General features: G+C 45.2%; 2 protein-coding genes across 4 annotated transcripts; one reads left to right on the top strand and one right to left on the bottom strand.

Moving 5' to 3' along the window:
- Positions 1 to 275: 275 nt before the first annotated feature.
- Positions 276 to 106,418, bottom strand: MAPKAPK3 (MAPK activated protein kinase 3). 3 transcript variants are annotated; one of them, XM_071550586.1, is made up of 11 exons: positions 106,399 to 106,418; positions 48,694 to 49,043; positions 14,612 to 14,751; positions 13,714 to 13,778; positions 11,577 to 11,656; positions 9,788 to 9,914; positions 8,254 to 8,329; positions 7,949 to 8,073; positions 6,059 to 6,144; positions 3,367 to 3,447; positions 276 to 1,932 (listed from the first exon to the last, which is right to left on the bottom strand). In XM_071550586.1, the coding sequence occupies exons 2-11, from the start codon at positions 48,916 to 48,918 to the stop codon at positions 1,774 to 1,776; spliced, it is 1,164 nt and encodes a 387-aa protein (XP_071406687.1). In that variant the 5' UTR covers positions 48,919 to 49,043; positions 106,399 to 106,418; the 3' UTR covers positions 276 to 1,773. The 3 variants fall into 3 exon arrangements, with proteins under 3 accessions (XP_071406687.1, XP_071406685.1, XP_071406686.1); XM_071550584.1 differs by lacking the exon at positions 106,399 to 106,418 and adding an exon at positions 49,741 to 49,812; XM_071550585.1 differs by lacking the exon at positions 106,399 to 106,418 and adding an exon at positions 49,163 to 49,338.
- On the top strand, positions 57,330 to 66,266 carry CISH (cytokine inducible SH2 containing protein). Its single transcript, XM_071550583.1, has 3 exons — positions 57,330 to 58,122; positions 62,503 to 62,726; positions 63,229 to 66,266. The coding sequence occupies exons 1-3, from the start codon at positions 58,076 to 58,078 to the stop codon at positions 63,729 to 63,731; spliced, it is 774 nt and encodes a 257-aa protein (XP_071406684.1). The 5' UTR covers positions 57,330 to 58,075; the 3' UTR covers positions 63,732 to 66,266.
- Positions 106,419 to 106,908: the final 490 nt, after the last annotated feature.

Raw genomic sequence — 106,908 nt, 5'->3', positions numbered from 1 at the left:
ATATGGCAAAACGGATACATACAGGACATGCTACAGTCATAGAGATACCTAGATAAACATAAAATAATTTTAAAATATGTCTTTAGAGAGATGGATATTTAAAAACTAACCCCTGTAATCTTACAAAATGCTCAGAGTTGGGCAGCCTTTGAATATGGACATCATACAACACTTTTCTTCTCCCCTTTCCCACCACCTTCACCACAGATGTCCCTCACAAAGCAGTGCAAACTCTGCAACACCTCAACAAAAACAGGGATGACAGGAGGAAGGAATGTTAGAAATTGATTTTAATAAATCACATTACAAAACCCTGGGACCAGTTCACAAATAAGAATGGAGGTCTTATCCAACACTCTGAAGTTGGGAACTGGACTTCCCAGACAAGGTCCAAAGCCTCGAGTTGAGCTTTGCTGTGCATCACTCAGATTTGGTAATTCAGATCCACTCTGGAGTCTTGTTTTCCTTTTTTGTCTTTCAACATTCTTTCAAGCCTATTAGCACACCAGTGCTCTCCATGCCTACCACGAAGTTGGTTTGCCTGCATCACTGGAAGCACGTCAGTTACATCCCAGACTCTCATAATACTTGCACAAATATTTGCTTCACCTCAACTAAAAAACCCCAAAACCCAAAATAGAGCAAGAGGAAATATTTTGATCACAAAATAAAACATACCAGCAAACCAAGGCCAGGTTCCCATAAAAAAAAGAATTAGAATAGGAAAATCAACAGATGGATGTACTCATTAGTAATGTCCCTTAAGTGGTGAAAATCTTTGGATACTGAAACACCACAAACAGAAGTTCCTGACCCCAGGAAACAAACCAACCCCAACATCCCAAACTTTGCTGTGAACAGCACATCTTAGGCACAGGATCTGGAGATAATTACCAGAGGGGATGCTGGCAGGGTCCTTTGAGAGAACATGCACTTGCCACTTCTTCCTGAATTTCAGGAGTGTCTCCTCTAGAGCAGTCTCTGGCATTCAACTGCATGTCCAGCTGCATGTCCTGGAGGTTGTGGATCCAAGAGGAACAGCAAGACTCTCTGCAGGATACTTTCAAGTGCTTAAATCCTTATTAAAACTCGTCACATATAGTACCAGTTAAATTCAAAACATTACAAGAGAGGGTTTGACAGTGGCAAAGACACAATATAGTGGTTACAGTTCAGAAAACTTACATGTTATCAAATGTAAATCCATGACAAATCTTCATGTGAGACTACATGAAGACTTTATGGAAATGGCAATATATGGATGCTTTTTCCTGTAACAAGAATAACTGTTTACTGTTTAGGTGATATTCTGTAACTATAGGAGGTAAGTTTGGAAATACAGACTACTACCAATTCTACTGAACTACTAAAACACTCCTAGCAGAACTTGGCATTGTTCTATTCCCAAGTTTAAAACAGCAGCAGAAGTTACTCTTGTAGACGGCTGTTGAAGCCTCAGTGCATTAGTATGCTGAGATTGCCTCCTGTTCTCTCCTCTTGTCCCACACAGTTAAAGCCAAACTAAAACCCTGTAACGTTTCTGGCATGATTGTACCTTCCCTAGCAATATGCAACAGAATCATGTCATATACATTAGTCTTTAAAGCAAAGCCCTGATTCAAGTAATAAAAAAGCAATCTTCCACAGTGCTCCCTCTTTGCAGGATGGCTTCTTCACGATCTCGTTGTGTTATGGTATGGACTGAGGTGATCTTATGATTTTAAATTGCTGTGTAACTCTCCCCCTCCTCCCACAGGTCTTTGGCTTCTGCCCTCACTGGTTATTGCACCCTGGGGCTGCAGAGGAGCTGCCTGCCTGCTTCTGCTTCTTGCGGCGCTTGTTCAGGAGGCGGTTGTTGGACGTTTTCAAGTCTTTGATTTTCACCTGATCATAGTCCACCCTCATGGTTGCCAAAGCACTGGTCATCTCCTCCTGAAACCAAGGAAGGAATTATTGAACTCCCTGAGGCAGTGAGGGCACAGACACCCCACATGTCCTGCCAGGAGATGAATGTACAAAAGGAACCCTCAGTCACAGCACGGCCACAAACAGAGCGTGAACAAAAACAGGGGCAGGTACTGATCTCTTTGCTCTCTTGACCAGTGACAGGACCTGTGGAATGGCTGGAGCTCTGTCACGGAAGGTTTAGGTTGGACATCAGGTTGGATATCTGGATATCAGAGGGTGGTCAGGCACTGGAACAGGCTCCCCAGGCAGTGGTCACAGCACCAAACCTGTCTGAGTTCAAGAAACATTTGGACAAGGCTCTCAGTGACAGGGTGGGATTGTTGGGGTGTCTGTGCAGGGCCAGGAGTTGGACTCCATGATCCTGATGGGTCCCTCCCAACTCAGCATATTTTATCATTCTGTGAAAATTCTAACAAGTAAATGAATGTCTAAGCATTTAGTTCAGGAAAGAAAACACAATATCATGGGAATGTCAGCAGCTCAAGGCAATCCCTCTGGGACCTACACAATGCACAAGCATAAGAAGTTCTCAGAAACATGGAAAAGGAGAAGGCTAAGTGAAAGTATCTGCTTGATCTCTGACTCAGGAGGCAAATGTGGCCCAGATTCTAAGAAATTTTGCCATTACACAGCTCAACAGCTGAGACAGCACATCAGTGATTTAAATAAAATCTGTAATCAATAAAACACACTACAGGAATGTTGCAAGTGTCAAAATGCCAAGCATTGTAAGAGCAGAAAATTCAGAATTAATTCTAAAAGCATGCCAACCTGATAAAGGCCAGCAGGAAAGAGTTAAGACTTTTAGTCTGCCCTATAGTTTCACTTTGCAGGAAGTATTCAACTGTCATCTGTACAAACAGTGGGTGAGGCACCTGGTTAGATTAAGGAAAAGACAGACAGTATTTTTATTCCCTCTTCTCCTCCCCACCAAATGTCACAAGACAAGGCTAAGGTTATTCAGTGTTGTTTGACAATACAAGAACAGATCAGAAAACCAGGGTGCAGTTCAGCCCCCTCACCCTGCCCCCCATATTTTAATCATATCCTTCACTTCACTGTAATGAACTTCAACTCCCTCACCACTGTCCCTCTCCTCCTGGTTTCACACAGTGGCTCAGCAGGCAGCATCATTAGTACCTTTGATGATAAACACCACCTTCGCTGATATTTGGTGCAGCTGTAAGGCTGCCAGATGAAACTCAAAGAGCATCCATTTTTTAAACAGTTACCATGTACACTACTGTTTTAACCAAGACTGTTTATGCTTCTGTTGTTTGACATGATTGTATCCAAAACAGTCACAGTCTCCAAAAATATTCACATATGCAGAGAAGGCAGCTCATCTGATCTCTTACCAGACTTAATTTAAAGAAAAGTGAACTAGGATTGACTCACTTTAACTTCATCCCAGTGGTCTTTATCCTCTTGCAGGACTCGTGCAGTATGAAGAGGGGTTGGTGGCACTGACATTGATCTCTGAGAAAAGGGAAAAATACAGAAAGAAGTTTTGAAAAATAACATCTGAGAAGTGACTGTGCTCTGCTATGTGTACCAAGGGCATAAAACGTGATCTAATATACTCCAATGGCCCTCACTATTCCTGTTTCCAATTACTCCACAAGTGAACTCATGTGTGGTAGAAAAGGACTACACAGTCCCTACACAGCAGTATCTTCAAAGAACAAAGTGAGAGATTAGTGCTGAGTTTCTTTCTGTCCTCTCCCTTCCAGTTCAATCAAAACCCTGGGGTTGGGATAAATTTTCATGTACATTTTAGATTTTAACTGTCATTTCACTATTCATTAGCCAATGTGATCTTTATCTCTTAGGATTTGTTGTAAAAGACATTTCCTTGTCCACATCCATTGAGATTACCACTTTATCAGATCATTAAGGGTGCCCCAAAGAGGAAACCATACTCCTCCTCAAGGAAAGGCACAGCTCAGAAGACGGTGCACCACTTGAGCTGCTGCTCCACGTAAAACTGAGCTCTGTGCTCAGCTGCCATGAAATCAGTAGGTACTTTGCACTAGAATAAGGCACAATTTCTAAAGCACAAAGCACAGTTCCTTAGCTAAACTCAGCAGGAATCATGGCATTCCTTGCCAGTCCATAACCCAAACTATAACTTCATTTGGATCTTCTGTCTTCCTTATCCTTTCTACCCAACCTTGCAGTCTACTGCTGTGGTGTCCTTCCCCAGACAAAGCTGCAGGTCAACAAAGTCTGAGGGCATCCCTGTCCATCCCTGTAGCACAATCCTTCCACTGGAAGCAGTGCTTATGCTCCTATGAGCTAACAGCAGCACTGCTGTTCTTCCAGGGTGAAGCTGAAATCCTGACTCCTGCACCCTCTGGAAAAGGACCCCAGCTGGCCGGGGTGTATTTTATTAAGCACAGCTGGGACATGAGAAACGGGAAACAAGCAGAGTGTCCCTGTTCCTACTGAAGGTGCTTTCCTATCTGCTGTGAGCTGCTGCTTGTTAAAAAGATCTTGTCCACAAGTAACTAGAGGATTCTGTGCTCCACCTAAACTGACAACTTTTGGCTAGTTCTCAATAAGAATTCTGCCATCCATCTAATTAAAAAAAAAAGAGGGGAAAGAAAAATAGGATACACAAACAGTGTTTGTGCAAGGCACCTCCCCTTAATGTTCCCACTTTGGGATTTAGGAAAAGGGAGAACACAGACATTCACTATATTGGTCTTTCCCTCCCTCTGCCTCATAGGAACACAATATGTTGAGCAGAAAAAAAGCCAACCTGCAGCCTTCTTTAGAGAACAGTGTTTGAGCAGGGCTCTGGTGCAGCACTCTACAGACCTTGTTTCTCATCTGCTCCTCATTAACTGGCTCTATGAATATCCCAGGTAATGTGTGTCACTGTAGGTGGCAGCTTCCTCAGCTATCAGGCACTCCATGAAGCTCCTCACCTGCTGACTTCTGAAACACCCCCTTCTTGGGATTCAAACACCTAAAGCTGGGGGGCTGTGTTCTGAACAGTGACTACATTTTTATTTGGTTAAAGACTTACAAACATTGTCTGGGGTCTCTTCTAGTTCCACAGTCTGTGCATCCTCAGTTTCTCAGCTTTCATATCTCTAGTGATGATGTGTCTCTATTTCCTCACGATATGACACAGGTGCATTTCATTTGACTACAAGGGCTCTCAGACTCTGCAGCATTCCAGGAGTGGGCACTGTCAGCCACAGCTCTGCTTCTGCCCTGTCCTCTGAGGATCAGCACAGACAGAGAGAAAAGGGCATTCTACACTATAGGTAATTCTGTTCCTGGCTGATGATTTTTTGGGCAGCAAGAACAAGACTGGTGTCTTTTTAGGCACAAATGTGAGAAGTATAATCTGCTATTTTGAGGGACACCTACAGAGCAGAGATGATATCATGAAACTCAGCCTCATAGTTCCAGCAATTCTTATCTCTCATTTGAAATAATCAGTATTGTAGTTTTACAGCATATTTCTCTTTTTTTTCCCCAAAACCTGTTTTTTAGGGAAAAGTGAATCCAACAAAGTCATAGAATGAAACCTGAACTGGGACCATTAATAGCTCTGTGTACCACCCTACCTGGCAACCTCTGACAGGGCAATAACCTGAAACCCTTGCTCCTCCCCCAGGCATTTCCAAACTCTGCCAAGCATGAGAATTCCCACTAAGCACAGGACTGTGTTCACACTAACAAAGCTATGCACAATGATGCCTGAGGCCACTAATAATAGCTCCCTTTAAATCCTGCGCTGATGAAGTAAGCACAAACAGTTTATTTTTATGTTTTTATAGAGTAACACACACATATGCTGCAGAGTCAACAGTGACTGACTGCTCCCAGAACGGAGACATATTTGGCTGTTGCTTCCAAGGACACCACTGTGGGTGACTCTCCTTGTGCGTCCTCTGGGAACACCAAGAGGAATTGTGGTTTTGCAGGCAGATGACCCTCTGTGGAGGGCACAGGAGGTTAGTTAAGGTATCAACAGTAATAATAGTCCTTCTCTTGCTGTGCTGTGTGGAGCTACACATAAATTCTCCATGTAAGAATTAATTCATGGTGCACAGAGAGATATAAAACTCACATTAATCCAAGGGTGGTTCATAAACTGAGAAACTGTCATCCTCTCCGTGGGGTCAGTCTTCAGCAAATGGCGAATCAGTTGTTTGGCTGAAAAACAGGACCAACACAGCTTGTTGTAGCCTCTGACTGTGATCCCAAATAACCTTGGGAACACAAAGACCTGCTGAATCAAGAAACCTAATCCTGCAAAACTCAAAACACCCACCTGTTGCTGTCACCGGGTACAGTGTGACAGGTTACTATGGTTAAAGTGGCAGAATGGGAAAACATCCAAAACAAGAGGTAAGAAGGAAAGCAAAGGGCTGGGGATTCCAGCTATGCCCTCCACATCACCAAACCAACTGCTTTGAGAGCAGGAGCTTGAGGAAAAGAGAAACACAGGAACAGAAAGCTGCTGAGCTGCTTGTCTGAAAGATGGCAATAAGTTTGGCAATATGAGTTGAATGGATGCATAAACTGATGCTTTGAGAAGTGATAGAAGACAACAACTAGCACAGGCCAACTAGCACAGGCTGAGGCAAAAAAGGGACAATAAACTTTGACAACCGAGGGGCCACTAAAAGGCTAAAATGTCTAAGAAATGGATTGCACAAACAGGCTTTGCAGCAGCTTTCTGTGAATGTGGTATCTGCAAAGCAAGGGTTCTAAGTAATGGACATACAAGATGATCAAAGTCTAGGTAAGATTTTCATTAATGAGGGTGGACAGAACAGAAAAACTGCATCCTAAGGACATTATTTAGAAGGACTTACACAAAACTTCCTTGGGAAACCTAGAAAAACTTCTAAGTAAGAGTTCTCTTTTAGAAACATTAAATGCAAGATGACTAAATGCTTGTAAGAATCTGCCAGAGGTACCAGCTTAATTTGTCAAGGGTTGCTGTGAAGGACAAGAAGAGCACAAAGCAGGGAAAAAGCAGCAGTCTAAAAGAAGGTGCCTCATCAGCCTAAAGAAAACACACAAACTAGATCATCTTAAAAGGATCCAAGGGAGAGGGCCCCTATCTTCATTCATGCAGGCATACAGAACCCCTACACATTTTCCAAATGCACATTCTCTCACCAAGCTCCTCTACCATGTCAATAACTGCTGGAATATGAACAAGACCCAAAGCAGAGAAAATATTAAGCCAGAAACTCACAAGTAAAACATGTCCCTGAACAATGTTCAGCAGGCTGTGCTGCACAGGCAGCCAGGAGATCCAGTGAGGGGTGAAAATGCCACAGATCACAGCATTAACCAACAATAATTTGTTATTGCTAAACAGCAGACAATGACACGATCACAGCAATACAAAGGGCTTGTAAGAAAAACAGATGAGCCCAGAGGCAGCTGACCTTTCTCTTTCATATGATGGGTATGTGAGACTGCCAGGATAAGAGGCAATCAAAAACATCCACTTTCACAACACTGGTTAGAGCCCAGCAGCTTTTGATCAATAACTCATACAAAATAAATTGTTGACCTTGATTTAAGTGGTGGCTGTCAAATTCCGACATCCCAAAAAGCTCCCATGAAAACTTGCCATCCTTGCTGGCGGGATCACCAAGGAGGGCAAAGACTGAAAGAGTTCTTAAGGCAGTTTGCCTTTCTTCCAACTCAGCTTGCATTCCAGCTGTCCTGCCTGTCTGCTTTCTCAGGATTAAGGACTTCTGTTTCCAGAGGGTTTAATCTCAGCATTCACTAGCACGAGTTGGACTTTGAAAGAAAGTTTTCAGTAGCCATTTACTTTGTGTAGCACTGAGGTTGCTGGCTGCTCTCTGAGTTTCCAGTCATTCTCTGTATCACTTCACAAAAAATTAATTCAAATTCCAAAAGAAAGGCAAAGAAAAGCTATGAGAACAGTCTCTTTGTAAGCACTCCACCACCCAACAGCACAGGGAACAGTTACCTTCCTCTGATACTTCAGCCCACTCTGGATTGGGAAATCCATATTGCCCCATCCGAATTCTTCTCTTCATCCCTGGAGAAATGGCTTGACCAGTGTTTGAGTAGAATGGAGGGAACCCACACAGGCTGTTAAGAGGGGACAAAAGAATTTCTATAACTAGGAAAGTCCGTTCATCTCTTAAAAAATCCCATTCAAGCTTATCTTCTACTGCAGGTTGCATGATCTTCAGAACCAAATATGTGTAAGTGCAGGTTTAATAAAATGTGTCCTCTCTCTGTTCTTCAAGCCTTTTCCCAAATACTTACAGAATGTATGTGATGACACCCAATGACCACATGTCACAGGATTTGTCGTACTTCTCAGGACCAAGGACTTCTGGGGCTGCAGAAGATTAAAACCAGAAATCAAGCTATTTCTTTTCATCTCCATCACCTTGTAAGTGGCAGCACTTCAACAACAAATATAGGAGGCATTAAAAAAATGCAGCTCACTGCAGGAACTGGGTAGTATTTTCCATTGGCAAGTTCCTAAAAGTGCCTAAAGTAGCTTTAAAAAGGAGGAATGGAGGTGACAAAACACCCTACTCCTCACCTTGGTGTCTCTGTGCTCCAGAGAGTACAAGATCCCCAAAAAGCAGAGGGAGCTCCAGCTAAATGTGTATAGGGAGACACTGCAGTGACAACAGAGGCAGGAGCATATGTTCCAAAAATCCAGAACAGAAAGGCCCTACTTGGGCTGTGATAACATTCTGAAGGATACCTAAGTGGTGTGTGCAGCTCCAGCAGCTCCAGAGCACTGAATTTTGTTTGGCCTCCAGAGCATTGTATTTTTTCACTAAGTAACAAAATTAGAGAGAGATACATTTAGAAGGGACTTTTTCCCCCTGGGGCAAGTAAACTGGCAGGGAGCTTGATTTTGTAAGGCAAATTCTTCACTAACCAGATGAGCAATCATGCTGGTTTATAAAAAGGTGTTGAGAAGGGAAATGTCAGCATGTTTATACACAAGTATAAAGGCAGAAAATCATGTATGTGTAAATTTCTTAACATTTTATCATGAAACTCAGCTTACAAAAATATAGAAGGCAACAGAAAAAGAATATTCCTAATGCAATTATCTGGTAACAGTGAATAGCAGTCTCTTTCAATATAAAAAAACTGCAACAAGTTTCATCAGAGAAGTAATTTTTCAAAAAAATTAAGTTCTTTTTCCACCAAAGAAATTCCAAGCATGGACTGCCTCAGTCATGCCACATGATGAATGACTATTAACTCAGGACGCTAAAATGAGTGCATAAAGGACAGTCTGCTGTGGCATTCATTACATAGTGCTCTGTCTTTGGTCAAAATGCAGGAAAAATACAGCTGTGATTAAGTCACGTTGGTCTTTTATTACCAATTACTCCATTTGCCACCTTAAAGAAGTTTTACAACTCAGGCAAGACTCTCTTCTCTTTCAGATCAGTTAAGCAAAGAGGAGTTTTGCAAGGAAACACCCAAATAATCATGAAGCTCTGTTCAAATTAGGGCTTTTACTACATCATTCAGAGGCAACATCAGGATTACTTCAAGAGTAATCAGAAGAAATATCTTCTCTCTCCTTGATCCTAATTTGCATCTCCTGTTAAGGTTGTTTCCTCTACAACCAGCAAGGAAGCAGGAGCACTGAACTGTCCTGGAACCAGACTAGGTTTGGGTTGGATCCCAGTTTAAATCCTGCAGGCTGCCACTTTGCATTACACCCACAATAAAAGGTTTCCCTCCCATCCCTATGGCCCACAGCCCCACTGCACAAGGAGGGATGACAGACTGGAACATGGAGGCAATTTGGATAACTTACCCACATAGTAAGGAGTGTAACAGGGGGTCTGCAGCGCATTGACTACACTGGTTTCTTTGGCAAAGCCGAAATCTGTGAGTTTGAGCACTGTATCCTTGCCTTTAGATGTGTAAAGCAAGTTTTCAGGCTGAAAGGCCACCAAGAAAAAGGAAAAACCAGACAATGAAGAGATGTTGCTAATGAGGTGACAGGTCAAACCCTTCCTGCTTGCCTGGGTGATCATCAACAGCTGGCCCTTCTTGAACTCCCACCCAAGCATGGGGAAAGTTCCCTCCCAAGCAAACCACAAGACTCTCTCTCATCTTGTCCAACAGGCATCAAATCTGGCCTCCTGAACCTCTCCCAGTTCCCTGCACTTGCTGGGATCAATCTGTCTGATCTCAGCAGCTGATCTCACAGCACTCTGTGTCAAACTCAAGTAGCTGAGGTGAAGGACAAGAGAAGTCCTCAGACAAACTCTCAGTTAGCAATGGACACTCCATCAGAATTAACTGATACAGACACAACCTGCTTCCCCTCCTCTGTCTCCTGAAACCTGAGTTAATTCCACCTTTGCTCCACACTCCATACAGGCAGAAGTGGGACAGAGGGAAATGCAAACCCTTGTGCACAAGAACAGGGACAACAGGACATCTCCAAATAATCTGCAATTAATTGAACTTGTTTTCCAGTTTCTCAGTCATAAGGAAGCTGTGACCTTACCCATGCTAGTGTTTAGGGACATACAGAAAAAGGAAAGGCTTTAAAGAAAAACAAGATTTAGACTCTATTCAGCAAGTTGACCCATTTCTATGTTAGTTTATGGAGTGTGTGTATGCAGTTTTTGGGGCCCAGTGCTTCAGTTTCTGTGCTGGTGACAGACAATGACACACAGCTCTGCAAAAGTGAAGAGATTTTTTAGTCTCTGAGCATTTAAGTAATTTTCTGCTTCCTACTTAAAGAACCCTTGAACGTGTCCCTCAGTGACACATGCAATGGCTAAACGCACAGAAACATCTGCAGAAAATGCACAGACCCAGAACTGTGGAATCAGTCTGATGCCTCAGTTGTTCATTACGTGACCTGTCTCCATTCCATCCCATCCCATCCCATCCCCATATTGCTGAGCTGGAGATGCCAGGGGGCAGTGAGCTTGGCTTTGATTATGCTGTGTCCTTTACAGGATGAAAGCAAAATGCAGTGCTACAAACTCCGTCAAAACTCTACAACGAGATCTGGGTTCAAACTTTAACTAATTAACAGTGTCCCACATGGCAGTAAGGGAGAGCTTTCTGTTTCCCCAAATATTCACATATATTATTAAAGTGGGTTAGATGCATAATCTGTATTATTCCTCCCATAAAAGCAGTTTCTCCTGTCTCTGAAGGCGGGTTTTGGGGTTTGTATTGTTGGGGTTTTTGTGTGTGTGCTTGTTTTTTAGGCAAGTATGCTGAAAAGAACTAATAGCTGGCAAAGACTGTATAAAGAGTCATGTAGCACAAGTTCACTTCAAGCAGGGTTACTTTCTTGCTAATTAACTGGATTGCAAGTGGGTAGTACCTCTTTAACCAACCATCTGACTATCATGAGATTCTTCTGCATTCCCTATTCAACCTAAGGCATTAGCACACATGAATATTCCAACCTTGGACTACTTGCAAACAGTGAACAAATCCCTTCTTGAGCTGGCAGAGGAACAGGAACACTCTGACCACCTGATTGCACTCCCAGATCTGTCTGAATCACCTTTGCCCGGTTATTTCTCTGCCACAAGCTGTGCTGCCCCTGTCCACACACCTGCAGGCCTCACCTTGACGTCTCTGTGGGCGATGTTCATTGAGTGCAGATACTGGATGGCTGTCCCGATGTCCCTCATTATTTCAGAGGCCTCTAGAAATACAGTTTCAGACAAAGGTCACATTAACATTCCCACTTAACTCTGGGACATGCTTGGGAATGCTCCTGGCTTACAAACAGTCTGCTGGAACACAGGGCCCCTAAACTGAGCCCTCCCAGGTGTGCTGTGGCTGTGCAGACAGCCCTTCCCAGGCACCCCAACCCCACGGCTCTCACTCTGCTGCTTGGGAGCCTGGGCATTGGGGCTTGAATTTGCTCACCAAAAACGCAACAAGAGCACAGCAGGTACACAAGCACCAACTGTTGAGAAAGGAGCACCAACCAGGACAGATCCCCAGTTGTTCAGGACATGTCCTTTCAGCTTCTAGTTCAGGGGTAGGAGAAGGACCTAACAGACTTTCTAAAAATAGAGCAATGTAACAATATAGTAATTTTAGGGTAGGTGACATCTTTATTCCTCACTGTCTTTAGAATTTCTTCAGGAGAAAGAAAATCAACAGTTCTATTTTACAAAGCCCAAACTGCCACCTTTGAAATAATATGTTTGTAAAATTTAACATAACCCCAGTGGGAAATTCCAGTGGTAGTGAACTGCCTTGCAACAGCAGCACTCTGGGAGTCTGGAAGGGCTCAGTTACACAGGGAGAGCTTTCAGGGCAAGGAAGAATGACATTCCCATGTGAGCACTGTATCATATCTCCACTGACAGGGACACAATAGAAACTTGAACCTGATCCTCCAGTTTCTGCATGGGCAGAACCCACGGCTGCAGTGCTGAGAGAGGAGGTAGAAATTCTTGTACTCTAACTTGGAATCTTTTTCCTCAATCACAGGCAAGGACAAGCAGGAGGCAGAAACACTCATATTCTTTGGGGAAAACCTTCCTCCTTCCTGGCCCAGGCCAAACACCGGCTCCCAATGGCAAGCAGGGGCTACATAAACAGACAATCCACTGCAATGGGGATCATTTATCTCAGGGAAGAATGAAGGTGGTTTTTTGTTTAACACTCCCAAGTGATTTCTGAGTGAGTATTTATAGTGTTATACAATGCTATATAATGTGTAAAAATAATGCTTTTAGCAGAGTGCAGTCACTAAGGTTCCCAAAACCAGTTTTCCCACTGGAATTTTTTATTTTATAGAGGAACAAATAAAGTTTCTAAAAATGCTCGTTTTCCTTACACAAGGCTCTCAATAGAACTTAAAGGATTAACCTCAGGCTAGGAAACACAGGATCAAAACCCAGACCATCCTCTACATCAGCCTTATAAAAAAATCACAGTAATTTACAAGCTTGAGTGTGGATATAATTATTTTGTCAGGACCTTCCTCACAATCATTAACATGTAACAAACACTAACGAGCTACCAACACTAAGATTTCCACTCCTGAGCAGAAAGAAGCTCTTGTCTGTTGTGAGGTGGCAAGGAGAGCCACAGCCAAGCAGACCTGTGGTACTCTGCAAGTAATAAATAGCAAAGACAATAAAAATGGTTAAGAGTACTCCATTACAGGCTCTGTCCCTGCTCATGGCAGGTCTTGAAACTTGCACAAAGTCCCTACTACAGACAAGCAGGTTTGTTTACAGTGTGGCTAATAACACTTCCTTTCAAGAAGTACTTTAAAACCCTTGAATAAGAGATGTTTCATCAAGTGTTTCAAGCTCATTATCCTCAGGGTCTAACAGCAGAGCTGTGCACAGGGATGCTGCTTGAGGGACAGCCAGAGAGCAATCTCAGCAGGAACTGCGCTCATCATGTCAGAGGGGGGCTGGCAGGAGACCAGGGATCAGAATAACCCAGGCTGTGGTGGCTCAGAAATGAAGAAGCTGAGCAGATTTGTAGGAAGAATTTTCCTCTAAACCTTCCAACATTGTGCCTGAACTTGGTCAATTCTTGTAATTCCTGATTTTTAAGAATTTTTTAAACTAAGTGTTTAATACAGAGCTAGATAGAGAATAACAATAATAACAACAACCACCACCAAAAATCAAATAAAAGAAAAATTCCTATAAGGAGACTAAGCAAGGGGACAGAGAAAGAGAGAAACAATCTTCCCCAAACTTTAAAATTAAACCTGTGATGTTTCACCTCTCTCAGTGAAAGCTTGATCTCCTCTCTCCTGGATCCTACTAAACAGCTCTCCTCCCTCCATGCTGAAACAAAGAACACAAAAGAAACCACACCTGAGATGAGCAGAAAACACAAAATTAACACCTGACTGTACATCCATATAATCACCCAGAACCACAGGAACAGATAACAAAGATTACAGGTTGCCTCCTATGCCAATGCTTCCTAAACATCACACTCACTCGAATCAATGCAGGAAGCCATTCTGGGATGGAATAAGAAGAAAACAAAACAAGATCAGGGAGTTTTGATGCTTTCAGTTTAATGTACCCTGTCACAGGGAGCAGGACACACATAACTGGGAAGTCAGATACGCTGGCACTGTGAGGCTGACAATGATCTTATTTTATGTTAGGGCTGGAGATGAGAAAAAAAAAAGAAACAGATTCCTAAAAGGAGTATTAATTTGTCCTCAGTGCAGAAGACAATAACTCTGGTATTACAGATCAAGGAGAGAATAGTAAAAGTTAGAGTTGAAATAGTAGCAAGAAGGATCATGTCTGATCATTGGATTTGCAGGTGAAGTTGGAAGTCAATCACAACCAAAGTGCATTGTATTTATAGAGACATTTCTTTCAAGATTGTATTAACCATTCAATGCTTTAATGAGGACAACTCTCACGGAGTGCAAGAATTTATTTGCTGGCTAAAGTTCCTCATTCTTCTGTCACACAAGATGGCTGGAGCAGCAACACATTTCCTTGGCAGTTCCATAAAGGCAATGAAAGATTTGTTCCACAAACCCAAATTGTGCTGTGAGAAATCCCCCCTAATCCCCACCTCAGCCAACACATTCTCCCACTCCCTCCACCCCTCAAAGAGCAATGGCTGGTGAGGGGCTGCTGCTGGTCCATACCATTCCATGACAATGAGGAGACACCTCTTCCCATGATGGATATTCTCATAAACATCCAGGACATGGACAATGTGAGGACATCCTGATGCTCGCCAGTGATACTCGACTTCCTGCCGGGCTTTGGGGTTGTCATACAGGAGCTGTAGAGAAACAGGAGAGAGCAAAGTCAGGGAGGCAGCAGTTCTGAGAGCAATTGGCGCCTGTACGCACTGGAGCTCAAAGATGAGCTCCACATAAGCAAGAGCAACCTTAGCACTTCCTCCAGCCAAAAGATGACAATCCATTACAACATTTTCACCATCTCTGGGCTCCAACTTCCCAGATTGAGGATACAGAAACAACTGGTCCCTTGGAATTGGAAGGACCTCGAGTGGGAGTGAAGAGAGATTTTGTGTCTGGAATGGAGACAGATCTATCTTTCTTCCAGATGGGAAATAGCAATTTTTTTCCTACTTGTTTGCAGCACTTTCAGAGAATCATAAAGGTGGGAAGACACCTTTAAGATCACCAGGGTCAGCCATCAACCCAGCAGTACCACTGTAAACCTACATCACTAAACAATACCATGCAGCACCAGACCTAGAAATCTTTTTAAACAGAGGAGAATCCCCCTGCTAAGGACAATAACCCTTCCACCTGTCCCCAGCTGCTGGGAAAAGAGACTCTTAGGTGCAATGCAAATCTTTTAAGTTCAGTCAGATTTGAAACAATGAGGACTTTTACATTGACTCTGGATGTGCTTCTTAGATACTACACAGATTTCTGACCCTATCAGGGTCAGAAAGGGACCTTTGACTGCTGGCTGCTTGAACTTTGTCACATGCAAGGCCAGTTTATTTTAACGGCACTAATCTCTACAAGGGTAGTAAGGGCTCATCTTTCCTGGTCCTGCAACCTCATACACAAGAAGCCTGTCCCTCCCTACTTGAGGGACCGCTCTGTACCACAGAGCAGCCTCCACAACTGGGCTCTGGTGCAATGGGGGCACGTTGCTGGATTGTGCCTGTTCTTCTTCGCCTTGCCTCTCTAGACACCACTAACTCTTTGTGAGAGATTCTCTTTACTGCACATTTATATTGCTGCTACACAACATGGCTGTGATCTGAGTTTGACACTTTATGGCCAACAGTAATAATCATTGCAGTGATGGAGCACAAACAAAACTGATGCTATATAAAGCACAGTTAAAGGTAGTGAAACAGAATGAAAAATGAGCAAAGAACAATCACCTCTGGTATGTTTGTGTTAGAAAAGGTCTACAACAGCAGTGGGGGTACTGTTTTCAAACAGCCAAATAAAACCTATGGTCGCTGCACTATTAGGCCTTAGCCTGAAGCCCTTCCCACTCCTATTTGCCAGCAGGTCCCAGTCAAAACACAACTGCACGATAATTGCTGAAAACAAAAATTAACATGTAACCTGTCGTTAGGGACCTATGAATCAGAGCAGGAAAATGAGATTGCTTTTTCATCTCATACCCAACCTAAGCCATAAATGGTGTCACAGGCACCTTTCAATACAGGAAACACACGATGTAAAGGTCACAGGAAGGATGACACAAATTCTGCTTTCTTTATCGACTCCATTACAGACCATGTGCATCACTGGGAAAAGAAAACTTAACCTCTGCTGCTTCAACATCCCTTTCAGCAAAGCAGACAGAGTAACATGGCAGGAAAGGCCTGTAACGCTTTATAAAAGTGCTCAGGAGTGACTGGAGAGAAGGTAAATGGCTTATCTTCCAGGCTGGGAATAGGAAAAGGGTGACAACTGCCAACTACTGCACTGCTGAGAGCATACCTCTGTGTTCCTGTGAAGCACAGGGAGGTTGCAGGAGGGGCCAAGTGGCCTCAGGAGGGCTGTGACTCCTCAGCTGAGCGGGCAGGGCCCCCACTACCATGGTGTGCTGGTTTGAAGGTGAACCAGCAGGGGAAATGAACTCACCACGAGAGAGATTATAAGTCAGAGCTAAAATTTAATAATAATATTACAATAACAACACTGACACAGAAGGGAAATTGCTTTCAACTCACAAAACCCCAGCAGTATAACCCAGTGTCCTGGGGCACAAACCCAAGGGGGTTTGTTTGCCCTTGTGCTGAGACCCCTGTGGTTCCCCCAAGTCCAGAGCAAAAGGAAAAGAAAAACCTGTTGGTGCAGGCGAGGGCTGTGGTCTGGGCGAGAGCGGGGATCTCCTCCTGTCGAGGTCCTGCTGCTGCTCCGGATCCGACGAGAAGGTCCTGAGGTCTTCTTACCCACCACTTATGTACCCTCAGGGAGCTCTCAGTCCCTCCCCCTGGGCGGGGACTCACACAATGGGTGATTAACTCTGGGAGCCAGGGGGTGTTGAGCTGTTGATGGCCCATTAGCAGCTCCGCCCCCCTCAGGCTGGGTGTGAAGTGATAATGGCTCCCTGGGCAGCTGCTGCTAATGGCCCATTGACCTTGGGGAATGAATAGAGGGGGTAGAATACACAGCTTTGATCATCCCCACACAGGGTTAGCTGGTCCCTCCTGCTGAACTAGGACACATGGCTACCCTCAGGGCTCCCTCAGCCCTGCTTCAAAGGCTCCAGCAGGACACCAGATTTTCAGCAGTGCAAGGAGCTGAAGAAGCTTCACTGCCAAGTTCATTGCCCTCCCAGCCAACCTACTTCTTGCACAGCTGTCATTCTGCACCCAGAGCACACCCTTTTGAGATCACTATCCGCCTCTTCCTTCCTGCTCCAGCCTGGCTATGGCCTGATTTCCAACAAAATAACTTCCTAAAGAAAGAGATGGCTCCAATTTGGACAAAAAGCCCATTAGTGAGTCTAAGTGCAGTTGCTTTACTTCTTTCAGCCATGAGCCCATTCAGCAGCTTTTCCTTCACAGCCACTGTGTTCCAGCTCAGTAGGACTGTCCATCAGCATTTTCCCCTCTGCCCTTCTCAGTTTGGGCTGTTGCCGAGAGGTCTCTTTGAAAGTCCATTAAAATACGTGTGCCACAGTAAACCCCAAACACCCTCAGGACAAACCAGGGCATTTAGGAAAGCATTTACAGGGTTTATTGCTTGGACATTACCAGATTAATGCCACTTCTGAGAAGGACACTTCAAAAACCTTCTTCCCCATCCTGGGCAACTGATCAGACATTCCCAGTCTCTTTACTAATGTAACTCCAGTACCCTCTGTGTATCTTGTGCTTTAACAAACCATTTTGGTACACACAAGGATGCTGCAGTTTCTTCTCTCTACCACTCCAAGTCTCATACACTCCTCCCAAGTGCCAAGACTGAATGTGCTCATGTCAAGATGACATCTGGAGAAGCAGAGAAAAGTAAATTCAAAAACAAAGAGTAGATACACATACCAAGCAACAGCTGATACATCAACCAACTGCTAATCTTTGGATTTCTCCTTCTGAACCTTAAAAATATATTAAATCTTCTCTCAATCTAAAACTGAAAGGTATAACTATACCTTTTAAGACATCTTAGGGACACAGACCCTTGTAAAATGAAAGCCAGGCAGGGCTGAAAGCACCAATTTCTACAAAGTTCAGGTGATGATTTAGAAACACACACTGAAATTATAGACTTATGGTTAAATTTCACAAACTTGCAAAAAACCTAAACAGACATTTCCCCATCTTCCCGAGCCTGAAGAGCAACTGTGCTTCTACTGCTGCAATAGCTTTGGTAAGACTTCAACCAGGTCCCCTGAAGTTCTACAAAAGTGCAGAGGTGTTTGTGAGCAAACCTCGAGTTTCAGGTAAGTTTTCCCACTGCTGGTTCACACTGCTCTGAGGGAAGAGCAGCTTTGCCAACAGGAGCCCCCTGTCACTCCCAGGAGTTCCCACACGGTTCAGGCTTGTTACAAAAGGTTGTGGGCAGGATCATGAACCAGCCCAACACAAAGCAAGGCAAACCCAAGAAACTTGTTCCACCTCCCAGTTTTTAACGTGGCCAGAGGACTCAATGCACAGCAGCATTGGCACAGCAGCCCATGGGGATGTCCATGTGTGGGGTTAGACACAGGCTGGACCAGGAGCTGCCCAGCACAGAACTAGAGTCCTGCTGGGGCTCAGCATTACTGAACTGCTGCCTAAAAGCAGCAGATGAAATAGGAATTATTATTCACAGAGAGGAAACGAAAACTGGAGGTGATGGAAGGCAAGAAAGTACAAGATGTGACTCACACAACTCTCCTCAATATGTGGAAAAGTTGGAGGGGAAAAGAGCTGCACCGTGGAGTGTGCTCAGCCTGTTCCTGGGGAACAACGGGGCTGATTCCAGGAGACACTCCAGGATGTGCTGCCAATTCAGGGCTTGGGCAGTGGAGGGAGGTCTGAGCTCCTAATCTGGGGCAATGGCCTAACTCAGGTTACTGAGTGTCTGCCAAACAAATTCTGAACTGCAGCTTGGAAGGCCAGCTCTGTGAAACCTCCCTGTGCAGAATTTCTTGATAGAAAGAAAAAAAAAGTGACAGAGTATTTTAAAGTGACACAGTACCTTCTAACAGCTTTTCCATCGATACGGTGCTGTGTACATGAGGAAGGATAGCAGGAACCCTCATACCTTAATGGTCTGATCTATACAGAAAACAACCTCAGGACTCCAGGGAGCAGCAAGTGATCTTCTGTACTCTAAAACTGCACCAGCTGAGAGAGAAGATATCCACAGGCACTGGTATGAAACAGGCTAAGGACAGGAAACAACCACTTCTCAGTGACTTTGCCTTTAATATGCATTGCCAGATTACACAGATTCCTGTCAGACCTGCTATCTGCTTCCTACACGGGGGATTAAGAGCTCCACATATGCTTTTTTATTTATTCCAAACTTCCACAATTCTTCCTACTTCCAAACAGTTGCTGTGCTTGCATTAGAGCTGCTACAGGCTCAGTTCTCATCTATGGCACAAGCTCCATTAAAGCAGCACCTGACACCATAATAATTTCTTTCTTATTTGCACCAACTCCAGAATCTGAACCCTCCTTCACCACACAATCAGTTTTACAATCTCTATGCTATTTGCCCCACAGAAAGGCTTCTCATTATTAAAACAGAAATGGCACCTTCAGAAACTTTAAGTCCCAGGGGTCCTCAGCCTGCAATACTGACATCTTATATCTACCCTTATTTATGTTTCTAGCTGGGAAAGAAAAGGCCTTCGTGGCTAAAAGTCTAGTTTATTTTCTCTCCTCTTTGTGTGTAACTTAGAGAAATGCTGAATCCTATAAATAAGCCTTGGAATGTGAATTCAGGCTGATGCACAGAGAGCAACACCATTTGCTGCAGAGCAGTTCTCCCAGTCACTCTTTATTCAGGAAGGGGTGAGGGCAAAAGGTTTGGATAATGTTTCTTTCATCCCCCCCCTCCTATGTTACAAAAAGAAGGGTGAGGGGGAAGAAAAGAAAAAAAGAGCTATCACTATGGCTTTAGACATTTTGTCTTTTATTATATGCTGATTATTTGCACTACATCTATTAATTCCATGTTCACAATCTTTATCTGTTTCCAAGTCTCTTCACAAGGGATAAAGCCACCCTTTGTGCTGGAATGCTCAGGAATTGAAACGCTCAGGGTTTCCTTCCTGCAGCAGCACTGCCAGTCAGTGGAGCTGCAGCAGGAGCCACAGGTCTGTATGGAATGGCAGCCCAGCCGTGGGGAATCCACTCCTGCAAACCTCAAAGAAAGCTCTGACTTGTTCTTTCTATGAAAACCAACACACATTTCTGCTCACACTGTTTAGTACTGAAGCATCAGCCTATAAATGAGGGATAAAACCAGGGTAGGCTCAGGCAAGTCATCTCTAAATCCTTCACTTTTCTGCTTTTATTTCAAATCCAGCTTAGGCTGTTTAAAATTGAACCTGCTTGGAGGCTTCATTGAAACAGTCATCCCAATTCCTGCAGAGTTGTCCAAGCTGCTATCACAGCTGGCAGTCCCTGGTATGTCCTTCAGTGCTCAGGTAGACAGCCAGTCCCAGGGGTGGCCTTCTCCGAGCTGATAATAGCAACAACAGTCCACCAGCACAATTTCATAGAATCACAGAATCGATTGGGTTGGAAAAGATCTCTGAGATCATCAAGTCCAACCCTTGGTCCAACTCCAGTCCCTTTACCAGATCATGGCACTCAGTGCCACGGCCAATCTCAGTTGAAAAACCTCCAGGGATGGGGAATCCACCCCCTCTCTGGGCAGCCCATTCCAATGCCTGAGCACTCTCTCTGCAAAGAAGTTTTTTCTGCTCTCCAACTTCAATTTCCCCTGGCAGAGCTTGAGCCCGTGCCCCCTTGTCCTATTGCTGAGTGCCTGGGAGAAGAGACCAACCCCCACCTGGCCAGAACTTCCCTTCAGGCAGTTCTAGACAGTGCTGAGGTCACCTCTGAGCCTTCTCTTCTCCAGGCTAAACACCCCCAGCTCCCTCAGCCTCTCCCCACAGCACTTGTGCTCCAGTCCCTTCTCCAGCCTTGTTGCTCTTCTCTGGCCCCACTCCAGCCCCTCAATTTCTTTCCTGAACTGAGGGGCCCAGAACTGAACACAACACTCAAGGTGTGGCCTCACCAACGCAGAGTACCCAACGCTCCTGCCTGTGGTATCTGACCCTTTTGCTCAGCCTGTTGAGTGTCAGGGTTTAACTGCACGCACTGAAGGACCCTTCTCTATCCACCTCTTCTCTCCAGCCTTCCAGTCCCTGCTCAGCTTATCCCCAGAAATGGCAAAAGCCACAGCAGGTCGTTGGTACTTTGCCAGCACCAGTGAGAACAAAGAGGACTCTGAGAGCCCTGTTTCTATGTGGTGTCAGAGCCAGCTGTGAAACCAACTTCCTGCTGACACATAAGGCGTCGAATTCGTTAAGCACATGTTTTAAAGGGAAAACAGGAGAAAGAGTAGAACAAAGATAAAAAGAACAGGTTAACAGAAAGATGCAGAAAGATGTGGGTTTTTTCTAAGAGTTTGCATGCTGGATGTACAGCAAATCTGCTGAAGAACTCGACTCACTCCTGTTTCTCCATCCCTAGGGAATGCACACCACATAAATATGATTTTGCTCCAAGCCTCTCTTCTGCAGGGAACCAGCCAGGTCTCTCAAAAGTAATTTCGGTGTGGTTCTGAATTTTCTGTACTGCAGCAGTACCCAAATCACCACCAGGCACTCAGTATGACTCTACAACCTGAAGTAAATAAATGAGACATATCACTATTAATGTTCTAATTACACATGCAACTAGCCATTCACTCTGCAAAGGTCAGCTGTCTTTGTTCATAAATGTTAGTGGATATACAGCAAACACAACTGAAATGGCAAAGCTGAGGGCCACTCTACATTTCAAAGGTAGCCCCTTGCACACATGAGGTGAACAGAAAGGGAAGCCCAAAAAAGCAAAAATGCCCACAAAGAAAAGCTGCTCTCCTGGTACTCTGATAATCTTACATGAGTCTGCTTGAACTACAGTGCCAAACATATGCAACCATACATTCAGCACTAATCAGTGTATAGAGATTTAAATAAAAAGCACATTATGTATTTTGCTACAACCATAAGATTACTTTACATTTTAATATTGTGCTTGTTCTACTGTGTAGAGGGAAAAATAATGATTCTTACTGGCACTGCAAGATTCCAGTTATTCTCAGCTGTGACAGGCTACAAACCAGCTGCGTGTGGCTTCTGTTGTACTCAACATACTGCAAAGGTATTTTAAAGAAAAATAAATCACCAACAGCTACTTACATGTTGTTATCAGGCAAGAACATCCTCAAACACTTGTTTATACAAGAAGGCCTAGAAATCAGCTCCTCTCTCTACCTTCTCCTGATGGCAATTTCTACCACAAAACGCTGCTGTTTAACCAGCACTGACAATTGCATTCAGCACCTGCAGTCAATAGTCAGCATCTGGGGAGATCTGCTGCAGAGCCCTTTCCAGAACCCAGACACACTCATTTCTGATTAAAATAAAATAATCTGTAGCTCTGCCACTATTTTTACTCTTCCTAAATTTCCAAGGAAAAGGAAAGCTAAAATCCCAGCTGAAAATTATGACACTTTTGACTGTATAATTACACTCTAGTGTCTGATAGGAAGTTTGCCTTTAAAAGGGGAAAAGAAAAAAACATGAGTTAAAAACCCTCAACAAAAACTTTACTCCTGACAGCCATGAGTTCATAAATTCTGGTAAAAAGGAACCAGGTGACTTCAGTAATTTATATATCTCAGTCCTTAGCAGAGCAAAAGGAACAGACTTTGCTTGTGAAACTTTGCTGTGTAAGAAAATTCCAGCAGTATCAAAAACTGTGGCACTTCCTCAGATCTTGAGCCCATCAAGCTTTCCCTCTTTTTATGACTTTGGCTACTCATAGAACACTAAAGCAAATTCAAGACTATAATCTCGATCTTTCAGGTGTTCAACACCTTTATATGCTTGAAACAAAGGATATACAAGATCACTTAAAACTTTGAGATATAGACTATGGCCAACAGTTTTGCTGCTCTGTCACCCTTGGGGGTCCCTTTGAACCCAGAGTATTCTGTGATTCTGTAATAATGAAATTTCCCACAATGAGGACACACCTTCCAGGAATTAGAGCTGCCTTGAGTCCAATCTGAGACCAAGCCACAGAATTCCATGGGAACCGTGGCCACCACAAAAAACTCTCCCATTTGTTCACTGAAGAGCCAGTTGTATTTCCCTATGTTTGACTTTCTTCTGTGCAATGACTGTGAGGCAGCAATGCTGTCAAAAAACCCACCAGCCCTTTTCATGGTCATGAAATGGGATGGAAGGTGTGTCTGCCAGGACGTGACCCTCTCACGTGCTTCCCAATACTGACAGCCACAGCTGCTGAATTCTGTTTGAAGCACCTCTAAGGTCCTCTCCTCCCAATAATGTGACATTTTTGTTATAGTGTAACATTTCTATTTTTCTTTAAATGAAACAAAACTCCTCAATTACATACCTAATTACTGTAGTAGTAATTAGGCACAGTAGTACTGTAGTACTACATTGCATTCTACGCACATTTTCCCCTACAGCAAGAAGGGCAAAGAGCAAATACCACAGATGTGACTCTGAGTGCTGTAATCCCCCTTTCAGTGCCAACAGCCATGAACCCCCCCTGCACAGCTGTGGCGGACGGCAGGACAGTGACACCAACATTGCCAACCCATGGCACACCTTTCTTGCAGCACGATGTGGCAGAAGGCACAGATCAGAGAAAAGCAGCACTGAGAATATCCAAGTCCAATGTTCTCTTTCCCAGCCTTCATGCTAATAAGCATTATCAAACTTAACACAGATGTGATAATACTGAACAAGGTAGGAGCAGAAATTAGCAACATGTTTAATCTCATAAAGCACAGATAACAGGAGCTCCAAGACGAACCCGTGCTGTCCCCCAGCCTTTCTCTGCATTTCTTGAGTGTGTGACTACAGTCATGATGATTAAATCACTCAGGAACTCCCAGGAAGGCTTTGACATCCTTCCCCACTACACAGAGGCTCTCTGGGGAGCAGCTGAATTCCTGCTGTGGGCACTTTCCACTTGTCTGTCTCTTCACTCTGCTCTGCACCCCAGCCCTACTTTTGGACAGCTGGTGCCTTCAGGAGCTTCCCCCACACCTGCAGCTCTGTTCTCCATGGCCCACCATTTGGCAGCAGAATCCAGGATGAACATACTGTCCTCTCACACCACTGCCCACACACCTAACTCCCTTTTAGCTGACTTCCCATTGCCTTCCACGTGAATTTCAGGTTGTCACCCATGCATGCAAAGCCTGGCAAGATGCCACCCCAGGCCAGTTCTTTCTCATATATTGCTGCTCTTCCTTGACATTTCCCTTCTCCACGCCCACATTTGTGCATTCCGTCGCATGACCAAGCAGTGTCTCTTCTGCTGCAATGTCTGTCTCAAGTATTCCTAAATCATCCAAACACAAGGATCCAGAAATAAACAAAGAACTTTCAAATCTTCCTTCTCCCATTCCATGGGGCTCATCTACTTCATTTAAGCATTACCTTGAGGGGAAACTTGCTGAGTTCCTGATAGCAGTGGCACTGACAGCCACTGTACCTAACGGCTCTCAAGGAAGAGATCCTGGGCATTGACCCACTTTTGGGGGATCTTTAACTGGAGTAACTCTGGCCAGCGTAATGTCAAACATTCAATCCTAAAAGTTGTCACCTATGGGAACTAGACTTGTCTTCAAAAATCAAACAGAGCCTTAAAACCTTAACCATTCTGTAAGATTTCCCTAGTGCTTCACATCACAGCTGTGTATGTTTCCACTCTCAGGTTTGTGCAGGCTCTGCCACTGGCATTTTCAAACAAAGATCTAAACCTGTTTCTAAGTCACAACTCTGTAAATAGTTCTGTGGATGGAAGCTTAAAGGTCCATCAGGCACAAAGATCCCTGGAACTGCTTATTGTGTAGAGCAGAGGCATGACAGGGAATAGTGTGACTGTGAACAGAAACAAAACTATTGCAGCAATCAGCAGAGGCTAGAAATGCAAAAGAAGACAGTAAGAGAAAAAGTAGATTGTTCTCCCCAGACTTCTTGCCCTTATTTTGTCTGAATATATATTCTAAAGCCAAGTAAACTATGACATAGGAAAGGAAAGAAAAAGAAATATGCTGGGGGAAGGGGGAATTCAGCAGATGGAATCAACCAACATAAGCACATGACAGAGCAGTAAAACTGTTATTTATGTTGCTGTTCTCATTGACTGACTTTGCTGGGTGTGCTGGCTCAGCCACCCTGGATTACACCTCTGCTTCCCACAATGGCAGCAGAATCCAGCAATCAGAAACTTGTCTCCCAAGCCCCACAGCACACTCCTGGAGCAGCTGATGCCTTACAGCACTCACTGTTTGAGAAAGTGCTCTTTAATACCCACGATGCTGGAAAACACACACTTCCTAGAACACAATTGGGAGCTACCAGTTCATACTCAGCCCAACAGTCCTTCCCAGCTCCTCTCAAAAACCTTAAACACCCTGCAAGGCAGCTTTAATCAAGATCCCCAGGCAAATGCCCCGTTCTTCTAATCTAAACCCCTCCTAACCCACAGCTCCCCCTTCATCCACATCTGGTATTTCCCAGCCCATCCAGGCCCCCACCCTGCCTGTCCAAGCCCCCCATCCCTGCAGACTCTCCTTCAACAGCTGAGAACTCCTGTTCCTGCTCCCACCTACTCCAGGCAAGTGAACTCTATTTCTCCAATGCTCCAAAGCACAGGGAACACCTTTCCATTTTGCTGTTCACTGTATTTCAGGTTTTAGCCATCTAGCCTCCCTGTGAAGATTTTCCCTATATCAGGATATGCTGTGCACTGAGAAGTGGGAGCAGAGGGTTCTCTCCCCAACATTCCATGTTCCCTTTCTTTGACAAAGGTCAGTGAGGACTGGGTCACATTCCCTGCAATCAGTGAACAGGAACACTCACATACCACAAAGGCAGAACAGAGCAGCTTAAATGGGCGTTTCTTGCCAAAACTAAGAGCATTTCCTTCATATTCCTAAATAATTTCCTCTGCTCCTGCCTCATGTTGGCGGTCTCCTGACTGCACATGCAAGAGGCAGAGCAGGAGGATCCAAGGAATATTTGAAAGCCTGGTGTTTTGATGCCTCGGCTAAAGCAGCACCATGCTGAGGACTGCACAGGGGTCAGAAAAATGAGATGGAGCAAAAGCACTGATGCAAAATGAAAATAATTCCAAGAATTAAATCCTTTTCACTTTCCCAAGCAGAAGCAGAGATCCATTTCCCCTTCTTAGGGCAGCGTCCTTCCCCCCCTCCTCCCTGCAGCAGTATCTGCTTGTGGTACACTGCAATGTTGGCTCATTTCCACAAGTCAGTGTGCCTGGAAGAGGGAAGTCTGGGCTTGGGGAAGGGGGAGGAGGGAGTGAGAAACCTGGGGCAAGGGAGAACAGGGTCTCAGAAGTCACCTGTCTGCCTCCAACTAACATGAGTACTGTGGAAACAGCTGCCCCACCGAAGTGTTAATGACTTGTGAGGTGATGGTTTCACAGCAGCAATGTGCCATCCAGGATCATTCCCCTAGACATGACACACCAGGGAAACAGGAAAACATCCCCACCCCAAAGCCATGTTAGCAGAGAAACAGATTGTCCGAGTGTGCAGCTGCTGGTCCCTCAGCAGAGCTGATTCAACCCTGCCAGCAGGCAGTGGCAAGGGGAGAAGGCACTCAGCCATGATGCTCCAGTTGGGAAGACAGACCCCCAGTGGAGACTGGACAGGTAAGGGAAATTCAGACCTTGAACATCATGCTGCACCCCCTAAGACCTGGATGATGCCTGCTTAACATGCAGGATTTTGTCCAAGACCTGTCAGGTGGTGGCAATTTCACCTTCCATGGGTTAATCCCTCTCCTTAGGACCAAAAATGCTTGTGTGTTTATCTCTACACCATCACATAGCACTTTTCCAAGCAATGGCTGCTTTGAAAACCTTTAGAAACCATCTCTTGGTTTGTCTTCACCATTTGGTAACCAAGGGAGGACGTTATTTGTCCAAATTCCTGCACACACTTTTGACTCTCCTGCCCCCCATTAGTCACTCGTGTAAGTTATAAGGGCTGCTCACAACCAGCAGGAGAACACCCCTGAAGGGCACCCCAGCACTCCTGCCATCACAGGCTCCTTGGCTCCCTTGGTTCTGTTTTGGGTGAGGGAGGAGAATCCCTGAAGGTCCAGTGAAGGAACATCAATACATTGTTCTCATCATACAACTATTTACTGTGAACTCAACCAGGTCAAATGTAACCCCTTTCAAAACACTTCCTAATGCTAAATAATGATACCAACTATTGCAGGATCTGGAGCCATTTCTCAGACCTTGCTACATTAAACCTCAATGCTCCTGAAGTCTCAGTTTCTTCTTAGCAGTGACTATTCTAAACCAAGAGGCTGTGATATTTTGAACATGGGGCGTGCTCTGCCAGAATTCCTAATTATCCATCACTAGCTGTGTTTCCAACTGCAAGATAGAACTATTTTAGTCAAAACTAGAAGATTCCACTTGAAAATATACAGCAGATTAGTAGAAAGCATTCACAGGTCCTGAATAGAACTGCCATCCAAAACCACCAAGAGACCCTGGATTTACACATCAGATAACAAACAGCCTTAATTGCCTACCAAGTCTGGGTGCAGAAATCCACTTCCAGATCCTTGCTCTGCTTGAATTAGATCTTCTACTTCACTAACCAAGTCCTTCCAGCTCTTACACGGAACTCCTTGCATGGCTGCAGTGTGTGCTACACCTCCCAGTTTCCATGCCTGAAATACAAGCTGCTGGCAAAGCAGGGACACAGTCCCTGATTTCTCCAACCCCAGCTGAGGGGGGAACCACTGGCTCTTTTGAATCTTAGGATGGATTGAGTTGGAAAAGACCTCCAGGATCATCAAGTCCAACCCTTGGTCCAACTCCAGTCCCTTTACCAGATCATGGCACTCAGTGCCACGGATAATCTCACTTTAAAAACCCCCAGGGATGGGGAATCCCCCCCTCTCTGGGCAGCCCATTCCAATGCCTGATTAATCTTTCTGGAAAGAATTTTTTCCTGATATCCAACTTCAATTTCCCCTGGCAGAGCTTGAGCCCATGCCCCCCTGTCCTATTTGGGATAGGTATGGCTATTCTCATTTCTCATAAGGAATTTTAAAAGCTCCTGGGTGTTTCTAAATGTGGGGAATACAAAGTTTTGTATTTGATAAAGTTTTCATGCAGTCAGAATACCATTTCCTGCTCAGTTTTAAGGGAGATGTTTCTAAAAACAATCATCACACAGTAGAGGAAAAGGTGGGCCTTAGCAAGAAATCCACCTCAGGGATACATGGATTCATTACAGGCAGCATGAGGGGGATCAGAGCAGAGCCTGAGAACAGCAGACAGGTTTTCTGGCAGCTGGCAGAACCAGAGAGCTGCACACCAGGACCCTCCCAGGGTCTCAGGTGGATGCCAGGCCACAGCACTCACCTTCTAGAACATGCACTGCCATAGCAAGCACTGCTGGGAAAATACTACTGCTTATTTCCCCAAGGACTGTTACAGAAATACCTGTCTCACTCATATACCCCTCTGAGCCTCAGGTGAAAAGACCACAAGAACTTGGGACTTGGAATATGAAAGTCTTTCCATAACTCTGCAATATGCTTACCAAGGTGATGTCTAATAAAGGGGGATTCAGCCTCTATATCAGCATGAAAAATTATTGTGTCTTTTGGGAGAGATGGAGTAAGACTTGACTGCAAGAACATGACTGAAGCCTGGATGCTGACTCAAATGACAGATTTTCATGATCCAAATTCTGGCTACACAAGAATAGCACCAAACCCCCAAATAAACAACCGAAAAAAATAAAGTTACAAAGCATAACATTGCATATTTGCAATAAGCAATTATTTAGGGAAGCTATAAACTAAACACAAACCAATCCAAGAATGTGAATCAAGCAAAGTGAGCAACAGAGCCTACCACCACAGACTAGTCTGAGTTGGATCATCGAGTCCAACTCTTAAGTCAACGGCCCACACAGGGGATTGAACCCATGGCCTTGGCATTATTACAATCAAGTTTTAATCAACTGAGCTAATATGGACACCCCTGTTTAGACACATCTGGAAACTTGAAATTGTGACATTTAGCCACAACCTATAACCCACCTCTTTCTCTGCCCAAAAAAGGCCTGGCAGCAATTTTTAAAGCTGCACAGTGTCCATGTTGTCTTTGGAAGCTTGTAAATAAATGCTCTCCACCTTTGAGCTCTGTTCTGCTTGACAATCCTGTAGGCCTTGCCCTTGAATCCCTGGCTGGTTTGCAGTATGTGCAATAGCTTTGTTCTCCTAGATGCAGTCACACAGTTGTCTTACATACCTTGCCAAAGGTACAAAGCCCATCAAATATCTGGCAAAAGCCAAGGAGAGAAAGATATTTAAATCCCAGCGCTCTCTGACACTTTAAAGGTGAAATTTAAAGGTTGCATTCTGCAAAGATACTGCTAAATTCAAAGATTACAGATTTATAAATACTCTGTAGTGTTGTACATTCTTGCAGTACTTCTCAGTCCAGATTTCATCTAGGCCACATCTGACAACATCATCTCCTGTGACTCTGCAAACCTTCCAGAACACATTTGTTGTTGCCTGTCCTAAAATCCAGGACACCCAGTCAATAGTCACATTCCTTGTCCTACCTTTGCTGATTCCATGCTGTTAGCCTGTAAATACTGTTGCCACAGATTTTCTTACAATCAATAATCTATTGTGCTCAGTGTGTGTTTATTATTTATTGGACCTTCAGCTCAGACAGCTTGTCTCTCAGTTTTTATTATTTGGGTAAGGTTAACACAGAGGCTCCCCTGTGGTAGTCCTACCAACATAACACCTGAAAGAAAGAACATGCTATGCACAATCCCATGTCTTCCCTCCCCTGTCCTAGCCCTGTGGAGCCTCCCACCTCTCCCACAATATCCCACAAAAGGATTCTTTTCCCTGCTCAGAGAACACGGGGCTGCTGGTTCAAAAGCTCCAAGTGGTGTTTGAAGTTTTCAGATACATGAGTACTCTGACACAGCTCTCAATGCCAGGCCACTGAACACTGGAAGAGAAAACACAGCCTGTACAGCTTATTTCCCCCCAAGGATCACTTGCACTGTGTTGTGACCATTGCACACACAGAAACACCTGTAAGAGAAACAGCTCAAAACCCTGAAGTTCTCATCCAGTCTGGGCAAATGACGTCACTTTGTAAAATCAAATGAAAAAAAGAAATAAAAACTAAATCCTCTTATTTGCATGTTCCTGACTAAAAAATGAACAAATTAGCAGTAAAGCAGACAAGGCCCAGGTTTGAGGTTTCACTGAAAAGGCTTTCTCAGAAGTGACTGATAGAAGTTACAATAACCCTCCCAACACAGAATTCCTGAGGAGTTCCTTGAAGGCTCTTGTGTGATACAGACTTTATATGTGCCATGGACTCCAAGTTTCCTGCAGCTCAGGGCCCTGGAATTGCCTGTAAGGTTACACCATGGCTTCTTCTGACAGAATAAATTACTTACCAACAGGCAACCCAGGAACTGCGATGGCTGGTTAAGAGCCTGCGCTCTTGCCATTTAGACCAGACTCTGAAATCTCAGCTCTTTTTCTGGGTCACACACGTCTTTTGGGACAAAAGCTGTCTCTGGATGTCACTTTCTCAGTTTTTACTGCAATGGGGTGTTTTTGGCATAAATTATTTGGCATTCTTCAACACAGAGATGACAGAAACTGCAACAAATCCTAATAATATAAATTCTGTGCACGCAGCATAACTTAGCAATTTCACCATTCTGTTGTTTCTCTAAATTGTTTTCTCTGAACCATTTAATACCCTCTCAATAAATATATAATAAATAAAATGTTGCAGAAAAAAAGAACCATTACTCTATTTTGGAATTGCTACAACAGGCCTTTGTGATAATCACCAAAACCAAAATACAGATTTAATAATATGATTAAAATCGCTCTTGTAACATTAGTGAATTCCAGGATTAAGGTGCTTCAATAACCTGACTATTGCTCCCTTTGCATGTATTAAACACAGTATTATTATACAATATTCCTCTCTTCAATGTCACCCTTACATCAGAGTACAGCCTGAACCAAGTCAGGCTGCAGTGACAGGAACTCTCTCCCATTTCCCCTTCATTTTACACAGATGCTGGAACGTGTAATGTGAGGAAGAAGCATCTTGTGGCTTAAGCACAGCTGAATGCTACTCTCAAAAATCTGGATTCTGCTCTTGCCCCTTCCTGATGCCTTCTGCAAAGCTCAGGAAGTTGGCTGAGCCACACAGGTAGTCTCTAATTGCCTGTCCCTCATTTCCAGGAGCCTGGGCTGCAGCTGCATTTCCCAAAGTCCTGGGTATTCCCAGCTGGAACACAGTTTGGGTTTAAAAGGCTTGACTTGAGTTAAAGTGCAATCTGTAACTCCACACACTGCAGGGGGAATGAAAAAACAAGCCATCCTCATCAAGGATATCTCAAATGGAGCTCACAGAAGTCAGTGGGTACTTTTAAAAGTTTACCCTATTCTTCTGTTCCCCATACACAAAACAGGCACAGTACAAACTTTCCTTAAAGCAATGTTGTGAAAATAACAGTGATCCAGCCATTAGAGTGAAAACTCACCAGAACACAACCAAGAGGGGAAAAAAAACCAAACCTGTTTTCAGAGTAGCTCTAAGCTAACCTGAAATAAAGAAATCTCATCCAGATGCTGAACAACGACACTGAATCGGCTATTGAAATCAATCATTTACCACTCTAATATTTAGTCTGTGCACCAAAAAAACCTGAAGTGTGATGGAAAACACAGAGTGCATGACAGTCAAAAGCATAAACATAGCATGGATCCTGACATTTACTGCATCTGAATGCTCAGTTTACCAACCCCAAACTGCTACTTTATGAAGGAGTTTTGTGTATGTGGGAGAGACAGTCTAGTTTTTGTGGTATGGGGTTGGAATTTTTTTTTACCAACAGCAAAACAACCCTGAAAATAACAAATCCTCTTATGCATCTCCATACCACTATCCCTGATGACTTACCTGCAGAGCTAAAGCTCACCTGTCCATGCACACATCTCTGCCAGGGAGCTGAGTGCAGCCAGTGACCATGGCAGAGTAAACAAGGGGGGATAAAACATTTTATACACAAGAGTTTTACAGGTGCCTGATGACTGGAGAGAAACCAGGAAACCAGGAGATTCTGGGATGCAGTGCTGCCTGGAGAGGTGAGCTCTATGTTCCACTTATCTTCTGCAAAAATCCCTGGAAAATACCCCTGCAGACCACGGCATGACCAGCACAAATGTACCTTTGGCAAAGGCAGCTTAGAACCAAACTCATCCCTACTGACCACTTCAGATTTAGACCTTGGCTGAACTTGGGATGGCTTTAAGGTGACAGGGCAAGACACTTGTGGAACAAAATTCATCCTCCAGTAAACTTCAAATCTAAGTAATAGGCAAATCACTAGAAACTTTGTTTATATTTTATGTAGACAAAGCAATTTTCCCCTCTACTTATTACTGGAAAAAGTAAAAAACTTTATGCCCAAACAACTCTTGCAACACTACTTGTGTTCAGCACAGGAAAAACCATCCTTCAAGTCTGCCAGAATATTAGGAAGAGTGAGGCCATGTGGATCAAGGCAATCCCACCAGGAAGCCAAGCACTTTGTCCAGCCCAATTCTACCTCTTCCCAGAGACACCGTGATGTTCCCTGGAAAGAGCACTCATAGCATTGACCTCACAACAGCATCATTTTTCCTGATGTCTATTTTTTCTTTTTTACACAGCATTCATCACATCAGTCACAGGCTTGGTATCTTCCCCAAGAAAAAGTGCTCTCTTAACTCACAGATATTTTCCTGAGCAAGGACAATGACTTTGGTGGTTATTTTTGCTTCTTTCCGCACTGAACTCCGATCCTGACTGAGCAGCTAATTACATCAAAAAGTCATCAATATTTTATCTGAGATACCTTTCCTGATGCTGTCTTCAAACCCCATACATTGAGCTTTCAGCATTGCTCAGCCTTGCAAACACCCATTATCCAGAACGATCTACTCTTGGAATAATTCAGATAGTTGATGTTCCCTGTCTCCCCTGATAGGCAGGATCTGTCACTTGGTGCTGAAATGTGCAGGCTGCAGATGGCAGTTCCATCCGCACATTAAGTGGTTCCAGCACTATTAGAGCCAATCAGATGAACCCTGATGCACCAAATAAAACTGAGGGTCTCCAGGGGAAGTTCTTTAACTTCCTTAATGCTCTGTGCTGTCATTATTAATCTCCAGAAGGAATAAACATGTACTCAAGTATCAGTCTGCAACATGCTCAATATTTCACTCGTGCCTGTTCCTCACATCTTCTGAAGAGCTACGTGTCTTCCACTTTGTTTTGATTTTGTAACATCATACTGTTGACTTTACTGTTATTAATCTGTACCTCATACTTCTGCTTGAAAAATCATTAAAAAAAAGAGGAATCAATTACTTAATACAACCCTAAGCATCTTTCACTGCAACTTCTTCATTTGCTTTGCTTAAATTCAGCCTAATTTTTCTGGTGTATTAAAGAACCAAAGACTTGATTATAAGACTTGCTAGCTTTATTAATGTCTGCTCAATCCAATAATCAAAACTAAGCATTATCTTCATTTCACTGTTATATTACAGAAAATTGTGCCCCTACATTGCTTTCTAAAAAAATTAATTTTCTACCTCTCTGATTTTGTTCTATTTTAATTAAAATCATAAAATCAACAATTCTTATACTCATTTATCTGATTGTTCTCCTCTTTCAACAAGGGTCATTACTTCTATGTCTTTCAACCCCAGGATACTTAGTAGTTGTTTTTACTTTCCTCAGTTCTCTGGGCTCCAGCAGATCATTTCTTTGTCGTTCAAAGTCTGTGGGTTGCCCCCTGTTCTCCCATCTCAAACTAACAATAAAATGGGTGAAGTTAAAAGGCATTTATTTCACACTTTCTGATTTTTGGGGCAATTAACAACAGAAGAGTATTTTAAATAAACACAGTCAAACTGAACAAGTCCAAGAGTATTTAGACAACTCTGTGCTAAGCTTTGGTAATACTCGAGCAGAGAGACCCCAGTTCAACAGCCACAGCAAGAAAGGGGAATGGGCTGACGCCCAATGCACAGAAGCAGCTCTTGGAGCAGCCCAGCCTCAGGCAGCGCTGACAGCTGGATGGTGTTTCCAACCAGCCAGCTACAGACAAATCCTTGCCATCACTGAATGACAGGCTGTAAGTTCAGGTTACAGACTGCAGCCCTGACACCTGTACTCAGTGTTGGGTTATTGCCCTTGTGGAATCACAGAACAGACTGAATTGGAAGGGATCCATCAGGATCATGGAATGCAACTCCTGGCCCTGCCCAGGACACCCCAACAACCTCAATGTCTGAGATCATTGTCCAAACACCTCTTGAACTCAGACAGGTTTGGTGCCACGACCAGTGCCCTGGGGAGCCTGTTCAGTGTCCAACCATCCTCTGCATTAAGAACCTTTTCCTGATATCCAACCTAAACCTCCCAACAGCTTCAGACTGTTTCTCCAAGTCCTGTCACAGATCGAGAGAGTGAAGAGATCAGTACTGGCCCCTCGGCTTCCCCTCGGGAGGATGTTGAAGACCTCAGTGGGGTCTCCCCTCAGTTTCCTCCAGGCTGAACAGACCAAGTATGGCCTTCCATCATGAGGAACACTCACACTGAGAACTGAACTGGGGACATCCTCATCATCTGTGGGGTCATCATCCCACACCATCCCTATCAACTCACCTGCTCTCACCCTTGCACGTGGGTCACCTCACCAGAGAAGCCATCTGGGAAGCACTAATGGAGATGCCATCCTGGAAGCCTGATCTGACTATGCAGTAAGGAAAAGTCGGATCAGTGGAGAGCACGGGCACTAGAACACTTTCCCACTGCTCTCCAAGCCTTTAAAACTGCACAGAAAAGTAATAACAGCAGGTAAAAGGTACTTTGGCCAAAGATCAGAAGCACTGGCTAAACATGCCTTGTAGCTCCTCCAAGTCTTCCACAGGAGCACTTGAACAAAATAACAAGGTAAACTTTGGTATAGTCCAATGAGTAAAAGCCTCATATCTATCATTTTTCTCCTCACATGTTCAGCAAATTTTAAGACGTAATTACAATCCCGTGTGGATAGACAGGAAATGTCAATGTTGAAGTTGGAACACAGAGCTCATGGGGCCAGCGTTATATGAGGGAAACTTGGGTTACTGCAGGGTCACCAGAGGCAGCACAGTCACCAAGGGACAGCAGCACCAAACCACCTGCTCTGGGACTACTCCTTCCTATGCCCTTGATTCATGGAATGTACATAAGTCTGAGTGCCTCCTGAAGAGGGCAATGCTTACTGACTTCTACTTTCATGGTCAGTAAGAAGACAAATCCAAATCCAAATCCAAAACTGAACTCATAACTCAAGCCAAACTACAACAGACTTTTCAGGAAAAAAGCAGAAAGGAATCTAACATTTTTTTTAAGTTACTCATCCTACAAGTTTGGGTTTGTTGTATATTTGCAGTTGCTAACAAGCCTCTAGTGGGCTACAGTTCCCAGTAATTAATGTTTATTTGTTCCATTTTTGCTAAATAATACAAATTTTGGCTCTCATGTTCTCACACAAAGATATATACAAACATACAAAAAGGGCAAACCAATGTATTTCATTTTGAGTTAACAAGCTCCCTGATTCCAGAAAACAAGAAACATGCAAATAATATATCAGATTATGTTTCTATGTAACTAGTAAAATAAAATTAGGGAAAAATCCCTAACTAACTGGGGAGTATATCAGCTGTAAAGAGAAAGGATAGCAGAGAGATAATACACTTCTGCCTGGCTTCAAAAAAGTTCAAATGCAAATCCATGTTTTATTTTTAAAGTAATTTTACTTTTTTCTCCTTAAGCTTGTTAAATGGAAAAATCAGATACTGAAAACTCCAAACTTAGTAGTTTGGCAAAAATTAACAGCAAATTTAATCATACTTCAGAAGTGCAATTTCTATTTATTGAATGCTAAATGAATCTGAGAGAAGAAAAATAGAAAAAATGCAGAGTGATGTCTCACAGATTATTTTACCCTCATATACTTTTCATAATAAAATGTAAGTTTTGGGGTGGAAGCAAAAATTGACATTTACTGACATTTAGCAGTTAAAATGTAATCCTTCCAGAGAATGAATAGCAGAAAAAGGTGGGGGTGGAAGAGAAGGGAATCAACTTCTGCTCTGATTACACAGAATAAAAAAGTTAAAAAGCGTGGAATAAACTGAATGAAAGCACAGAACCATGAGTATTTGCAGATGAAGTTCTCCCAAGCATGGAGGAGAATGTCAGAGGTCCCAGGAATACTGATTTGGGGCTCCCTAGAAATACTCCCTGGGAAATAAGTAGTCAGCTCTGACCCGTTAATGGCAATTGGTCATAAGAGATCATTGCTCCTAATGTCTCAGGGGCAGTAATTAATGACCAGTACACTCCAACACACAGCTCAGTTTGGGAAAATGCTTCATAAATGTAATTAACCCATTTTTAAAAGGTAAACAGAAAGAAAAGAAAACCCTCACAAGTTCTGAAGCAGGGACACCAATGCTCTATGTAGATGCAAAGCATGAGTCAAGATTCCTATATGATCATTCAACCAAACATGCACAGGAATCTAAAGATTGCTACAGTCCATAGGTAGAAAGTATTTTGATTAATAATTTGAAGACATAGATTACATGAGTTATGGAAGTGTAAATTATCATGATTAAAGTTAATTTATTTTTTAAATAGAGTTTAAGTATTATTTGGAGGCTTGAACAGACAGCTTCAGACAACTCAATGCAGACTGACTGCTCGGGAGGGTCACTGCATTAGAAAAGTAATTTCTTCTTTTAAGAGTTTCAAGTTAAACAGCTTAAATTGAGGGAGCTCTGTTCTGGTGAACTCTTCTACAAGGAAACTTGATAGACTTGGAAGCTTCGAAAGATACTGTTCTTCAGAGGTGAGAAACCTTTGGGTGGTAAGAACCAACACAAACCAGAACCTTAACTTACATTAATAATATAAGAATAGCACTAATCTCAGCCAAAGAGAATTTAATGCTCTTGTGCACAAAAAGGAGGAATGACAGGCAGTTGTCTCCTGGTAATCCCCTACGCAGCAGGGAGCCAAGGATGGGACACAATTCACATTATTCATTTCTGATACAAACCAGAGCAATGCTTCTCAGTGATGTGGGTGGGGTGCTGTGACACCAGGGGCTGGTGACTAGAAGGGATATTAACAACACCTTCCCCCAGCAAGTCACTCCTATTCCAACTTGCTCAAATGCAAGTCAGAAGATCAAGTTTAAAAGACAGAAATTACCACCTTGGGCTGAGGAGTCGCAGCATCCTCAAGAAACAGAGGTAAAGAAATATCTGGGACAGGCATGACTTGTGTTAGAAAACAGGTGTCCAGCACACAACACAAAGTCACAGCACCCTGCACAGGCTCATGTGAGAGTTCAGAGGGTTTACATAAACAAAACCAGAGATCACCAATCTCCTCATGCTTGAGATAGATGGGAAAGATGCCCGGTCACCAACTCCACACTGAGCTTCTTTCCCACTGCACCGTTACAGGTCTGTGACACACGGATTCCTCACACTGACTGCCCAGCCTCCCAGCTCAACCCATTCTCAGAATCACAGACTAGTCTGAGTTGGAAGGGACCCACAAGGATCATGGAGTTCAACTCTTAAGTCAATGGCCCACACAGGGATTGAACCCATGACCTTGGCATTATTACAACCAAGTTTTAACCAGCTGAGCTAATATCTTCCAGAACTGCCTCCCTGTGATGCTCCCTTGCTTGCAGGGTGCAGGCAAACTTCTGCCTTACTTTTAAAACTCAGCAGTCCTACGCAAATGCCAAAAATGAAGACTGCCACAAATACCAAAAACCGTTTAATAATAAATTACTATTGCTGTGTTGGATGTTTTATTGAACCAACACTTGTGAGAACTTTTTCCGTATTTCCCCTGGGAAACTTGGCTTTTGTGCACAAACACACAGTACTGCAGTCATTCACCCTCCCTCACATCTCCACAGCAGTGATTCAGACAGCAGAGAGGTGGGAAAGACTCAGAATTAATTGCTCTTGTATAAAGTATTTTATCAATAGTATACTGCTGTTTTCTCCTCCTCCCTACTGCAGCAAGAGGTCAGTTCTTCCAGATCTTGAGAGTCATGATCCACTTTTCAACAGGCAAATTGGCCCAGTCCAAGCCAAGGCAGCCACACCTGCCACAACAGAGGCATCTTGGCAAGCAGAGATTCTGAAATGCAAGTGGAAGTGAAAGTCACTCTCACATTCCTTCCAACTTCAAGAGGCCTTTAATCACAGCATCTCAGCACCGGGAAAAAGTTATTACAGGGCTGAGAGAGTGCAGGAAAACTCCACTTGATGCCAATCCACTAGAATTGAGGCTGTTTTAAATTAATTGACCTCTCCCCATGCACCACCCTCACCCTGGCACTCTGTGTCCCCCACTGGTGCTGACAATCTTGAGATGCTACTTTGTAGGTTTCCAAATATGAAGAAAATCAACTGAAAACCAAACAACTAAACATGATAAACCTGGAAAAAAATCTAACTCTGGCAGACAAGACAGCTCTCCACACATTTTGCTCTGACTTCTGTACCACAAACTCCAATGTAAAGCCAGATACTTGATAAGAAAGTGACTGAAATAAAGAGTAAAAATACAACCAGCTACCAAAAGTGGCTTGTGATTCCATTCCAAGTTGCAGATACAAAACTTAGTTTATAAAAGCCATTAATAGACACGCAAAAATTGAATTAAAACCTTATCTGCATTGGGGTGCATGATTTAATCATGTATTAGAGCCAGTTTAAAGTATTGACTACTTGCATCTCTAACATTTCAGCTTCTGGCTAACTGTCTTGAGTAATTGGTTTTTACCATAATTCATAATAAAGGTGCAAACAAGCAGCAGAATGTGCCTGGAAAGAAGTTTCAATTACATTACACTGTTTGCATTTCCATAGGTCAAGCCTCATAAAATGCCTTCCTGCCCTACCCTTCATAAAAGGAAAAAAACAAATCATTAAATAAGAACAACTGTTGCGAAAAAACTGTTTCACTTTATGTTTACGCTCTAGTTTAGGCAAGAACAACTTGCCCAGGAAGACACACCCTTAGGTGGAAGGGTTGTGCAAGGGATGGGCATTACCCAGAGCTACAGCCACCTGCAGAGCTCCACCTCCTCTCCTCAGACAGGAGGATATTTTACCCCTGCAGCAGCAAAGCACTTCACACAAGAGAAGAAATAAGATGCCATCTGAAGCTCAAAGCTTCATTATTTATCTTGACAGTTTTGCAATTATCAGTTGCAACAACAGGATCTAGAAGATCACAGCTGAATTTGTACAGTAGATAGAAAATACAGGGAGGTTCTTCACGTCTGAAACACTCTGAGAAGAGCTGTTTCCTCTCAAGATCTTCACAGCATCACTACCTCTCAGCTCCCGGGGCAACAAATTTCACAGGTTAACTGTGTATTAAAAAATCCTTTTAAATAATGCAAATTTCCAAGGTCAGTAAGGGCTTATTTCCCACCCTAAGGGGATGGAGCCTCTGAAAACCCAGGCAAGCAGGTTTCATCTGAGTACGTTTCACATTACTGGGCAAGGTGAAAGGATTGATCATTTTTCATGTTATCATTCATAGGCAGACATTGAACATGGGGCAGAAAGAACAGTGCTCTACTCCCCTTTATCTCAAACTTACTGCTACAGGGTTTGAACGTGTGCAAGGACTATTTTACCCACAGAAAAACTCCTTAAAAAGCAGAGGACAGAGCAGTGCCCTTAGAACAGAGAGAGGGCTTGAAAGAACAGGAAGCTTCTAAGTATCAAGGAACCACCAAGCCCCGCCACCCTCCCAAGTGTCAAATTTTGACTGTAAATTGATAGGAAAGGGAAGAGTTGAACAAAATGAAAGGCTTTTACTCTTCACAGAGACAATGGAGACGTTGTGCTGTGGTGTGGCTGCAGCAAGGGCCGGTGCCGGGGCACGGCAGCTGAGCCAGAAGCGCAGCCCCTTCCCCTTCCCGCCCCACCTTGGGGCTCTGACATCCTTGGTGCTGACAACTCGTTGCTGTGGAAACCAGACTGCTTTCGACAAAGCCACATTGACTGAAAGCAACACGTGTGAAAAGGGAATAAGGCCCTGAGAGAAATGAATCCTCTACACGAAAAATAAATACATTTTTGGATAAAAATTAAGCAACGAAAGGATAGGATTTCTCATTCTTAGAACGCAGGCAAGGAGCACACTGGGAGCTATGGCAGCAATGCCAAATGCCAGGCCTTGTGACACTGCAAGTGGATTTTAAGGACACTTCATCCCTGAAATACATGGTAGATCCACGGCTGAGGAGCACACGGGAGTCCCAGGAGGAACACAGGTGTGCGAGGCTGCTGTTCCCTACCCATTTTTAACTGCTCTCCTTTGAAAACAGAATTAAGCCCAACCCCACCCCACGACACAATAGAAGCCAAATTGCTGCTACAAACCACCACTCAATGCTTTTGCAAGGCCCAGGCCTGAGTCACACCTGGGCAAAATACCCTGCCAAAACTTCACCACACAACAAAGTTCCCTGGAGGAGCAGCACCGGTGGCTCCACACCCTGCCCTGCCCTTCCCAAACAGTTCACATATTTCACAGGTGCTGTCCAAAAAACCCATACATTTATTTTTCTGATTTTCCTCCTTAATAAATCTGTCCCCAGCCCTTGCTGATTCAGATCCCAGGAGCTGCCTTAGGGCCTGTTACTTGGAATGCCAACATGCCTAAGAGACTATTCAAGACAAAAAAAAAATCCTGGGAAAAAGCCCATGGAGGAAAGCCAGAATTTAAACTGGCATGACTTAAGATCTGTGAACAGTGCAAGTTTAATAAGGTTGGCTCCTTAGCCAGGCCATCTGAAATTACATCCCAAAGATGGCATATTCTGGGTAGTTTGTTTGCAAGGCTTTCAAGTAAATTCAGCAGGAAAACTTTTCTGGAGGAAAAATTAATTTCAGACAAATTTAATATTTGATTTTTCTCTTTAAAAAGGTCATGAAAGTTCCAGTGCAAAATGCCAGGTATCACAAAGAGTCAGGAACTAGGAGGCCACACAAGATTTACATGCTGAGCAAGACTTCTCTCCCCCTTCACTCCCAAGGTATTAAAATGCTGGAGCGTTACAGCTTAATCTCATTTACGGGGCTTTGAATCATTTTAAGTACTTAGGAAGTCTGTGTAAAATACCACAATCCGTGCAGTTTATACACCCTAATCCAGGCAGACCACACCATCAGCTTTCACTGGTGATGATGGAAAGACATTCTCATGGTTTTCCAGTTAATTGAGCAGCTCATCTCCTCTCCACCTCCAGCAATGGCCACACCCCTGCCACTCTCCCTTCCATGAATGTCGCTGTGTCTTCTGATGGTGCAAGAGCCAGAGGGAGTAGCAACAACTCCTCTGGGCCCCGAGATGAGGACACTTTGCAGACAGCTGGGCTGTTGCTACCAGAATATTACACACCATCCTAAAGTCTGCTGTTCTAAAGACATATTTTATCATGGAAAAACTCCAAAGTGAGTAAACATGCCCATCTTAGGAGAAATGGGAACTTCAGGGTCAAGCAAATAGCATTTAGGGATGCAAAATGTTGTATGATTCTGTATGATTATAACATTTTTGGGGGAAAAAACTCACTGCATACAGTAAAGAGATTTAATCAGAACAGTCTTTATATGCAAGAGATTAATCTCAACTTTCTCAAATACACATTGGCTCTTGCTCCCAATGACAGTGACATCTTTCCTCTTTATGCTTCCCATGAATTTGTCACAGCAGGAACATAATCTCTGTTTTCTGTTGAAACCCAACTGGCACAAGGTACCATGAGAAGACATTAATTCTCAGATCAGGCTGCTCTTACACAGAGAAAAATACACTAAGGAAAAAAGGATGTGTGTGAGCCACAATATTCAGGTGTATCATTGATTCTTCCCAAATTATAAAAGACACCAACAGGTTTTTCCAGCCTGAGCATCTCTCTGTATAATATAAGTAAATGAGGCTGAAGTGCACTTGTAAATTAACTTCAAAATTCTTGCAATTGCTCCTCTGCGCTCAAGCTGATTTGCAAAATCCAGTTGCCTGTAACGAGACTCCCAGCCGGCACAAATGAGTGAGGGTTTAGTTTAGTTAAATGGAAGAGAAGGATTTAAACTTTACAGGGAGGTGGGAGAAGCAAAGAGAAGGGTCTTCCAGCCTGAAGAGGGTGCCAAGCAATCAGTAGTGTCTGACCTGTGCACACACGTGCTCTGCCTTTCAGCACCTCCCTGCAGCTGAAATGAGACTCTGATCTGTAACAGTTGCTCAGATCTTTGAGCCTCGGAAGGGCGGGGAACACGCCTTGATCTTGCCGAGCTTTGCTGCTCCAGGAGTCAAGGTGTAACTTGTGCCAGCTTGCTGATGGACTGGGGAGAACGCAGGAGCTGCAAAGGAGCGTCAACACAGTTTTGCTTTTTCAATATGACTTAATGGTTTAGAGCCTTTGCTTTTCTGTTTGCGCTTTTCAAGCTTAATGAGCAGGCATTGAAACAAGCGAAAATTTGCTACATATGTTTCATTATTTCTTTTCATTTTTAAAATTATTTGCTGTGTTTCAGGTAAAGAGACCAGTCAAGAATGTCAGATCTTCAAAGTAAATTGATAAAGTCCACCTTTAAAAAATTAACCAGCCTAGCTGACACTTTGAAAGGTGCCAGTCTGGCCCCAATAAATACAAAGTGCTCGAAGACTCTGGGCTGAATGACTCACTGGTTTAAAAACAATTCTTGTAGCAGTAGAAACGACCCACTTTTTAATCGACTCCAAGTTATTTTAGGTATTTTATGCATATTTACGTAATAGTTACCAAGATTGGCACTGAAGGATAAAATTCAAGGACCAGTCTCATGCCATCCATATTTTAGGCATTCCTCTGTGCCAAGGGCTGCCATTTAACTGGAACTCTTCTCAACTCCTATTCATTCTACTCTGCATCCAGTTTTGATCTACAGCACACAGCTCCCTGACTTCATTACTCATACTAAGTGTGTTACTGACACTGAATTTACTGTAGCATGAGATAAACCAGCATAAATAGGCTGCAGGTAACATGGCAGGTAAGAGGGACCTACAAAATACGTCACTACAAAGCAGTAATTTCCTCCAGAAATACATAATCACTCCAGTAAAGAAAGAGCTCCTTCATCCTGTACAAAACCTTGCTTTAAACTTGGTTCCCCAAATTCTCAACACAGTTCCAAGCTTAGCACAATATTATTCTTCCTTATTTCAAATACTTTGAAATGTTTCATCCCTAACCTGGCATAATTTTCCTCCTTGTCTAAAAATGCAGTCTTTAGCAACTAAGAAGATTGTTAACATTTCCTATTCTACAATCAATCCTGAGCCTAAAATAACCTTCACTTTCACTGCATGCATTGCCTTCTCTGCTGCTGCATCATTTTCCTTCACTATCACCTTATTTCAGGCAGCAAACAGGGTATTTTACAAGCACCAGTTATTCAGATAACTTGCAAAACAAATACTTTGGACTGTACAGTCTCCTGTCCATGAGCAGTCATGACCTGGCTTCAGGGTATACTAACTGAAAACAGACTATCCTATTAGCTTTTGTCATGCAGAATTATTTAATGTAATCAGAAACATTACAATTCAGTGAGAGGCAGAAACACAGCTCAAGACTAATGAAATTAAGCTGAGGCAGAATCCTGTCTTTGCCCACAGCGACTCCACTGTGAAAAGCCAAACACCGTTCTCTCTACAGTCCTTTGGGGGAGTCCCAACAATCATTCTAGGAAGGACTTTTTTTGGCAAAATTTCTTTCTCCATTACCTGCTTTCCTTGCTTCTGAGAAGAAAGTTATGCTAATTCTCTTAAGGGTAACAGCAGAGCCTCCTACTCTACAATTATCATTTCTATCATCCAGCAAACACTCTTTAAACCTAAAAGGCAAAGAGCATGTTCAACCTTGCCTTATTTAACATTTGGGCTTTGCCTATTTGTCTTCAAATCAGCAAGTTACATACACTTTTCTGTTGGCCCTTTGCAGCACAACACATTTTCCATGAGGCAGGTGATGGCTTAACTCACTATTTATTCTAGAGGATAAGCCTGTGTGTACATGTGGCACGTGGGGACATGGTCCAGTGGTGGCTTTGGCAATGCTGGGGCAACAGTTGGACTCAGTGAGCTTTAAGGTCTTTTTCAACCCAAACAATTCCATGGACTGGCAGCTCTATTCATTTATACTCCACCTTAGCCCAGGAGTCTCAGGCTGCTTGAAGGCACCTGCAGTGCACACTGACTGGGGGGAAGCACTTTGCTATCCTGCAGGGTTACTCACACCAGGAGTCCCAGTGCACTCACAACCAATGTAGTTTGCTTTCCTGAAGTTCCAAGGATTGTTGTTTTCCTGCTATGACTGACTTGTCCTTCTTTTTCTCCTGGAAAGAAGCACCGTCTGTTTACTGAAGATGAACAGTGTGGCAATGACATGTAACACTGTTTTGCATCCTGAAACAGCCACCAAATTCCCAAAGCTACAGATGCAGAGAAGTCCCAGTACCCCACAGAAAGCACTCCAGCTCTCCATTCTTGATCCCAGCTCTGAGCCCTTTCTACCAGATTTTACAAAAACAATGTAGATCATAAAATGCATTGAAATAATATTTTTACATCACTTAGCAGGAATTTATGCAAAAAAAAAAGAAAAAGAAAAAGAAGTGAAGGGAGATGGGAAGAAAGAACAAGGAACTGTAGGTTGGTGGGGTTTTTTAATGAAAGGCAAGTCCCAGGAGTTCACATTTATCCTCACAAGTAGCTATTTTGGTTTCCTCCTCTCCTTAAAAATAGCGAGGAGTGCAAAAACCAGTGGAGAACACTCAGGATGATGTCAATGTTAAAGAAGTGGAGGCTACATTTTAGCCCCAAAAGGTAAAGTGAACAGAAGGGGGCAGGCTGGCAAAGAGGAGATAAAAATAGAGGAGTGACTAGACTTCACTTGACTGCTATTTCTGGATCAGCTGTGGAAAGAGATCTGAGAAGGTTTTCTATTTGTAAGGGAGACAGAGACCAAAACATAGTTGCCTTCTAGAAGGCCACAGTTCTGCACAGCAGTTTTGTTTATGCTTCCACTTTTCTAAATCCCTGCGTTCTCACTATTTGGAAACAGTGTTGTTCAGCCAAAATGTCATTATGTGTCTAAGTGAGTAACCAGATGAGATTTTCTGGAGCAGGGCAGCAATGCATGTGGCATTTCAATTTAACAGAAACAAAGCTGACAGCACATTGTAAAACTGGGGAGCAAATCACAGTGCCAAGCAGGGTAAACTAAGCCACACAGTACTTTAGGAAAATAACCAAAGCCCTGCAGCATCTCTGAGAGGATGTCTTGTGTTTTTCCACTCTAAAATGATTAGTGAAATTCTAACTAGTTCCAATTATGGACATGGACTAACAACGACAACAGGGACCTCCCAATTACAGTATGTAGTGCTTGACTGACTCAGGGCTCTGGGGATGAATATTTTTGCCTGTTCAAGCCCTTTCCTCTTGAGTACCTCTGTTAAAATTCCTTCCATTGAGTAATTTCTCTCCAGATCCTGACTGTGCTGGCTTTGCTTCCATTTAAAAGAAAACCTGCAGGCAGAAAGCAGTGCCATCTGCCCAGTCAGATGCTGCTTTAATGGGCAAGTTTGGTGTGAAGGGGAACAGCCCATTATGCTTCATCTCCAGCAGCAGGAGGGATGGTCATCCTTTCCCAGGAGCAGGTTACTGTGAGCATTCTCAACCTCAAATATTTGTTCACAAATATACAAAGATATCAATGGATACTGCACAATCAACCTCCAGAAAAGAATCCATCCAGCATCCCTTTTTATGTTCAGCTTGCAATTCAACCTTTCCAATTCTCTTTATCAGGTTTTCTCAGTGACAACTTCATCAGCCTCCACTTTCTATTTCTGTAAGGGAATGATATCCCCACCATCACACCTGAGAAGAATGAGCAGTGGCAAGGCCCTGTTGTCCCTACATACAGAATTCTGCTCTGAAGCTGTTTCTGAACATTTTTTTCTCAAAGTTTCTTGCCTCTTTTCCATAACTGCTTTGACTGGATGATTTGTTTTGAGTCTCATCTGGAGCAAGTGTGGGACTTGTGTGGCCTCATCCAGGTTTTACAAGAAACAATAGAAAAACTTCCTTTGAATATTTTCATCTTTGGAAATATCTTCAGGGTTCAGCAAAGATCCTCCTATTCTTGTCAATTAACCAAGCACAGTTTTTATCCCTCCTTGTTGGGTAATCTTCTCATTAGGCCATCTTTGGAGAGAGCAATGATTCTCTCTGGGCTGATGGCAGTTTTACTTAATTGCATGTTTAACTTTTTATTCAGCACTTAAACCCATAACGATGAGAAATACACATATGCAAGCAGCAAACCATTATCTGCCATTTAAAATCCCTAGAGGACTCATAAACATCTTAATATTTCTGTCATAGTTCTGTCCCTTTCAGAAGAAAAGTGCACAGATTCCACAGCTGGGTGGGGAGAGAGGATGACAAACACATCTACAGGGTCATTTCAATGATATATTAGCTATTACTGACACGTAATGACTGGGGAAGGGGAAGTAATACTATGGTCCTTAATATATTTTAAAAGTTCTGAAAAAGATCAGCCAACTCAATCAGTGTTAAAGAGAAACAGGTATTAGAGACTCTACCATAGGTTCCTCCTCCCCAGCAAGCAGAAGACATTCTAACAGAGCACAGCAACTTTAATTCTCTTCTCCCTCCCCCAGCTCTGAGGGCTGAAGTAAAAGAGTATTTTACCGATTTTAGATCCATAGGAATGTATTTCCTATTTGATTCAAGAGCTACAAAGTTTGCTTTGGAACATATTTGTTGCCACTGGATTATGCTTTGGAATGGCAACTTCTGTTTTAAAATGCTTCCAGCCCCTATGACTGCAAACTCTTTGAAGTATGAATGATCTCTAATCAGCAACAAAGCTGCTGAACTCTTCAGAAACAGCAGATCAGCTTCAGGATTAACTAATATCCTTCATCACAGTATGCTAAGTATAGAAATGAATGCTGATAGCACTCCAGAAGGATCTGATTAATTGGTCACCTCAGAGTTGCAAGACCCTGACACTCCCCTATTGAGGCACAACCACCCAGCACTTCCATGTTTGTCAAACCTTCAGCTTCCCCATGATAAACTCCAGTGAGTCAGCCATGAAGCTAATACAAAAGAGTGTGCTAAAGTACATGAGAGTGTTGGAAATGTGAATTAATCCACATGTTATTGTATTATAAGCTTTCCTAGTTCCGCTATTACAAATCTTTTCAATACCCAAAGCTACCAGATATTTCCAGACGGTTCTATGGACATGCAAAGGCTTTGTCAGGGACAGCATCTCTCTGTGGCAAAGACCATCTCCAGACCTAGGCAGACCTTCCAGCTGGTAGATCTGTTCTGCTCCCAGCACATGTGCAATGTGAGGTTTAAGCAAAGGAGGGATACCTGAAATCTCCTAGACATCCCACCCAACCAGATTAACACCAGCAAGGAACCTGTAATATCCTTAAGTAATTCCCACAACAAATACTTCAGCTGGTTTTAGTCTTATACTGTGAACCATCCTGGTTCTCATTTAGGCTGCTTTTTTCCTAATGATGTGGTTTAAAAGCATCAGGGAAATCTTCAAGTTTAAAAGCTGCAGAACAAAAGGCAAGTAAACTTTATGTTCTCCAAATGAATGGTTATTGCTCCATTTATTTAAGTGGTACTTATCACCATAAATATCTGCTAAACTCACTTGCCATGCTGGTGTAATCAGTGCTTTCTCAGGAAATATCCTTCAGTAAATGGATTGCAAAAATAAAATTGGAGAATAAATAAATAACTAGAAATGTTTCTTAAGAAAAGTCTTCAAAGGGAGGAAAGACTGAAGATCAGTGAACATTTAAATATTTCCCAGTTTAGGCCTATTCACTGCACAAGACCCAAAATAGTTTCCTTCATGAGTATTGCATAATGTGTTCATTCAAAACCGAGCAGTTTTCTCCCAGAACACACCAAGACACTGTTCCCTCCCCTGCCTTTTGTCTTTTAAATATGAACACGAGAATTTCAGAATTGATAACATTATTCTGGAAACTCACACAGAACATTCTGGAAAAGCGTCAAGTTCAGATGACAAGGTTGCAATAGCAAATATCTCCACCTGTTCAGATTGTACACCCATCCCTCTTTGTGAAAGGTAAGCAACAGAACAAGTAGTTTGGGAATGAACTCTGGTCTCCAAACCACAAATAAGAAAAAAAAACCACAAAAAGCACATACCTTCAAAGCACATTTCTGGCCTGTCTCCTTGTTGAAGCACTCCAGCACTTTGCCATTGATTCCTAACCCTAGCACCCGTTTGGAGAGTTTGTAGTCATCTGTAACTGCATGTTTTTTTATCTCTAGTTTGACATGGGCTGTTCCCCCAGGCAAGGATTTCACACTGCTCTTGCTCTCCACGTGACTCTCTGGCTGGGATTCTTGTTCACCTTCACTTTGTTCCATATCAGGGAAGGAGTCCGGGATGAGAGAGATCCCCCACAGGGAATCTATCGGGTATGCTCAGCGGTCCCTCCTCTTAAGCAATCAAACCCAGTGCTTCAAACAGTCCATTTGCTCACCATTTAGTCCTGAGTAAAAATGTAAATAAGTATTAGTAACTGAGGTCAACTAATGTTCCCCCACCTCACCACGTTTCTTTTTTTAACATGATGACCAGGTGTTAGAGAGCCCAAAAGCGGAGGCTCACCTCAGGACGGCACAATTTGGCCTTACAGACCGGCCACCCCGGTTCCAACACACACAGCCCTCAGTCTGCACTCACAAATCGCCGCTTTTACAAAAACTGAGCAACTGCTGCCTCGGACCAAAATGTTAGCTAAGCCCTGTTCAACAGAACAGAGCTTAAGCTTACAAATCCGCCTCAGCAACTTGTTGCCTCAGTGTTTGATGTGAAAATTCCCACAACGGTCCCCTGCTTTAGCCTGACACTCCCAAATTGCGCAAGAGAGCCACACACACCTGGATTAACCCCCAGCGCGGCACCGCCTGGGCAGGCACCGACCCTGGGACAGCGCTCGCAGTGACCGGGCCCACGGAGCGCGGGGCGGGCGCTGCGGGACCACCCAGACCAGGTCTGGGATGCGTGGGGAGGCAGCGCTGCGGCGCCCGGAGCCGTGCGGGGCTGTGCGGGGAGCGGTGCGGGAGCGGCGCTCACACCGACCCCGCGCCCCGCGGCCGCTGCCCCGGCGCCACTCGGGACCCGCTGCGGGGCAGTGCGGGGAGCGGCGGGGCAGCTCCGCCGCCGGGGGACATTTGAACATTTACCTGCCTGTGGCGGCGCGGCCCCAGCCGAGGCTTCCCGGAGCGGCGCGGGGAGGGCGGGCTCTGCCTGGGCCCGCCCCGCCGCCACGGGCAGGTGCGCGCCGCCTTCCCGCCCGACCGCGCGGGGCTGCGGGCACGGGTACGGGCATGGGGGCCGGCACCGGAACGGGCATGGGCATGGGCACGGGTACCGGCACCGGGCATGGGCAGCAGAACCGGGCACCGGCACGGGCATGGGCACCGGGCACGAGCACTGGCGTGGGCACCGGAACAAGCATGGGCACCTGCACGGGCACCGGCCCTGGCACCGGCACAGGGGCCGCCCGAGCCCCTGACACCGGCCGGGCCCGACGGGGTGGTGCGGGCAGCGGGAGCCGCCCCGTACCGGCCGCAGGTTCCCCGCCGCGCCGGGGACAACCCCCGCGGGGATTTTAAGGTGATTGTAAGCGCGTTATTAATTCATTGGGGCAGGCGCCTGGCAGAGCAGGGCGGATGGAACCGCAGCGCGCCCGCGCGGCGGCACCGCCGGCGCCTTCCCCCGGCGCATCCTTTGGGAAGGGGAAGCATCGCCACGTTCGCTCCAAACCCCGACGGAAACAGGCTGGTGCTATGAGCAAAGCACCGAGGTTCGGTGCCCGGCAATGATCCTTCATTCCAAAGAGTGCTGTCGCTAAATTCTGCCACGAAATTCCACCGAAGCTGCGGTCAACATTTGTCGGCGCTTTCGGATGCACAGTCAGGGTACCAAAAGTGATGGTTCCCACAGCAACTGTTGCTCATCGCTGGTGCACAGTGTGGTTACAGGGATGTGGAACGCTCGTTTTTTTCTCCTATGAGTCACGCAGTGAAATGGAGCTGTGTTCAAATCACCGGAAGGAGCTCAAAGTTCACATGCTTTACAAGTTAAAAATACATTTGTCATTTTACATAACATAATGGCATCTAGAGTTCTAGTGGTTAGGAAAATAATTAGAAGGGCTAACGAGCCCTTTCTCTAAGGAATAGAAAGTAGTTCAACTTAGCAGGATGCAGATCTGCAGTACATCACCATGTGATGTGATGCTACAGCTATTCCGCCTCAGGTTTCCCTTTCAGGCTTCCTGCAGTTCAGCTGCTTGAGGGCCTGATCCCCTGATTCAGTTCACCTATTCTGAGCTAATCAAATCCCTGAGGAAAACAGCTATTTCCAACCTTTTCTTTTCAGGTTTGGCTTCCAGCCTTCTTAGGCTTCGCATCACCTCCCGCTGTGGCAATCTCAGAGAAATGGCTACGCAACTGTGAACTCCCAGGTTGCAAACCTTCAATAACTGTTCTGCAGTCAGCAGCTTGCTCTGATTTTCTTTCCCATGGCTCCTGCCTGTAGTTTCTGGTCTATTTATTGTGGATGGTAATTTCCTTCTCTTTGCAACAGGTAACTACAGTTCTCTCCCCAGTGCACAGTTGTAGGGGGTCAGACTTCTAAACCTCTCTGCTCTCTTCTGTATTTTATAATTTGATAAACAGACTCACTCACACTGATCTCCCAGCCCTACTTTGGATCTTTCCATGTAACTCTGATTCTGAAGCCTATGGCTCCCCAAAGCAAGCAGGAATTACAATGGCTGGCACATTGAGGCTGGCAGAAGGCGATTTATGGCCCTATTCTGGGAAATATTAAACACTGCAAAAATTCCAAGCAGATGTCTACTTAAGAGGTTGCTATTTTTTACAGAGTGTGTCAGAAGTAAGGAATTTCATTAAGAAATTGTGCCTCTTTCTAACTATTACAAGAATGAGTTTCTACAAAATAAGCTTTGCGTGGAAAGAAAGGAGGAAAGATGAGGGAATAAGACAGGATGTGTGAAGTTAGTTGGTTCTACACATCTCAGTTACCAACAGCCTTCTGCTGACAGGAATTAAAACTGGGAGGATACAAAATACATTATTCAAGTCACTGGGTATGTAACTGGGATGGAAAGCTTTTTTGGGTTCATCACTTGATATTGCCTATATCTGCTCTTAGCAAAGTTCACTGTTTCACCAGCAACCAGCACTAAATTTAAACAGGGCAAACACCCTAAAACCCGGTGTGAATCATAATTAATAAGGCCTTAGATGAACCCTCTGATAATTTCACCCACCATGAACTCCAAAAAAAGCTTTTCCAGCTGCAGCCCAAGTAACAAACAGCCTCACTCTACACATGGTGGACCACACAACAAAAAAAGGCTCTGCTGTAATGACCTGTGTGGTGTCTCAGGTGACTGCACATGCATGTCCATGCTGGGTTACCCACTCTGAAGTAAAATCCTGGCCTTTCCAATCCATGTGTGGTTTGTACAGAGCAGAGAACATTAATTCGTGCAATATCCTTCTCTTAAGCTGCTTAAGGTTTGATAATTTCTCTGACAAGCTCCAGGGGAAGGACAAGCCTGCTGGGTACAGGCAAATCCTGAGATAACACCTGAGTTAACCCAGCACCTCTGACATCCCAAGGGTGAGCAAGCACAGCGTGGTCACCTTGGCTGCAGCTCTGCCCTGTCTGGCTCCAGGAGGATTTCCCACAATGTCTGTTTTCAAATGCCAGTTTTAGATCTCCCTGGGAATCACATCTCATATCATCAAAAACTTGCACTGTGGATCCTGCAGCTTCTCTCTGTGCTTGTGGCAGGTGGAGCTGCATTAGCACCCTCTGGAGATGCTGATGGAGGACACACTGACAGGCCCACTGCAGCTCATGGAGCCAGGGGACATTTTTCATTCAAACAGCCATTTTTATTTATTTATTGATGTTTGCTTTTTGAAGCTAAACCCCCCTCCCCCAAACCAGTACTATTACAGGCTAAGAGCCCACTACAGCAAAAGTTCTTTCATCTTCACAAAAATCCCTAAAACTGTAAATTAAACATTAATCTTATTTTTACCAGAAGTCCCCAACAGCAACAACACAAAACAACTTCGTTTCAAGAGAAAATTTGTTAGCTCAGCTATGCCTGCCTTGGCACAAAAGAAAGAATATCTTATAGGAGAAAACAGCAAACATTAAGGCCCTGCTCTTGCAATTAGCTTTGAGGTAGCAGTCCCTTTTCTCTAACCAATGGCTTAACCTGGTGAAGCTTCTTATTTTAGCCAGCATGTAGTCTGGGTTTGCTGACCCTGATTTTCCATGTCTTTGATACCTCAGATCAATAAGTGGGATCAAACACATTTCAGACTTCCAAATGTCTCATTTCTTAAAAAAGATGAAAAGAAATGACTGAGTTTTGCTCTCATCCAGAAAGCTAGGAAAGCTGATGTCATCAAGTGTTCTTAGAGGGATGGCATATTTTGAGGAGTGATACTTACCTGAATGCTACAGGTATCTCAGTTTACTCATATAGAAAGGGATTTGCATGGAGGTCAGCCCTTTGTTAGCAGTATCTCATGGGAATCACATCAGCTCTAATAAAGAAATTATCACCACCAGCTGAAAACTAGTGACTTGTTTTTTCTGAAACGTTGCTTCCTCTTGGGTAACAGCTATATAATTTTTCTGCTACATGTTTTTTCTGCTGTTATGAGAAATCCAAGCTCTGGGATGCATTATATAGATGTCACCAAAAAGAAAATCCTCTGTACTGTCGGGTTGAAGTGAGGACACGGCTTTGTCTGGTTGGGCGGTTGCAACAACCTTATTAAATCCCCCAGGAAGTTCCAGAGAAACTGCATCTGTGATATTAAAAGAAAGAAGGAGCAGCTCTACAGAGCAGTATTTTAATATGAAAGAGAAGAAAAGAAGCTTCTTGTAGGATCTTTAGTTTAGTCTGTCATGTACACAGTGGTCTGAAACAGAAACTAAATGCATCTTTTTCTCTCCTGTCTTTCGGCTCTGCTCTGGAGGTGTTTGTCTCAGACTATCAAAAAGGAAAAGAAAAAAAACAAACTAGGAAAGCTCATCAGCAAACAGCCTGGCTCTTTTCTCTCAGGGCTGAGGTAAAACCAGGTTTATAAAGCTCTTTCATAGGCAATGATCTTTATTGATGCTTTATTGCTAGAATAACTTCTCTTTTATTTTCAACACTCTCTGCCCTGACCTGGGATTATAACATGGATTCCAGGAGGTATTAAAATTCTGGCTATGAACCAGCTGCCACTGAAGGAAACGGCAGTCTCAAGAACACCAATCTCACCATCTGGAGAACCTACCCTAATCCCTGACTTCATTCCCCAAGATTACTTCTTCCCTGTGAGCACATAGCAGGTATTTTCCTACAGAAATACAGAAAATAGTAGAACAGCTCCTTTTATAATCCTAGACTCAGACACCTTATCTCAGATACCTTGTTTTGGTCATAGAGAAAATTTCGTGAGGCTCCATCCCTGCTCCTCCACTAAGGGTTGCAGTCCAAGACACTTAGAGCAGAGAAGGAGCATATTGATGGGGGAGCCAGAGAGATACTAGTTGGACATTTCTGTTTCAGCAGAGAGGACAAAAAGACATGTTTTTTTCACAGAGGAATCATAAGTCAAAACCATCAAAAATCTTATAATCTGTCCACAGGAGGTGGCGCTTCATTTTATGCTGCAGAGAAGCAAGATAAATGAATCTCTCTCTTTCACTGAAAGAGATCCTGCAACTAATGGGTATGGCATTTAAGAATACAGTTTTTGCAGAAAGACAGCATTTGAATCAAGCAGAAAAGCTCTTAACAGACACCACACTTCAATCACCTTCTGGGACTCCAAATGCCAGCAAGTCTCCAGACGATGAATAGGGAGAGCTCCTTAGAATAATCTCAAAGTATTTTTTTTTGTAGCCTGAAGTGAAAACCATTCCTTTCTGCACATCCTACTTCTCACAGATCCAGCTCAGATGCCCCTGTATCCATGGCACAGCTCACCCACACCCTGGAAAGTCCTCCATTGCTCCACACCAGGTTGGGAAATAAAACCACAACCAGTAAGTTCATCACCCTCATGCCTGTTGTTGATTACAGAAATTGGTGTGGCCTATTCAAATATTGAGATGGCCCATCTAAACCAGGAACAGATACTCGTTATTGATAATGTTTGGTCAGTCCCATGCTACTCCTTACATTATAGTACATGGCAAGGACAACAGTGACCAAAGGGGTGACTTAATTTCAGTCTTTGAAGCTTATGGGGAAAGCAAATCTAGACCCCAGGCACACAGACCCCCCTCAAGAGTTACAATTCTGGATGACTTTTCATTTACACCAACTCTACAAGACTACAGAAAAGTCCAACTGCACAGTGGCAGCCATGGAACACCTCAGTGGGAAGGGGACTCTGGACCAGGGTTCCCAAACACACATTTTGCAGCAGATGGTGCTGTTGTGTTGGTGAACTTTCCTGAGGGACTAACTGGCTCACAATGTATGGATTTTCTTGCTTCCGTGATTTTATTGTGAGCTTTCTTTCATCCCTTTCATAACTAAACCCTAGCACTCAATGATATAATTCAATATTTCTTGAATGTCCTAATTCTTCAATTCTGAGCTCTGGAGAGCCATTTATATCAGTATCAATTGGGTTTAAACAACTCATTTGTTGGAGTGGCAGCAATTTATATGGACAGAGCAAGGCCTGGGGCACTGGCAGATCGGGCAAACTGCAGTTTCCTTCTTGGGGCATTTCTGCGCACACGAGGAGTGCCAGTGAGGTAGTGATGGAGCATTATTGAAGGCTTCTGACTTAAAACCAAATACTAATTTTGTACATAAAATAGCCCAGGCATTAGCCTGAATATTTTTTTTCTTGAGGTAGGCCTCTAAAGCAGTTTCCAATGCAAATGTAAGCTGCTTTCATTGATGAGCACACATACTGATGCAACGCCCATCTTCTCAGGGTCCTGCAGGACCTGCGGTAGGAGCAGCACGAGCGCAGTGACTGCAGGTGGGAAAGCCCCGCTCGGAAGGGGCCGTGTCTGAGTGACACGGTCAGTGCTGTGCGAGCACCCGCTGCCTCCACAGACCCGCTTCTGCAGGGGATGTCTCTACTGCACAGCTCTGAGCGCCGCTTTCCTGCTCCGGAGATGCAAATGGCCGCTCAGCAGCAGCAGAGCCCGCACGGACAGCCTGCTCCAGGACAGGATCACTAGATGGAGCCCAATGCCAAGCAAAGACGCGGCGCAGACAGCCCCTCACTCGCTGCCCGGGCCGGGCCGCAGCGCTCCTGCCGCCACACACAGCTGCGGTCCCACCGTCCCCTCCGAACATGGTGATGAAATAAATATCTCCTGAATGTGCACCAGGTTAACTGCGGTTTGCAGCCGCTCCCACCTCTCTGGTCTAGATCTGCTCAAATCCATCGTGCTGCTGCACCACCAACAGGAGGTTTAAACAGCATCGGATGTAGAGGTGAAGGGGCTCATGCACGCAGGGGGTCCCTCTGCAACCCCGAGCCAGAGCTGCAAAGGTGAGCCCTTCAGTGATCGCCTGACTATTGCACTTGCTGTGCACAGAAACGATGAGGACTGAAACTTCTCCGCTCTCCCCTAGCCTCTCCTGTGAATTTACACTTACTCAGATGAGTGTGAGGTGAAGCCTGATTTAAGCTTTGAAGCAAATTGGTCGAGTGCCTGCATGATGACATTCCTACGGCCCTGGGTATCTTAGATGACCCTCAGCATCTCTCTCTTCGCATAGCTCGCTATTATTAGCAGCACTCATTACTGCAGTGCCGGATGCAGCACAGAAAGCGGATGGAAGCAATGCAGGCGGCTGAGCAGCTGCTAGATGGAACAGCAGGGAGTGAAGGCTGAGTCAGGAGCCGAACACAGCCTCTCTGCTCTCAGGCTCATGCAACACCCTTCTAACCCTATCCTTATCAGCATCCTGCCCTTCGCTCCGCTCCCAAACCCAGCCCCATTTTGGTTCCGAACGGCAAAATGATTACTAATATTTTTAATTATTCAATCTACTCCAGTGGAGGGGCAGACACACTACTCTCATTTTCTCTTATCTCTGACATGTTAAGAGGTGGCAACGTCTGGTAGGAAAATAATAGTTAAACCTTTGTTACAAAGTGTTTAAAAGTGTCAATAACCCTAAAAGTAACTGTAGCATTTCCTCCCGGGTCACCCAATTTTAACAGTGATCTGCACAAAATGGGTGGTATAACCTTTTCCAGGACACTGCCGAGCTGACATCCTGATGTACTGGGGATTCCCAGGTGACCAAGACATGAGACAACCCGCGCGGTGTGACAACCACGCTTTCGCTGCCCAGACTAGCACAGCTTGCACCACCCCCCCACCCTCCTCCCCTTCCCCTGGACCACGTTTCGCTGGAAACTGCCCCTCCAGCCCCACGACCCTCATTCAGCACCCACTGCCGCGGACCCGCCGCCGGCCGGGGGGCAGAAAATTACACGAGAAAAATCACAGGTACATAAAAATGAACAGGGTAAAAATGACAAATAGATGGGATGGATAAGAGGGAGGCAGGGCGCGGCGGGGAGCGCGGCACAAGCCCGGGCAGGGCGGCGGGCACTGCTCCGCCCTGGGCGGGTGCGGCGCATGCGGCGGGCGCGGCCCCAGCGCCCATTGGCAGCGCCCGCCCCGCGTTCCTGGAAAGTTCTTGGAAATGCATCAAAGGCGTTTCCGCGAACACGCGCGGCGGCGGCTCGGCTCCGCTCCGCTCCCCACCCCTGCCCGCCGGGAGGGCTCCGCTCCGGCCCCATCCCATTCCGTTCCTCCCCCGGCCATGGCACAGCTATTTATACCCTCGCCGGTTTTTTTTTTTCCTCCCCGCGTGGTTGATATAGGAAGAGTGATGCGAACACAATACGATTCCAGGAATCCCTCACTTCCTGGAACAGATTAAAAGGGACACACAAAAGATTACTAAGGAGGTCTGGTTTTTTTAATTCCTTTCCTTCTACGGAGCCTCATTACTCCGGAGCCAGCGCAAAGGCAGGTCGCTGCTCCCCGGCTCTTCCCGCAGCACCCGGGGAGATCTTATTTATTAGTACCTATTTATTACTATTTCAGAGTGCTCTGAATATTTTTTCTAAAAGACTGCTCTGAAGGAAGATTAGTTCCTCTCTATATGTAATTTTCTTTGGTTATTTTTTAACTTTTTTTTTTTGCTGCTGTTTTCTGAAAAGCAGAAGAAGAATACATTATTTTTTAATAAAGCACTGAGAGTGCACACATTTTCCTGGCCAAAGTTGCTGCAGCCTTTCTCAGACAACTCGCCTTCGGCTTGGCTTTCCCGTGGCTGAAACACCCGACTGCGGAAAGGGGTTTGCTGGGACTCTCCAGCCTCCTCTCCCCGCGAACCCCAACCAGAGGCTGAACCTGCTGCTTCGGGGAGGCAAGAAGAGGAGAAAGCATTTCCATATTCTTGAGGACTTAATGCTTTTCCCTTGGTCCAGGAGTGACATGATCCTTTGTGTTCAGGGGTAAGGTACTTTGCAGTCTTCTTTGGAAAGCTGTGGTTTGATAATCGTAATTTTAAGGTTCTCTGGGACAGTTTTTCAGCCCGTGGGAGTAGCCGCGTGTGGCTGTAGCGGAATGCGAATGACTTGGGCTGCCCGAGTGCTGAGTTCTGTGCGTGTCTGTGTGTCTGCGTTTAACATTCCACGGTCAGAATCCTGGGACCGTAAAGCATTCCTGATTTCCGGGCTTTCCATTGCTGAAAACCTGCACAGTATACAAAGTCTTCGGGAGAGTAAAATGAGTCAGAACTTGGTGTTGTTCAGTGGGGTGTGTGCAGCACCAGCCATTGCCTCTTGGAAACAAACTGCTTACAGGGAAGAACTTCCCTGGAGTTTGGATGCTGTTGTCTGTTTCTGAGGAGATATTTATGCTAAATACATGATTTCATTTTTCTGTTGTTTTATGTGCAAGTTTACCTGTATGTACACGTACACAGCTTCAGTACAGTCAGAGCCATAGGGGCACATGGATAGTTCCACACAGGGAACATCCAAGTGCCTTCTCCAGGATCAGTGTCTGGTACCAGTGTGTTGGCACTTCAGTATTCCCATGATCAGCTCACTGACGAATACCTGGTCTGCAGGAATCACACGGCATTTTACACATGCTCAAACAAATGTCAGCATTTGTTTCCTCCTCAGCCATCACCTCATTATTTCCCATCCCTCCTGCGCTCAACGGATTTTCTTCAGAGGAAAATCCTCCCTGTCTACTTTCAATGACAAGTACGGGGATTTTTCTGCCATTTTCCCCCCAGATCTGTTCCACATACAAGGAGAGCTCGTGCTTACCGGTAATTTCCTACTACTCATGTGGGTTTGTTTTCACTCTTATTTTCAGTCTGCAACTGCAGTTCCTGTAGCCACAGCAAAGGCAATTCACTTTTCAACTTGGGCTTTAGGAAAGCCTTATCTGAAGCTTTTCTACAGGGTCAGTGTACCAGAGCTGCTGCTTCTTCCCTTACTCACTAAGAACTTGTTATGGAGCCAGATGTGTAGATGGTAGCCTGTAATGTCTATTTTTATGACCATTTATTGTTCAGGTTTTATTATCCTCTAGGATTTTATATATCCTGGACTCCATACTCTCCTTCCTATTCACACCAAGCTCCCATTGGAGTCTTGGGACATGGCTCATGGAAGGGAGAGTAGCTCAACACACTTTTTCTTGTACTCTTTGCACTGTGTTACAAAGTTTAGCTTATCAGCACAGTAACTACAAAGCCAACACTAAATTATATCGGACTTATCTGATTATCCTGAACTTTCTTGCCTTTCCAAGGCTTTCCAAAACTCTAATTGCCAAAACACAGGGAAGTTCATTTGCTGTTTCTCTCAAGACTCCACACAGACTACCAGCAAGACATGCCAAATTTTATATCGTTTTCTTCCTCCTCTCAGCTGTTGTATCAACCTTTTACTCTGTTCAGTCCTGATCCTCCATGCACTATTTGCAAATCCTTTCTTTACCCCATTAAAAGACTTTTTCAAGTCAGCAAACCTTTTTCAACCCCATGCTTATCCCAGCAAACTCCCTTAACACTCTAGCAAACATTCTTGCATTAAAAGTTGTAGTCTGCCATTACTCACTGATCCCTCAGTTTTCCCTTTCCTGTGTTTGGAGCTGCTCTGTTTGATCCTAGCAGCAGCTCTTCTTTGTTTAACCTATGTACAAAGTTGTTTAGGACACCAGCACCTCCTGGTCTATGAGAATTTCTAATCCCTCTCCTCTGTTCTGTCGTGCTCCTTTGAGCCTACAGCTGCACTGGGAATTTTTGTAGGGGGTGAGAGGGGCGAAAGACAGGTGAATAGGAGGAAAACATGAAATGTGTAAGCGTGGCCCTTCTCTGGTGGAAGGATTTCCAGTGACTGACTGAGGTCTGGGTTCCTTCAGCCTCAGGTGGCACAAAGTGTGAGGCAGCAGAGCACAAGCACAGTGGGAAACCACCCCAGGCACATGGGCTCTGCTTCATACAGATCCATGGTGGCTCTGTGGAAGACACCTACTGACAAATTTGTACAATTACTGTGTCTTTGGGGGACTGAACTGTGAACTGATATGGCCCTTGGAAGTAACAGGTTTACTCCCGATTCATGGCAGACATTTCCCTGCATAGCTTTGCCATCTCTCTCTTCCTTCCCCTCTCTCAGCCAATTCCTTATTTCCTCTCCAAAGTAAGTATATAAATAGGAAAAGAAAAAAAAGTTCCATGTTAGGATCAGTAAAAGATTTCTTCATGTGTAAAGCCTTCCCCAAAAGGTAGGCTGGAAAAATTTTCCAGGAGAAATTACATTCAGAGAGATTTGGCACCTGGACTGCAGCGAATGGTGCAGGAATGATGTTTCTTAACACTGGTTGCAGTCATTTTCAGCTCAGGGAAGAGCTGGGATAAGAACACCCTGGGAAACACTGCTCTGCCAACAGAGGCCTTGGACACCCTTTTTGAACAGCACCCATTATTATTTAGGTTCAGCAAAGGGCAGGATCTGGTTTATAGTCCTCTTTGCTCAAACAGGGGGGAAATGGAGAATTGCGAATGCAGGTAGGTAGGCATTTGTGAAGACTGTGATACTAAGAGGGAGACATCCAAATGTCTTGACAAATGGTACCTACAAAGGTATCTCAGGTGGGATTTAAAAGAGAAGCTGGACATTTCCTAACAGTGATTCCAGGTATAAAAGTATATTCAGATGCACAGTTCTGTGGAAAACCCTGAAAATGCAGTCCCTGTGACCGAGGGTGCCTGGTGAGGATAAGAGCCAGCAGTCACTTTTATTTGGCCCGGTTTCCTCCCCATTGATAGAAATTAAGAAATGAAGATCAGGTGCCATGAACACCAAGCAGATATTCTGCTTCTGATATGTGATTTGACACATGGAAAAAGGAAGACTGTTCTTTTCTAAATACCAACAGAACAGCAGGGGTTTGCCGTGTATTGCAGGGGCAAGAAGTCTGTCTCTGTAGATTGAAATTTACCAGTTGTTTTACAAAAAACTTACTCCAGACCTGCATGGTTTGATTAGAAATGCAGAGCTGTGGAACTGATCGTGGCTCCCAGTCACAAATCAGTGTGAAGGTGCTCTCAGGTGCTCTCTAATCTACTTCTCCCTCACATCCCTTCTTATTGCTCCCTGTCCCATGCTTGTGACTCAGCACTTTGAGGTGGTGAATCAGGTGCAGATCAGTTGACAACACATATACCTAAAGTGTTCCTGTTCACATAGAGCACAGGGAAGGAGGAAGATTGGAAGGGAAGTGCTTGTGGCTTCAGAGTCTTCTGCTTCTCTATTCAGTGGTGAGGGGGAATGTGGCTGCTGCCTGTGCAGTCACCAGCTCCAGCGGTGCTGTGACAGTGTCATGTTGAGGAGGGAGGGTATTTCCCTGGACACTCAGCCACCTTTTATGTGAAGTGTCTGAAAGAATATTCTCAAGCATGTCAGGGGTACATGGTGGGGATGTAACATAGGACATGCAGCACTACAGAGTACACAGAGGCAAAGAGTCTACACAAAGAGGCAGAAGTTCATATTTGCTCAGAAGCTTGCTGGGGAATGAAGACTTCCCTGGCCTCTGACATCCATCCTCCCTCTGGAGCTCTGCCTTCCTTTAGGAATCTCCATGCTGCAAAGAAGGAGCACCCATGGCCAGTGAGAGCCATAGGCTTTGTGAAACTGTGCTTTGATGATGAATGGCTATACTAATGCTCTCTTTAGGCCACAGAGGGATTCATGTTCCTAGCAGAACCTCATCCTGCTGTAATCCTGCAGGAATTAGTTGCACTGAGATTTTCGTTGTGCTGTAGGGTTGGTGTAGGGCACAGGCTTGGCTAAAACAGGAATTCCCATTATTCTACTACACAGTCAGCTCTGAGTTCTAACAGATTCATTTAGGATCAGGTCACCCCTGAGCAGAAAGTGGGTAGGACAAAACCCAAGCTATTCCCAATTCTGCTTCTAATTATATTGCAGCAAATGACTAACAAACCCACTGGCAGAAACAGAAATGCTCCAACATTGTAATCGTGTAAATGAAGCTATAATGCTGCTATAAACCTTATTGCCTCTGAAAATACATATTAAAAGACAACATCTATAAATACCAGGGTCAGATCAACCTAAATGGCAAGACAGACCACCTTTTACAAGGCCAAAGAGACCAACTCTCTCTCCCTGTTTCTAAGGGCTCATCTTTAGCTGTGTAATTTCTGCCTCTCTCTGAAACATAATCATGTGGAGGATCTGTTTATAAAACATAAAGTTGTAGTACAAGGTCACATGCACTGAGCAGACATTGCAACCAATTTCAAGGCAAGGAGAAATAGCAAAGTGTGCCCTTCATTTCAGACCTCATCCTTTGCTGGCGGAGGAAAAGATCAGGAGACTGTCACTCAGGGGCATTGAGGAATTGTCAGAGCCCATCATGCAGCCTCTCCCAGTTATGGCCTTCCAGGAGGAGTCTGCGCCTGCCTTTGCAGCTCCAGTTCCAGAGAGCAACCCACCTCAGACACGGGACCCTGAAGAAGACCTTCTCTGTATTGCAAAAACCTTCTCCTATCTGCGAGAATCTGGTAAGGCTCAGCTCCCAAAGTTATGGGGTCACAAGTCCACAGGGAGCCAGCTCTGCAATTCAGGATGCTCCAAGGTGAATCTCCTAATCCCACTTTAGATAGGAATCTGGTTCTGTCACAGCCATGGGTGACTCTTGTGCATACAGCCAAGTGCACCTGCGGTTTCTACAAACTTGTATTATGAACTAACTTATCTCTAGCATAAGCAAAAGCTTTATCTTTTATAACTGAATCAGGAGAAAGAATTACAAAATGTTGCTTTTTCTCTGTAAGCTGCAGCAGCAGCAGCCAACCTCATCCTGAGCCCCAGCACAGCAATGACAAGCATAGGAAGGAAACCCTTAAAACCTGACTTGATCTTAATTTCTGAAGGTCTTGGCAGCTCTAGCCCTGGTTGCTTCCCAGGCCCTGAACTCAACAGGCTTTGAGGTTTCCCTAAATATACTGTCAGTGCTTTAATACATTTTTTCCCTAACAAATTCTTTCTCGGATGCTTTTCCAGGTTGGTACTGGGGTTCAATCACTGCCAGTGAGGCCAAGCAGCATCTCCAGAAGATGCCTGAAGGCACGTTCCTGGTACGGGACAGCACCCACCCCAGCTACCTGTTCACACTCTCTGTCAAGACAAACCGAGGTCCCACCAATGTGCGCATCGAATACACTGACAGCAAGTTCCGGCTGGACTCCAACTACTTGTCCAAACCTCGCATCCTGGCCTTCCCAGACGTGGTCAGTCTTATCCAGCATTATGTCACGTCCTGCACAACAGAAAGCAAGCCTGAGGCTCCTTATCCACCTCCATCTCCTCTACCTCCCATGCAGAAGGAGCTGGCGGCAGCTGCAGTGCACTTGAAGCTCATCCGGCCGCTGGGCCGCAAGGACAACATGCCCAGCCTGCAACACCTGTGCCGGCTGCGCATCAACAAGTGCACGGCCAACGTGGACCAGCTCCCTCTGCCCCGGCGGATGGGGGACTATCTGAAGCAATACCCCTTCCAGCTCTGAACTGGGGCCGCTCTGTCTCAGGCAGGAACGGCAGAGGTAGAAACACAACAACTTTGTGTCTCCATCCCACTAAAGTGCGGCACCAGGTGGGCACAGCAAAGACCTGACTGGCAGCAGAGACTGCATCCACCTCCCCTCTCCCCTTCTCTCCACATCCATTCCAGCCAGGGAGGAGTTGGTTGTTTTGGAGAACAATGGGACACAAGCTGAGCTCTGAACCTCAGGCCACGCCAGCAGTGGCTGTGAAAAGCACTGTGGGCATGGGTGCACTACTTGAATTTCAGAGTTGCTGTGACACCGGACACATTAACGTTGTTATTTTTGCTATTTATTTCCATGGCAGTTTCTCTCCTCATGGTATTTTAAAAGCACCTTTTACTTTATTGGGTTTTTTGTTTCTTTTGTGGAATTACAGATAGGATAAAGGCTCTCAGCCAAGTGGCAGCCAAAGCTCTGTGGGAATTTGGATTTGGATTTGTGTCCAAACAGAACCTGTTTGAGCCTGTCCCTGTAACAGGTTACAAGACTCCACATCCAAGCTCCCACAGGCTTTCCGGTATGTGGAACTCAGATGACTGTATCTAGACCCAGCTCTACATTTTTCTTCCTTAGCTCCACGGGTATCATAACCTCAGAGCACATTGGAAGCTCCCAGACACATATTGTGGACAGGGGACCTCCTTGAGGAAGCCCTTCCTCCTTGAGAGCTCTAAGCAGAAATTCTGGATATTGAGCTTGGGCCAGGGAGCACTCATCCCATTTGTTTTCCATCTTCTCCATCTCCAGAGGAACAAAACATTTAGAAACAACTAATCAGAAACCAAACTTTCTCATAGGCAAGCAGAGGGATTTGGTTGCAGAACACCCTGCATTTGGCTTGTGTTTTCCAAGTGCTGTTGTCTGACACTGCCCTTGCCTTGAGACACTGGGCAAGAGCAGGGTCTCCTTGAGCAGGGGGCTGAGAGACTCTCTGCTGAGCTGCACCAGTGACACGCACAGCTTCAGGATATATATTTATTTATTTCTGGGGGGGAGACCTCAGAAGCTCCTCAGTAGAAGGAGCTGCCCTCCCTCTCTCCCAGCACGATGCAGAGCTGCTGGTTGCTCTGCTGCTGCCAGCGTTGGGCACAAGCCACGCTTGTGGCTTCCATCAGACCCAGCCTGTAGCACACACTGGAAACCACAATGCAATGTTTCTGTTTGCCAAGGTCCAGACCTCTCCTCTCCCCTGTTCTGACTTGCATGTTTGTAATTCTTAATTAGATTTTTGGCTCTGGATTTACTTCTGCTTCCCCATCCCTTTCACCCCCTGCAGCTGAAGCACAATGGCTCTTGCCTTGCTCTTTTGCACACAGGAGGGACAAACAGCAGATGGGATCTGCCCAAAACCAGCACACAGGAAAGCTGCCCCTTCCTGTTCATTTGCTGAATCCCATCACCTTCCCAGCCTGTAGGAGCCAGTCCATGCCATTGAGTGAGAGTACAGAAGGGAACAGACAGGTCTAGAGAAACTACTGTTTGGCTTATTTTTCCCCTCAGACCCTCCAACTTGATGAAGCATGAACCAATGTTAAGGATTCCTTTTTCATCCCTCCTTGGGACTGTCTCTCTAAGACTCTGTAAATCAGAATAGATGAATCCCACCTATACCTGATGGTTGGAAGAGAAGATGGAAAAGGATGGGATGGTGATCCAGGAGGCAGGCTCCAAAAATGGGTGGAGTTTCTTCCACCCTACATTAAAGCTGCCCAAAGGGACAAGATGGCCTGATGTGCTTAGTCAGTGTCCCTTTTTTTTTCCTCTCCACATTTATACAAGTTTGTGCTCTTGCAGGTCTTGTTTTTGATACTTTGATGATTGACAGTGTGCATGTGTGATGTCAGGTTTGCTTTTTGGTATATCCTTCCCTCCTGCCCTGTATGGCAGCAACCATGGGAAGGTACTGAATTAGAATGAAAATTTAGAAGGCAAAACAAAAAGGAAAACCTATTTTTTTTAATAATATAAACCACTGAAAAGGCTTCCTTTTATCCAAACACCTCTATCTGCCTGAGGACACTGGGAACAAGGAAACCACAGCTCTTCAAGGAGCAGCAGTGATCTCAGGAAGCCCAAATGGCTCAGCCACAGGCTTTGTAACTACAGCTTGGGAAAAATCAGTTGGAGAAGTGTACAGCAGGAAAGGGCAGGTGGTTCAGCTCTCTGAAACTTGCCCCCTACTTGATCTTTTCTCTGTTGGGGGTGATGAGGAGGCCAAGCTGCAGGTTTGATCCCATCACCCTGAGAGAGGCCAAGAGCTCCTGGCTGAGCCCTGAAGCAGAGGCCAAGCTGAAGGCTGTGAGCTCCAGGCAGGGACCAGCTCTGTTATGTGTTTGTTCTGCATCTAGCACAGTAGGGATCTCTAGGTGCTACTGCAATACAGTGAATAAACAATACAGTTACTCCAAAAAGTCAGCTTCTTCTATCTTGAGACAGTTTGTTAGAAATCATTTGACTTGGATTTTAAATAAACATTTTAAATATACTTTAAAGCTACTCAATGTAGAAGTCTCTGGTAAAATCCAAATGGATGATTTTGTTTCCTATTCACAGAAATCCTCCCCAGGAACTCCAGGCAAATTCTTGACTATTTTTTTTCAAGAAAGACACAAACTTTTATCAAAAAAACGCCTTTCAGATACTGGGAGAATTGACATCAAAATCCTCATCAGCATGGGCCTGTTTTCTACTGCACACAGACGAGCAGTGGCAGATCCCAAGTCTCAAGTCAACAAGGACTGAAGGAACAATTTTTCATGATGTGGAAAAACACAGGAATGATTCTTATGTTGCTTGTGTGTGCCATAGAAAACCATTACAATGGAGGGGAAAAGAGGTGGAACGTTACTGGAAATTTGGCAACTTGTTTACAGTAGGCTTCAAGTTGGCCCCAGAGAAAAGTTCTGCTTGTGGCAAGTGTCAAAGGATGGGTCCATGAAGGGGCAGACAGTACTGGGGATGGGAGACCCATGGCATCAGGTTTTCCTCATGTCTGTTGGGGCTCAGTCTCCCCACGTCTGGAGTCTGTGCACCCTTTCCCCTTCTCAGCACCTCACACAGCAGACAGCAGGTGGGGAAACCATGGGGGAGCTGTATTTGCCATATGGCATCAGAGGAGACACAGCCGTCCCATCTGTCCTGGCTCTGAAATGCAGGGAATACCCTGAGGCAACACCACTCCTGGGACATGACTCCACTGGGGCCCCTTCGTGCTCCTCTCCCAGGAGAGATGCTCCAGTCACAGTCCCTCCCGTCCTGACCAAAGCAAGCACAGCGTGCTCCCAATCACTGGAAAATGTGTTCAGGCACAGAAAATTAAAAGAAGCTGAACTAGTTCCTCTCCATTCTTTTCCCTTCCTGCATCTTCAAAATGCTGCTTTAAAGTATTCCTGAAGTATGTGCTGTCCTTCCCATGCCTGCCAGCCACGGCCGTCATTCCCTAGAAACACTGTTTCCACAACCTCATCAACATGAGACCGGGGTAGCTTTCCATTGCACACCAACCAGGAAATGCTGGCAATGGTGTATCTGTTCCAGATCAAGTTGTTAAACAAAACCAATCACATCCCTCTTGGTTTTATGCGAAATGTGGAAAGAGAGCTAGACAGGGTAGAAGAAAAATCACAACCAAAATGGAAACGTGAAAACAAGAGGAAGGAAAAGCTGCATCCGTCTTTAAAAGGGAGCTTTGGAGGCCCTGGAAAATACTAGAAAGAAAGGTGCAGCATTTCTGACACATTATTAAGTAATTTCTAAATTTCTTAGCTGGGCTAAGCTCTTGCCCTGGCTACACATCTGAAACCCTGCTGTCCCCTTTCCTCAGACTGACGGTGGCAATGACTGGCAGGAGCCAGGGCAGCACAGACTGCAGTCACACATGGTTTTACTGCAGTTTATCTTTACAACTCCCACCCCTGCACCTTCAGCACATTTTGTTAAAAAAAAAAACAGGTTCATGTTCTGAAAACTCCTGTGCCAAACCTCCACGCAGACTGAACTGACTTCCACAACTGAGTTCCACATCTCTGGAAACAGCAGCACTCCTGGAAATGCAGTCTGACCTTTATCAGCACCAATGTACAGCTGCCACACCATTCCCAGTGACACCTGTACAGTTTGCTGAGCCAATGCAAAACCATTTGGCTTCTCTTTTGCTTTACAGTTTTCTCTCTACAGATAGAAACATGGATATGGAGCACTAACAGAGTATGGAAAGCAGATTGATAGGATTGGGAATAGAAATCCCAGTCTGAAACCACTCACTACCACAGCAGAAATCCCCCGCAGTTTGTCAGGCACACATGGTATTGTTTTCTGCCTTAAATAATCAGCTTTCTGAAAAAGCAACACATGCAAAGGTAAAATAACTCATTTATGTGCATGTGTCCCTGTCCTTTCTAACAGGAAATCTCACTCCTTTCCCCGGATCCTCTCAAGTGCACAACTTCCCTCAGCCCAAGCCCAGGGAACCAACACCAAAGGAAGTGAATCAGCAGATTGTGTTTAATTCTCTTACGACAGACATGTTCAAGTGTTTCCAGCTATTGATCTATTGCTATTTGTAGTCCAAATTCCATTCTCTTACCCGCTATCTATGAAATTAAGGGAATTAAACCCAACATTGACTGGACTGGTGTGGCTCTTCTGCTCTGCTGAGCATGTTCTCATCTGTCAGAAGCCAAGTATCACAGTCCTCTCCTGTCTCTCCTTAATGACTGCTGAGACACTTGCAATCCCCATGGAAATGCTCTGTGCTCTTGCTCAGCCCTGAAATCATCAGTAGTACACAAAGGCCTGGAATGGAGGGTAAACCAATACCCAGTGAAGATGTGCCAGAGCAACTCTGGATGCCAAGTAACATCCTCCAACTCCCTCAATTCTGAGCAACATTGTCACAACCTTCATATCACACTGTCAGAGACCTCCACCTGTCATTCACATGGGAAATGGGAGAAGAACCACCAGACTGGGAACTCCTCATGAAACCTTTTGAGACCAGTCAGAGGTAAAAATAAGACATTATTTAAAGAGATCTGTCCTGTTCTTGGGCAGAAATATTCATCCTTTTTCTGTTCACTGCAACTCAGCTTTGAATTTTTCAGAGGGAGTCCCAGGGAGCCCCATCCTGCCAGTGCTGCCCAAGGGCAGGACAGCCAGGAGGGCCACGCAGTAGCTCAGTGTGTTGGTAACATGTTCAGGCTCAGACTAATTTCTTTTGAGACACGTTTATTCTCTGCCCACACCCAGGCCTGCCTACGTATTTTTTTACAATCACAGGTGCCAGTGTCAGCAACAGGAACATGTGGAGGTATGGCATTATCTGGTGGCTAATGCTGCCTCATGTGAACCCTGCTTTGATCTTCCACTGACACTTCCTGAGAAACAACCATCATGTGGCTCCTGCTACTCACTGCACAAACAAGTAGGGCAGGGAGCAGGCACACACTGCAACATCCCCCAGACATCCATCATCACCTCTGCTACACACCAGAAACAAGTTTAGGGAAAAATGACAAAGTGGCCCTAGGAATAAAATCTGATTACTGTCTTTTAGTATTCACATCATGTAGACTAAGGAGTGTACACAAACATACTCTTCCAAACTTTAGCAGGACTAGTAATGTTTTCTGCTTGAAAAACATTATACTGTTCAGAGGAAAAGGCTACTGGTAAACAACATGTACACCAGACAGAAGGAAAACAATTTTAAGAGTTTCTCTGTTAGCTTTGGGCATTACACTTCAGAAAAAAAACCAACTTATGAAAAGTAAGTAAAATACTATTTGGGCTTAACATAGTAACAAAAAACATAATAATTCAGAGGGCTCTTTTGGATTGGGAAAGGGGAGGGAATACAACAAAGCTTCAGGACTTCAGCTAACATTCATTAAATATGAGACTCAACAAAAAGGAAATTTTACTGCAAACCATTGCTGGGTTAGTCCTTCCATTTCCTTGTAACTGGCTGTGGCAGCAGTCACAGCTGGGGACAGCCCACTGGCCCCCAGATCTGCTCCACACACAGCTGGCCTTTGCTTCCTTGCAAAATCATCATTTGATTAATTTATTTATAGAAAAGAGCAGACCCCAGGGGAAGCAGCCTGCCCCACAGAGGAAAGTGTTCAGCCAAAACTGCTCCACCCTGACACACCAACCCAGATTTGCAGAGAAGGCTTTCCTTTCATGAACAAGAACTACTCTCACCCTTCTGTTCCTGGACCTCAGATCTCACTGGCAGGGGTTTTCCCCTAATGCCATTATTTCCTAAATGCAGCATAAATACACTTTGCAGCAGTTCAGATTTGAATTCCAAAAATGAATACAATGTCAGTTTTTGTCAAAATAGCTATTTTAAGAGAGCACTCTAACTAGGCAGGAAAGGCACTTACTTTAATGTCCCACCATGGAACCAGAGTTACAATAAAAGCTTGAAATAATACTGGCTACTGCAGCATTACATTTTCCAAACAGATCATCAGACAACTTAGTATTTCTCAAAAACCTGATATAAATATGCCAGATAGAGCTGGTCAACCAAAACTCAGTGGCAGAGCTCAGCCAGAACCCGACCCCTTGGCCTGGAGCCTGGCAGGCAGTGTAACTCCATCATGTGATTGCTTGATCCAGAAGATACTCTGCAGCTTTTCCAACTGCAGCTGTTGGAGAAACGCTGCCCTTCCTGAAACAGCCCTGCCAGGGAAACCTGTACAACACAAGGGGCTATATCAAGGTTCCTTTTCCATTGAGTGTGATGTGGATTCATTTACTTCAGGTTGAAATTTTTCTGCTTAATATTCCTTCTTTTACAAAGAAGATTTTATCCCCAGTGAAATTCTGACTGGATTTGTCACTAAAGGAAGGTGTAATAGAGCTGATTTACCACAGGAAAACCCTTCCATCACACACTGCCCCCAGCAGCACAAACCCTCACCTGGATGTTTCTCTTTTAAAACCAAAAGCTTATGGTGCTGCCTACAGTTAAGTTCTGGCTTTCCTGAATTCACCTACAAATGTGCCAGTCAGAGTATGTGCAATGCCACTTTGGGATGTAACCATCAGTCTGTGCAAAACTGAGCAGCCAAGCCTGGATCTCATCAAACTCATTCCATCTTGTCTAAGACAGTGCTTTCAGTGATGACTGCTCCTAAAAACAACAGATCTGGGTTATATTTGTGACAATGAGCTCAGCTCCTGGGATGTCCATCCCTGGCAACTGCTCCTCACTGCCTGTTCTTTGCGGGCTCACTTAATAGCTGATCAGACACTGCAGAGTCTTTAATGTCAGGGCTGTCTCCTCCCTAGAACAGCAATATGGTTTGAAATCCAGCTTACAGAAGGCAGAGCTGTGTTTATACTTGACAGAAGTTACCCAATTTGGCAACGATTCCTCCCATCATGCAAGTGTCATTGCAGGCACTGCCAAATGCTGCAGAGTTCAAAACACGACCTCCAAGCCTGGAAATATGGTGAGGAAACATGTTGCCCAGTGCACATGCTATGTGTCTGCACTTGTCTGAAAGTGCTAAGCACTAATAAAAGGTGTTGTTGTGAAAAAGGTGTTGTTGTTATGTAAAACATAAACCTGAAAAAGTCTAAAATATGACGTGATGTTATTTCCAAGGAACTTTTTGGAAAAATCTCTGTAACTCTTTTTGAAAATACCTCCCTCTCCTCTAAGCCCTTGGGTTTGGAATACTCCTTACATTCTTTTAAGAGTCTTTGTAAGTCACCCCTCTTTAATTCCCTCCCTTCCCTCCAGTCCTGTGCTATGAAAATCAACTTGCCTGAGAGGCACTGGGCACCATTTCAGAAAGAATATGTACAAAGCAGCACTGCAAGGCTGGAGGTGGATCAGCGGGGCCGAACAATCCACGTGTGGGCTGATGTGGAGACTCCATACTACTCTTTCTCTTTCCAAGAATGTAGGAGATTCAAGGCTTCCCTGTGCATGCAAAACCCATCCTCGCTGGTCAGATCCTTTGGTGCAGGGTTAGTGTGACCTGCCAGGCAGCTGACTCAGGGCTATTCACAAGCTGCAGTTCCAAGCAAGAGCATGTAAATGTTGTAACACCCTCCGTGCCTCTGGACACTGAAAATCAGCTGGGAGGAAGAGTTTGTTGCTGCAGAAAGTGTTGATTCTGTTACACAGGGAATAACTGCACTCCCCACTCCAGTGCAGACCACTCAGATGACACAAACTGGACTGGTCGCTGCTCCTACAGTTCCCCCTTACTCCTTCAGTTATCTCTCTTCATCCACACCAGTTTCTGTCTGACATGCTCAGGCACCCCAAGGCTGCATACAACCCTTCAGCTTGGCTCTGGGCTAAGGGAAGAAGTGCCCTGTGCCTTCGCACCCCTCGTGTCAGGCAGGGAGGAGCTGATCTGCACACTCCCGAGTATGCAGGTCTCTCCTGTTTGGAATGGCCACGTGAAGAAGGTACCCAAAGGCTCTTAGGCTTCCACATCCCTTAGCTCTCTCCTGCCTGGCTGGATAACACAGCCAGTCTTGCCTGAAAGATGAAACTTCTCTACGCAAACCAGAACAAATCAGGCAGGCAACTGGAAACACAATAACCTGTGCTAGTGTCGAGTAACAGTGTGACTCGGACTTGTGTGGCAAGTGAAGATGTCACATGCTGGCTCCTGCTGCTTCTTAACGTAGAAGGGCATTGGCAGATTTTGACAGAAAACATGCACTGATCATCATGGTGACATTACTGCTGCATACAAATCATGGCTCCAAATGAATGGTCCAGCACAGCTACCAAAGTGGAAATACTCCACTTAGTCTTGGATAGGAAGAGAGGTGGGTTCAGGAAAGTTCCCTCTATAACACAACCCTGCCATATGTTATCAATCCAGACCTACTTGACTAATACAAGCAATAATAATATACTATTCTGCTTATGCAGGAGGCAACAAGCAGGATTTTGCATGTTAATTTTGCAGTTTATTTTGTATTTGCCCTTTGGCCTATTACTACTCCAATAATCACCTCCTTTGTCTCAGCTCTTTTTAGAGGAATGAGCTTATGGAAGAGCAATACTTATGTTAAGAGCTGCTTAAACCAAGGACAACCTTTGTTTTGTGAGCCAAAAGAAACATTTTCTTCTTATACTTGGGTTAAGGGAAATAGGAAGCTGTCAAAGAAGCTGGTTTTCAATTATCTCTTCCCATATCCTCAGCAGTAGCAGCCAGCATCCGTCTTCAGCCTGTTACTCATGTGGAGTTAAAACCCCAAAGGCTTACAGGAAATGCTATATGTCCTACAGTTATCCCTATAACTAACATCAGCAGAACCAGAAAGCTCCCAGGAGTCTGAGGTATTGACAAAACAAATGACTTAATGAAAAGGGAACACGTTAGGGACACTGGTGACTCTAGGCAGGCAGCTGTCTCATGGAACAGCCCAACACACAGTGGGTAACGTGGCTGGCTGAGGTCACACTCCCCATGGGGTTTACCTTGACCAGCTACAGAGATACAAATAGTCCCAGGGCCTGGCTGTCCCAGGGTGTTTGCTCTCTAAGACAGGCACTTCAAACAATGATGTCACAGGAAACCACAGTATAAAGGAATTATTTTGTTACCCTTTCCCTCAAGCCTTCCTAAGGTTGATCTTATAAGTGCAGCAGTGCTGCTTTGGAGGCAGCTGATGATTAAAGCCTACCAAAGGAAGTTCTTCACATTATGTCAGGGAACACGAATTTTTCATGTACCTTTTTGCCTTGCAGAGATGGCTTTTTGATGTGAAGGGCGATAAGTCAAATCAGATTTATATGTTATGCTGTCAACCAAAGGAAAAGGGGAAAACCCAGGCCCTTTAGCCACTCTGCCATCAGACATTCCTGCCAGTTGCAACCACTGGCACACAAAGAGCCAAGCTCATTGTGGAAGTCATCCCCAAAACTCTCCCTGTGTGAAGATGCCAGTGAGCAAAAACTGTTCACACAGACTCTCTCCAGGTTCATCTCCCAGCCCCAGTTTTAAACACTGGAATCAGTACATATGCCAAGACGATTCTGTTAAAAACCAACATGCAATGTGTTCTGAAGTCCTGCTCCGTGGACATAAACCTCTTAACTTGACCCCTATCCTGAAAGAACTGGGATACTTTCCAACAGCAACAAGCTAAAAAGGACCATAGCACAAGGATATGAGCAAACCTGTAAATATTTAAAGCCATGAGTACTAGTACAGTGAAGTGGCACAGACATTGACAATGTGCACTGAAAAGTCTCTGGATTTTTTTTTAATTTGATTTTTTAAATCTATGAACCTCAGCAACATTTGATTATGCTACTTTTTCTCCTCCTTTCCCACTTGAACTCTTTTCATGTTCAAGGAACCTGAGGAAAACTGACAAATAAAGGAAGTTTCCTCTTTGGTTCCTCTTTTTGTTTTGCAGAGAGATGTTGACGCTTTGTGTGTCCTCTGCATGACCTCCGGTGGAGAGGTAGGAAGGAAAAGGCTGAGGACACAAGGACTCAATGTGCATCTCCTACATGGTACTTGGCAGAAGTGGCTGAAGGGGTGGAGTTTTCATGTCATTCCTCCTTTCTGCTCCCATGTAATAAGAAAATACCTGAGTGATACAGAATTATCTGTGGTGACGAGCCTGACCTTGAGACACACAAAGGCAGCCACAAGATTCAGCAGCTGAGGACAAACTGAGATATTAAAGGCACTTCAAATCCCACACAGTTACCAAGTAACAATTTAACCTGTTTTCATAGGACAGCTCTCCCTGCGCAAAGTGGGTCATTTCTTCTATGTCAAATTCAAAACAGACAGACGTAGCTGTGTTCACTCAAACCAGTTATTCTGCCTATACCAGGCACTTCCTAGTGCTGTCTTAGGCTCAAAGTAATTCTGGGCACCTTATCGAAAAATCCTTTGAACAACCCAACAGAGGATGAGTTCAAATCATCCCTTTTTTTATCCCCAGAGATGACACAGGACTTATACGAACACTTCATGTTTGATCAGTGGATTTGCTCATGGTGGAGCATAGACAAGAGCTGCCCATGAGTGTCCTGGGGAGAACCTCTGGGTGAACAACACAGGGCACCAAAGTGAGCTCCAATCCCCAGAATGCCTCCTTTGACCTAAAACCTCTGCTCGAATCCTCATGCAGAGCCCCAGGAAACGCGCCGGGCTGGCACCCGCTGACACGGGAATGCCCTTTGCGGAGAGTGGGCAAAACGCCCGGGACCAAAACAAATGGGCTCTACCCATGCCCGAAGAGCCTCGCCCAGGGCAGCTCCAAACAGCCTCCACAGCAGCTCTGGAGAAATGCTCAGGACTGGCGCAAAGGGGTTGGTTCTCCGCGCTGCCACCCCCGCTGAGGTCAGACCCTCACGAGCAACCTCCACAGAAAGCAAGGCAGGCCCAAAGTCATTCCGTACAAAGGTGACCCTTGCAATGCTGTCTCAAATGTGAGCAAGAGCAATCTGTACGTGGCCCAACCTCCCTTCTTCCCGGTGCTGCCAGAGGAGAGACAAGTGCACTAGGGCAGCAGGACACTAAAGGAAAGCACAACTGACTTCTCTTGTCCGTAGCACAACCAACCCCACATTTCTCATCCTGGCTTTGCAAGCTCGGGAGGCAGAGCTGTCTCTGGGCTCCTCACCATGTAAGGTCTCCCCTTGGTCCATGCCCTCTCACACTGCAAACTCTCCAGCGTGACCTCTCATCCCACAGTCCCCACCCTGCGCTTTATTGCCCTGGCACAAACCCCAGCGCTGTGATTGGCACAGGCTGAGGGCACGGCCCCATCCCCACCCGCAGGAGGGCAGATCCCTGTGGATGAGCCACTGAAACTCACTCTGAGGGAGCAGGAGCAGCGCAGCATTACAGCACCCCAACAGGTCTGACTCCTCGCCAATGAGCTTTTCATGGAAAGTTGGATTCTGTTACTAATTACATCCAGCTACACCCTTCTTGTGACAAACACCTATTCCACCCTGTGCTTACTTGACAGATGATGGTTAAGAGGATTTCCCTGGAAAGAAACCAACTATAAACCAGCGTTTCCTCCTGCTGTCTTCATACACTGTATCTGATTAGTTTCATTCCCCTGTGCTGTTAAATGTCAAGTTCTTCTGCTATTAGACTTATTTTTTATATATATACACATATATATAGTCATATAAGTACTATCCTTACATTGTTTTGTGTCTCCAAAGCAGACCACAGCAGCTTAGAAAAAAAATATTTTAATTGTACTCAACCTCCCCTGCTTCAAAAAGTATTTTCTGCCTCTTACATACGGCACACTAATATTTTGCAATGCATAAAGAATACTTCAGACATGATTTTCCTCCCATATTGTGGAAAACCTGGGGCAGCTCCCAGCTAAGTCACCCAAGAGTGTGGTAAAGGGCAGTCACACCCACTCTGTTCAGCAGTGGCTGCAGACAGCCTAACCAGAGGCTTTGATGTGGGAATGGAGGAGCCAGTGGGACAAACTCATGTTCCTGGGGTGGGAAATGAAAGAAGAGTCCTTTCTAACTTTTCACCAGCCATGAAGCAGGGTTGTATTTGGTGCTGGATGAGCAGGATCCATCCACAGACCAAGCATGACACCTATAGCAGCACATCTCTTTCTTCTACTCAAACTTGGAAGGGCCACCTGTGCGGGCAGGAAAACTTCAGATCTTAGTGCCAGTGGCTCCCACAGCCCGAGACAATGCTCAGTCCACACTACAGGAGTGGGAAACAATTCTGAGCAGATAACTTCTCAGGGCAATAGTTTGCCCTGCTGAGAGCCCAGCAAACCTGCAGGAGGGTGGCATAATCCTACACCTCAGGGTACCTCAAGTTTCCCATATGCTGGTCTCAGATTCAGACACCAGGTAATTAATTTTGGTAACATAAAACCGACCTGTTGGAAGGCACTGAGTGCACAGAGAGCACAAGCAGTATAAATCCATGCACTGCCTCAGTGCTGCCTCCTGATAAAGCACTCTGACTTCTGATAAAGGCAAGCTCCTGAGCTCAGGGCAGTTGAAGCCAGAAGTTCCAAAGGTTTGCAGCACCAGGACTGCTCTCATGCAAATCAGGTGTTTTCCTGCACTGCACCACGGCAGGAGCACCTGCCCCTGCTTGCTCACACCTCAGGCTGCACCCACAGGACACAGCTCAGCACTGAAGGCAAGCTGGGGTTGAAAGAAACTTCCAGATCTTTCCACTGCTCTCTTATTTCCAGACAGTAGCACAGCTAGATTTTTCATCTAACATTAACTCCCTTAGGCCTCTGCTTTATGGACTGAGGTGGTACTTTTCCCTTCTTCCCTGGCTGCCCTCAAACTCTAGACAACAGATATTTTGTCCAGATAAAAGAAGATGCAAGTGATTCTGTAAATACCAGAACTGTCATCCCCATCTGTGGGATGACAATGATCCAAAAAAAGATGTATCACCAGCCCAGCAGTGCAAGCCAGGAAAAGACCAAATCACAGCTGTGAAATTTGTAATTTGAGTTTGTTGTTTTAAAAGTAGAGGGGCAAGACTAGTGCAAGTAAAGTAGTGAAAGGTGAAGGAAAACATCATAAAAATGGGAGTATGATGGACAATTACAAATCTGCAGAGTAAGGAAGGAGTGGACAGGTTATCTACTGAGCTGTTAGGTCTCCAGAAATGAGAAGGATGTTGGCAGCACCCTCAGAGTGCCCTGGGGCCCACAAAGACATGAGAGGACAGCCCAGTGCCTTTCCCAGGCTGCAGGAAGCATTAATACCAGGCTGATGTGACTGAAGCTGTGTGCAGCACTGTCACTCCCTCCCTTGCTCTGTCAGGCTGCAACTAAATGAGCTCTTAAAACCATCCAGGCTCAGTCAGCCCTCCCTCCCCCGACTGTCAGGTTTCTGTGGAAAGCCCATTGCTCCCTGGGGTCATTTTCATTGCACTTCAGCTCTTCCAGGAACTGAGCCGTGCTGGCAGCCCCTCCTCTGCCACACGCCCTATCAGCACACCGAGGGAGGCATTTCTAAGGAAGCTGATTGAACATGCTTTATTGCTCTATTACAAGAAAAAAGAAAGAAGGAAAAACCCCAAACCAAGACCCACTGCTTTGCTCTACCAGTTAAATTCTATGAAACACAAAAACCCAGAGAGCAAGATGTATCAGCTGGAAATAGCATTTAAGGAAGCACACAAAGATGAGGAACTTTCCTTGGAGTCTGGAAGGGACATAAGACCAACACCTGACCTGCACCTTACACCGGACAAGGGGTCTCAGTTTGGGGAGCAAGGCCTAGAAAAGAGGAAAGATGGCAGTTTTACAAAGTGTGAGCTGTGAGGCAAAAATCGACTCAGAATCCACCCTGTGACAGGAACTGCTGTTCACTAAGCAAACTCATCTCCAGGGATTGGCACACCAAAGTGGTGGAAGGCCAAGGACACCAAGCACACACTCTTTATTTGTGGAGCTCCAATGGCCCTCTCTGTACTGCAGTAACTCCCAAAGCAACCCATCTTCCTGCTGCACTCAGCTTTTGGAATGATTCCTGATGTTGTGAAGAGAGCACTGCAAAGCTGGGACAGTCATACTTTGATTACCTAAAATGTATCCCAGTGGTACATCCCCTCACACAAGATGACCCCAAACTACAGTTATTTATAGCAACTGGCCTTCTAGAGATTTCTCACCTGAGGTTTTCTAAAGGCTGTATGAAAATGTGTTAAATTCAGCACAGGTGCAATTTTATCATGACAAGAATTTATCCTTAATCCACATACTGATCCACAAGTTGCTGAAGGTTGCATAATTACTCCATAGATCTCTATCCCACAAAACAAAGCAATTCACTGCTAGGCAGCACCTCCAAACTAAAGATTGGAATTCTAAGGCAGGAAGCATTCACAATTAATTTAGGGAGGTGAAACATTTTATCCATCTATGTAGGCTAGACAGGACACAAACATTATTGTTCACTTTTACATTATGTTGTCTTGGGCTCTTTGACATAAGTGCACATCCCTCCCACCTGAAGAGAAGATCCAACTGTGTGCAATGTGAAGGGCTCAGGTACACCTGAAAGGCAGATAATAATGAACCTCAAGGATGAACTGATACCTTCTATTTATGGGAGTAAATTCACACAGTCTTGTGTAGCTGCCAGATTCATGAATTCTAATTAAAAATTCCTCCAGCAGTCACAGCTAGAAAACAGTATTTTCAAATTCCTACTATTTCTGAGCAGGAGACCCCACAAAGAGCCCAGTGCAGATGTGGCTGCTCTCCCCAGTAAGACCCAGGAGCAGGGAAGGAGAGCCCAGTGCAGATGTTCTCCCCTCAGCAGGTTATCCAGTCCCAGGTACGCCCTCTCCTGCTCTGGGCAGCAGAGCTACAGTGCTGGAGCACCCACTGGGTCTTCCTGCCAAACTGAGACGTTGCTGGTGGGGGGCAAATCATGCAAACACCTCCCATGTGCAGCCAGGCAGCTGTGCAGGCTCAGTGTTTCCAGCTGTGGGGTCAGTGAGGGCTGTGACTGTGGGGGATCGGCCTCTGCATTGGATTTACTGTTATCACAGATGGTTTGCACAGCTTTTGAGCTGCTTAAACATCCCCTTGGGACTGACAGGCACCAATAGAGACAATTGCTAATGCCTTATTCCAGGAAATTGTGTTGTTTCACCTGTCTCTGTTCTTCCAACCTTCTCCCAGACAGTTTGTTCTCTGGGACTAGCAAGTGAGAAGGCAAACAAATAGTGAGATGCAGGATCCAGAGGGAACTAATACACTGGCACTTGATCCCACTGCAGCCATATGGTGCCGTGAATACCTTTGGAAGCTTCCTGTCCATTGCTGAGCAAGAAATCTGCACAGGCTTTCCCTAAACCTCACCCAGGAGCTGATTCACAGGAAAAGCCTCTTCCAATGGCAGCACCAATGTCAGGCTGCACAGATGTCTGCCCTGGCTGACGAGGCAGACTCCCATGCCTTCTGCACCCTTCTTAGGACACCACAAGGAGACCAGGACCATTTTTAAACATTAGACTGCAACTATTCCCACTTGTCTCCAGCTGCTCTCTGATGTGCCAGTCCCTGCTGTCACAGCCTGCAGTTCTGTGGAGTCAGGCAAGTGGGATTTTCCACTGCAACTCTTGGCATGACAGTGTGGCACAGAGAACAACACAGAGGAGGGAGGGCAAAAGCTGCCTTTACTCTTGGAGCCAAAATGCCATGTGGCACAATCCAGTTAGCCAGAGGGCCATGGGCAGCCAGCCCAAGCTGCAGGGGCTGCAGCCATGCTCAGATTCCCAATCCCAGGCATTGCTCACCACTCGCAAGGAAACTCCCCCAGGCAGGAACGACCAATGCATTTAACGTGTGAAAGAAAGGGGGTTCTCTGACAGGACAAAAGAAAACATGTAACAATAAATCTGTGTGCTTAGGGAGTGCTAGGATCTGTTTTCTTTAGGATACCAGTTTCCCCGTAGGAAAAGCAAGCTGAACATCTTTGTTATCCTTCAGATTAGGTAACAAATTCATAAAAACTTAACTCCTTGACAGCTCCTTTGAGGAATCATTGCACAGCTTGTTTGAAAGCAAACAGCTGGAAATGTTGAGACTTGTTTCACCCTTTGGAGACGCACTTAACAAACGAGCTATGTGCAAACTTCAAAGCAAACCTTTGCTAGAAGGAAAGAAAATGCAACGATGTATGAATAAAAATCCCACCAAATTCACAAACCTAATTCCTCTACTCCTCCTCCACTGATCTGCAATGGCAGGAAGAAGTTTCTGTCATCAAACCCCTTTCTTGGCAGTCAGTAACAGCTGAAATGCAGGCACTATCCATGGAAGCAGCAGTTTATAACTGAGTGAATAATGACATGAGGCACCTGCACCTATTTTTATGCAAACTGCACACGGGAAAAGGAGAGAAGAAAGATTTCTTTTGTTTTCAACTTGGTATAGAATTTCTTGGCTTCTCTCTGCTCCATCCTGTCCCTACTACAGCAAAGCAACAAGTCACAAACCTGAGGAGTCCCAAGTATTTTAAACATGTGACTGCATCCAAAAGAATGTTTGGTGAATGATGGGAAAAATGGAGACATGAAAGGAAAAGCTACTCACTGTTTTAGTTACAGTCAGGCACAAGAAAGATGCCCTGAAAGGCCTGGAAATAACCCTGTTAGAGCAGAGCATCTACAAACAACCCACATTTATCATTCTTCCAGTTCCTCAAGGACTTTGCACAGAAGAGTAAACAAAAAGGAACTGAAACTGTTGGGGGGAAAAGGAAGACTCCAGATGAAGCGTCCACAGGCAATCTTTGAAAGACAGCTGCTCAGAGTGTGCATTCTCCTTCAACAGTGCTTGCATCAACCTCACACCAGCAAAAACTGAGGAGACAGGAGGAAGTGGTGGTAAGGAATCACCCTCTGCCCAGCACTCACTCCTGTGGTGTGAAAGCACAGAGGGAGGAAGCATCATGTCCAGGGAGAGGGGTTGAGGGAGGGTGGACAGGAGGGCCAGAATTCAGGATTTCAGGTGCTTCCAGGTGAGGAAAGAGCAAGCAAGGCCCCTCCAGACCACAAGCAGAAAGGATGCTCTGAGTGCAACCAGCAGAGCTGCTCCTGCCTGTGGCCTCAGGAAACTCCCAGGTTCTGGGGAACATCCCACTGTGCCTCCCTTCCATGTACCCTGATGGCAGGGTGTCCCTGCCCACCTCCCCACAGAGCACACGAAGTTATTAGAGAAGATTATCCAAGCACAGCACTGCAACCCTTTTGTCATCTTTCTAGGAAACAGCTAAGCTGCCTGATCTCCTACCAAAAACTAAAAAGCAAATTAAATGTTAATAAAACCCTAATAAAGAGCTACTCTTCTGCATTTTAATTGGTTGTTCATAGAAACCAAACACATCTAACAGACTAAGAAAATGAAAGGCAACAAGGAAGTTGCTATGGCTTTGATGCAATAGCTACTCTAGCAGCATAATCCTGTGAATCCATTAAGGTCTTTTACATGAAGAGCAAGAACAGCTGCCTCCCCCACAAACACAAGCATATGCTTCTTCCCAAACCAAGGGCATATGTGAGCTGAAGAAACTCTGCTGGCTCTCATTTTATGAAAGTTTCTCCACAGTGGAAAAATACAGAGGAAATAACAAAAAATGAAATGAAGGAAAAGGTCAAAAGCAGAATCAGAAAGTCTGATTGAGCACCAGAAGCAGAATCACAATAAATACATGGGGAGAAAGAAGTTTGGGGGCTGACTGGTACCTGAGAAAGGCATTACATGTAAAAGCAAAGAAACAACCTGCTTTGTCTAGGGGAAAGCTGATGCAAGCAGCCCTAGAAGATAATGCATCTGCTGGCTGGAGCACAACATGACAGATCTGTGGTTGTCAGCTTGAGTCAAAAAAGAGCAGCAAAACTCAGGGTCAGAGCAGAGTTCACAGGACTTTTCAAAGAGTAGGACTAGACTGGAAATAGTGTGCAGAATGATAATATCCCAATAAAATTCATGGCATTGATGATGCCAAAGCTTAAGGGACTCATTTGATCTGGCGAGAAGGCCAGAAAATGTGACTCCTTGCCTTCTGTCTTTGAACAACTTGCCATGGGTTTGCCCTTCTCTCCCAGGAGGGCAAACCTTCCACGAGTGCACTACCCCAAAAATTGGAAAGGCAGGCACTGTCTGCATTGCTACAGTGGCTTAGAAAAGTACCTTGGAAGCCAATATCCAACTTAAACACTTCCTCAATTCTCTGCTAACTTGAGGTTGACCCAGAGCGACTCAGTAACTGCATGCAGAAGATGTGTTTAAAGCCAAGCGCTGTGAGAAATTCACTCCTCCCAGGCTGTCAGGAGCATGTGAATTGATTTTAACTTGGAAGTGGGCAGTAAGAAAAACATTAATTTGTCAGTGTCATGCTGAGTATTTTCCTTAGAAGCTCTGCAGGGCTTGGGAGGAAAGTTCCCATCATCTCCTGCGTTGGAATGAGGGAACATGCAGCAGGCCTGAACCCAGGACAGGCAAAGGATTGATGACAGCGATGGCACTGGGCAGCAGGAAGTGTGGGACAGCAGCACCAGGCACTGGTGCTTCATCTGCTGCATCTTGTTTCATTTATTCCAATCCTGTGGTTGTGGGAGGTTTCAGGGTCCCCAGAGCTCTGCCTGAGTTCCTGGCACCCTCTGCAGCTCCTACCATGGAGATCATGACTGATGGCGGGAAATGTTGACCTTTTAACTCCATATCCCTTTTCTAAATTCCTGCGGTCACTACTGCTATCTCTTGTGTAGCAAATTCTTTCTCCATCTCCCTCAAGAAGCCAAACAACATTCTGTAGTACAGATCTGAGCAGGGCATAAATCTCCAGGCCCTTGTGTCTCTGGTAACCTTCCCAGTGCCGTGGCACGACTCCAAACTTTTGCCCCTGGCCACTGGGGAGCCCCAGGTCACTGGACGAGCTCTTTTGCCATCCTTGGAATGGCAGTGAGAATTCCCTGAAGCTCCCGCAGGGCCCAGGGCCGCAGTTCCCAGAACTGGCGCTGCTGACTCGGTCTGAGCTATTCCTAGAACTGCTGGGGCTGCTCCCCCCTGGCTGGGGGGCACAGCCAGGGCAGAGCAGGGGGAGGGAGGCTCACAGCGCAGAGACCGCGCCGTACAGACCCTCCAGCTCTCCAGACATCCCCCTCTCCTTCTCATGTGAATCCCAGGAGGATTATTTTGCCCTTCTTCTCCCAGTGCTGGCAGTGGAGAAGCACAGCTGCAGCCTGTCTGGACTGGCAGCTGGCAGCAGCAGCTCCTCCCTCTTCCCCAGCTCCCCTGCTCAGCCCTGCCTCCCTGCTCCTGCCCTATCTCAGCTTTGCCTTCAGTAGTTCCAGCTCCTCAGTTTGAAAATGGCTCTGCCAGAGGCAGCACCACACCCGTGTGTCACACCAAAACCACTCCCCAGCACACCTTATACCAGGAAGCATCAGTGACAATCAATACCACAAAGACGGAAACTTGCCACACAACAGCAAGGTTTAAACTAGGCTAAGCCTAACACAGGCAATCTAGGCTGGGCATGATCCCCATCACCTTTATGTGCAAAGACCACACACTAGGACAGTTATATCATCATACTTCCAACAGCACTCTCATTTTACAGGCCAGGTTTTCTGCCCCAGGCTTTCCCAGGAGTTCCCATGGAGCCACCTCAGCTCCTAACTCCACTCTAAGCAGCTGCGTGCACAGCCCAGCACACACCTACCTATAACATTTATTTCTAGGGAAGAGATGCCTATAGCATGAGCCAGACATGGCTGGGACCAAGTTCCTTACTTAGCTAAGCCCATATAATTTCTCTGGTTCAAGCAAACTGTGCCACAGTGATGGAGAAGGAACCTGGCCCACAGTCCAGCTTCCCCCAGCACAACATTTATCTGCAGACAGATTTAGGGTTTTCAGAAGGAAGCTCTCTGAGCACCTGGCTGGCAAGTAACAGCCAGAAAAACCAGCACATGGTGGATGAAAATTAGGAGCTGAAAGTAAGTAAATAAACTAAATGGGTTTCCCTGCTCTGACAGCACACACTTTTCCTTCAATCATCTGCACTTCCATGAAAGGTGATGATATTTCTCCATTTACTGAGTTTTTCCTGGCCTGTCCCCAAGGCCACGATACTGTGTGTTTATTTGGTTTTCATAAGGTCAAAGAAGCATATTTGGGTAACACAGAAAGTTTACTATGGACTTTCACCTTCGTGATCTTAAACCAAGTGTGACAACTGCAATGAAAAATATTTACTGCTGTTTACACATATTGGTGGAAGCTTTTGGAAGAGAGAGAAGGCTTTCAGTCTCACTCCACATCCTTCTCAACAGCTTCCTTAAAAATTATTTATTACACACAAGAGGAAAAAGAAGAAAGTCAAGATCTAGACCGTACAAAGACCCACAACAGACTGCTGATCCTCTTGAGCCACTGACCACAGACAAGCCAGGCCCATCCAGGGAGTTATTCACACCGGTCTGCATGGAAGAATTCCAGCAATAAGCACTGTCGTTATGGAGCACATACCCAGGGCCTCTGTGTTTACGTTCTAGTACGCAAGTGACATGCAACACTGCCTTTTCCATGGGATCCAAACCCACACTGCCTTGGCTTATCTGCTTACTTTACCTGGAAAATCTCAAGAGGCTGGAACTTCTCGTACTTTCACACCCTGTGGTGTGGTTTGTAAATTAGGCCATCAAGCACGCACTGGACCCAAAAGGCAGTCCTGTCCTGCTCTCCACGTCCCCAAACGCCACAGTCTATCTGGTGACAGTGCTATTCCTGCTTGTAGTAGCCAAGGAACCAGCCAGACATCAAGAGGATACTGAGTCTGACACTGTACTTTGACTTGGTCTCACTTTTCTAGAAGTAACAACTGCAAAGAAAACCCTCCCTAGCTACCCAAATGGAGAACAAACAGCAAAAATCCACATTCCAGAGACACCTCCAGAGGTCAGAACATGTCAGATGGGGAAGGACATGAGCTCTTACTGAAAAGCCACACACACTGTCCCTAGACAAACCTGCACTGGCTTTGACCCAGCAGCACAATGTCTGCTGTGACCACATGGGAATGCAGAGCCTGAATTCCCTCAGATCCAAGACCTTTTCTGGCACAGAAAGAGAGGAAGAAAAGACATGATAAAATGCACACCAACATCACCAGAGGCACCACGAAGCTGTCTTACACCTGTGGTTTTCAAGCTGCAGTCCTCAGAACAGAGGGGTTTCCATGGATTTCTGCTGCCATCCACAAAAGATGACTAATTAGAGAGGACACCTACTGTCAGGAGGACTTTCTGATGGCAAGTTTTGAGTTACCCATGCCAAACGTGTTGACAACCAGTCCCCTGGGTGATGAGTTGCAAACAGTTTCTCTGAGTCTCTGAATGCCTTGGGTGGGGGCTGACAGGTGATGCTCTTCCTCCTCCACCTATGAGTTGTTTCCACTCCTTCCTAATTTAGCTCCTCCTGTGAAATTCCAAGCAGCTTCCTTGAGTAATTATCTCTAGGACCAAGACTACAACACAACAGGTTCTAAACTCATCCCAGATTATGTGGGAAGTTTAACCATGTTCTTAAACTGACCCCCTTTTTGAGTGGCAGGAGAATGGCATCAGCTGAACTGGGCAGCAGCTTTAAGGAGAACTCTGCATGTGGCAGCAGGGCCTCACCAGCTCTATTGTGATGAAACCTACCTGATATTAATGTAGGGGATAAACACGCAATATACAGTTACATAGAAAATGTCTAATATCTATTTAGGTTACAGCTGCTGCAACTCTGACTGCTATTAAGTTACAGACAACACAGCTAATCTAACTCTCACTCAGGAAGAGCAAAGTGGGTGATTTTACTGATATGGGAGAAGAAAGATGTAGGGAATGCTTAAAAAAAACACACAAAAAACCCCAAACCAAACCTCCTTTGTTCTTATTTAGAAAGCCAGGTATTATTTTTCCCCACTGTTCACTCTAGTTCTGCTAGCCAAAACAGTGAAGCTTTGAATCCCAGAAAAACAATCCCAGATGTGATTCCACCCTTCAGGCAATGCAGAACTGAACAAACTGAGTACGTAACTCTGCCTTCACATATTGACCTCCTAATACAGAGTGTACCATCACTGCTGCCAATTTGCACACACAGTGTACTCAAGCCTGATAAATGGTTGTCCTAATTCTTTCTCCACAACTTTAATTGTGCTGCTGCTTTGTCTTGCCTTTGACAGGACCTCAGAGCTTCCACCTTTTCTCAGAAAACGTTTGAATCAGCTGAACAAGACATTCCATTCCTTCTTTACCTCATCATTCTGGACATATTGTTTCTGCAGCCATCAAGGCTTAACTGCACAACTATAAATAATGCCTAATCCTCAGGATGGTGACTAAACTCGCTGGTTAGGGCTGCAACATTACCCACCTGCCTCGTGCACTGTCCCACAGGATGAGGGTGTAAGGCAGGAAGCATCTAGGAGTGAAGAGCAAGTCTGCAACAGGCTGGAGGAACAATCCCTCAATTCCTGATGAGCCAGGGAAGAGTTTTCCCCCAGCACAGAGGGTGGAGCTGCTCAAAGCCCAGCCATCCCTGCACAGCCAAGGATGGCAGATGCTGTGAGCATTCCCTGAGCTGAAAGTGGCCCTGGTTGTACCATACACCTGTTCTGGCACATTTACACAGGAAGGAATGAGCAGTCTGACATCAGTTGATGCCATGGGCATTCAGTACAATACAGAACCAAGTGTAAATCCCACACCAACTCACATACTGTGGCTGCTTTCATTCCCTATTTTTTACAGGCCATATTTCATCCACTCTCTTCTCTTGCAGTTTATTTTCATCCTTTTCACTCCCTACATTGTTTCTACTCTTCCTTCTTAAAAGAAAGTAGCTCCTCAGTTGATTTCTAGACTTCACAGATTCCCTCTGCATCTCAACACTTATCACACATTCCCTCTATCTTACCTGTTTTCCACAGCGTATTTCCAATATCCTTTATTCCCTCAACTGTGTGCCCCCAACATAAACTCACAAACACGTTCTAACCTCAAAGGATCAGACACTGCAAATGCAGTCATCTGTCCAACCTCCCACATGGCTACACAAAAAAAAAAAAAAAAAGGACTAAAAGCATATTTCCCTTCCTTGGTGTTCACTGTGTCTCTCCCTATTCCTTCTGGGTGCTCCGAGTTTAAGCATGACACCAACTCAATGTGTGTCCAAACAGCCATAGCCCATTTTCCAGTGAACTTCAGTCACCATGAAGGTAATTGCTGCTTTTTTCCAGCAAACCACTCGTGTCCCAGGCACACCCAACAGGGCTCAATTCTCTACACATTTCCAGCAAGTCTTTCTGCCCAGACAGCATAAAGTTCAGGGTTTGGATTGCTGGGATTTGACTTTATCGACCCTCAGAAACTCCCCACTTGCCTGTTTGTATCTCCCAGCTACACCTGGATTTATCCCAGCGGTTTCCCCTCTGCTGTGACAGACTGCAGCTCACCAGAGGGGTTGTTAGGACTGGGACTTGGGCAAGAAACCTTGAAAGCCTGCTCTGAGCAAATTGCATCAATGCTCAGCAATGGCAGCATGCCAGGGCTAATTACTTCCCTGCCAATCAGTTTAACAGAAGCACCCTGCCAGTGTGCTCATCTTCCCAGTCCTCTCCCGTGTCTCCAAGCGCCCCATCTCTCCTTCCTTCCCTGCTGAAACATCTGGGCAGCACAACAAAGGCCCTAAGTAACAGGCTGTAATTAAATTGCAGTGGAAAACAGAAGGAGAAACCATGGTGTAAGTGTTAAGGTGCTTTAGGTCCAACTGGAGCATCTTCTCTGTTGCTCAACATGGAAACATTGAGCTAGTTAGTGCCTATACAGAAGGGTAGGTGGCAGCTGGAACAGCGCAGTGTTGGAGAGCTGTATTCCTTCTCCTCCCTTTCCTAGGAAGGTTGGGGAAATTAAACTAGCTCCAAGAACTCTTTCTTCTCCATTAACACTCATCTATTACCAGCTTTTTTTGCATGGCAGTCCCTCCCATCTGCCTTCCTGTAGTCACTTCAGCCAGGCTCTTCCAGGAAATCAGACAAGAGAAGAGTGGAATCCCTCATCTGCCAACCACCCAATCACACAGCAGGGCAGGAGACTGTAAGAAGGAACTAATTTTTTTTAAAAAGAAGCCTTTTACTGTTTCTTGGGATCTGGTTTCTGTGTAGAGTGACAGACAAAAACTCTTACAACACACACAGTGAGGAATTCAGATTAGGGAAGTACAGAGAGAAGCAGAGACAGCTCTGAACCAAACTTGAAAACTTGCAGATCCTCAAGTGTATGTTGCAAGATGAGAGCAACAGGTTTGTGCTAGGAACTGGAAGGAAAAAAACACCCCTGTGAAATGTTCCCATTTGAGGAGCTGCTGAAAACTTGGTTTAAACTTTTTTTCTTTTTGACACAGACAATCTTCATGACTGAATTTGAGGAGGAGGAAGCAAATAGCGGCCAACAGAACAAAGCAAGTCAGATCTCACCAGGGACAATCTTGAATAACTGATCCTGAATGGAAAAAATGAACTCATGTATTTTAAAGGGATGACTTCAATTAAAAGAAACTCAAACCCAAACAGAGATTTAAAGTCTTACATCATTAATATCTCATAGACTTATTTTCAATACTTCACATTCATGTCACTTGTGTACGTAAAAAGGTGCAACACACTTTCATGAGCTTAAATCTTGGAAAGGTCAAACAAGAGCTGGCCAAAAAGGCTAAAAATCCACAGTCTGAGTAGCAGTACTGCTTGTGCAGTGGTGGGAATGCTTACTTACAGGTTGCTCCCTGCAGCCAACCTAAAGAACAAGTGGTCAGGGATTACAACTCACAGCACTCTGAAACAAACTTGCATTTGATTTACTGAGTGAAGCTTTCCAAAGCTGGTCATAAAGTTCCCCTTCATCTCCTCCTGGATCATAGGCAGCCAAATACAGCTGCACCTTTGCCATCTTGTCCAGAGGCTGGGATTCAGCTACTAAACTTTCAAAGGCCACACAGTGTCCCTACATGCACAGGGGGCAAACATGCACTGACCTGAACTGCAGGGGTAGGAAAGATGAATAAAACAGACAACATGGAACAGTTTACTAAAGGCTTGATCCATGACTCAACAGTTTGCACAGTCTGCCCAGGAAAGGCTGGCAACCTGAAACTGAGGTAAAAATAGTGCCTTTTTTAACAATCCCACAGCCAATGAAAGCCATGCAGCAAATCCACTGAACTGCAGGTTGTTACTGTGCTGTGTTGCGACCTTCTGGAACTTCTCAGAACAAAGTTTTGTCCACAGGTCAGAGCCCTTTGCGCAAACCAGAAGCGCCCATTGCAGTTACACAGATCTCAATGTGCACACAGAGCTGCAGCCACCACTGCTCCTCAGCAGGCACCTCACCACACGTGGGTGCAGCCACACACAGACACAGCAAACTGCATGTGCAGGTGTTCATTAAACTGCACCAGCAAAGGCTTCAGTAAGAGAAAGCTGTGGTCATGAACTCATCAAAGCAAAGAAACAAAATAAATATGCAGTGTAGCTCTTCAGGGAAGAGGGTCTGGAGGACAGGGAATCTGCAGATTCAATTTTCCCTGGGCTCTGATGACTTTGTGGGAGAGACAGGTGAAGTGAAACCTGACTAGGGTAATTCTAGCCAGAGAGAGCAAGATACAAATAAACAATATTATTCCTGGAAAGAAGGGATAGTAGCTGTCCCTCTGCCAAAGTGCACTCCAGTCCAGAGCCTATTTGCTGCAGATTCCTTTCTGTGCTCCACCTCCCAGTGTCAGGGCAACAGTCCCAGGTCTTGACGTCAAAGCTGCCTTTTGTTTGCTGCATAGACTTTCCCCTTGTGCAGGTTTAGCAGACTGAGACATGGGAGCAGATGGGCAGAGAGCTCTGTTCTACCAGATCTGCAAACTCAACACAAGCCTCCAAGGAAAGTTCCCTCCCCACGTTACTAATGTCAACCTTTCCAGGGGAAAAAATATAAAATAGTTCAGTATGCCTGAATTGTTTTACATCTGAAGTGCCCCCTTGCTAACCTTTCCTTCGATTTGTGCCCTGTGTTTCATCTGCTGTGGTTTTATCTTGAATTATTTAGACTGCAAGCGCTGCCAAGCAAGGACTCTTACTGTAAGTGCAGGGCAAGGCTGTAAAACTGCTTCTTTGGCTACCAGATGATTTAGGAGAAAATCCTTGCAGAGATGAAGGATAAACTCACAGTGCTCCAGAATAGTACTCAGGGATACCAGAGAGGGGAGACAGAATGAGACAAGGTCCTATTACAAAATCCTTCCACCTCTCCAAATCTGGGACAGCCAGAGCCAAACTGGTTGTTTTTCAAAGCTGGCAGAGGAGCCTCTCCTCCCTAGTCATGGTGACCTGGGCCCACACAAGCCATTCCTCAGCCTTCTCATCCACATCATTCCTGGCCCCAAACACAAGCTACCCTCTGGGAGAAGAGGAACCTGCAGTAGAACACACTGTGTTCAGTCAGGCTTTTCCTGCTAAAGAGACTCTTTAAGATACAGTTATAGCAGCCACAGTAAGATTACACCACTCCTAATATAAATTTTACACTCTGTTACAAGCTACAGCTTTTCTGTTTAAAGGTCAATAAACAGAAGGCAAAAAGGAAAAGAGCAGTCACATAAAACACATAGAAATGGGCACAGGAATCCCCTGCTACAGATTTCCAAGAGGAGATGATTAGAGTTATGATCTGGCCACATTTGTAATCCCTCCTTTCAACAGCAATAAACCAGACACTGGCTGGGATCTTTCACAGCACAGCTCTCCTGCCCCCCTGCCACTGAGCCTCTCCAGACCATCTCCCCCCACCTAAGGCAGAGGCCAAAGCTCTTCCTCCTGTTCTCCAGATGTGTGTGCGCTGTAGGTTCTCCTTCCCCTTTTTGAAAGCTGGGGAAGCTTTGGCATCTTTCCTTCTTGTAAGACACTAACTAGTACTTGCCTTTGTAATTCTTGTAGGAGTATTGCTGATGGCTTTGTACACCTGTAACTGAGTGGAAAATCTTGACTATTATCTCCTGGCTCAGGCACAGGGCCAGCACTGCTGGATACAGCATTCCTAGGCTAGTAGTAGCTAACAAGATGAGCAGCAAATGCTCTGGCTAATGAAAAAAAAAAAAGGAAAAAAGAGGGAAAGAAACAAAGAACAACAAAAGATCATCAAATAAAACAGAAAACTCTATGCTCAGCCCAAGCTGTTTCATCCCTTGTAAAGTGGTGATTTGGGAGGTGGAATGCAGGTTGCCTGCATCTCAATGAAGCCTGGTCCTGCCACTTTGTCCTTCTGACCTGCACAGAAGGACAGGCTTCCCATCCCTTTCCCTGGGACAACCTTTTCACAAAGTAGTGTGAGTAAAACTTCATTCAACAAGACACATCCCAGGTAGGAGGAAGGAGTCCCCTGTGGAGGCTCACACAGTCACACTTCCCTCTCGTCTCTCTCAGCCAAACTACAGGCACACAAATAAACATGGGAACCACATCACATTTACTCTCTTCTCAGCTCCTTCCAGTGTTTTCAGAGAAGCCATAATACACAGAGTGGAAAGGCCTGTTCATTTCCACTTGCTCTCTACCAGCAGGGAGACATAAGCCAGTGGGTCAGGAGGGTGACTTCACACTACTGACACATGGGTGGTATCAGGGGCAGACTTCAGGAAGTCCACCAGCTGTTACAGCCTGATCTAGAGCCCTCCAGGGATGTGCTGCACCAAACCAGGCTCTGACTTTCTATCAGTGTCTCCTGGAAACACACTGCCCGTCAGGTCACAGGACAGATAAGCAGAACCTCTTAGACCTCATATGGATCCTTTCTCAAATATAAAGGCTTGACAAAATTAAGCCCTGGGGATCACCAGCAACCTGAATGTAATTCATGTCACACTCTAAAACAAGGCTGTGATGCAGCGAGAAAGAATATTTCCAGGTACTGAGGAGACAGCTATTCCAGTAACTGAGCACTCCCCTCCCACTCCACTGAAGTAGGTGAGCAAGTGGCACGAGGCTTATTCCAAGTGCTCTGAGCCCAGGAGTCAGCTCTCAAGAAAACAATAGAACAAATGCTAATAGTAGGGGTGTCAGGGCAGAATGGCTGCATGTGACTGGTTATTGGCCTTCAGGCTGCTGAGCCCTTAGAGTCACATTTTCCAAGCTCTCCCCTTCACTACCAGGGCTGAGAATCGTCCTTAAAAAAAATCCTATTCTAGACTATATCACCATGAAATAGACTTATGAAGCCAGAGGCTTGAAGAAAAACAGCAAATATGAAGAGAGATGCAGAAGATTGAGAGCTGGCACCAGCCTAAACAGAGCCAGAAGCAAGGCAGGCCCATCATCATTACCTAGAATATGTGGTTTCAGTAATTAGCTGGCTCCTGGGCAGGATCAGTGCCACAGCAGCTCTGCCCACTCCCAGTTCCTACCCCTGCTCTCCAGTCCAGACTCGGATGATGCAGGAACAAGCTGCCTGTCACAGGAGAGTGACCCCTTGTGTGCACTCAACTTGTAGATATCTGATGGGGTGTTTCTGACTTAGAAAACACAAAGCAGCCACGTAACTGAAAATACTCAGGGAGGTCCCAGCTGTCTCAGGGAGCCAAACAAAACTCTTACCACCATCTCTGGTGCAGTGAGTGGCTCTCTGTGCTGAGCAGCACTGCCTTCCCACCTGAACTCAGAACAGACAAGGAGCATGGGGCAGGCACTACTGTGACTTAGAAACCACCTTGACTTCCCCATCTCTGCACATTTTTTTGCTTGTGAAGTTGGGGGAGAGACCTAGGGAAACAAAAGTCCTGGGAGGAAGTGAGTCAAGAAACCTGTACCACGGCACAGGGGAAGCTGACTCAGAGCGCTCTGAGCTCGCCGCTCCCTAGTGCCCTGGAGGAGGTGATAAGATTGTGCAATCCCCAAGATAACTTGCTGCACATCCTTGTTCTGCTGATCCTCCCAGGGGAGGGGTGCTTCTGCCGCGTACTGTACATTAGCTGATTTCTTAGAATAAACTGTGACAGCTCCCTGTTAGCTCATCGTGTGGGAGGGGGATGCTGGGCTCTCTGCCTGTGCTCCCAGGAACCAGGAGCTATGGAAGCACCAAACTGATCAAGAGCAAAGACCTGGCAAACCTTGTTTGGTCCGTTTTTAAGCTAAACTTGGAAAGTGTTTTATAAGAAAACAATACCAGAATTAGGTATTCTTCAAGAACTGTGCAAACAAGTGTGATTCTGCCCTCAGAAAAGAGTTATTTTCTTTCACAGACAAAGGGTAGGGACCTGAGTACTTGAAAGCCAGAGAGAAACCAGCTATAAGCAGAGGGAAGGATAAAAAAGAATTTGAGAAAGAAGGACAAATGTGGTGGCAATAGGAGGGTACAAAGCAGTCTGTGTGCTCAGAATTGGTGGGGGACAGTGAGGGAGAGAGGAACATGAGATACTGGGAGGAAAGAAGCCAAGGGAAGTGAGGAGGGCAGAGAGGATGGAGATAAGATCATAGAGAAAGTCACTTAGGAGTGATGAGGAAAGTACAGTGAAAACAAATGCCCCTGGGATTGAGAGAGCAAAGAAATATTACACTGAGGGAAAGAGGCCTCCATCCCCTCTGAGTTCTCAGTACTCACCAGAGCCAGAGTTCACATTTCTGATCCCTGTTCACCCAAGTGCCACTCCTGAAAAATAACCAGAGCCCTAAAGCAGGAGGGTGGAACAAGATATAAAAAAATCATCCTTTACCAGCCACACAGGATTGTCCTTGTTCCCTCCCCATGACTGCAGGCACGAGCAGTGCCAGCACTCACACTGGTGTAAAGGGTCTTGGGACAGGAGTAGCCTTCTGGAAATTTCTGCAGTACAGGTAAGGCTCCCAGGCACCTCAGGGAGCTGGATGCCAGCTGACATTCCAAACTCCAACACTCTGCTTCCTGGAGACCCTCCAAAACTGTTTTTGCAAACAACCTAATGACCATGAGTGCAGAGAGAAGGAAGCGCTCACTGTCCCAGGGAGGACACACCTGGCATGGGCACTCTGGAGCACACACTGGGGGTGTACATGGGCTACCACAGAGTCAGAAAAGGCCCTGTCCTGTCTCATCAGAGTCAAAAATCCATTAAACAATCACAAACACACCATGAGGTAGAGAAATTCAGGCCTGGTCATAGGGAAAATTCACTCTCAGGAAGTATTGTTTCCAGAAGGGACCACTCTGTGCTCCCTGGGAGAGCATCACACACCAACACACAGGGCATGGTCTGGGGCTGCAGCTGCAGAGCCACTCTGTTCATCTGCAGGAGACCCAAACTGTATTTCAAGCACTGTTTTGGAGCCCTCACTGTGCCCAATGCAGCACTAAAAACCACCACACTTTGAACTGCAAATTTGTTATGCTGTTTGAGTTTGGAGCCAGCAGTGCTCAAGCCAGTGGTTCCAGAGACTGTCACCCCCCAGGTGAAGGGGGAAAGAAGATCTAAAGCCTATTTCCCTTTTTGCCCAGACCTGTCAGCTATTCTGAGACAAACCACTCTGCATCCTTGGGTTCCAGGCCCCTTTCCCCTTTGTTTGCCTTGCAGGTATCAAATACAAGCGTCCTGGGCTTAGGCTTCTGGGCAGTATATTCCTGTAACATTAGATACATCCCACACTGCAAAATGCTGAATGGGTCTGGAATGGAAATAATAATGAGTACTTTAGGTTTCAAGCCTCATGTTTCTAGGGCAAGTGTCACAGCTTGTATGACCCAACAACCCAGGACTAGCAAGATTGGGAACAGCTGTATATAGGACAGCACACAGGGGAGCAACTGACCCCACAACCTCTGGTAATAAAAAGTATCATTTTTAACATAAAATGCAAACTGAAGGAAATTCTTATTCTTCACCCATGAAAACTCAAAGCTGCTGGAAAACAAATTTGTTGGAAATTTGTGATTGATATCACAGGTTCAGTGAGACCCTGCACTGTAGCTCCTGATGTCACTGTGATCAGACTCAGAAACAGGATGACACTTTCATTTCTGCAGGTGGTACCTGCAAGGCCACAAGTGCACAGGCCAAACCCATGGGTATCATGTTTTCTAAGTGTGTGTTATTCTGCCCCCCTTGCCAACACCCCCCCACCTTGCGGGAGCAACAGAGGGACAGAGCTGCCTGCTCAGAGATTTCTCTTTAAATGATGTTTTGTGAGCCTGACTCAGCTGCTGACACCTCCTCACCACACAGGATGCCTTTTGCAGCTCTGTTTTTCCCTTTGAATCTGTGCTAAGAAGAAAGCATCAGGTGGAAGATATTTTTCTAGTTAGTGTTTTTCAAGATGCAGCCTGGCCTAGATCAGTTCCAAGAACTGAGGCAGCCAAACAAAGAAACTTTTATACAGGCTGATCAGCAGCATGAGCATCACTGTTCTGGCGACTTCCCACGCTGTAACACAAATTAGCACGAACCAAAGCGAGACCACACACAACAGAAGGGCTGAGCACAGCACTCAGGGAAGCACCAAGGACAGCCCCTCCAGCCCCTCTGAGCACACCAGATGCAGGGGCAGCCCCCAGCACTGCCTGTCACACCTCCCTGGAATACACACTCCAGGAGAACACCCTCCCCACCACCGTTTTTCCAGGCAGCAGACCACACCACAGCACTTCCACAGCAGTGATGGGGGAAGGCTGGAGAGGAGCTTGTTCCCTCAGCTCCCTCCCACCAGGACATACCCTTGGACAGGGCTCACCCCCCACAGCCTCTTCCCCTGCCTCACAATTCTATGGGTCGCTGACTCTGAAGCCTGAAACTAGAATAGGGAACAGAATGGGACAAAGCAGAATCCTGTAGGACCCAAGTGCTTCAGCCTGTCTTCCTTCACCCCCCATGGCAGAAAAAAAAATCAGTCACTTCCATGAACTCTGCACAGGTACAAAAATCATCTCAAAAAGTCACCTCATTACATGAAGCCCCCAGTGCTTAGAGAGTGTGTTTTTGACATCCCAAGTTACCCCACTGCCTTCTCCTTCTCTCCTTCGTGTGCACTGTGACAGATGCCCATGCTGGCATCCATGGGGAGTTTGTTTTCTTTCCCAGATCACTGCAATGAGGAGCTGACACCAGAGGCTGGCCCTCAGCACAGCTCAACTGAGAAAGTAAAGTACCAACAATGACCTGTGTTAATTGAGAACTCTAAGCTAATTTTAAGCACAGAGGGAAAGAGGGATTTTCCTCCTTCCCTGAATAAAGAAAGCCAAAAACATTGAAAAAGAAAAACTTTGGACTTGTCTTCAATTAATTGCATCCATGGAAATAGCAATAGACATGCTTACCTCTGCTGTGTTCTGGTCACTTTAAGCTGTTTCCTGATCTCATCAGATTCACCACTGCCATCAGGCTCAGCTAAATTTGGCACCGGGACTATGGCTGTGACAGTCACAGCTGGGGAGTAATAAGCTTTGAGCCACTCTGAGTAAAGAAGCAAATGAGCCAGTGCCTTTCCAGTGGTCCAGTAATAGTGTGTGTTTTCAGAGATCTCTTGCCTGGGGAAGGCATTTATAAACCCTCATAATACCCAACTGAACCACAGTATCAATATATCCTACACTACACAGGAAAACTGAGGCACTGAAGAACAGTGCTCAACTCCATCATGCAGCAAGAAACAATCAAATTACAAGGTTATCAACTACAAACTCATCCTCTCTATCCACAACACTCATAAAAGTAATTTCATTTAACTGGCTGGAATTTACCCTATGGCATGCATATAGCTCTAAAAGCACATAAGCATTCTGTGCATCAGTGCACAGCATCATGCTGCAATTGCCCTCTCAGGGTGTATCTTAACTAGGGCAGTTCTGGGAGAGTCTGTGGCTGAGTTCTCTGTACTGCAAAAGGCACTTCCCTCACTGAGCACAGAGGGAGGGAGTACAGGGCCACTGGCACAGCCTGGCTGAACAGCTGCTCTGCTTCTACTCTGATGGGCAAGAAAAACCATAAAAGGGGGTCTCAGCAGAAACCTCAACAGCCTGAGTTACCTCAGGGATACTTTTGGTGATGATGTGACATTGCATTTCAGAGTGGCTTCCAGACACAGGGCCACTTTCTAAAAGGGCACAATTTGGTCACTTCCAAAGCCTCTCTTGGTGCAGTGAGGGTTAATCCAGGCTAGTGAACAAGCAGGATCAAGATCAGCTCATCTTTTCCATTCAAGCAGAGACTGCTACAGAAAGCACTGGTTGCTCGATGTCTCAGTGACTTCCAGGAACAGTGAGCTAAACTCAGCTGCTCTTCCCAGCACCAGCTGAGGGGGCGGCAGGAGATGGAACACAGCCCTGTTCTTGGAAGGCAGGAAAAAATAAGGCTCTGGCAGAGATATGCAAACTCTCCTCTCGCCCTCCTCCTCTCCCCAGAAGATTCTTTTCAGCATCTCTTAATTCCTAACACTACAGCTGGGTTGGTTTTCCCTTTTATCATCAAGCAAATATAAGGGCAATGCAAGAAAAGTGCAGGCAATTCTCAAGCAGAGAGAGGTTAAGTTAATCAAATAAATAATGATAAGCTCATCTCCTTGAGCTCCCATATGCCCCATGATTTTGCTCAGTTTAGTGTATGACCTAGTGTACTGCTTAACATTTTCCTGTTAGATAAACACAGAAAGCTATAGAGCCATCCAGCTCATGGAAACTATTTTTGGCTGCATTATCTTTAAGCGATATGAATTCTAAGGGATGATTGGATATTTGGACTTTTCCCAGCCTGTGAAGGGGGCAGACAGTAACCTCATTGCTATTCTCCTGTGGAAACAAATATCTCTTCGAGATGACAAGTATTTGGCTTGTAGGTACAGCACTCTGAATGAGATTCAGGGAAATGGAGCAGTCACCAGCTGTGAGGAATGTGAGGATAGCCTTGAGGCACTCAAAAGAGGAACATGGATGAGAATGAGTTTGTTTCAGGGGTCCCCACAAGCTGCCCTTGAAATTTAAGTCAGCAGCACAGAGCTGTGAGCAGAGGGAGAAATCCTGCTGCAAGGCTTGGATGAGGATTCACACCAGCCTTTATACAACAGGCTCAAGCCTGGGCTTGCTGGAAAATAAAAGGACACCTGGGCTGAGAGGTGTGACACCCATGTACCTGTCTGCAGGCCTCAGCTGGGCACCCAGCAGACCAGCTCCCTCATCCAGCCTCCTGGCCAGAGGGGCTGGGAGTGAATGGCGCTGGGAGCAGCTGGGGCTGGCACTGGTCATGCCGGGACGCGGCGCTGCCCGCGGCCCCCGGGCTGTGCCCCGAGACACACAGCGGCTGCCCTGCTGATAAGGCTCTGTCTGCAGCACAATCAGGCTCTCACTTACTGCAAGTGCTCCATGCTCTGCTTTTCTGTTGTTGGGCGTTTCTTTCAGCTGCTGGACAGAAGGAAAAGGCAAATCTGCCTGGTTACACAGGACGCTGAAGGTCCCTGCCATGTCATGGCCACACACCTATGTGTGGGAGACAAGCAGATTTCATTGCCATTTTCATGCATTTTAGGAAAATTAAAAAACCCCACCCGGGGAATTGCACAGAAAGCAATGCAGAGTCAGCAGCAAACCACAAGACCAGTTTACAGATTGTTGAACGTTTTGCCCTTGCTGATTTCCAGGTTCTCAGGCACCAGCTAAAGAGACTGAGCACTCTGCTGTCCCCCTGGGAATTCTGAGCTCCTCAGCACGATGCACCATTTCTCTCTGCTCCCTTCCATTAGGAAGAGGAAGAAGAGAGTTGGGCACTGGGCTCATTTTTAGCTGTGCCAAACTGATGACCCAGCTCCTTGCCTATAAATCAATGTAGATGTGCTCATTTACACTCTGTGAGAAATTGGTTCATTAGCTAGAATTAAACAGAGGCCCAAGCCACACCATTTAAAACTTGAACAGTGCTCTTGAACACCCTGTTCTGCCCTGGATCTGGGATTTGCTTCATGCCTTCCTATATTTAGCATACAGTAATGTAATTGAGGCAATAAAATTAGACCCACAAATAGACTGGTTTCTTAGTACTTAATCAAGGACCTTTTCCTAGAACTGCAGAGGGCTGAAATTAAAAGAAAGGAATGTGTGGTAATCAGTCCCACAGAGGCAGGAGGAAACCACCATGAATTTAAACTCCAAACACACGCTGGCCAGCTGAATGTACCCTTGTTTAAATTAAATGTGGCTTTACAGTGACCCAGGCCAAGGTCACATGGCGTGAAACACTTGAGAACGCACAGCCCACATAGAGGGAATTGCTGAGCAGATGCAATGCACGAGCTGGAAGTCATTGTACAATAAGAATGTCCTCAGACCCCCTATCCATAATGGAAGAAGGAAATGGCAGCTCTGAGGTACCTCTGCAATAATATTCATCTGCTTCTGTCAGTCTGTGAACAGCAACAGGTACAGAAAAAAGGGACTGAAAGACAAATCCAGTGGACAAACTGCAAAATGCATAAACCAGGCAGCAATCACACTGCAGCAGGAAAGGAGGCAGGAGCCTGCAGCACTGTTCTTGTTCAGATTCACTAATAACAGATCTTAGAAGAGAAACCAGACTTCATTTTCTGTCCTTTTCTTCTTAATAATCTATTTTTTGCTGGGGGGCTGAATAGGAGAATTACATTTAGAAAAACTTCTTTTCTGTTACAAGTTTTCACATCACTATTAGGAAAATCTCCTTTTTGCATTCACCCTAACTGCCAGAAGAATAAGACAAAGAAAATATTCTGTAAGCAGAAACACAGTCAGACATTTAAGAAGTGCTGAAATGCTTCAGAAACTGCAAAGCTTGTTTTGTTTGGAGCTTCATTTTTACGTATTTCTCCATTATCCAACAGTGCCAGTCTGGACATGCAAAGACATTGATGCAGAGCTAAGACCTAAAAAGGTCTTCTAAAATGGATTTCAGGGCTGTATTTTCTAGCTTAGGCAATACCCTTGAAGAGGTCACTTGTATCTCCCCATCTCTTCTGCTCACAACCTACAGCTGTTCTGCAAACAGATGGAACAGACTATCAGGCTCAGAGTATGCCTTCCAGAAACATCCTCCAAACAGCTTTTGCCAAAGAAGTTTTAGGATTGGAGTCACTTCCCACATGGAGAAGCTATTGACTTCTCTTGGAAAATTGTTCCTGCATAACATGGGATCTCTGTTGGACCAGACAGAAAGATTAAGAGCTCCCCTGCACTAGTTTCATATACTGGAAGGTAAAGGCAGAGCAGGGCAAGGTGAGAAAAGGAGAGAAAGAATATGGGAACCAGACAACAGCAGTACAAACTTAAATCAGCTGTTGTGTCTTTGATTCACCATGAGGATGCACCAGAACCCATGAGGAGGGCCCAGCTCACTCCCTCTCCTGCCATCACCCTGCAGAGGAAAAGCAGTGCTGAGCTCTAAAGCTGCATGTAAAAATCCCTCACTGAAAGCTCCAGATACTGAGAATTGATTATGTAAAGCCACATCAGGGAAAGCATTCCCTGTATGGTGCAGAGCATCCTCAATGCAGGTCTACAAAATATCACAGTATAATTAGGCTATCATAAATATTAATAATTTGATTTGTAATTTCATTTCTAGTTCCTTCCACTCATCCAATAATTAATATTGCTTTCACATCAGCCTTACAGACACCAGCTTGATACCAGGAACAAAAGATTAGGCTGAGAATCTCATTTGTAATGAATGGAGGGGAATAATAGCAGGTGAAAATTGCAAGGGCCAAAGTGCAAACTCCCCAGTCTCCAACACACAAAGACCTCTATCTGATATTCACAGGTACTGGCAATTCCTAGAACACTGAGAAGAAATCATTTACCCTTGAATTATGAAACACTCACTGGAGATTCGAGTACATCTGAAAAATACACATCAAATGCAATTCATGGAAACACGCTCCAGTACAAAAAGACCAAGTTACCTTCCTAGCAAGGCAACATGAAGGAAAGAGAGGTGGAATTAACACCTCTGCCATTGTGGTGAATTTATTCAAGCTGAGGACAGCAGAGCTGGAACAGAGAAGCTTTGAGGCAAAGCTGATGGGGAGGTGGAAGACTGTGCAGGCACATATATATAATAAATAATAGAACAATAAATACATTTTTCATACCATTTAAAGCAGAATCTGCATGTGAACTAGTGTAATGCTTCACCCCCAGCCTTGCCTCTTTTCCTCCCCAGAGACACGCTGTTCCTTTGACCAGGCCTCCCCTTCCCACTGCAGTGAGGAGCTCAATGGCCCCGGCTGGCCAGTGGCACTCGGGCACGTCTCTCTTGCATCTTCCAAGAGCTTCCCTGGGCAGCATCTCACACTTTCACGCTCCAATTTGTTATGTAGAAACAGGCTGGGCTTCCAGATCTCCCCCAGGCCTGGAGCCCATTGCAGCTTAGCCCCTGGCAGTGCCCCAGTGGAGACAGGGCATAGAACATCTTTTCTCCTATGGTTAACTCAGAAATTCTTTCCTGCAGCAGGGGCAAAGGTGGGAAAATTCCCTCAGCTCACAGGCAGGTTCTCTCCAGGTATTCAAGCCCTGCAGCTGGACTGGCTCATGGCAAGCACAAAAGCTCACCTGTGAGCACACCTTTTCCTCAGCAGGGAGGCTCAGAGCTCTACAGACTCTGCTCCCTTCCTTGCCCAGCAGAAGGGGAATTACTGTTTCATCATCTGCATTATCATCCAGAACATTTCCAAAGGAAATTAATTCCTAAGTAAGCAGGAGCTTGACTCCCCAGTGGACAGAATACCCAAGAATAAGCAGGAATGATACCACCCCCACTGACAATGAATCCAAAATCAATATTGCTCTGCAGGATAGTGGCTTTGAACCTCAGCCAGCTCACTTCTCTCTCAAGTCAGCAGCACTTTGGGGCCTTTTTTGATCCAGAGCCTTGTCTTTTTCATTCGATTCAATGCCTCCAACCAACCTACTCCTAAAGAAACTGACACGTCATTCTGTCCTGTAAGAGGCCTCAAATCCAGCAAAGGAATCATCTCCCTCAGGGCTTGTCCCTAAGCCCCCAGAGAGAGGGGGAGACAGGGAAAAAGTCCTTCACTCTGAACACTAAAACCACGATTGTTTTTCTTGACTAATCCAGTTTCCCTTCTGGCAAATTGAAACCCCAGCCAAAAATGCAGTGCCCTGGATTTCCCCAGTATTAAGAAGTGCCATATGCACACCATCTCTCCTCTCAGCACCTCTGCTGGGGCTCTTGCCTGCAGGTTATCTGAACATGTACTTGCTAAAATGCCTATTACTATTTAGCATTTTATAATACTTTTTTCCTGGTGCCTAATAATTGAGGAATGAATTCATTATCCTCCTGTGAGTCTAGTGTATTATTCTGCTGTCATCCAAACACAGATTAGAAATACTTACTAAATGCTTCTACTTATTTTCATCATCATTAACAATTGCACCATTTCCATTTCAAAGAGGCCTTACACAATTGGTTTTCTGTTTCAAGCAGAATGTTTAAATTCTTTAGCGCCCTTGAAGATAGCAGCCAAGGATAATTTTACATTTTCCTTTTCATTTCCAGTTTCCTGCACTTCATTTCTAATTTATATTAACTGTGCCCTGTTCTCCCTCTCCTTCCACGTTGTGTTCACTTTTTTGTTCCTAATGCTGTCTTCACCACTGAACAGTGATCAGCTTTTATGAAGATAAGTCTTTCCTGAAGGCAGAATCACACTTCTTTGCACTGTTCTTGAAAAATACCTAATTCTAATATAACTTTCTTATAAAACACTTGCCAAGTTTAACTCGGAAAGTCTTTTAACTTTGGGTAAATGATATGTTACAGTATTAGCTGGCAAAGTCTTCTTTTTATTTAGATTTACCTTGAACAAGGTCACACTCAAGCAGCTGCTACCACCAGCTTCCAATCCAGCTCTGAAATCCTCTGCTCCCAGATGTGCTGGGTCTCTTAAAACACTATTCAGTGATTTCTTGGAAGCCTATGTGGCACATCAATCCTTCCACTCTGAGAAGCTTCACCTGCTGATTTGTGTAACCATCAGACACTTATCTATGGATGCAGATTCCTAGACTCCAGTTGTCACTGGCTCAGTGTGGCAGCAGGACTAAAACACCTCCACCTGCAGCACCGAGGGAGAACACTCTGCAATTCTGGGCATGCAGAGCATCCTCCTGCTGGGCTTATACCTTAAAAACACGCTCCCAAAAATGGGAAGGAAGGGATAGAAAACAGCAGAGAGGGACAAAGTGAGACCCTGAATTCTGCACAGTGCTGCTGCTGCTGCAGGTTGGCAGCTGGGGATTGAGACACCACTGCTCCAGGGGAACTCCAACAAGGACAAAAGAGAAGAGATTACCAGTGAAAGGAGTAGAAATATCTTCCTGAGTCTCTCATTTGGGGCAGAAGCCTCCTAGGTGGAGCTAGAGAAGAAAATAAGAATGGAAAAAGACCACATGAACAACAGCATTTCCTGAAAAGCTTTTAACTCCCAGGACCATGGATTTTCTCATGCCACCCAACAAGAAATTATTGCTTTCATCACCTAATGAAGTATTTGGTCCAACTAGTCCCTCCTGGCATGTTCACTGAACCATCCTGTGCAAAGACAAACCCCCTCAGAGTGGCCAGTCCCAACTACACGAGATACCTCCAGCAGGCTGATGTCAGGTTCATCAAGGATTAGAAAAGCACATGATGGAAAGGAGCAAATAGCACCAGAGTCATATGAAGGGGATATGAAACTGCCCCTTCCCAGCAGCTGCTGCCTCAGGAGCTGCCCTCGACTCCAGTACTGATGATGACAGCAGACTCCAACACCTATGGCTGCTGGTGCCGCTGCTTGTGCACCAGAGCAACACAAATCTGGGCACAGGTTACAGCCACAGGCAGAATTCCTCTTTGATACCACTTAAGCCAGAATGAGTTCTGAGAAGCTGCTGCCACATGTTCCCTCCGTGACGCACAGCTTAACAGGCAGCTCTGCCTGGGTGCTGGCTCCAGTTCCAGAGAGACTGCTGTGCATGGTCCACTCAGCTTTGCAGAGGAGAGACCAGAGCTGGGTAACTGTGGCAATACCCCTGTCTATGATGACAGCCACATGTAGGTGCAAATGAACCGGAACAGTGGCACTCAGCACCGTCCCTCTCTACTGGAAACCTTCACCTACACACCAGAAACTCCATGAAGAATGTGTTTGTCATTTGGATCTCACTCAGCCTCTGACCTGAAACAAGTCTTTCTCAAAGCCATAAAAAAACCCCAACCCCCCTCATCTCTGAGACTCTGGTGACAGCCTAGCTTTAGCAAGAAGCCATCACTGAGGTCAGATTGGCTGTCTGACACCTTACCCCTGGTATGCCCTTACTTGCAGTGCTGTCACTCCATAAAGAGTGACTAGTCACCACTGGTCAGACTCACCACAAAGTCACACAAAGGCAGCTTCCCTTGCCCTCCCCAGCCATAGCCACAGAGGCCTCCAAGAGTAACCCACTATTGACAGTGATCAGGGGATTTTGTGCTGTCACCCAGAGTGAAAAAAGAGTCTTCATGGATAAGTTCTTCTAGACCAGCACCCTGAGCCTCCATCCAGGAGAAAGGCAACTACATTCAGTGCTCTGTTAGGTTCCCTTGTGCAGAGGGAAGGAGGAGCAGGAGGTTGTCTGAGAATGCTTGGCCTAATGACAAACATTGCCCTCCTTTCTGGAGCCTGTCTTGTTCTCTTCTGACTAACTAGGTCTGAGGAACTTTTAAGATGTGCTGTGTAGTCTCCTGCTTGCCCAAGCTTTCAGGAAGAAGACAGGGAAGAAAAAGCTGTTTATGAGAAAAGATAGGGTTTGTTGGAGGTCACAGCATTCAGCCTTTAGGATATGTGACTATTTACTTCTGCTCTAGCTTCCTTTTAGCTTTCAGCAATGACAACTGTGGTCCTTTTTTATTTCCAATTTAAAATTATTCTACATTAACTAAAATTAGTTTTAAGTAGAAATGTTAACTGTCTTCCAAGAGGAGAAATCATCCTCAAGCAGTAGCCAGTGACAAATCCTGAGAAGACAGGCTAAAGCCAAAAGGCCCCTTTTTTCAGCTTATAACACACTGACCCCACTGTTCATATGGAGCTCTGCAGTTCTTCTCATGAACCTTTGTTCATGAGATATTTACATCCCTGTCCATCAGGTATGCAATGGTACTGCAGCTTAAATATATAAACTCCATCCTCAAATGAACGCTATTATTTCATGTTCTATCTATACACATATGCACAGAATTTGTTAAAAATTAAGAGCTTTTTGAGAAACTGGGAGAGGAAACGGGTTTATTAAATGTAAAGTGACTTTTTTCAGCCAAAAACCACCCACAGACAATCACACAAAAGTGCTCTGAAATTCTTGTTTAACAGTAATCAGCTTTCAGTTGGATTTGCTTTTACCACTTGCTGCAAACTCCTGGCTCCCCAGCCAGCCACACACAACCAGCAACTGCTGTTCAGCTGGTATTATAATACAGCACCACTGTCTAGTGGGTTTTGGGATGCTTTGCTGCTGCCTCCAATTCTCTTGTGCTCAGAAATAGTGCTTTTGAAGGAATGTCTGTGTTTTATCCATGTGTCTTTACTTCACAGTCATATTGACAGGAAAAAACTTTGATGGGAGCAAGTTCTCTAAAGTCATTAGAAAAAACAGACACAGAACAAAGGAAGACGCAACAGCCAAAGACAACTCTTCTGGCACACAACATAAGGGAAGAGAGAGCTTTAGGCATTCCCTTTCTTTCCTTGCATGACATTCCTTTATTTTTAGGGCACTCCTAGGAGTTTTCTTCCAGTAAGCCCCAACTCAGAGGACAGAATGTAGGGCAAGAGCCAAGTACCCCCCAGATATCACATCTGAAACAGTCTCAGCAATTTCCAGTTGCCAGAGCTCACCCCAATCACTGTTTCATTTAGTTACTACCCAAAGGTATCTTGGGCCATCTGAGCCCACCAGGATAGAAGAGGCATTTTTAAAACAGTGACATTCTCTGTCCCAGCGCTGCAAGTTTCACACTGTTACCACAGGGCACGGAGCAAATAACAATCTGCAAGCAGAGGATGACTTACCCTGGGGGAAATTTACAGCTGACAAAGGATTCTGCCCAGACTTGTGCACCACTTGGGCTCCATCCACACCACTGAAACTGGTTTAAAGAAAGCAAAAAAAAAAAAAAGGTAATTTCACTCTTTGAGAATATCTTCTTCCAGGAAAAACTGATTTACTAAACAACACACCAGACTTTTTTTTTTAAAACTAATTTAGCACAAGACTAGCAGAGGCCCTTGCTGCCTATTAACCCAGCTAAATGCAGACAGATACAGAAATTCCAGGAACAGGACCTTCTTCGAGGCTCAGTGCTGACAGAAATATACCTTCCACACATTTGTCAGTGTCCAGATTGCTCTGCTGGAGGATCCAGCACTTTCTAGGTTTGTAGGCTCATATCCTATGACCCTACCAAGTTTATTCTGTTGTCCCTTCAAGGATCAGAGGCAAAGAGCTTGATTTATCTCATCTGTTAGTCAAAAAAAATCTTTTTAACCCTCTCTCTGCTCCTTTCTCCATGGCAGCTGAGC

The sequence above is a fragment of the Pithys albifrons genome, chromosome 3 (assembly GCF_047495875.1).
Source record: "Pithys albifrons albifrons isolate INPA30051 chromosome 3, PitAlb_v1, whole genome shotgun sequence".
In the NCBI taxonomy this organism is placed as follows: Eukaryota; Metazoa; Chordata; class Aves; order Passeriformes; family Thamnophilidae; genus Pithys; species Pithys albifrons.
Note: the sequence above shows the minus strand (reverse complement) of the source record. Positions and strands in the feature narration are given on the sequence as shown.

Bases quoted from the DNA above. Each gene is read 5' to 3' on its own strand.
- MAPKAPK3 (XM_071550586.1), bottom strand. From the start codon at position 48,918: ATGGAACAAAGTGAAGGTGAACAAGAATCCCAGCCAGAGAGTCACGTG. The intron at 13,779-14,611 runs GTATGGACCAGC...TCTTTGTTTCAG, and splicing joins CTCCTCATTGTCATGGAATG to CATGGAGGGAGGAGAGCTGT. The intron at 3,448-6,058 runs GTGAGTTTTATA...CCCTTTTCTCAG, and splicing joins TGAACCACCCTTGGATTAAT to AGATCAATGTCAGTGCCACC.
- CISH (XM_071550583.1), top strand. From the start codon at position 58,076: ATGCTTTTCCCTTGGTCCAGGAGTGACATGATCCTTTGTGTTCAGGG. The intron at 58,123-62,502 runs GTAAGGTACTTT...CCTTCATTTCAG, and splicing joins ATGATCCTTTGTGTTCAGGG to ACCTCATCCTTTGCTGGCGG. The intron at 62,727-63,228 runs GTAAGGCTCAGC...ATGCTTTTCCAG, and splicing joins CTCCTATCTGCGAGAATCTG to GTTGGTACTGGGGTTCAATC.